The sequence below is a fragment of the Silurus meridionalis genome, chromosome 17, assembly GCF_014805685.1.
Source record: "Silurus meridionalis isolate SWU-2019-XX chromosome 17, ASM1480568v1, whole genome shotgun sequence".
Classification (NCBI taxonomy): domain Eukaryota; kingdom Metazoa; phylum Chordata; class Actinopteri; order Siluriformes; family Siluridae; genus Silurus; species Silurus meridionalis.
This window is the reverse complement of record NC_060900.1, coordinates 7,130,153-7,274,331: the sequence shown is the minus strand read 5'-3', so window position 1 is coordinate 7,274,331 and position 144,179 is coordinate 7,130,153. Positions and strand designations below refer to the sequence as shown.

The window sequence follows — 144,179 nt, the reverse complement described above, 5'->3', positions numbered from 1 at the left end:
ACGGCACACTTTGAATGACTTTTAATGACTTGTTGCTCCTGCAATAGTGATTAAAACAGAACAAAAACAAAAAACAAAAACAAAAAAAGAAAAACAGAAAGCAGATGAGCCAGTGTTACATGTTTAATTGAGAATTCCGATGAAGAATAATGAGACTTCAGCAAGAACAGCATTCCTACAGTGACATAAACATGGAGTTTACTTGCAAATCATGTCTGTTCAGAAGCAATCCTATGACGGTCTCTTTCCACCATAGACTAGTGAGGCAGTGAAAAAAACTGAAAGTCTATACAGAAATGGACCTGATGATACGGGCAATAAGTGTATATACAGGGTAGGTGATGCTATGGATAAAAAAAATGAAATAAAAAAGGTGTATAGACTGTACTTAACCAGAGCTCAACCAGATGGTTGTCATAATAATGTTCAGCAGATGGCAGTATAGTCTTAATTTCCCCTTAGCTTTAGCTTTTAAAAGATGAGGTCTACTGCCTAGTTAAATTATTTTTTATTTTCCCTAGAAGGAAATCACTATCTCGTTTAATACTAAAATAACACCAGTCAGTATTTATTATTTTGAAATATGATTTGTAATAGCCAGCTACATCACCCACACAAGACCTACAAGACTACAAAAAGCTAAATCATTGCCATTTTAAAGTAGTTAGCATTGCTTCATTTTTACAAATGGTTATACCTTCTTAAATTGTGCACATTCATTCCATGACCTTAAAATACATAGTTGATTGTATGACAGTATTTTACATACTGTAAAATAGGAGGAAGAAAAAATACATGCGATTATAATATGGTTATACGTGTGAACAGCTCTTAGCTAATTTTCCATTGTCGTGTCTTTTGCTTGTAATATGGCACTCATTCCTTTTGGGTAAGCGTCTATCAAATTATTCTATTTGTTTTTGAGCAGATCTCCACTTCACAGCCCTCAAGAGTTGCTTAGAATTCTGAGGTCTAATGTTCTTTACACCAGTGGTGACCAAAAAAAACACCTCAAAAATCACAATATGCCTTACCTAAAGGAAAAATATAAAATAGCAAAATTGTTTTGATTTGAATTGTACCCAGACTTTTCTAAAACAATAACCAATAATCTGAAGCCATTCCTTCATTGACTTGTGTTTTGGGTCATTATTATGCCAGAAGGTATACTGTTTACTTTATTTTCAGTTGTCTAACAGAGGTCTGCAGGTCTGGTGCCAAAATAGATTGCCATTTTGTGCTATGCATGATCCCCTCTATCTTGTTTAGATTTACGTCTGTAAGATTTGGCATTTGGATAAGATGCCCTAATCTAGAGCGATTTGCAGTTATCTCATTTATACAAATGAGTTGAGGGTTAACATCCTTGATCAGGGGCCTAGAAGAGGTAGCTTGGTGGGAGTTGAAGCCATGACCTTCCAATCAGAAGTCCAACATCTTATCCATTGTGTCACCACTTCCCTCTTTACCACTAATGATTAGAGTCTAAAAAAGTCATAGCTTCTCCCCCTCTTAGCCAGATGTCCAAAAGCACAAAAACCATGTTCTACCCCGGACCATTCAAGTCACACTAACCTATAGCTGCTGTTTGTGAGCTCAGATAGTTGTCAGGCAGATATTGTGTTCCTCTGAGTGTTTTTAGACTTTTGATGTCAACAGTACTTATAAAAAAAATCACAACATGCCTAACCCTAAGAAAAAAACACATTGGGTTCTATTCATGTCAGATCAGAACAGTGCGAGCAAATTGACAGCTGAAGATTTGAAAAGCATCTTCTGCTCTTTGTCCTGTATATTCACTATTGCATCCAATGGTGGACGAAGTACACAAAGCATGTACTTGAGTGAAAGTAGAGATACAGTAGGTAAAATATAATACTCCAGTAAAAGTAAAAGTGATCCCTTTAAAATTTTACTTGAGTAAAAGTACAAAAGTATTTTGCTATCAAATGTACTTAAATGGCTCTGTCACAAGACTCTTGATTAATCGACTCAGTTTATGTGAAAAGACTCTAATGTTACTCTTAGCACAACAATCTAGTAATAGAATTATATTAGTTTAGTCAAACATTGAGATCTTTTTTAAAAAAACGTTAAAAAAAAGTTTTTATACACTAATAATTAAAAAAGAACGACTGATTTCGCAAAATGTAGTTGAGTAAAAACCAAAATATTTGACTTTGAAATGTAGTGAAATTAAAGTAAAAGTTTCCCCAAATAGAAATATTTCAGTAAAGTATAGATACGTAAAAACAAAATCTGAGCGATTTGTTATGATGAATAAATCTGCATTCACAATTACCCTCCTGTTATTCAACTTTTCTGATTGTTATTTCCACCTTCCTCCCAACTCTGTATGTACTCAGCTTCTCATCTCTTCCTTTAGTCATAAGATTTTACTTTTTTTTTTTCTCCTCCCTCTCATTTCTTTTTTTGGTATACTGGTTGTTTTTACTTTGTTCTTGCTTTTTTGTTTGTGGAAACTGATAAAAGAGACTTTCCTATATTTTCCCATCTCGTCATAGCCTTCCATCTCTCCTTTTTTTTCAGTGGTAAATGTGCTCAAGTTTGTTTTGTGTGATCTCTCAGGTCGTGCTTGAGGATAAACAAGTGCGTCAGAGGTGCTGGGTCCGAAAAAAGCTGCAAAAGACACTCCAACACTAGAAAATGAATGAAATGGAGACATTAACAACTGCTTAGCAGCTTAAAAAAAGCAACACGCATTGCAAAGAAAAATCGAATGAGTTGATGACAAACAGCCTCCTCATCTCATTCATTCCCTGACACACACATCTACGCACTGGCACACTTGGAAGCCATATCCATACTCACACTCCGACGGGCTGTTTTTCTCTCACACATTGAAGGTAGATAATGGAAAACATTAGTGTGAGTGGATGGTTCTCAATCTCCTTCCATGCTCAGCTCAGACACACACACACCCCACACACACACACACTCCCAACGGCTCACGCCAATTACACTTGCTTGTCTGGCCACAGCACGCTAATGGAGAACAGGCACACACACAGAATGCCGTGACCAGGCTATCCACTAAGGAAAGCCTAAGGACTCTGAGAGTTTTCTCATCACACACACACACACTCACACACACACACACACACACACACACACACACACACACACACACACACACACACACACAAATTAAAAACATATTCAGTGACTCACATTAAAATCGCCCCTCTCAGGTATTACTTGAGAAAAGATGAAGTAGCACTGAGTACAAAGCCTTAATTAAAATTTAAAGAGCTCAGGATCCATATAACCACACAGAGAGCATCCCATACCAATAATAGAAGATCAAGCTCACGAATGCAGGTACACACATCAAAACAGAGACTCACAAAAGTGATACCTGTTTTCAAGTACATTCATAAAACCTTTGACCTTCTGTAATGCACAAGCATTTTTAGTTGGAGGCCTTAATGCATTTGCTCAACCTCTGAGGGAAAGAGAGAGAGAGAGAGAGAGAGAGAGAGAGAGAGAGAGAGAGAGAGAGCGAAGGAAAGATAGAAGGAGAGAGTAGATAGATAACCAGCAGGGTAAGAACGAAGGTAAAAGCACAGAAGGAAAAGTCTGCGTCTGCCCTCTCCCAGGGTGCCATCAATATTGAAGCAGCAATTAAAGCTAAGTAAACTCTTCTCTGAAGGGAACGCACACACACACACACACACACACACACACACACACACACACACACACACACACACAAATACACATAAATATACTTCTTTTTTTTTTGCATCCTAGTTTTTAATCTGGCATAGGGTTATTGTATTGTCTTGGTGGCTTATTAAAACAGAAGATTAATTAGGATGTTATCAGTAGCCTTAATAATATGCCTACTGACGACACACATGCATGCATATTATCTGACACACACACACACACACACACACACACACACACACACACACACACACACACACACACACACACACACAGTCTACTAAAACAGTATAGAAATAACTGGTTTCCTGACTCATGAAATGCATCTGTCATTAATAAAATTCTACATGACACCTGCTTCCAAAGCATGGGAAGAATAAGTGTGTATAATTGTGTAGACAGGTGTTAATCAGGGAGTTTTTGCTGCTAACTTGGGCTTGTTTAGGGATCTAGATCTACGCCAGAATTTCTATAAAGTGACAACGCCTGTTGGTAAAGGTGCTTTACAAGCTCCATGCTGAAAGAGAAAAGGGATGGTGCAAAATGATTTGCTGTTCCTCATCACATTATTATATCACAGATAAGTCAGCCATTGCATTAAATGTAACATATTTTCTTACACAGCTCCATACAGCTCCCTGATATTTCTTTAATTTTATTTGCTCTCATGTTCAGTATTCAGTATGTGCTAAGAGCAGTTAAAGGCTGAAAAGGTCAGGACCTCCTCAATGCTTGGCTGAAGTGGCACTTACATGGTGGGCAGCATGCTAATTAGGCTATTTGTTGTGCGAAGCAGCTAGGATGATGGAATCTCCCAGAATCAACGCTGACACCATAGACAGGCATGTTCTAATTAAAACTGCAAAGGGAACAGGCTGTCATTGCAGATCTGATAGCTTTCTGATGGAAATCCTATATACAGTAGATAGATAGATAGATAGATAGATAGATAGATAGATAGATAGATAGATAGATAGATAGATAGATAGATAGATAGATAGATAGATAGATAGATAGATAATGTATCATATGTATAGATGTACCAACATTTTCACTTGCTGCCTAATATATCCCACCCAATAACAGGTGCCATAATGAATAGATAATAGGTGTTATTCACTCACCAGTTATGAATGAAGAGTGGAAAGTTGGTTGGCCCAAATGACGTACTATTAGATGCTTGGAGATGTTTAGGAGAGATGGCAGTGGAGTTTTTAACCAGATTGTTTAACAAGAATCTGGAAGGTAAGAGGATGCCCGAGGAATGGAGAGTGATCTGGTACCGATCATTGTGCTTTTGAGGATTTACAGAAAGCGTACAACATTGTGCTGAGAGAGGAGTTGTGGTATTGTATGAGGAAGTCAGGTGTGTCAGAGAAGTATATGATAGTGGTGCAGGACATGTAAGTGGACAGTGTGACAGCAATGAAGTGAACAGTAGGTACGACGGACTGGTTCAAGGTGGAGGTGGGACTGCATCAAGGATCAGCTCTGAGCTCTTTCCTGTTTGCAGTGGTGATGGACAGGTTGACGAACAAGGTCAGAAAGGAGTCTCCGTGGACTATGATGTTTGCAGATGATATTGTGATTTGTGGTGAGAGTAGTGAGCAGGTGGAGAAGAGCCTGGAGAAGTGGAGGTACGTGCTGGAGAGAAAGGGGAATAAAAGACAGAGTACATGTATGTAAATAAGAGGGATGGCAGTGGAGTGGTGTGGTTGCAAGGAAAAAGAGGTGGTGAAAGTGGAGTTTAGGTACCTGGAATCAACTGTTCAAAGTAATAGAGAGTGTGTTACAGAAATGAAAAAAAGAGAGCAGGCAGGGTGGAGTGGGTGGAGAAGGGTATCTGCAAGAGTAAAAGGAATAGTTTATAGGACTGTGGTGAGACCTGTTTTGTTGTATGGTTTAGATACAGTGGCATTGACTAAAAGACAGAAGGCAGAGCTGGAGGTGGCAGAGTTGAAGATGTTGAGATTTTCATTGGGAGTGACCAGGATACCCAGGGCCACGCATGTTGGACATTTTGAAGACAAGGTGAGGGAGGCTAGATTGAGATGGTTTAGACATGTGCAAAAGTGGGACTTGGGGGATATTGGTAGGAGAATGCTGAAGATGGAGCCACCAAGAAAAAGGTAAAGAGGAAGGCTAAGGAGGAGGTTTATGGATGTGGTGAGGGAAGACATGCAGATAGTTGGTTTGAGAGAGGCAGATGTAGAGGTGGTATAGAGACAGATGATTCGTTGTGACGACCCCTAACAGGAGCACCCAAAAAGAAGAAGAAGATTCACTCACCGGTCATAATGTTATAATGTCATAATGCTATGCCTGATCTCTATCTCTATACATATTTATATTATATGTAAGTATGACAGTGTCATTAATCAATAATAGTAATACTGGCTAATATATAAATAAACAATATGGGTGAAAGGGATGGCATACTCTATCTCTCTTTGTCCATTTCTCTCTCTTTCCTGTCAGTCATTGGATGGTGTGAGCTCAAGAATACTCAAAATATCCTCACTTAATTTACTTAACTCAAATGCATCCATTATTCCATTATTTCAATGTATGTGGAAGAGGGCAAAAAGCACTTTCCTTGTATTCTGCCTGTGATGCAGCATGGGTAGCTGTTTGAAAAAAATTATTTGTAAGGGCTGCAGGGAGTAGGGGTGGAGTTAAACAAATCCAGAAACTATGAGGTGCCGAATCCAAACCAATAAACACTCCAGTTTTATGTATTTGCCATTTAATGTCATTTTTTGTGAAATTGTGAAATGCATATTGCCCTTTTGCTGGAATGTATCCCCAATAAGACAGGCATATTATAAGAATGTTTTGGAGTAATTAATTTAATATAATCTATTAACCTTTTTAGATTTCAGCAAATACATACAATTCACTGTATCTAACAGAATCATATATTTAAGGACTTGAATAAAAATGATTTTTTTATAACATGAAATGCTTTACATTAATTACATTTACATTTACAAAGTTAATTCAGTGTATTGTTGAAGATGGTGCAAGTTAAAGGTAATTCAAATAACACTGATAAGTGAATAACATTGAAAAGCTCCTGTAACACAAATTACTGAAAAGATTTATGCTGCCCATTGATAGATAGGTGTCACATCTGTGAATAATAATGACCACATAAAGGTCAGATTGCTCATACTGAGTCCAGTCCAAAAGCACCTACAGTATACACATGAACATCAGAACTGGACCATAGAGCAGTGGAAGAAGGTGGCCTGGTCTAATAAAGCATGCTTTCCTTTACATCATGTGGGCAGACAGGAATGTGTGTGCATCAGTTACCTGGGGAAGTGATGCCACCAGGGTGCACTATGGGAAGAAGACAAGCTGATGGAGGAAGTGCGATGCTCTGGGCAATGTTCTTGGATGTTATTATGACAAATACCACCTACTGTTACATTGCTGCAGACAAGATTACACCCCTTTATGAAAACAGCATTGCATACTAGCAATGACATCTTTCGAAGTAATGCACCTTTCCACATTGCAAAAATTGCTCAGGAATATTAATTTGCATCTGAATTCTTCAAATCTCAATCCAATAAGATGTGCTGGACAAGAAGTTTGACAAGGACTTCAGAGGTCTTGAAGAGTCCTTGCCTCGACAGGTCACAGATGTTTTGGTGGAACAAGTGGGACCTACCTAATATTAGGCAGGTGATTTTAATATTAATTAGCTGTTTGTTTGTTTGTTTGTGTGTGCGTGCGTGCGTGCATGAGTGTATTTAATACAACTATAATCTTTCTTTAAATGCCCTTTTAAGTGGAGAACTAAGTGTGGTAAAATATCAACCCTTTTTAAAAAAAGCTTCTTTGTTGAGGTATGGAAGAAATGGAAATCAATTTTACACTCCACTGCAGAAGTTGTTAAAGGCACAGTGATGCTTAGATATGGTGATTGAAAAGCACATCGAAGACATTTGTCTTTAGTCTGGGGTTTATGAAACCAGTCTTGAATTTGTTTGCCGGCAAGTATGGGTGCATTATCCTTCTAAACCCTTTTGAAACCTTCCTGTGAAATGGTTTCATATTCTTTGAGCAGTATACGAGCATGAAGCAGAATATTAAAAACCTAATGACTTCCACAAGATGGTCCACTACTTATCAGAGGATATTGTATTTTTATACCCGAAACTTAACTACTGTATATCCAAAACTATGAAAATTGGTTAAAGTAGAAGCAATAAAGTATTGGTAACCACCTTTTTTTTAATACTCCATAACAATGTTGCTAACAATATTCAATCCTTTGCCAAAATGGAATATTAACAAGAGGAATTCATGAGAACTGCAAAGGTTTTGCACTAGTCTGTGAGACAGCAATAGTTAAAATTCTTCTGTCACATCTGCATCTACTTTTTAAAGCATGGATTGCTTATGTAATTTCTTTTTATGTAATTTGGAATGAGCATTGAAATGATTTTTAAGAATGTTACAGTGCGCAACCTGCATTGTAGTTTCATTAGCAAAGTCTGACTTAATCATTTTTTGTGTCTATGCTTTTTTGCCTCAAGGAGAAGTAAGTTCATGAAAGAAAAAAGGAAACAAAACCCTACTTTTGTTACTGACTTTCATGGACAGAAAAAAAATCTAAAATCTAAAAGTCTATTTTTAAATCCAATGTGATTCCCTGTGATGCCTCAAATTTGATTCAATTAATTTTATTAAACATTCATTAAAAATTTAGATTTTTTTACCAAGCAGCTTTACAGAAATAAACAGATTAAGAACATTTTAAATTCATTAATCACAATAGACACACTAGAATTTTACTTGGCAGATTAATTAGTTTAACACAGAATACAGATAATCTACTTAGCAACACACATGTAGCTGGAAATACAGTAATTCCCTGTTTATTGCTGTGGTTACGTTCCAAAACCGCCCGCGATAAACCCCAAAAATACTTTTTTTTATTGTTTAAGCCAGAAATCATCCTCCCACACACTTTAAACACACACAGAAAACATTTGCATGAATACAGTAATTATATATATATTTTAAAAATTTATTATTTCAACATAAAACTCCATAAAAACTATTCCCTATACGTTTTTTGGTCTATCGTGCTATCCGTGAGAGACTGGGAAAATCAGCTAAAGACATTAGTTATGTGGCAAATTCAATTCCATAATAAACCGTGAAATTCGAACCATGAAAAAAGAAGGGGATTACTATACCGACAAAACTATAAGTTATAAAAGTTATAGTGGGTCCTATAACACCAGTAAAGTCAGTGGGGATTATACATCCACCATAATGCAGCCAGAGTTAATTTTTCTGTATGTAAATGTAATGCAAGCAGATGTCATGCACCGTAATGCTTTTTGTACAAAATTTGGCTTACCATCTAGGTTACTTTAAATAATATCTAATTTATCTCAATAGATTGTTTTCTCACTGTTCTGTTTTACATGCACTAATATCCATTGATTTTATCTGTTCCATACTTGTGTTAGTGTGAACCAGAGGCATGATTACTAAGAGAAAAAGAGAGAGAGAGGATTTGTGCAACAGATGACACACATCACACTTAATTATCCCAGCTGGTGCAAGAGAGCCTAAAGCATGCTACACTATTGATTTTGGCATAGTCCTTAAACATTCCGGCCAAAGCCTACGCTCTAGACAATACACCTTGTGTTTAATTTTCTAAAAGCAGCTTAATTACCTCCCCCAAAAGAGCCATGTGAATGTATTACAAGGATCTATGATCTCTGTAAACCATTAGTACAGTGAACGTGCATGAATGTAAATGTCATTTCGATTAGGAGTTTTAACCTCACCATAATTAAGATACTGTTTGACTGAATATAAAACAGAGCAAACCCCCTTGAGGGTTACCACTCTTAATCATATGGATTACACTGGATGCATACATGCACACGTATGTATCAGGGAAACATCCTTTGTAGAATAAATCTCAACAAATATTACTAATGTGCCACCACACACCACACATGATTATTTAAAGGTACAATAAATTCTTCTTGTAATTTATATATTTTTGATATATTTATTATACTTTTTATATTGTATATAAACATAATCCTCCACAAAGATGGCCGAGGCTATAGGAAAATTGGTAACACCCTGAAACTGAGTTATAGTACAGTGGCCAGGGTCATACGAAGGTTTTCCAAGACAGGCTCCACTCGGAACAGGCCTCACAAGGGTCAATTGCCGTGCGTCAGGTGCAGAAGCTGGCTTAAAAAAAACAGACTCATGAATGCTGCCAGCATTGCTTTAGAGGTTGCAGAAGCGGAAGGTCTGCTTGTCAGTGCTCAGACAATACGCTGCACACTGCAACGAGTTAACTCATGACAATCATGCGATTAATTTAGATTTTAGATTTTAATTGATTGACAGCCTTAATATACGTATATCAGTGACAGGCCATGCATATCACACCTATGCCTTCAGTGGTGTCCTACCTTAATTAATCCACCTCTTAATACCATCATTATGACACCACAGGAATTGAAACCATCAATATTATACAGAAATGCAGTAAAAGCTCTGATACAAGGAGAATAAATGCTATTACTGAAGCAAGAAACCCAATTAACACAATTTAACAAGTTTCCTTTTACTGTAGTCACAGCTGCACCATCTGCCCCCCAGATCCAGCAGCACTTATGCAGCCCCAGAACATGATGCTATCACCACCAAGCTTGACTGTAGGCAAGACACACTTTTCTTGGTACTCCTCACCTAAGGGTCATCACACATACTGGACACCATTTGAGCCAAACAAGTGTATCTTAGTTTCATCGAACCACAGGACATGGTTCCAGTAATTCATGCTTTTTTTCAACTTATTCAGCAATTTGTGCTACATGAGCCCAGATGGTTATCCTTCACTCCCCAAGTGTTCCAATGAGCCTGGTTCACTGGTTGCCCTTCTTTGGACACCTTATCTGATTAACAACCCATGAGATATGTCATTTTGGAGAGCCAGTTGTATGGCCACTACTGAGTCAGCTCAGATCATTATTTCTTTTTTCTTGCTTACTACAATTCAAATTACTGTTCACGTTCTGCCTAATATACCCCACCACTTGAAAGGTTTCACTGTAATGAGATTTTTATTTATTTATTTGTTAGTGGTTTTAATGTTGTGACTGATTAGTGTTTATCTATGATATGTGGTACTGCAGGGATGTTTTTGTTATGTCTAGTACATGTCTTGTACTCTGTACAACTTTCCTGTCCACATACACTAATACTCACACACACACACACGGTCAACCTATAAGCCCTGACCCCAGGTTTTTTTTTTATATGAACATATTCTGTTGCACAAATTCGATGTGATTTTGTGTGAAAACCGATTTTGCATGGATTGTGCATGACCTATCGTCTGTGCTCCCATCAAAACAGTTTGTTCACGTTGACTGAAATGTAGATACTCACTGATCTGAACAAGCCTGGCTTAATGTCAATGGGATTGACATTCACTGTCAGTCAAATGATTAAGCACATCTGCTCTTAAAGGGTTTTATACAAATATTTTTCTTCTTTTAACTTTTATCAAAATGTCTATATGAAACTGGAAAAATCAACCTTCAAAAAAAAAAATCTAAATTCAATCTACTGTGATAATAAAACTGAAACTATTTGAAACAATGAAGCAATTTTCCACTGACTGACTGGCTGTGTGTGTGTGTGTGTGTGTGTGTGTGTGTGTGTGTGTGTGTGTGTGTGTGTGTGTGTGTGTCAGTCATCTCTCTCTTATCGCACTAGTGTAGAATGTAATTTTGCTGCACGGGATTAGGCAGGAGATCACGAGAAGAAAAAAGACAAGGCAGTAAGAAATGTAATAGATATAAGAAAAGAATGAAAAAGCTAAAGAACTTCAGAGATGGTGAGGTATATGACGTCAAGCACAATATACTGAAAGTACAGTTATGTAGAAGTAGACAGGTGAATGCACCATATGCTCAAGATGGAGAGAAATAGCTAAACTTTGCAGTAACTAAATTACAAGGCTATGTATGGTTAACATTCCTCACAGAAACCTCATTGGTGTTCAGCGCAGTCATCTCTGGTATGCATCATTTGCAGCAGATTGAATCACTGTGTGATAGCTCGCATCTTTCAACCAGTTAGAGACTAGTCCAGGCTGTTCAGATGGTTTGATCTAAGGTCTGATTTATCCAACACTACTAAATGTCAGGCTTCCCTCTCAAACTCAAACTCAATTTCTAAAGAGCATGGCATCACACCCATGCAGGCACAGAAACATTAGTTGCTTATGAACTTTGTGAGTAACTGTTGATTCAGTTGAGAGTGCTGAATTATTAGATGCAATTGGCAATTTATTCATTCGCAACACACTATGTTTGCGACACAATAAATCCACAACTCACTAAGTTTAAAGCACACTAAATCCATAACACACTTAATCCATAGCACAATAACACCACAGCATGCTAAATCCATAACACATTACATTCACAACACACTAAGTTTCCAACACACTACATTTACAACACACTGAATTCACAACACACTGAGTGTACAAAACACTAAATTCACAACAGACTGAATTCACAACACACTAAGTGTACAGGATGTTAAGTTCACTATATACTAAGTCCACAACACATTACATTCACAACACACTATGTTTACAACACATTAAGGCTACCACATACTAAATTCACAACACACTAAATCCACAACACACCAAATTCACAACACACTGAGTTTAAAACACACTAAAATCACAACACACTAAATTTACAACACACTGAATTCACAGCATACTTAGTTTACAGCGCACTGAATTCACAACACACTATATTCACCACAGATTATGTTCACAGCACAAAAAGGCCACAACACACTTAGATCACAACACACTAAATTCACAACACAATAAGTTCATAACACACTAAATTTACAAAAAAATAAGTTCACAACACAATAAGGCCACACTTATTTCACAACACAGTAAATTCACAACACATTAACACCACACTAAATTCACAACACGCTCAGGCCACAAAACAATGTTCGCAACACACTATGTCTACAACACACTAACATCAAAACACACAAACTTCTTAACACACTTGATCCATCTATTTACTCACAAAACGGTAGACTAGGTCTATAACACACTAAGCCTTTAACACACTCTGCCCATCTATTCACTCACATAACACCTAACATTCACAATAGGTTCATTCAGCTGGTCCCAAGATTAGATATATACTAAAATGGATGCTGGAATGTGAGGGGTGTACTTACTTTTGTAAGATACTGTATGTTGAATGTTGAGAAGAATCTAATCAGAAGAATCTAATCCAAGAAACAGTAAAAAAAAAAAAAAAAAGATCAAACTTTCAAAAAAAAAATGTTTAAGTGGGAAACAAGACGTGGGTGAACTTTTTATTTTTTTTAATATTCAACTGTGCAACTGTTCATTCTGTTGTGGTGGTTCCTCAAAATGTGTAATTTTCTGCCTTTCTGCCCACTACTGTGGTAAAAACTGATTAGTTGAGCTACATTAGTTTCCCACAAAGAACAATTTGACTACTAGTATTAGTGTTAGAGTTGGGTAGTTAGGGATTTGGGTAGCATACAACTCATTAGTTACATTAATAACTGGGTAAATAGAGGGTCCTTGCAAGTATATGTGTATAAACCTGTGACTTTTTATATCTATGCAGTCCATTATCCTGAAAGCATTTTAGCATGTACTTTACTCAACTTTGCTAAAACACCCATCATACCAGCTCTAGCATTCTGCTGTATGGCTGCCATTCATACCCAAGCAGATGTGCAACCATCTGTCTATCTTTTGTGTTGTAGTCTCTATCTGTTCCCTACTGACATCGCTGCAAATCCCAAGTGAGGGGGCAGGTTCTCTGTGAGGTGCCTTGGAGAAAGGCCTCAGATCAATCTCGGCCTACGCTGCCACAAGTTGTCTTCAAGGCACAATCACACCAATTAAACTAAATCAGGTCCATTCATGGAAGGTTGTTAGAACAGGCTACTGCCTCCACCTCAGTGGGATTTTGTGCGTAAGTGTGTTTAACAAAGAGAGAGAAAGAGCGAAAGAGCGAGAAAGAGAGAGAGAGAGAGAGAGAGAGAGAGAGAGAGAGAGAGCGAGAGAGAGAAATGCTTCTGTTAAACATTGCAATTAAAAAAAAAACATTTTAAACACTATAATTTTTACATTTTTATTTATTTGTCAATGTTATTCTTTTTCATTTTTATTTACGCTCTCTTTATTAACTAGAACAGGTTTAATTTTTAGCCTAAAGGGTTATTTGGGGAAACTGTTTTTTTTGGTATAACCCAATGCTTGTTGGGACAAATAATTGTACTTTTCTTCTAAGAAGTATTCCATTCCGAGCATTTTATAAATGATCAAAACAAGAGCAGGATCTGAGAAACAGCCTTTTAAAGTTGAAAGATTTAACTTTAAATAAGGTCTACATGGTACTTCACACTTAGTCTGTGTTGCTGTTTATTCCTTTTTTAGATAAGCATATAGTCATTTTAGATTTTATTTCATTGTTACATATTAAATGTTTACCCATTAAATAAAAAATATCTCAAAAAATGATGAACAAAACTGCCTTCTAAATTCACATTCTGAGCTTCCCCTGAGTGCATGCACAGGTAAATTTATCGTCTGATTGCCTTTTAGTAATGCTCCTCTCTGAATGCTACCTATAATTCCCTCTTTCAGGACATGGTACCTGTCAGGAAGCAGTTTAGCCAGTCGGGGGTGGCTGAAGCAGGTGTGTTAAGCTGCTGCTTATTTGCAGGGTGTGGAACGAAGCACGATCAGCTGGTTATGCTAGTGGTCGATATGACGTACGACCAGAGCCAAGGCCTGCAGAGAGGAGAAGTGCAGGCAGATCACACTTACTCTGGCACACACATGCTAACAACACACGAGGCATACATACACACACACCTCCAAATGCTCAAGAGAAAGATGGCACACACATTTATTTAAAATGTATACAGGCACACATATAGAGTGGGCCTAGAAAAAAAAACTATCTGAATAAATCAATACACATTTACTGAAGAAAAAGAACCTGGCTTTGGCAATCTGTCTTCAGTTGCTCCTTGGGAAAAGCCCAGCTCAGATCTGAAGACAAACAACTCAGTAGGGTCATTTCCATCGTCTACAACTGCTCACAAAATATCCATTCAATCATTTCCTCGAAACATCTGTCATTTCTATAGCAATAATCGCTTTAAAACATTTATCAAGAAGCCTTCAACAGTGCCTGGTCATTTATTCCGAAGTACTTCGGAACTGCAAGGAAGATTGTCAAAAGTTAGACGTTTTAGATGCTTTTCTCTCACACAATGCATCATTGCTATGATATTTCTTTTTGGATACATTTAACAACGAAGGATTGAACACACTATCAAAGGTAAAACAATGACGATGATTGTGCCTTGTCTTAATTTTTGTCCAGATTATGCAGTCACTTGCTACAAAGGCAGCAGCTGCAAACTGATGGTTTGCTAAGACTGAAAGTTTGGTATTGAATTTAAAACATCCAGAAATTATGACATGCATTTTTTTTAAACTTTCTGCTTAGACCTGTGGTTTAGTGGCTAACGAGAGCAAAGCTGATGAATTCAGATACAACAATGAAGGCTGATGGCCAAAAGATTGCTCATTCATTTGTATAGAGTTTGATCAGAAAAGGATGATAGGACAATCTAACTTCAATATTCACTCTGGTCATGCATAGTTACATTTCCTTGTCATTTAATTCGTAAGAATCTTTTTTATAAATTAATTCACAAAAAATCCAATCCAAATGTGATTTGTGTGATTATTCACATGTGAAGTAAATTATATTTTTCTCAAAGGTTTTGAACAGAAAATAGGGCATGAACACTATAATGTTGGAATGTGTCTGTGTTAATTTAAAAACATTTATTGGTAGAATTCGTGAAACAGACAGAAATTATAATCCTTGTATCCATAAGCACCAATGTTTATTATTATTATTATTTTTATTATTATTATAAATGATCTGGTAATGCATTTTAATTGTTTGGCCAAATGTTTGTGGACACCTGACCATAAGATTCTTATGTACTTTTTGAACATCCCATTCCACATTAAGTCCCCATTTGTTATAATTACCTCCACTGGGAAGAGTATGGTTGTGGAAATTTGTGCTCATCCAGCCATAAGGGTGTTAGTAAGTAAGTAAGTCAGGTACTGATGAAGGTGAGGAGGCCTGGGGTGCCGTCAGTGTTCCAAGTCATCCCAAAGGTGTTGAAAAGGGATGAGGTCAGAGCTCTATAGGCCACTCAACCATATCTTCATGAAGGCTGGTTTGTACACAGGAGCATTGTCAGGCTGGGTTTGGGTCTCCAACTTCAAGTGAAGTTAAAATTAAATGGTACCGCATGCAAAGACATCCTATATACTGTAGTTGTGTGCCTCAAATTTCTGCTAACAGTTTGCAAAACAACCACATATGGCTGTAAAAATCAGACGTCTGAATACTTTTGTCCATATAGTGTGTTTCGTTGCTGACTTCAAATCCTGCAAGACCCCTGTGGTTTTGATGTCAGCACCTTGAAATGCTAACAATAAGTTTTCTCCCTATAATGATCTTTTGTCTTTTTAAAGGAAAAATTAGATGCTGGCAAGGAAACTAACTCAAGAATCTCAAGCATAGATATTTCACAACATTGAATCTAACTATAAATGATTAAAGACCATGGTGTCTCATTCCTTAAAATCATTTGAAAACTGTATTTTTTGGCAAACTGCTGTGGCATTAGAGAAATTGTGCATATCAAGGTGTGCTGTGTATTTAGTTCTCTAGGTATGTTCTGTCGAGTTTATATTTGGAGACAGAATGGAATATAAGTTTAATATTTGAGTGATTGTTATAATTGTACTATAAGAATACAGATACTTTACTAAAACCAAAAATCTGTTTTTCTGCTTTCTTTCTGGTGTATGTGCCTGCCAAAGCTATTTTCTGCGAAGAACAATGCATGGGTCTGTCATGCTGTGAAATCTTTCTATGCCATCATCACACGTTCCTTGTATTTATTTCATTCTGTAATATTATAATCAATGCTCAGCTTCATCTTCTGTAACCTCTTCATACAAACTGTCATGGCAGCCATATTGCTAAAGAGCAGAGTTGACAGCCTATTGTTTTAGTGTGAGCCGTGTGATTGTTTGATAGATGTCTGTAGAACGTTCAAAAGGTCAGACACAAAAAGGTTAATAGACAGTTGAGGCTTTTGTGTGTTTATTCGATAATGAAAACCTTTCAAACGAGGGACGGCTTCCCATCATTTCAGTGGTTATTTAAATGCCAATAACACATAAAGTAGCAGTATGTATGTATTTTGCAAAAATTGACAGGGAAATAAAAATATTTTTCCGTGACTAGCTTTTTACTCCTGTCCTTTTATTAAAGTTAATTTTTTTGTTTTTAGCAATTGCTTTATCCTAGTCCAACCTAAATTCATACCTAAGGACACGCCCAGAACAGGATGCCTGTCCATTGCACAACCCATACAATGTGGCATATCCATGTGGACAGTAGGAGAAGAAAAACACAAAACAAATAATATCCTGAGTTCAAAAACTAACCAAAGATGGAGGCGCTCTGATAAAGCTTCACTAGAGCCACAATTATTTTTACATGTATATTATTTTCACATGTATTGCATTTTTTTTATTTTGTTTGCTTGTTTTAAATTTTCCAGTGATTTATTTTCATGTTATTTCCCATAACCTATTTTACATATAGGGCATGTGGACACATATTGATCTGGTCACATATTATTATGTGCATATGTTAGTTTACAATCAAATAAGCAAACTAACATTGTCCATGGAAAGAACTTTTACATTTTTCACAAATAGTGCAGGTGCCTGTAGTATAAAATACTGTACATGTTGCTTGAAGCTGTTGCTTTAACCCATCAGGTTTCAAGTTTGCAAATCTGGGGCTATCTAGCAGGCATACAGTAACACCATTTTCATCTCCTTTGATTGGATGTGCACCAGAAAGTGCACCAGTCAGAGCTCGCATACTGCATCTGTAACAAATTGCACAAGCTCATATATATTTGTGTGGATTTAATAGCTTTTTTTAAAATTCCACAATGGCTGACAAAAGGGAATTAATTGACTCGCAGATTCGCTTACAAGGACATTTTCAAGACTTCAGAGGGACTTTCAGGGACTTTTTAAGAAAAGCTGGACATTGTTAGAAAAAGTCGGCCAAAACAGTTTAAAACAGCTTCTTCAAGAGCTATTTATACCTTTTTGCGTTTTCTTTCTCGTAGAATTTGCACAAAAACAGAAAATCTGCGCCCATTTTAAATCCTCCGCAAAACCATAATGTACTGAAAAAATGCACAAAAATGCATGAAAAATCCAGGTTCATTTTATGAGGTTAATATTGATGCTTCTCCTAGAGATGATGTATGTGGGCGGTGCAGCTGTGGTTGCAGTGAAAGGAGACTTGTTAAATTGTGTTAATTGGGTTTCTTGCTTTAGTAATGGCATTCATTCTCGCTGTATGAGATTCCTGTCTGTGATGCAGCGCTCTGTTATACTGCGTTTCTGCGTAATATTTATGGTTTCTATAGCTGTGGTGTCATAATGGTAGTATTAAGAGGTGGATTGGTTCAGGTAGGACACCACTGAAGGCCTAGGGATGAAATGCATAACCCACAACTGATATAATCCAATTAGCACTTAAATGCTCCACATTAGCGCCTGTTTGATTGGGGGTTTTATGATAAATACAAAAAAGAAAAATTTAGCAAATTATGTGCAGCAAACCTTTAGGTTGTCTATTCTATGATTTGATTACACATCACCCTAACGTCGGCACATACATTTTTAATGAAAATGATGTATAATCCTGCCAGTGTTGTTTTATTGCTTGTGAATGTATGCAAAACGTCTTATCCCGGGTTGAACGGCAAAAAGATACGTTCATATATCATCTGCTTTTCTCTTCTCTTTTTGGCACCTTCTTGCGAATGCCAGAGCACTGCAGTCAAATAAATAAATGCTAATCTTTGCATTATTTATTTGCAAAATGCCATCTGTGCTAAACTTTTTGCTGCACACACTTTATCTCCCAAGACATTATCTCTCAATAACTCACACAATCTGTTTTGTCTCTGTAGTTTAAATCTGTAATTACAGCACAACCTCACCACACGCTGCAGCTCATACATGTGGTGTGAACAGTATGATTGTCTCTACAGTTTCTGTCATATTCTTGCTAGCTCATAAACATGTACAGTACATTCTCCTAATACTATGCACAAATATACATCTCTGTTCATTTATTCGCTTTTATTTTTACTTCCTTCTGTTAATGTTTCTTTTTTGCTTTTTCTTTTTCCTCTGTTTCCAACAAAACCCCTCACTATCTCACTATTACTTGCCTGGTCTATGTGCAATAGTGCCAGATTGATTTAATCTTTCTGTATCAATGCTAGAGTTCAGTCTTCACCATAGCCACAATTTAACTTCATTCCCATGAGTGACCAGCCAGAGAGCCAGGTAATTTAGGGTTCCACAAACTGAAATAGCTTTAAAGAGACTTTAATGTCATATTTCACTGAGCAGAACTTAACATAAGCTTTTTTTTCAGTAAAACTGCAAGTCCTTTTAAATATCAATAAAAATCTGAGACCTGGCTGACATCTCACTTCGCAGGCTAATGTCTTGCCTAGGGCCACACTGGCTGTAGCATGTGTGTCACAAAGACATTGAACAACCAAGGAAGTACCAGGACTTAATGATGCTATGATCTAGTTGTCATGGAAATGTCAAATTTTTTGTTGTAAAGTTTTTCTAAAAGGTGTTATGTCAAACTGGGCTTATAGAAAATTCAAACATGAGAGAATTATTTTATGGAATTTACTTACCTGCTCAAAACGTTGGTACCAGTTGATTTGTGTAAATTCATTCACATTTCCAATTGTGAGACCATGTTTGGCTTTCACTCTGCATAACTACTGGTAAAATAAAAATATATGCAATACCAAACTGTGGTTTAAAACTAATAGCATTAATAAAACATCATGAATGAAACATCAGTGAAAATCAACAAAAAAAAGCCCAGGTGAGATTGGACCAGCATCAGTAATTTCATTGAGACATGCAACTATCTTTAAATCCACCTTGTAAAAATTGGCTGTTTTGTGAAAAAAAATGTGCTTTTAACACTACTTTGTGTAGCCCAACATTTTTCCAACACTGTGTGACCTAAAATTATTTCAACATTGACCCAACTTTACCCCAGCATTTACTCGCTATTGTCAGTTATTTTATATAAGATTTTGGACTTATGACAACATTGACCCAACCTTGGCAGTGTAACGCAGTATCAGCAGAGTTGTTTTGAAAAGTGTCTATTTGCCAACATTGGCCTAATGTTAAGTTGAATAGAGAGACATTTGTCCAACATACCCAATTATTGGGCATTTGTAAGTAATATATCTTAGCAACAGGCTCTAATGAGCTACTTACACTGGTAGAACAGGAAATATACAATTTTCTTGACTTCATTATGGAAATGTACTATTATTACTATAAACTTGCAGATGTTGAATGGAGAAAAGTAAATGATATAGATGTGCAGTGGTGTTATAGAGGTTGTGGTGTGAACAGAAGGGTCAGAAGAGAAGTTATATTCTCTTTGACTGACTTACCATACTCTTTGCTTCGAAGAGACAAAATCTAACTTAATTGGCTTCTGCCCTCTATAAATGAAAAGTCATTGGGGGTTGTAACACTGACTGTCCCATGGCTCAACAAAAATAATCAGATAAACTTAACAAAGATTCTGAAAGCAATAGATCTGATCAATAAACAAGGATAAAGCAGGGTCTTTTTTAAATCATGTTTGCATGCTTGGGTTCAGAGCAGTGCAGATGTGACTTCCCTTGGGAAATAGAGATGATGTCTTTCACATATATAGCATTTGCTTTTGCTCATGTCTGTAGAACTGACTAAGAATTTATGCCTGCGTACTTATATGGCAGCGCCAAATTGCAGGTGGGTTTAGTTAAAAATTCAGGTCACATTCCCTGATCTTTACAGTTAGATATACATTTGCCCATTTGAAAGGTACAGCCATGCCATATAAGTTGAAACTATAACACGAGAAATTAATGCATTTTTGGAAATTTCTGAAAAACTTCAAGAGGCATATTAAAAAAAGAAAACAATGAAACAGAAGGTCTGAAACAGAAGGCTGTTCTGTCTGAAACAGACGGCTGCATTGAGCTGTCAATGTCAATGTTTTATAAGTCAGCGCTTGAAAGTAAACTTGTCTTTTGACTGTTCCCAATGTGTCGTTGCAAATCACATCACAAAGATACTTATAATATATGATACCTCATGAAGCAGACGCATGCACTGCCTGACCAAGTTTAATTACTAGTCATGTTAGTGTAAAAGGGTTGTCAAACAGGCAGGACTCATATTCTCAGTACTCCGAGCACATATTATTGCTTAATTCCAGCTACTGGAGTGGCATGTTAGGTTTGAAGCAGCCTATATAAATATCATGGTAATAATGTCTACTCCTTGGTGGATGATGCTTTGCTTAAACAAGAGAGTACTTTATATCATTCTTATGACAGAGGTAAAAAACTCCAGCACAAGGAGAAAATGCCACCCCAGGCTCCTGGGCTATCCCACTCTTTCAAAAAGGTCATAATATGTTTATGAGCCTCCAGAAAAATGTTGTGATAGCTGCCCCAAATTGAGCAATAAAAATTATATATTTCAGAGTAGATTAAGGCTACTCTCTGGATGTGTCTGCAGAAAAGTTGGTATTTTTCGAATAATGTGTGTGTTTATGGAACAGCTTTGAATTATGAATATAAAGGCTGTGTACTATGCCATCTTGTATTCAGGAGTGTTTTCTAGACTGCTAGGTCACAGACCTCATTTTTGAATCGATTATGTAAGGCCAAATCCATAGGGACAGATGACCTGGCATAAGGTATGATGCCTTTCCATCAACTTTTGACAATAAATCCGCATGGAAGGTAGCAACCAGAGTATTTTAATCAATAGCATAAAGCAGCTTTCTTGCCAGCTATCTCAGTGACAGAAGAACGATTTGTGGCCTATTTGCTGAAGTCTATGCAAAGTGGGAGGAAAAATCAAGGTGGCAAGTTCTGTTCTTTACCATGGACAACCTTAAAAAGAAGCTTAAGGTTCTCTAATGAGGTCTATGTTATCTTGGCATTATTGATGTTGACCTGTATCTGGTTTTCAGTGGTGGACAATAACGAAAGTAAAAGTGATTTATTACTAAACCTAAGTAGATTTTTTTGCATATCTGTACTTTACTGAGGTATTTTCATTTTTGGAGTTTTTTACTTTAACTTCGCTACATTTCAAAGTGAAATATTGTACTTTTTACTTAACAGCATTTCGTGAATTCAGTCGTTTTTTATTTTTTGTTAGGCCACCAATCAGGGTAGCGGGCACGCTCTGTTTAGAATTTGTTTTGATTGCTAGTTCAACAGCAAGCTGAACATTTTGAGAGTAATAAATGATGGAAGAGACTTCTGACTCTAACTTGCCACAATACCTGTTGTCTTATTTGTATTATTTTTTCTTATTCTTATTATTTGGTTGAAATGAAGGTTTTTGATACTTGAGTATATTTGAAGGCAAATACTTTTTTGTAATTTTTTGTTTCTACTTTTACTCAGGTGAAGTATAAACGGAGCACTTTTACTTTTGCTGAAGTAATATTTTACCTACTATATCTCTATTTTAAATTAAGTACATGGTTTGTGTACTTCATCCACCACTGCTGGGTTATTTTTTTTGTGTAGTAGCTGACGAACCACTTCTGAAATGCTCATAGTTCCAGCAAGACCAAGAACAACAGATGCCTTCAACAATCCTAGACTCCTCAGCAGGAATTGGTAAAGACACAGGCTGAATCAGATTGCCAGGCATATGAATGTCTGCCACATACTAAAATGAAATGATGGCTAGTATTCTCAGTAAATCAATCTTAAGGACCTCTTTACTGAGTTCACCCTGAGATGGAACAAAGTGTGAGAGGAGGGCGGATGTGTGATAAATGGCTTGCTCCTTGGGGGGAGCATGTAAAAGCCAAGTTGTCCAAGTGCAGCAGTATTCTATTGCCTTTGGCCATCAGTGGAAAAAAGGCCACTTGCATTGCCTTGAAAACACCCATGGTGCTGAATTTTTTTTTTCACATGCAGGCTGATGCACACGATTTTAGATACAATATAGAGGACACTAAATGAAGAATGTACACCTTTTGTTAAGATACAAGTACCTCAGAACTCACCATTCTATGCATACATTGAGTTCAGACATGACTTGAGAACTTAATGTCTCTGAGTGCAACCTTATTAGGCAGCGTTTATTATAGAGACATCACAGATTGCAGAGGTAAATCATTTCAAGCTGCAATGTTATGAAAATGCTATAGAGCAGATGTTTGATGGCTCAGGTTCAAAATACATAGCTACCAATTATACACTACCCATCTGCCAGGGCAGAAGGTGACCCCAGACAGTGGCTCTTATAAAGAATAACAATTGAAAAGCAAAACCCAAAAAAATAAATCAGAAAATGTTATAGTTTTTTTGTTCAGCAAAATATTTAATCCGTGTACTGATTGCAATTACACTTTTAACACTCGAGAAATATAAAGTCCAAAAGTCAGTATAATTATTGATTATTTCAGTTTACATTTTGGCATTTTGTAATAGCTAAAGAATAAACTTAATTCTTACTTTACTAATGCAATTAATGGTAATCATGTTAAAATTGTATTGAAGAAAAAACTTCAAATTTCTCAAACTTCTCCACTGTATGCGTACACAGTGTTGCATAAAATCCAGCTGTAAAGGAAATAGCTCTTAGAGACTCTCAACTATGTACAAATTATTTGTGTTTACCAATAATAATAATAATAATTTAAATTTGGAGTTAAAAAACATTTAATACAGGAATAAAAGCATTTTGAAACTGGGAATTTGTTCTGAAACCAGAGCATATTTTGCTTATAAAGCTCAGGAAGGCTTGATACTAATTTCAGTCTAAAATCAAAATGCCCAGTGGCAGAAATAAACTAACTTTCTCAATACAAATACATAATTAATTTGGCTACAGATGTTTGCAACCAATAAACCCTTATCAATGCTAACTGTAATATTCTGTACTAGGTCAGTTTATACATAAGAATATCTATATCTGTAAATTAATATGCTAAGTTAGCCACAAGAAATTAATGTTAGGTCACTATTTTAGAGTGCTTAATTAACTGTTTGTATCTAGAAGTACAGTTGCGCTTAACTATTAATTTTTAGAATAAATCTGCGTGGTAATATGCTAGGAGAGGTTGCTAGGTTATTTTCTCTAAAATGGCTACTTAGCTGCTATATTAATTTCACAAAATGTCTGCAATTACCATAACCCGCTAGTATGTGTTAGCTTATCCACAATCAAATTAGCATGAAAGGTCATGCCTAAATAAACAAAACCTTCAACTGATTTCTTTCAGCATGTGCTGCTGTTTTATTATACATTTGTTCACAATTAAATAATTGTATAATTGTATCCAGAATGTAATTCTTTTTTTCTAGAAATTTATGTAAAGTATCTGGATTTTACTCAAAATCTCAGACTACATTTGCAAATTATTTTAAGTATTATTATAATTTCTGTGTACTATATTTATATACTCAAGAAATCAATTTTCCTGTGCAACCATAAAGGAACGCAACCTAACCCTTATTTAACACTAGCCCAGAGATTATTCTGCCTACACTGTTTAAGACCTTAGACTTATCTGGAAACCTTGTCCACCAACAATGTGCCATCTGAATGTCTTCTCTTCCCACAGTACCACTTCCATCAGAGTTGCTGGGCTAACCGCTGTCAGCCAACATTCGCAAGGGTGTGCATGTGTACTGAAGAGTAACTGGGTGACTGAGCATTCGTCTTGTTTCCAAGAGAGACGTAGCTCACCTCTTGACCTTGCCATGTTGTCCTTGCATTGCAGGTGTCTATCAAATATCGTCATGGTGACCTCTATCAGAGAAATGAAAGGAAGGAAAATGTAATGTGTGAGGAAATATGTTCAGTGCATTGACAATGCATTTATTTGTGTTTGTTTTTCTATTTTCTGTCAATGTAAGACATATTTTTAAGATCCCTGTTAATGTGTATTTGTGGTAAACCTGCCATTCAAGCCTGAAAGTTTTGTGTGGACTGGCTGGTTTGTTTTTAATAAAGTTTATGAATAGTGAGGCTGATAAACTTTCTATGAACTTAGGGAAAACTAAAAAATATGCACACCTTATTTTTTGGTGGGGCTCTGAAGCTTCTTCATGCAATCTGCAACTCTTGATAAGTGACCTATAATAGAGTATTTTCTTAATTATAAAAAGAAGTTTGTAAGAATGTTTTGACACAGTTCCATTCCACGCAGTAAAAGATGGACATTTTGACTCTTTTTTTTATCTTAATAATACATGGAATAATGTATTAAAACTCACAAATCTTTAACTTTTATTTTTTCAACTTGAAACCTGCTGTTGTTTTAAGTCAGGATGTCAGTGGTTCATGCATACATTATTAAAACTCACATAACCATGTCATAGATGTGAAATGTAAGGTCATAAGTTGCTAAGACAGTTTACATCCAGTGATATAGGGAAGATGTTGCGCTGCCATTGCTGGTAATTTTTATGAAAGTTTCAGTTCTAACTATTTTTATTGAAACATTCTTGGTTTAATGTGTTTTCTATGGATGTTATGGCACATTCTTGAGGTATACACCATCATTTCAATCAACAGCATGTCAAAAAACCATATAGGACAATGAATGTTCAAATTTATGACTAAATATGAATACATATAGGTTTTTTTGAGAACATTTATTTTGGCAATTTGCACAAATTCAATCAGTATTGTCATATAATCGATCATAAATGCTTGTATCATGCTATGCTATGCTATTGGCCTTGTAGCACAGAAATAAAAACACAAAATTATACACACATACAAGTACAATTCAGTGTTTTTTGTTGTGTAGTATCAGTCCTTAAAGGTTTGTATTCAGTGCATGGGGCATTGGCCATTTTAGATTCTGGAGCAGAAAGGAATAAATGACTTGCTTAAGACTCCAACAGTGACAGTTTGTAACTGAACCTCCAACCAGTAAGCAACCAATCCCTCAGTTTCTACACATAATTATCAGTCATTATGAACTTAAGTATTAACTAATTAATAATTCTACAAGAATAATGATAGAACCACTAGACATCATTTAAACTATAAGTAGGTGTATTTTTACTACTCAACCTTAAACAACTGTGAGTGTTGGAAAAAAAAAAAAGTCAAAAGGAGTTTCACAGGATACTGTCTGGCGTCCATTATCGAAGCAGTGTGAAATCCACTGAATGACATCCTGAATCTGTTTTTTAGAGACAGACACAGGAGAAGTACTAACAGGTTCATTGAGCACTGTCTCATCACCGAGCTGCAATGTTGGGGCCCATTGGAGTGGAACTACGTCACAAGACTCCCCATAGTGAACTCTGTCGCCATGAGCAAAGAGCTGCATGATTCAGGAGATGCTTGGCTTTGGATTTTTGCTAAATATTTTTCACCTTGTCACCAGATGTTCTAGGGATATTCCACTTATTGTGTGCTTTTTTCAGCCTCCTATTTGACCCCAACAAACATTTCAGAAATGTGGCTTGATAGTTTTCTCTTTAAACTGATACTAAAACATCCAGTAGAACTAGGGTTTAGTAGGGATTTCAGTTAACTGATACACCGTATATCCAGTTACACTAAATCTTACTGTGTTGACTGCAAAAAGCAAGTGCCTTCCGTATCTTACCTTACAGTCATTACCAGCTAATGTGTAAAAACACTTCATCCAAATGGCAATGTTTCATCTTGATAATTTCACATTTTACAAGCTTCATGAGTTCCACTTGAGATAAGTGGGGGTTTGTGTATGTGACTCACTTTTACAGTCAGCCTAATGAGAGTGTACAGTGTTCTTCATCGAATCCAAACCTGTTCTTTAATTGTTGTTCTTCTGCATCACGTTGAGACTCGTTGTGAAACAGAAGCAAAGGGTGGCTTTTATAATACATTACTGAGCGATAAAGACAAAGATGAGGGTTACACGTAATGGTAATTTATTGTATTTTGTTCAGCACTATGAAATGGATCAAGATTTTTTAAACAGCTAAATTAATCTCCTTATCCTACACAGAGTTGTGGTGAATCTGTAGTTGATAGCCAGAGTACAGAGCACAAGGTAGGAATACACCCTAAATGGGACACCGGTCCATCACAGGGGATCATCTACTAAAATGACTGGATGCTTTATAGCCTAGAGCATTGCTCATTCTGCATGCAACATCAGATCATGGTCAGAACAAACTTCACTTTGGCTGGCACTCCTGAACCATCTAAGGGCTCAAGACCTTCTAGATATAAGACAAGTTTTTTCTTGCTTGCATGGAGTCAAGATTATTAAAAAGGCACCAGAGTTCAAAATAGTTCGAGTCAACTTACTTTCTTTGTTCAGAGCAAGGATGTCAGTTTGTACTGGTTCATGCTGAAGAAAATGATATTATATCATGTCATCATCACTCCAGAGCACAAATGGTTTTTATGGTTTGCTTTCCAAAAGGAGGCACTCCAATTAATGGTGTTAAATCTCAAGTTAAAGTTAGAAATTGGACTGAATACTGAGGCAGGGGACAATTAATTGGTATGAGCTTAGAGTCACAGAGAATGCTAGATAACCTGTCAATCCAACATATAGGCAGACACTATGCATGCCAATCAAACTGTGTTTCTGGCTTTTGTTCAGGATGCTAGAACTAATGAGGAAGCACTGACCCACTACTGGTTTTCCCTTTCTGCAATACACTTTTTACCTCTGGGCTATACCTTTTTTTCTTTGTAGCCTAAAAAAATCCAAAGGTTTAACACCCTCTTCCAGGTCACCTGTGCCTGTGGGTGATTACCTGCACACTGTTGCCCAAGACTTTGAAAAGAAACGAATTATTGTACAGGTTATAAATTATTACTATTTCCTACATTATAAAGCTAAACAGGACTAAATGTGTTGAAATGATATTAAATATGACCACTGTAGTCTGTAGGAATACACCATCGGATTTTAGATTCAAATGTGCAATTATTTATGTGTCGAGAATTGGATAAGACTGGATAAACTGTTTTTTTTATGAAGTGCGAAACTTTAGGATATCCATGTGGGATTACCCAAAGGAGCAAAGAGGTCCAAAAAAATCGATCGTGGAATAAAGAATTTACAGTCCACAGTCTCCTGGGACACATTTTGGTAAGTTTATCTTGACAATGCAAGAGTGCAGACTCCCCTTTCCCAACTATCAAGCATCTGTCTTCTGTGATGAATGTAAAGTTACATAATGTGGCTGAGGTGAAAAGTTATTTAGAAGAGCAAAATCCCAAATCCATCCAGGACAACATGTGCAGACTCTCAGGATATAATAATTTAATATCAGGGACTGCAAAATGACTGAATTAGTATCCAACACATAAAAAGCCCAGGTTTGCTTTAACTCAAGCCAACAACTCAATAGTCAATGTTTAAATTAAAGTATAATCAAAATACTGAAAATAGTTACTATCACTGCATGAAGATTTACAAGACAACTGGTAATATATATTATAACCGGTCTTTTTCACTAGAGGTATTTTAATTTTGTAGCTTCAGTAAATATTGCTATTAATGTCTGTTAGTTGTATTTATTTCTCATAACTTGGAGTAAACTTGGGCACAAATTGTTTTTGTTAAGTGTGAAATTTTAGGATTTAAATGTGGGACTACCCAAAGTAGCAAATGGCAAGTTTCATAGAAAGAGCATGTTGAATCAAGTAGGTTCAAATCAGGTATCAGTGCCCCATCAGGAAATGTACAGATCAACAGAAAAAGAAAAATATTTATGGAAAAGGGCAAAAAAAATGGGAACAAAAGCCTAGGACAAAGAATTTATAGTCTGCTGGAGAAAGTATCTTGTCTTTATCTTGACACTGTAACAGTATAGTCTCCTTTACCACCTATCAAGCAGAATCCAATATTCATTCAGGACAACATTTGGAAACTCATAGAAAAAAAAATACCAGAGACTTCAGTTCATAGAATGAATATCCAACATGTAAAATTCTCAGAAATCTTTTCTTATCTCAAGTCAAGAACTCAATAAGTATAATTAAAATCCTGAAAATAGTTCACAGCATAAAAATGGCAAAACAACAAAGGTTATAACTGTACTGTTTGCCTAAAGTTATTTCTTTTTGTAAAGCTTGAATAAATATCACTAATAATGGCTGCTAGTTGGATTTATTTCTCATTACTTCCAGGTTTCAGTAGAAGATTCACTGAATTTGTATTCATTGCATGTTGGAGATTTTGCATAAACATTTCATAGCAGTTAAACGAGTTGATGTACATGTTGCCTGGGGATAAAGACGCCTCACTCCTAAGAATCATGGGAGCTGCGTATATTTAGTTAACTAATTAAGAACTCAGAAGTAGGCCTATATTTTAGACAAGTGAAAAGGATGGTATCAGAAACAAGTGGAAAAAAATTGCTGTCAAGGGCCTCTCCTGTAGGACATGATATTTTTAGCTTTGCATTGTTCCTGTCACAGAGAAAGACAGAACTGTGACTTTCTCTCTCACACACTCATAAGTCACTGAATTGATGAGGAGGAAGATATAGAAATTATCATATAAGCTGCTTGTTAGTGTCAGACTAAACAAATACGTAGGCAAAGAACTATTGCAGGCTGCATGTTATACTAGCTGGCAGCACAACCTAGCTGTTTCTTCTCTGAACTCTTGAGTACGTAATTAATCGGGATGCGTGCGCTCATGTACATGTGCATGTTCTTGTTCAAGCTGTAATTACGGTCTCTGGTGCGCTGGCTGAGTGCAAGGCCCCACGGGTCATATCTTTTCACCTACTAATTATACCATGGTAAAAGCAGGCATGTGAGACACTGAAAAAGCAAGTGCGTGTCTGTGAGACGCACTTCTGCGAGTGTGACTCACTTCTGCTGCTGCGCATCACTCCACATGCATACCCTAAATATTTGCACTTGTGTAGACTCACTCGTGTTTCAGTGAATAATCTCACCTGGATACTACAAACTTTAGGTAATCAAGAATTACTGATTAAGAATTAATCAAGAATGTCCTATGCTCATTCCAGATACACAACATTAAATATAATTGCAGCTGTAGTTCTTGGGTACAAAACTGCAGTATCTATGCAAGATTACTGTCTTGTTCAAAGGGCAATGGCAGATACAAATGCAGCAATTCTGTATTTTAAGACATGAAAACAGAAAATACTAAATACACAAACCAAACCTTAACCTGAGTATGGATGTACACAACCGACAACAACCATGGAAAAGAAATGTGACACAAAGAGTGTGAGACTTAGATATGTGAAGCAGGTTTGAGCAATCCATGACATGTGGCTACAGTAAGTCATGTGACATGCAGGGACTGGGTTCTTGGCAAAATCCTTTCAGTTATGCTCTAACAAAATGAGATATAATTTCATATATCTATCTATCTATCTATCTATCTATCTATCTGTCTGTCTGTCTGTCTGTCTGTCTGTCTGTCTGTCTGTCCGTCCGTCCGTCCGTCCGTCCATCTATCTATCTATCTATCTATCTATCTATCTATCTATCTATCTATCTATCTATCTATCTATCTATCTATCTATCTATCTATCTAATGTTGAGGAGCAGTTATTTATAATCACACTTTCTAGTTTTACCCAGAGGAGAATTGTTCTTTTTAAAGAGTTCCCTCAAAGGCTCTTCTTCATGTTTGTTGTACTTAACATGTAATAGACAAATGGTGCAATCTTTTCAGCACACTCTGCAATTCTGACTTATATACACACACACACACACCATATTGAGTAACCTAATTTTGGCATTTCTGTATCTCATAAATACTCTATTTGTCATATTCAGCTAATCCTATAGGACAAGGTACACACAATACATATATGTAATAATAATATATACATAATATATACTCTATGTTGGTGTGGTTATTGTTATTTCAGTGTATCATACAGGCACATACACACACCCCTCCAATAGTCTACCAATGCTAACTGCATTGCTGTTATGTATGCTACTCAGGATAATGTTGTTTCCGTCTCATTGTTTAACCAAATGGAAGTGATCTTTTAGCTGTCCTTCTTTCTTCCTTTATTTCGCTCTGTCTTTCAAACCGCAAACATGATAGATATTGACAGTTTGAAATATTGGATGTGACAGCACATTTAGAGGTAATGATTTACGTCGTTCTGTGGTAATTTCCCTCACCACCCTTCCCTGTTCAGCAGTGCAGGAGTTTTGCCATATATAAAAAGTGACTGAACACGTATAATTAACTCATTTGGACTAGATGAAGACGAGTGCAATGATATTTGCTTTTCCAGAATAAGTTTCTTGGCGCCTTGACGGTCTCACTATGATTGTGCAGTAATGGTCAGGGATGGGGCCTGTCTGACTGCAAGAGGATATCGGAATAATTCAAGGAAGCTTATGATAGATCACAATATGACATGTAAAATGTATATGTTACAGAACTGATTGTACAATTCCCCTGTACTGTCAGTTTTCCTTAAATTTCACATACAATCAAAGATGTATCTCAACTTTTTGTGCTTTGTCAAGCCAAAAGGCATTCCAGTTGTTATGGTGTAGAATCACATAATATTTAATATACACTAACTGACTAGTTTATTAGGACAGCTGTACACTTATCTATGCAATTATCCACCCAAAAGTGATGCAATTCATCAAATCATACCGATCACTTTAATAGCTTAATTGTTTACATTAAACATTAAAATAAATGAAAATGTGTGATATCACTGACCTTGATGTGATTGTGACATGATTGTTGGTTAGCTAAACTGGATGGTTTAAGGTTTAAAGGCACTGCTTATCTCCAGGGACTTAAAAGCACAACAGTCTATACAATAGTTTACACAGAATGATGTGACAAACAAAAAAAAACATCCAGTGAGTGGCAGTTCTGTGGGAGAGGTCAGAGGAAAGTGGCAACACATGGTGTCAGCTGACAAGAAGGTGTGCAGAGAATGCACAACCCATCAGTCCTTGAGGTGGATAGACTACAATAGAAGAAGTTCACATTAAGTTCCACACCTGTCAGCCCAGAATAGGAGTCTGAAGCTACAAAGCCATCAAAACTAGTCAGCTAATGACTGGATATACATCATATAATCTTGTCCATTTTTACCTGAATCTTTTAAAATGAATGAGCAGGTGTAAAGCTAGATTAATATTGCTAAATGACTATTTTTTTCCAAATGTTTATATTCATTTTTGATCCACTGGAAATGATCTACTGTGCTTATTTTTTTACAAAACAATGCTTTTTTTGCTGCGATTGTAATGTAGTTATTTGCACTAAGGATTAAAATAATACCCTGACATAATTTAACATGAACCAAGCATGTACATCATCATTAATGTTCTATAATTAACATTAAAAAACAACTAACACCTATACAATGCCTAATATGATCCGATAGTTCATATAGATAGCTCTTTTACATTCATGCCCCTTGTCCACTAAACCAAACAATGTGAACAATATCATTTACAATGTTTTTTTATTTTTTTATTTATCATTTACAATGTTTACATTAACATTTACAATGTGCAATTATCCTATTGTACCTGCGAACTGACATGCAATATGTCTAATTAAATTTTTCTGGTTCTATCTATATGTATTGTTTTTGATACTGTCTACAAACCCAATTCCAAAAAAGTTGGGACACTGTGTAAAATTTAAATACTAACAGAATACAATGATTTGCAAATCTCATGAATCCATATTTTATTCACAGTAAAACATATCAAATGTTTAAACTGAGGAAATTAACCATTTTAATGAAAAAATAAGGTAATTTTTTATTTGATGGGTGCAACAAATCTCAAAAAAGTTACACATTAAAATTACAAAGTTGGAGCAAAGTTTTGCAACTAATGAGTTTAATTGACAACATGTCAATAAGATGGTTGGGTATAAACAGTGTATCTTAGAAAGGCAGAGTCTCTCAGAAGTAAAGATGGGCAGAGTTTCACAAATCTGTGAAAGACTGTGTCTACAAATTATGGAACAATTTCAGAATGATACTCCTCAACATTAAATTGTAAAACCGTTGAATCTCATAATATACAGTACATTACATCATTATAAGCTTAAAAGAATCTGAAGACGTCTCTGTGCACAAGGGACAAGGGTGAAAATCAATGATTTGATTTGAGTTTCATATATGGCAGAAATGACAAAACAAGGCACTTGACTCATTTAAGTATATTTTAGTAAGGCTTTAAAAACACGTCAAAAAGAAAAAAAAGAAAAGAAAAAGTGGCATGGCATTTTATAAATGAATGAAACATGATAGAAACATCATAACAAATGTAACACAAGGAGACAAAGGAAGGCAAAACATAACTAATATGATGTGCAAAAAATGAAGGTACACATTCAAATAGACATGTAATAGTGGCCAGTATTTTAGGAATATAAACCAGAAGAGTTTACATTTTAGTCATTAGACATCTCAGAATTTTTTTCATCTGTGCAAACTTGCCTGAAAAATATTTGAAAAATATCCTAATTAACTGGCTGGCAACCTGTAAAACATCACTTAATTCAAGCGATCCTGGTGTGCTTAAATTGAGATTTGCAGTAGGAATTGGGAAGTCTTTGGGCGCTGACAGCACCAGACATGCAAAGCTTTGAGTGGGATGAAAAACACCACAAAAATACGCAGGTCTTGTCAGTTAAGGATTCCTCCAGTGTCTTGTTAATTTGATCCCACTCCTTCTCTGACTTCTACAGATTGCCTGTCAATTTTATTTCCTTCTTGTAAAATCAGAATGTGAAACTTTGCTAGATGCAGTGGCCTGTTTTGATGATTCACCTACTATTACTAATAATCCCAAGCTTTCTGTGTGATAAATGTTTAGGGATATCACAAGCCAGTCAATTGCCCTATTGCTCTGTCACACTTAGCAAACAAGTCACACATGGATTTCACCCAATGCACCCTACAGCCATCATCCTGCAATATAGACGTGTCAGTGTTGTGTTCTGCTTGGACATGCTGCACAAAACTCAGAGTCTGTCAACCAACTAATGGTTTGACTTTATACTAAAAATAAATTTTTGAGGTGTGCAGTCAATTGACATTGTGTGCTGTCAGAAGGCACGGTTCTTGATGTGTGTGATTATTTCTTTCTCTCGTTATGGAACTTACATCATTGAAAACATAAAATTGATAGTCAAATATTATTATAACGAAGTGTCAGACAAAAGCACCAGCAGCTCATCAGTGGATTGGATATAGACAAACAAAGTGTGTATACTTTCATTTATAAAACTGAGAACAATTGAAAAATTGAGACGTCTCTGTATGTGGAAGCAGCTGTCTATCTTACAATATCTGCCTTATGTTACCAGTTTATTTGCAGATTTACAGAGGTGAACGAATGAATAAATGAATGAATGAATGAATGAATGAATGAATGAATAAATGAATGAATGAAAATGTTTTTCTGTGTAGATTTTAAATATGTTCCTTACTTTATAAGAATGTCCCTATAATTATAGATTATTGTCATTTTGTCTATATAAAGTCAGATTTTGTATTTGTGTTCATCTGTGGTCATGTTTTGTTCCAATATTATATGTCCTGTATTTTCTAATCGTGTGTTGTGTATTAGTGAATATAGTGTTTTTGAGCATCATTAAAGTGAACAATAAACTTAGATTTTATTGAATCTAATAAAAATAACACTAGAAGAGCATACCTTAAGCATTGTTAAATTTCCTTAGATAGAGTGCTAATTTGTTTATCCATGTTTGTCTTTTACTTTGATGTTTTATTATTGTGCTTCATCTCTCATTTTAAACACAACAGACACTAATCAGAAATGGCCAACCTCTTCCTATCAAACTGCTGCTCACGTTGCATTATATGGCATTATAACACATTGTTATAAATAAGCTCACATACACCCATGATTAGCAAGTGTTGCTGTGTACCTTATCCAGTTTTTCTGTTCTGGGACTAATCTGCAACACCTAGGATTTGCCACCCATGGCCTTTCCCCTTGTTATTAAGTCTGTTCAGTGGTTAAGCACCAAACCTGTGTTCTTTTATAAAATTCCTCCATCATGCTTCTTCTTTGAAAACACCACAATATGCAGATCCCAGTTCAGGATTTAAGTATAGTTAGCTAGCGAATTATATTGCAATGGCATGACATATGTTTGTCAGTAAGCATTAACATCGTTTCATAACATTGGAAATACTCTGTGCAGCTGAATGACTCATCTTAACCTGTCAATTGCAAATAGGACTAAAATATTTGGTGCACTGGAAGCAGTCCAGGCTCTAACCCTTTGGGAGTCCTGTCCATCAGAATGACTCATTTACCCTCAGCTCCCTCCTCAAGTGAGGCTGAGATGGTGGCAGAATGAACGACTGTATCTGTCTGTCGTATCTCCAATGCATAAATTTATTCTAGTTTTGCCCAATCTTTTTCTGAGCCTGATTTATAAGATTTACTCCAAATTGTGCCAGACACAAATCCCTTCTGCATGTTAGAGTTTCTTATTTCTCCCTGATAATTAAAAATTATTTTATTTTACAGTAATATTAAAAATCGAATTGGTCGATCATGTGGCAGTAGTGCAATGCATAAAAACTTACAGACACAAACCTGTAGCTATCAGCTGATCGTTCTATAATTATTGGTGCCCATTTCTGCACAACAGTCTCTAAGGTTTACTCAAGATGGTGCAATAAAGAAAAAACATCATGGAAGTGTCAGTTCTCTGTTTGGAAATTCCTTGTTGATAAGAGAGGTCAACAAAGAATGACCAGGGTAGTTTGGAACCAAAGAAAAGCTACAGTAACTTACATAAAAACTCTGTACAATTGTGACGTAAAGAAAAGCATATCAGAATGCACAACACCTTGAACACCTTGATGACTAAAAACATTGAACAGAGGTACATTCATATTTACTCTGAGCCACCTTAATACATACAGTCATGAAAAAAAAGAAAATACACCCTCTTTCAGTTCAATGTTGTAGGTCATTACCTCAAAAGATTTTTGAAAATCAAAATATAAAATGTATTTTTAGGGAACTTTGGATGGAAACCAGCAGCTTATGAAGTTCTGAATCTGTGTAAATATACTTGGATACCTGGTACTGCTCTGGCTCCCTTCTCTCTCTCTCTCTCTCTCTCTCTCTCTCTCTCTCTCTCTCTCTGCATTTTGCCTTTATGATTCATCCTGATGATCTACTTCAGCTTGAAGCCTTCTGCACTTGTGAGTCACCCCCTGCAGCTGTAGATGATCTCACATGGATACCCTAAAGATTTGCCCTTTCCAGTTTAGCCACAGTTTAGCACCAAATTTGCCCATTGCTGGGATTGATGCTGTATTTATAATGCACTTACTATATTTTAAAGGGGATTTAGTAGTTAGCAAGTGTACCTTGCACTTCTGGGGTTGGATGTTCAAATTATACCTGCATGCTGTCCCTGTTCTTTGGGAGTTTCCTTCAGTTACTCTGGTTTCTTTCCCCTGTCTAAAGACATGCCTAAGTAGGCTGATTGGCAGCTCCAAATTGTCCATGGTATCGGAGTGTGTGTGTGTGTGTGTGTGTGTGTGTGTGTGTGTGTGTGTGTGTGTGTGTGTGTGTGTGTGAGAGAGAGAGAGAGAGAGAGAGAGAGAGAGATTGTGCCTTGTGATAGGTTGGAGGTGGATGTGCCAGGGTTCCAATGTTCCTGGAGTCCCCTGGAGTAGGCTACAGGTCCCCAGTCTGTAGGATAAGCAGTATAGGAAATCTTCAAAGTTTTCTTTCTCATATCTAGACAGGGAGTTTTTCCTTTGCAGCTGTCACCTGTGCCTTGAATATTATAGATTTTTATAGTAAGAGTTTAATAACCACACAAAAAATCCTATAAATGTGTTTTCTTTGTACTTTGTACATATTTTTTTATTTTATTCTGTGTCGAAACAGTAGATTGATAAAAGGTTAAAGTGTAGACTGAAAACTAAATATGGAATAATTATTTTATCCCTTAATAATACAACTGTGCTATTCCCTGATGAACTGCATTAGTAGTTTACATTAGATTATGTTCATATGGTGATATTTTTTTGCAATATTTTAGAAACAGTAAGAATTCAGTGGACACTTCACATTTCTTATCATTAACATTACATCATGTCATAATGCAAAACCTACATAGAACAAACTCTAAGAAATCACCTCCTAATAGACTTGATATCTTTAACATTCAGTCTGAACATTTAGGGCAAATCTTTTCGTGAAATGTCTCTGTATAAACTCATCAGTCTCTGATAAACTCTGATAAAGCATATCTCTCCTAGGCTTTCCGTTTTATGAATGAGTCCCTTCGCTTTAATCAGTTTTGGAACCTGGAAAGCACTGCGCCCTCCTCAGGTTAGAGTCCACACACACACACACACACACACGCACGCACGCACGCACACGCACCCACACGCATGCACACGTTTCCACATGATGAATTGGTGACATCAAAAAAGAGACGAAGCTTCCGCTGAACTCTGGACGGTGTGACGGGGGCGCGAGCGCTTATATAAAGCAAACTTTAAAGGGATGCACAGTGTTAATCCCGGCCTTGTTGGTCACGAGTGGAGCAGAGAAGTGTAAAGGTTTTTTATCACAAGGTCGCTACTGATCAAGAGGTTTTTTTGCGCGTAAGGCAACCGCTTCGGGCAGAACAGGTGAGGCAAAGAAGTTCATGCATGTAAGCGCGTGCGCTCAATTTTAAACTCACGTGCGCATTTTAACATTTTGTTGCTGTTGTTGTGAATGTTTTTTTTTTTTTTTTTATTGTTATATGATTTTTGGCACATTTTGTGCACATCTCCAACCATGCATCTGTAACCTAGTGAACCTCCTGAATTCATTACTTGTGGGTACTCCATGATGACATTAAATATTGAGAAGGGCTTCACTTGTTTACTGGTTAGTACTATATAATATTATAATGTCTATGATTTTTATATTATACATTCTTGGGGGGGGTTGTGCATTTTCAGTGAATTCGAAGGTGCAATGAGGGCGGTGTGTCTCCTCATCCTCGTCTCATTAGCGGTGTTCAGCATCCAGTGCCAAAATGTCCCGAGTGATTCTGGTGGAGAAAATCCCACTCTGGACGAGGTATTACAGCGCGCAGAGGGTCATCTGCTTCGGTCCTTCCTGCAAAAACTGGAGGAGGACGAGAGCGCAAACGGTGCGCGTTACATTTGCAGCCATTTGCCGTAGACTTTTACAAGCCGGAGCTGAAACGCACGAGCTTTACGCACAACACACACACACAAGAAACTTTTCATTTAGTGTGATTCTATTTCATTAGGAAATGTCAACCAGTACTTACAGCATATAGCATTTAATTAAAATAAAACTGAGACTGATTAGGCTAATTTTATAAGGCATAACAAAGTTTACGTATCCATCTAACATTTTGGAATATATCCGTGTTATTTCTCCTACATATGTTTTTTTTTTATTAAAATCGAATTGTTAAACTGAATTTTAAATCATTGAAGGGGTGTAATCTTTTTCCTATCATTGGGGGGAAAAAACCCTGAAAAACTATAAGAGCACCAAACTGTCTATGTAGTGGTGCCTTAAATGGTGCGTGTTTTCCGTCTTTAGTATAAAATTATATTTAAGTATTTTTATTTAAGCTTCAATGGGTGCCTGGGGTTCACAGAAATTAAAGGAATTAAAAAGGAAAATAACAGTTTGATACCTTTATTTTTAAGAGGCTTCTGGTTCTTGTACAATCTTCTAGCGCATGAGATGGGCATGGAAAATGTGCTCTCTCTTTCTTTGCCTATGGGGATGGAACTTGTTGATACTCAAACACTTACAACCCCCAAACTCATTGCATTTTCTTTATACCATTGTGTGTGTGTGTGTCCAGACCTGTTTCCGAATCAGCCAGACTGGTTGGTGAAAAGGCAACACCCGGGCAAGAGGCAGCACCCAGGAAAGCGCGACTCGGACGATTACGAAGAGGAATACGCGATTCAAAAGCGGCAGCATCCCGGAAAACGCGAAGACGACTCGGACTTTTTCGTCGAGCTCCAGCGACGGCAACATCCGGGCAAGCGCGCGGCGCCGGAAAATCCGACGTCGCTTCAAAGCGACCTGCTGAGCGTGCTGTCTAAGAGGCAACACCCGGGGAAGCGCTACGACGCGTACGACAAGCGCCAGCATCCAGGAAGGCGCGAGGCGGCGACGGAGGATGAGGAGGAGGAAGAAGAGGAGGAAGAGGGCGCAGCAAGCGCGGTGGACTTGTTGGACCTGGAAAAACGGCAGCATCCCGGGAAAAGGCTCTTAGACCCCTTGGAAGTGTCCGCTGGAAATCCGTGTGGTATGCCAAGCTGCAGTAAAGCCAGTCTTCTGCTCCAGATGCTCAATGAAGTGAAGCAGAGGCGCGCAATGGAGAAAAGACAGCACCCCGGCAAGCGCTTGAGTGCGCAGGAAGAGCTGGAGGGGATTCAGTAGGCTACACACGTGCACTGTGGCGAGAAATGAAAAGAAATAATCATTCATTCACATAGGGTACAGTTTCTTTTCCACCTTTGCCCTTAACGCACCACATGAGATATGTGCCAGCTGTTTCGCATACAACATATGTAGCACCTCGTGACGTTGTCTGACTTTTAATTAGTTAAATATTTGTCAATTTGGGGTCATTTACAGTTCTATATACGATTTAAATAAAGAGGAACGCGGAGTAACACTGTGCGTAAAAGTGTCCATATTACGCACAACTGCTAGACCTCGAACAGCCTGTCCGAGACACCTCTCTCTCTCGCTAGTTTAGCCAAAGAGCCGGAATTTATATTAATTTGAGGACATCTTAAGTAGAATTAACTCCAACATGAATATCTCTTATCCCATATAATAAACTAAACGCCGGTAATATCTCATGTGGAGACGCAACGCTCAAACTGCACCACTTTCCGCTTTTCCCTTACCAGTCCCATGTGTTAGTAATGTCTACCTTATGTACAATACACTCCCTTGCAAAACAGGGTCGTACTGAATTATTTTTCTACACTATACGCCTGCATGAGTTGGAGAGCTTGTCAATCTGTAAATGATTTTTCCCCTTTCAGTGGATCTACAGCACACATGTAAATTGCAGTTATTGCTGTACAATAAAATGCTTTTGATGCCAAACGACTGGAAGCACCCTTTCGACCAAAGACTAGCAATGTGTGTGTGTGTGTGTGTGTGTGTGTGTGTGTGTGTGTGTGTGTGTGTGTGTGTGAAGAGAGAGAAAGAGAGAAAGAGAGAAAGAGAGAAAAATAGAGAGCGAGAGAGAGTGGGTGGTTGAGTGAGTGATTCTATATCTTTGTGAGATCAAATGTCCCCACAAGGATATCTGGCAATTTTGATCTTTTGGAGATATCTGATTGTTGAAACATCTGAAAAACTATTTTATTTATTTTTTTATTAAATTTTTACAAAAACTGCAATTTTTATTAAAAAAATCAAACATTTCTCCTTAAGGTTATATTAAGATAAAGATTAAATTTAAGTATAATATAGTGTAATCTACCTGCACTTAATAATTATATCAGTGCAAGGCCTCACACTGAGACAAACATATGGGTATCAATGAATGTCCCAGGTCCAAAAAGCAAAGGTTTGATGATTCATCTGCCCCCTATTTGGTTACTGAGTATTAATGGTGATAAACACAGCAAAACCAGCCATGATCATATCTCAGGAATGATGTTGACCATTATTTGTCTAATTTCTGATACCTGTATTTGTTTGGCCATTGTTGACCCATTTGTACACTTTCGTAAACCATCTGTTGGTATGACAGGTTGAGGTACTGACCATCAAGTACCTCTGAGCTGAAACATATTTAACCAAGAAGAATGTGTTGCTGTTACAATAATGAATTCAAATCAATTCCAGTCATGTGACCAATTTTGCGTTGTATGTGTCCTGCATAATTATACTCAATCCCAGTAAACAACCTGTTCAGTCGATGAGTCCTGGAGTGCCATATAGTAGTGGTAGCTCCTATCAAGCACCAAAAATGTCTACTGCACTGATATTGTTACAGTAAATTAACTGCACTGTTAAAGAAATCATTAGTGTTTACACTCAAATCTGTACTGGCAGATTGTTCGATATGCTCAAACATTCATCACAACATCACACCATAACTCAGATGCTTTTTCCCCTTCATATATAGAAGCATCACATTTCCACCCACACCTTCTCTTTATCTTCTCTGTTTTTTCCCCCCACCTTTTTGTAATTTGGATTTTAAGCATTTGTTCAGCTTTAGCTATATCACTGTGATTAATGTGAGATTTCTGCTAGCACTGCTGACGTGTAGGCGGTAACTAGCAGGAGCTTTTTGACTTCTGTTCTCTGTAATATCTAAAAGCCATTTCATGTAGCCTAATGAGGGTCCGTTTCACATGAATCTAACCAGCATGGTTCACAGGTTTGCCTAATCAGTCTGCACAGCTGTCAGGATTATTACCAAGTCCAGCTCTTTATGTTGATGCTGTTTTAAAGGCACTGTGGATTTAAGATCAGCATCAATTTTCAAATAATGTGGACTAAGTTTGTTTTAGATGAACAAGGCTATATATTTAATTAATAAGCTCTATCTTTAAATCAGTAAAACACAAAATAACCCCAAAACTCATTCAATTCCAAACAACAACAAAAAAAAACACAACAATTATTTTTATTTTTTAAAGATTTTAATCCTTCTCCTTTACATCAGAGCATCTACAAGCAGTTGGATTATTTCACTGGTTTATATATAACCACAGTTTTATAATGAGGAGAAAGAAACAACATTGTTTCCAGTTGTAGAGCAGCATTAGAAATATTAACAATTAAAAATATATCTGGTATTAATCTGGCATGTCTGTTCAAATTGTAAACTAAAAAATAAAACAGCATTCAAAAAAGAGTAAAAGAAAAAAGAGAAAACAATCATAGGTTCTTTATTATATTCAAGGCTTCATAGCTTACTCAAAGGTTCTCTAACCACGAATAAGGTTCTAGCAAGCAACGTGATCATCTTGATTAAATCAAAAATCAAAAAAAATATCTAGAACTCCCTTTTTTAACTAGTCAGATAAGAGATACAGAACACTTAGGAGTGTTAATTCTTTTACCTTTTTTCTACTAAGAGAATGGTGGTAAAGGAGAAAAAGTGCGAGGTTGAAAGGAACGAGGCTGTGGTTGGGGTGTGAAGGGAGTGGACTGCTCATCAGTCTGGCGCCTTTTTGATCTGCCAGCGTTAAAAAAGACAAAGTCACACAAAAAAGTGTCTCATGGGAAGCAGAATGGACTGATTCTCTGAATTTCCATCAGCAGATGGAGGTGTTTTATTCCAAAATATAACAACTACACAAAAGGATAGAGTAGATTATTTCTTACTCGGACAAACTGTTCATAAAGCATGAAGGGCATCATTTGTATTCATCCAGCATTTCCAGATCTTCTTTTAATGTAATGTATTTTTTCTGCTATATCTTGCCTGTGGCCGTGTTTGTGTAGAAAGTGTTAGGTAAGGACCAACTGTCGAAAACAGCTGTTGGCCACTTGAAAAAGATTATCTATCAAAGGAAATGACGTATATACATAATGTGTAACCACAAAACGAACGTGTATGATATGTTTTCTGCTACAGACAAATAACCAACAACTGGTTGATCCTTTCCAGAATCATAATAGCTCATCCTAAAGACTTATATTCTGCTCATACTGTACCATTTGCAAATTTTCTGAATTAAACAACACACAGTATGTTTTATCCTTTAATATTCTATTTAATAATGTAAGATAAATTAGCCAGTTCAAGTTATCACATGAGTTTGCAAATATAAACAGGTTCCTCTACAGCCTCTATTTATTATAGAGACTGTAATAAAGAACTGACACTGGAGACTCCATAATGGAGGATTTATTATACTGTGCTTTTGGAAAACATTACAGGAGTTATACAAAGTAAAAACTTATATATTTAGAGTGAAGATATGTAGGTTTTTATGAATGCAGGAAGGATATGGTACTTGAAATATGGCAATAACAACAATCTAATGTTTTTAGTTATTTAAATTGCGATAGTGGGTTAGTATTACTTACAGAATGAAGTAAAGCAAATAAATTCATCTTTCAATTAATATTTTTTATTGTAACTTGACTAAACCAAGATTCACTCCTTGTTTAGAGTCATAAAGTGCTTACTGAAGGAAAGCTGGGATAACTTATTCTACATATTTTAACTCAATCTAAATGGAAACCAATGAATGGAGCAACATTTTAGGGTGGAAGGAACGCCATGTCTCCTCTTACCTGTCAATCATTAGAACAGTAGCCACTCCTAGACACGTTTGAGCTCATAGAAAAAAGCTATATAGAAGAGGATAAACATGGCATCTTAGTGCTGTATGGTGGGTGGAAGATTGCATGACAAACAGCAGAAATGAACAAAAAGATTCTGTCAGATTTTTTAAGGGGCAAAACCTTTAAAAAAAATACATTTAGAAGCAACATCATGCTGTGTGAATGCGTCTGTTCAGCAGGGACTGGGCATCTTGTTATGATAGAAGCAAGATATATACTGTAAAGTATATAAAAGTAAAATGTCCTCACAGTGTTCCAGTCCTGATCTCAGTTCCAGTGAGAAAATGTGGCACTATTTAAAAGATGTAGTCCACAAGTATCGCAAAGCCAACCTGAGAAGAAGTAAGAGAGAAGAAATGAAGAAATAGACTCTCAGATTTTTTTTCAAAGCAAAGGCAAGCTTTAAAAGAATTGTGTCTAAGGAAAGGTCCTGGAATAAAAATAAAATCAGATTTGGTATAAAATCAAGTCGTTTTAGGACAGAGTTCCGAGTTATCAGATTTAGTGGCTATAGCTTGAAATCTGAGCAGTAAATGAAACTTTTAACTAAACAAATGCAATCAGTACATTTTCTGCTTCAAGTCAATGAATGATGTTTGATTGCTATTTAATATACCTGAAATCATTAACACTGATATTATTGTTACCCTACACTATACTACCCCTAATATTAGTTTATAGTAAACATCTCTACTGGATGTTTATGTTTAAAAAAAACATTATCAACAGGTTAAAAAGCAGTATATAGATGCATGGATAATGGATTATCTAGAATATGTAGTGAAGCAAAGATTTGAAAGGTCTAGATCAAATAAAAATCCTTAAATAGGAATAATAGGAATAAATATTCATTAATAAGAAAACAAGTGTTTAGTCAAAACATAGCAGTCTTTTTCTATCCTTGTTGCATCATGTCCTGAAAACAAACCCAATCTTTTTGGAGAAAAGTTTCATCCGAAACAACCAGACATGTTAGGTGGTCATGCAGGTGTATGATAACATAACACTTTCTTTCACATGCCCAGACAAGTAAAAATAATCAGCAGTGTGTGCTTGGGTGTAGGATCAATATCAACACTTAGAGCGAATGCCCTTCAAGCAATCCACAATACTCTGAAGAAGTGACAGTGTTTCTGTTCTCCAGCAGCACGAAATGAGTCGTCTGCTAAGCAATATAAATGATAGTGTGAGTTATAGCTTCGACTGTCTGACACTGAGACTTCACACGAATATTGTTTATTGAGGATAACACTAGATTTCAAACTGAGATGAATCAGAACCAGAATATTTTATTTATCTCACAGGGAAACTGTTTAAATGTAAACTGTACTAAATCTTAATTTTGCTTCCATATTTCATTAAAACAAGTGACGTATATATACCTTTACTTTATATTTTTAGATTTATTTTCATGTCTCGAATAAATCAGGAAAAGTCATTAAAAACTAAACCGAAAAAATGTAAATCATGTATTTACAGACGTTAAACATTGAAAAGGGTCAACTTGACCCCTTGGGGTATAGGAGGGTGAAACATTTCTACAAACTGGCGACCCAAACCATTCATGGTGATTATTTAAGTATACAGCGCCATCTCGTGGTTATGCAGCTTTCACACAGTTTCTTACATATACACTGTATGGATGAAAGTTTGTTGACTATTAGATTTATATGTACTTATTGTACATGCAATTTCACACTTAGTAATTTGGTGTTATAATAACCTCCAATTTTACTTTTGCAAGAATTCAAGGGCAAATTGCGTTTGTTTATGCAGAAGAAACAAACATACATTTTACATACATTTTGTTTATGTAAAATGCTACACCTGTCACACATGCAGCTCACAATTGTTGGTTGGAGTTGGTTAAGAACAAAGTTGTCATACCTTGTTATTTATCCTTATTCACTTGGATAGTTTGATTGTTGATTGATGGAGTAATGTAGGTTTCATAAGCTGACAAATTAAAAGGGTTTATAACAGGGCAACAAGCAAACATTTCTTTTTACATGTATGCAAATATATATGTAATATTTTTAAGTTGAATAATACAAATCCAGAGTTATTTAACATTAAGGAGTAGTTGCATTTATTTTTCATTACATTTAGTTAAATTTAGCTACATTTATACTGCCTCAAAGTTACATCTGCTGATGTGGCCCTCAGTGAAAATGAGTTTGACACCCTGGTTTATACCATTAAACATTGTACAGCAGCGCACCAAGTAAACAGTTGGTTACGTCACAGGAGATAATAAGTGGGCGGGGCTTATACCGTTTATATAAGTAGTTGTGCTGCCTAATATAAGATTTCTTTTGGTAAGTATAATATAAATAAGACATTATAATATTATATATATTATTTATAATCTCGATATCTACAATTAAATCTTTTAAAATATTTTTAAATAAGGTCACTTGCACAATAAGCAATATTTTACATAAACAATGTTAATGGATAACACAATAATTCATTAGTGGTTTATACTGCATGAACTAATAAGATATAAGAGAACTATATATACACGACATATAGAGATAATAAGAGAACTATATATACACGACATATAGAGATAATAAGAGAACTATATATACACGACAATTACATGCTTGTATATAATAGAATAATAGATAAGTTTAATTAATAAGGTATGTACCCTATAAGCATGTATACTTAATCCACATTAAGCAGTTTCATTATTTGTTAGAAAAACGCACATATTCTGCCTTCTTCTATATTACCTTTTATCAATACATGGACCTGAATACCTACGAAAATCTGTTTGTCCCTTTCGTGATACCATAACTGACGTGGATCACGTGACCACCTTATGACCAGCATGGGCCTATACCCTTTTATCGGGACTAGATGATCTTCTTTAACTACCCGTTTCGGTGTAAATCCCACCTACTGTTCCAGGATTCGCCCATCCTGGAGTACATACCATTGCTAACCAATCCAAATAAAAAGTCTTGTCAGTATTAACCAATCATACAGAGGAGGCGGGGTTTTCCCCTAATACAGGTAGGGGAAAAATACCTCTCAGTCTGATCCAGTTGGAGTTCTCTTGTTACGAGCTGTCAGTTTATTTACAGCTAAAAAAAAAAAAAAAAGGCAATAGCTTTTTTTCGGTGTTATTTAGGACGCTCTTTTGTCAGAGGTGGGTTTATTTTTGCATCTTTTTTACCACAGCAGCTTGTTGATTACAGCGCTTGCTGTATTATTGCGGTTTGATTGTAACGGCATCAGTGACAATGCGGACTACAGCCCCAGCCTGAGCAGTGTTTTCACTTTATATGACTCTAAACATCATAATTTAGAGTTAACAAAAATAATATTAATATATATTTTTCTCATTACAGCCTAGCTATGTTTAAATCACTGTAAGCTAAGCGCCATTTAGCTAGCTAGCTAATTATGGGCAGGTCATCATAGGAACTCGTTTCCGAACAGGAAAGAACGTGAACATGCATGTGTGTTTGTTGAACCGGCATAAGAGCACCAAAAGACCCGGATGGATTAGGTGTTAAGGTTAAGATGCTTGATGGAGGAGTTGCACTAGGTCCATCTCTGCAACAATGGTGAATCCAAGGTTTATATGAAATACAGTAGCAGATGAAACTAGGTCTTTTGTTTATTCCCAAAATATATTTGAAGGAGAAACTACAGGTATAGAGTTTAAATGAACATTGTTTGAGGAACCAGTTACCAGGAAAAGGACAGATTACAGAACTAAAGATGTAAAATAGTGTTTATTATAACAATCCTAGAAGGTTTTTTTTTTATATGTGAACCAATTCTGCAGAATAGAGAATGACACCGTAAACATAGCATAGCATAAAAAAAACAAATAAGTAAAAACATCATGACTTTCTTTGATCTGTATTTCTGTCTTCCACATTTAGGTTTCTTGTCACCCTAATCGTGTTAATCTAACAATGGAGAGACTTCGGGTTGTTCAGGTGTGGCACGACCTACTAGTGCCATCTTCTCCACTATAACCCATCCAGCACGTCTGTTCTGACATCCGCCGACCATATGGCCTCCAGTTACACTGCTCAGTTGGACGACTCGACCATAGTGAAGGAAGGCTTCCTTTGCCCACTGTGTCTGAAAGATCTGCAGTCCTTCTACCAGCTACAGGATCACTACGATGAAGCACACTCCGGAGACAACCACCATGTCAGCAGCCAATTCAAGAGTGAGTGCTGAATAAATGACATCTACAGTCTCTGACAAAAGTCTTGTCGCTTGTATACAAATTGACCTGAAGTGCCGCTGAAATATATTTCTTATCAAGATTTTTTTTACAAGAAATGGCTCATTTTAATCCCAACAGCTTTTGTAATAATGTTTCAGTGCAAAACGAAACTGTCAAAAAAGTATTCTATTATTCACAGCTTGGTAAATCCCATTGAGTCAATTTTTGCGAAGACATAAGTGTTGTCGCCTTGTCATATGAGCTTCACCTGTGACTAATAATGGATCAATTAGGTCTCAGGTGTTTATAAACACTAGACCTTCACATCAACTGCAAAACCACATGGATGCAGTCCTTCAAGCTCATGGAAGTCATACAAGATATTAAATTTGGATCTCGCAGCACCACTACTTAATTTTCTGATTTTTGTATTTGCAGTAAATTGGTTCAATTTCTGTATAGGCGACGAAACTTTTGTCTTGACAAAATTTGACCTTTCTGTTTTGATTAAATGATAAAACCTTTTTCAGTGAAACTAATTTAGTTCAGTGCATTAAACATCATTTGGGAGGGTTTTAGCTTTTCATATGAGCTATTTCTAACACCAATTGATTAATTAAAAGTCAGATTAATAGCAGGTGTTTCTACAAAATAGATAAGAACCAAGACTTTTGTCAGGGACTGTATAATGAGCATCGGTACAGGGATACATTCCTCCGGTGCAGTTTTGGTCTCCTCACTTTCAAGACTGGCTAGAGGTTGTGGAGAGAATGGGGATAGGGTTACTCTTATAATAGACACCCCTACAATTATTGATATCACTTTTTTAATTAAATAACAACTGAAATCTAGGTCTGGTTAAGATTATGCATAATTGTTTCTAATAAATGCTGTATAATATTGAGGATACCTTTTCATCAGAGGAGAAATCGAGCGAGTGGTTTACACACTTAAAAAAATTTGTAGACTGATGGATTTCACTAGTGAACCAGTACCAGGATTATACTGAGACTTCTGTAGGTCACTCTGGATAAGGGCCTCTGCCAAACCCCAAAAATGTAAATGTGACATACGAGTATAGATTAATTACATTTTGTGTGAGTATTTGTGAAAACAGCTACACATAAGATTAATTATTCCATATTATTGGGTGCGGAAGTGAGATCATGTTGATCATGGCGAGAAACTCGCATGTGAGGAGAGCTCGGTGGGAGAGTGCATTGTCATCATGGAGCATCCAGTTTTTCCAGCCGTCCATGATGAAATCACAGATATGGTAAGGCACGAGGTCAGAATAGTACCAGTTGCATAGCTCGCAATGTACACAGGACGATGTCTTTTAGCACACTGACTTATAAAGGTCGATGCTTCCTGTGACTGTGCGTGCAGCCTTGTGCTGCCACCTGTTGGCATATTATAAAACTAGTCTCAAAACTTTTTGATACCCCCTCGTAAAACGTAACTGTACAGTGCACTGCAGAGTAGACGTCAACTAATATGGGTTTTTCTCTGGCCGATGCCAATATTTAGAATATAATATATATCTATATAATATTATAACGACTGATATATTTTTTCTGCCGATTTATGAAAAAAGGTAATTTGTGAATACAGAGAATGCTTAAATGTAAATAATTTATTGAACACCGCAAGCCTCTCCAATCAGTGCACGTGTTACCACGTTTTGGTACCTAAACCTACCTGTAGCCTAAACTACAGCAGGTTGAAGACTCGCTAACATTACAGTTCCAAACGTTACTTGCATTGTCTCTCCAAATGTTCTTCTCATTCTCTCAATAAAATTAAAAGGCTAGATTAAAAACGAAGGATAAGAACTTAAAGCCGGGGACACACCAAGCTGTCTCTAGTCGAACGGCGTCAGTTCGTTTCGGCCGATTCTGTATGTCGAATCCGAGGCGGAGTTCATCGGCAAGAAAGACAATTCAGATTAGCTATTTAGCTTAGCAAATGAGCACATGAGAGGAAAAAAATAAAAAAACATTACTCGCTTGACCTCAACTACAGAGGCTTTTATTAACTTCCAGTCGGATGATCTGTATAGGCAAACTCCTTCCTCGTGTTAAGCCAAAGAGTACCAAATACAATGATATTACCAAGTCCCATTTTATCGGCACCTTGTGAATGACACCTTGTTGATCACTTCTGTTTTACAAAATTATATTTGTAAAAACTTTCTAGCTAATTTTTGGGGGTTTTTGGCCATAATGTTTCTTCTAAAATGAACACTGTGTTATTTTGGAAGGCAATAGGGGGATTTCTGATTCAGGCCAAATAAGTCAATTTTTCTGCACAGCATGTGAAAGCACCATAAAAAATGACTTCCTGTTTTGATTAATTTGAGGTTTAATAATGCTTTTATGAATGTAAGTTCCTATTTCAGGGCCATTCATACATTGTTTTTGTTTTTATGAGTGTTGTATGCTGTTAACAGTGTAATGTCCTATATTATGCTTAATTGAATGTGCTAATAATTCGTATTCCGATATTGTCACTTAGGTCTGGTACAGAAAGCAAAGAAAGCCAAAGACAAACTCCTGAAACGGGATGGAGATGAGAGAACTGATAGCAGTTACGAGTCTTTTTACTATGGAGGCGTGGATCCGTATATGTGGGAGCCTCAGGAATTGGGTGAGTCAGTATTTTTAGTAGGACAAAGCATTTCTGTACAAAATTGTTTATATTTGGATTTGTTCCAAATAATGGGCTCGTGGGTTCACATCATTTAAATAGAATTTTTGAGCTGATTATTGTTTGATGATTTTGTTTGCTAATCACTTTTTGTTTCACCAGGAGCCACTCGGAGTCACCTGGAACATTTTAAGAAACACAGAGCTGCCAGAATTGACCATTACGTCATTGAAGTCAACAAACGCATCATCAGGCTGGAGAAGGTGAACATGGTCTTAAAGTTGTGAATGCATTTGCTGTTTGCCCATGGGAAAACCCACATTATATATTTTGACTAAATGCTCATTTCTTTTTTATCTAGCTTATTTCCTTTGATAGAACCAATATGGATGGAGGGAAGATAAGAGGTGGGTAAGAAACAAAAGCCTTGACAATGTGCCTGAAGGCATGAGCTGTATACATAAAATCATAACACGATTTGTTTATTTGTGCAGCACTAGAAAAGTCAGTTGTGCCATGGGTGAACGATCAGGACGTACCATTTTGCCCTGATTGCGGGGACAGGTTCAACATCAGAAACCGGCGTCATCACTGCCGTCTCTGTGGTTCCATCATGTGCAGGAAGTGCATGGAATTTGTGCCTCTTCCTATGGCATGTAAGTTACCACAAATCCACTGCAACTTTGTCATACTATAAAATAACTTAAGGTTTCAGTACAATTTATGAATTAATCGAGATTTGTTTATAATTACAATAGTTGTTCTTTAAAAGGAATAAAATGTTATTGTCAACATGAGTTCACCTTTGTGTGTTTGCTTTCAGATAAACTCACGAGTAGTACGCGAGAGGCCCTGTGCGTGCCTGGCAGTCCCAGGCAGGGTGCGTCCCCTGGTGGAGGAGGCTCTGCATCGCAGCAGACCTCACGACGCGGCTCCATCTCCAGCCTCTCCTCGGTGAGCTCTGTGCTGGAGGAGAAAGACGAGGACCGGATTCGTTGCTGTCGTCACTGCATGGACGCTTTGCTCCGTTACCAGCACAAGCTGGAAGAGAAAGACAATGTGCCAGACATTGTCAAACTTTACGAGGTAAATATACAGGTTTTATTTTTGTTATAATTTATTTGATATAGGTCAGAGGCAGGTTTTTTGTTATTGTACTCAGATAATAAATCCAAGTGTGTTCTGGATCTAAATACCTGCTTGAATTAAATGTGCATTAGGAAAGATTAAGTTTGTCGTTGAAATATTTGAGACCTTGAGAATACACATGATTACAAAGTCCCGCCCCCTCCTCTTATAGAGGAGACTGTAAGATGACTGACAGGGCACACATCCAAACACAATCAACCATTTCACTAATAAAATGGGTTTCTCAGCAACTTCCTACACTTGTGCTGAAGTCACAGCTTACACTTTCACACTATTTGTACAAGAAAAACATTTATTAAAGACAATAGCACTTTTAAACCACTAAATAGTGGGCGTTCAGAAGAATACTCCATAATGAGCTCTGTCTACTGAATACATACTGTATAAATGTGATGACAAAAGACTTTTAACATACTTTCACATACACTACATATTTTTTATTCCTTTAAATTACATACAGTTATGCAGCAGTGTGCATCTAATAGTTTCCCATGGGTTGGTTGAAGCCTAATGACTTTCCTGTAACGACAAATAAACTCCCAGTACAATACTGAACATGTGAATATTTCAGAACATAATATATCCATTATGCTTCTGTTTTAAAAAAGATTTTAGTGTTTACATTTGAGCAGAAAATGTTGAGGCTGTTAATATTCCTGTATGTCACTCCCTGCATTCTGTGTGTGTCTGTGTAGAGGTTGAGAATGTGCATGGAGAAAGTTGACGAGAAGGCACCCGAGTACATCCGCATGGCCGAGTCGCTCAAGTAAGACCTCAGATGCCACAGATCAATACTTTCTTTCTCCATAAAAAGGAAAGCACCCGATGCCTAGTGTAGAATGTGCAGATGGATCTATGGGGGTGCGATACATATACATGTGCTAATATAATTGTTGTTTTAACGATATGCAAAATCAAATTGAACAGATCATTCATTTTCAGTAACCAATTAAAACGCTGCATAAAGCGTTCACGAATTCACCGCATGATGTGTACTACTGCATGCTCATGCAGAGCGTGTGATATGTGCGAAGAAACATGTTGAGAAAAATATTTTGTTGGTCCCGTTTTTGCTGCCAAAACAGTCCTGACCCATCGTGCATTAACAACATTAACTTCTCCAGCCTGTTGGATCGGATAGCACAGGCCAGCCTTCGCTCCCCATGTGCATCGATGAGCCTTGGTTCACCACTGTTCCTTCTTTGGACAGCTTTTGATAGATACTGACCTATGCAGACCGGGAATACCCCATAAGCGATACAGTTTTGGAGACGCTCTGACCCAGTCGTCTAGACTTTACAATTTGCCCCTTGTCATAATTGCTCAAATCCTTGCGCTTTTATCCTGCTTCTTACACATTCACTTTGAGGACACAAGTGTGTGTCATTGGAGTGTGTGTGAACCCATATGCAGAGACAAACAAGGAGCTGGATAAAAGTCCATGATATTTATTAAAAGAACAAGGCACCAGGGTGAGAAAAAATAATTCCACAAACACCCAAAGAAACAATCGAAGCCTAAAAATAAACAGCGAAGCAAACTTACACAGGAAGTAAACAGGCATCAGGGAAACAAAGCAGACAAACCGGGAAAAGATCAATACAAAAGGAGAGCTATTTATAGACATAAAAATGAGTCTCATCTGAAGAAATCAGCATTGGCTAAGGCAGGAACTGAAAAACACCAGTATTCCCAGTAAAATCCCCCAAATTCGAGCTGTGATTTTTGTTATTACTTCAATGCTTTAGTATTAAATAATACATACACTGTCCTACTGTATATTGTTTCAATTAATCTGTATATTAATAACATTGTAAAATTGAGCTAGTACAATATGACATTTTTTTTTTAATTATGCATTAGGGTCTGATTATCAAAATCCCAGGCAACAATGGCGATCTTTTTTTTCTTTCTTCAATATCACACACCCATAAATGGATCACTGATTGATTTGAGTCTAATTCGCTTTTCATGGAATAGAAATTTGTCTTCATTTGTTTGCGATAGTTCATTATTGTTGCTCAGCATGATGTATCTCATTGACATTTATAACATAAATAGCAAATCTGTTCTTTACAGTGCTGGCGAGACTACCTATAACCTAGAAACTGCTGCTGGCCTTCGTTTGGAGGTGCAGAAATACTATGAACACATCGATGCTCTGAGGTAGGCTACAGATTTTGTGTACTGAGACTAATTTTGGTTTTATTTACGTCTCCATATAATTAGTGAAGTTCTAAGTCATTTCACTTTTGTTTCTCTACTTCTCTCTTGTAGTAAAAAGATTCTAACACTTGGACTAAAAAATGAGGTGCCCCCTCACCCAAGAGCTGTCCAGCTGCAGAAGATGGTGCGCTACTCAGCGACTCTGTTTGTGCAGGTAATGCTGAGACACACAGACTGCATAATTTATCCTTAATATAGCTTCATTTGGAAATATATACACTATGAAGCCAAAAGTGTGTGAAACCTCCCATTATAGATTACTGCATATATTTCACCATTCTGGCAAAAGGATTTCCTCTATTTTGTTGGGATTTGTGCTTAATCAATCACAAGACTATTACTGTCTGATCAATCTGTCAGATGGGGTTACAGTTCATCCCTAAGGTGTTCCTTGTGGTTGTGGACAGAGCTCTGTGCAGACCATTTGGGTTCTTCCACTTCCACTATTGACAAACTATGGCTTATGGTGTTTGCATTGTAGACATAGGCATTGTCATGCTGCAGCATTTTTTGTATCAGTAAATACAACACCTATATAATTCTATACAATGGTGTGCTTCTGTCAGTGTAATGGTCAGGTGCCCATATACTTTTGGCCATATAGTATATTAACATATATCCTTTGCCTTGTTTGTACAGGAGAAGTTGTTGGGCCTGATGTCCCTCCCTACAAAAGAAAAATACGAGGAGCTGAAAGAAAAACGAAAACTGGAACAAGAAAAGAAGCTTCAGCTACAGAGACATGTGAGGATAAATCCAATCTGTGCTTTTCCCAAAAAAATAAATAAATAAAAAAAAAAGAGGCAATTTTTTAAATAGACATGAATTGTTGTGTGCACTTTATCAGCACTGGCATGCTTAGATTTTTATAGTAATGCATGTCATAAACACTTCTATCTAATCAGACCTATTCAAGGTTTTTACACTATGAGGTCCACTTTCTGCTCATTTGCGACCCCTAAAGGCCCATGACAACTTGTCATCAGGCTACTAAAAATCAAGTCATCGCATTTGCTCGATGCATTTATTGCATGCCGTTATTTATTGGCTAATTAGATAAAGTCAAATGAAACTTCTGAAAGTTTGAATGTGGCTTGAGAGCTCACTGGTGAAGGAAAACAAAACAAATTTTCATTGTAATTAACAATTCACTGTATAGATGTTTAATACTTTTTTTTTTTTTTGGCCTGGGTCAAACTATCACTTTTGGCCATGTTTCACTGAACTCAATACCTTCTCCATTTACCTTGACACAAAGCTAGGGTGCTGCATCAGTAAATTTTTTAAAAAACATTTGCAAGCACAAGCCAAGGCATTTCTAGAGTAGAAGAGAGGGGCGGGGCTTGCTGACAGAGTTTAACATTAAAACAAACATCTATAAATGTTAATGGCTCATTTCATGTTTTTATTATGAAATAAAATGAGATTTTTGTGTTTTAGTTGGTGCATTCATATAAACTGCATTAAAGGTCTGATGCTTCTTTTCTGATGGTTTATATAAATTAAACTGATTTCCGTTGTTTTCACTATTTCAGGCGTCCCTGGAAGCACAAAAGCGTCGACTTGAAAATGAGAAAAATCGTGTGACCAACAGTGCCGACGGAGACACCCCTCGGCCCGCACCAGGCCCTCGGATTACTAAAGGTGGCGGCTGGTTGCCTTCTTCGACATCTCGCTCGGCCAATGAAGCGGACGACCCACTGCTGCAGCAGATTAACAACATCGAGTCGTTCCTTCAGCAGGCTCGAGCAGCAAACTGCACCGATGAGGCGGCCATGCTGGAGGAGAACCTGCGACAGCTGTATGAGGAGTTTAATACTCAGCAGTTAAGCCGAGCCATTGAGATCTCACAACGTCAAGCCCAGGAGGAGGACCTACAAAGAAGCCAGATCCTTCATCTTCAGCAGAGGGAGCTGGAGAGCCATATGAGCAGAATGGACTTCTCAAATTCAGGGGAGTCAAAGAACGTCGATGAACACTGGGTGGAAAAGAGTGAGAGCGGGTGGTATTCGGAAACAAGTCCACAATCTAATACTTTGTCAATGAACTCCTTTCCACCTTTGCCTGGCAATTCACCACCTTTACAGCGAGATGAATGCACTACAGCCCCCCCTGGTGGTGAGACTTCACTAAATCCATTTGAAGAAGACGATGCCACTCCAGTTGAGGAAGACACCACAAACCCTTTCAGTGAAGAGATCCATGGGGAGCAGCAGCAGAACGCTGTTGGAAAACCCAAAGAATACAACCCTTTTGAGGACAGTGAGGATGAGGAGCAGGAAGTACAGGCTGAGAAGAAACCTCAAAACCCATTTGCAGACGATGCTGAGGATGATGGAAAAGGTAACCCCTTCAAAGAGATCTCAGACAAGATGCCGTCCGCATCAACCAACCCATTCGAAGATGACGATGATGATGACGGGCCAGCACTGGACGACATTATTGAGGAAGAGCTGTTGCTTCAACAGATCGATAACATCCGTGCATACATGTTCGATGCCAAGCGCAGCGGACGCACAGATGAAGTGGAGCTGCTCTCCCAAAACCTTAAGGAGCTACAGTGCACTTTGCAGGAGCAGAAGAGAAAAGCGCCCTGACCGTTGTCGATTTGTGTCGCTTTTACAAGTTCTTTTTTCCATCGTTTGGGATCAGGAGGCTGGAAGTAAAAATACATTTTATGTTTTGTTGTGTATGTTTCACCTTTGGCATGCACCTCTTACAGCCTAAAACTGAAGAAAGCTGCATAAAACAAAGACCTACATTTATACATAGAGCTCCTACAGATATTCATACACAAACACACTAAACTCATTACCTTGGTTATATATTACATCAGAAAGAAAAACTATATGAGCAAAAGTTTGTGGACACCTGACCATAAGATTTTATGTACTTTAACATCCTATTCCATGCTTAGTGTTCATTTGCTGTTAAAATAACCTCCAAATCATCTCTGAAGATTCCACAAGATTTAGTAGTGGAATCCAACTTTGTGGTAACAGTTTGGAGAAGAAGCTCATATGGCTAGAAAAATCGGGTCCCAACACTTTTGTCCATATAGCACAAATTTTTGGTCTAAGATTTATTGGGCCTCATTTATCAATCTTGAAATTGAAGTGCGTGTGTGTAAATGTTTCACGAGCTGAAGCTGATCTAAAAAATACCTACCAGATTTACAACTCTTTGGTAATGCTAGTTTCTTTTATACTGATTTGCACCTGAAAGCACAGATGCGTACTTAGTGACACCCCAAAACTCAAGGCAAAGCTCATAGGCCTTTTAAAGAGCAGAGTGTGTGAAATCTACCAGTAATGCAGCTCAGCCACTGCAGTGCACACAGTAAGACAAGTCTTTGTTCCAAAGCTTACAACAACACAAGGAAGCTTTATGTAGTTTTTGCGTATTTGCGTAGCAATAAATCTGTTGTGTACAAACATTAACCATACGGATATAAAGAATGCATTTCTGTAAATAGGAGAGATTTGAAAATTTTATTTGGCTGCTGTACTACTCGGGCAGGGCTCCAGAACACGCATGAGATACACTGTGCACTTCTGATCATGCTTGAGTATTCGACTAGACGTTGTAAACATAAAATCCTCCTTCTCCTCTTTTTTTTTTGAGAATTGAATATATAGATTTAAATTTATGCACTTGTTTTGAATTCATTTGGAATCATTAAATAGGTCTATAATCCATTATCAAAGGAATAATTATAACATCAATTGATTTTTAATATCAATCATATTCAATCCCAGGAAGGAATTATATTTATGCACTGCTTTACCTTGCAATAATCAGACTCTTCATACGAAAGCATGCACACGCGTTTATAGGCTTTAAAATCTTTTAATCAGTTTCGTAATCGCAGTTCTTGATAAATCGATTGATAAATGAGGCCCGTTGTTTGGTAACGGATGCAACTGCTTGCGCACGTACGCCAAACCAGCACATCACTATTCAAACATTATAGAGAACGCACAAAGAAAAATAAAGGCAGCCAAGTTTTCTTCATAGTACATATTATTATAGGTCATATTTTACCTACTCTATGAATTGCCTGTTTTCTCATCATAACACTATTATCAGCATGGCAGAAATGTGGCTTTGGCAAAGAGGTGGTGCAACATTGCCAGAATACTTTCACGATTAATCCTCCCTATAAATTTGCTGATTTATCCAATTGAGAAATCACGATCGATCAAATGAAGGCTCGCTTGCGTGAGTTGATACACAAGAAGAAAAAAAATCCCATCGGCAGCTCATGATAAGAAGAGAGTGTGTTTCACTGTTACTGGAAAGGATCTCACTACAAGAAAACATGATCAATAACTACATTTGTTCTTTTGTGGTTATGAAATTTCTCTTTCTTCTAAGAAGCTAATGGTGATTATTTTTTCCCATCTTTGTTGCAAAGAGCATACCTGATGATGAACTGGAAATATGAGACGTTTCCCTGATTATTGACAAGGAAATGAATAATACTCGTTTTCTAAGATTTGTAATATTACAAATTTGCTGAATGTTTTTTTTTTTTTCCGAGATCTACGTCTGCTTTTATCCGTAAAAAATGTCAGCCTAATGCAAAGATCGCCTTCGTTTCTGGTGCGTCCTGGCAGTCGTGAAAATGCGCTCTACTGGTTTCAGACTTGTATTAAGACCTAAATCACTCTGCTGAAAATGAACAGATTTTGGTTTTATTCTGAAAAGCCATTTTCACATTTAAAAGTTGAAGCTCGTCAGCTGAAACGCCAACCTTCTGATCAACTTCCTGGCAAAGGAAACTTTAATGTTGTTGAGTCTTTTAATAGCTTTGTATCAGCATTTTTGATAATGGTATGCAGCACCTTCTCCAGTCTCCTCCCCCATGATGTTGATATTTGTTTAAAATGGAATATGTTGTCTAACACTACACCGGTTCTGCACTGACACCTCCTTCCTGTACACTTTACATGGGAATCACAATATAAAAAGTTTCCTTAACAATAGATCACCGATTTATTTATCAAGTTAATTAAAAACTCAAACATCTGCACAGAGCCAAATGCAGAACCTATTTTTTGAGTGATATTTCTCTAATAATTTGGTGTCAATAACGTGTAGACCAGTAGAAAGTCTGGTAGCATTTGAATAATGAAACCTGTTAATTTTCCTCCCCCAAGTGCAAATTCACTGCACTAATAAAACTGATTAAATAAGAATGCTAAGGTCAAAACGAATCTTTACTGTGGTGTCATTCATTCATCACCAAGTCTTCGTGAAGACCAAGTAGTAATCCAAGAATTTACAATTGAAATATACACTACAGCTCTTAACTGTTAATTCCACAGTACAGCAAAAGAATTGACACACATACTGATGCAGTCCGTTTAGGCAGAAGATCTGTGTGTGGATGGAAAGATGATAAAATCCTCAACTTTTCCTGTGGCTTGAGTTAGTCCTCAGAGCTTGCTGCCATTTTGGTTCTGTATTTGCCAGTCATCTCTTTTGGCAAGGGCACGAGTCCTGGGTGAGGAACCTGACCTTCCACTTCACTTATACACTCACGCAAGAAGTATTTTTTGGGCCCGAAGTTTGCAGGGTTTGAGGACTCCATCTTGGCTAATGCCTCTGCTTGCAAAACTTTACTGTGAGGAAAAAGATGGAGTTGTGTGTTAGTCTTAGGCATTTATAAAATGTTTTTACAGTAGAATGCTTTTAAGCTGTAACCTGATGCATTTCAGTATTGCACGTCTGTAACGCACTGATGAAAGTGAAAATCAATGCTACAGGGAGTAAAATCCACTTAAGATCTGACGCAAGGATTTATTCATTAAAAAGTACAAAATCCAATGCTTAAACGCAATGTATTTTCAATACGCATCATTACATAATAGTTTTGTTTTTTGCCGCTTTTAACGTGACATGAATTACAGAAATAAGTTTTATTTGAGCTTTTTCCCTTTTTTCAAGAGGAATCTTCTCTGCACATGTCCAAACCATCTCAATCTCTCCTCCCTCACCTCGTCTCCAAAACGTCCTACATGCGCTGTCCCTCTAATAAACTCATTTCTAATCCTGTCCATCGTCGTCACTCCCAACAAAAACCTCAACATCTTCAGCTCTGCTACCTCCAGCTCCACCTCCTGTCTTTTATTCAATGCCACTGTCTCTAAACCATACAACATCGCAGGTCTCACCACAGTCCTATAAACCTTTGCATAACCTAATAAATGTTCTAAATATCTTCAATACATTCGAAATAAAAATGGGCTAATAAAAAATAGATTATTTTAATTGTCTTGTTTCAGCAGAGAGAGATAAACACTTACTCTGATTTGCCCAGGATCTTCTTGGCATGCTGGGTTATTTCTTTATAGTCTTTTCCTTCTACATCCACCAATACCTGCTCTCCATCTTCTACCCAAACACAAACAAAACAAAAATCTTAAGACAGGAGACACAGGACTAGTCTTAAGCGATAATTAGCATGACCACTGGGCAAAATGTCCTTACCCAGGTAAAATCGGAGAAAAGGTGAAGGGGTCATATTTTTGAACATCATTATTTGCACCCAAGGATTTTTGTACTGGATTTGTGGCACGGAGAAGAACACAAATTTTCTGCAAACGACACACACACACACACACACACACACACATCATCGTTAACGAATTCTGTTTAAAATAAGCTTCATGAAAATAGACATAGTCTGTAATCTCACCTGAGTATCTTTTAGCATCAATTTAAACTAGCCACCTGAATATCTTTTTTATACAGATCAGAGATGCCCAAACAAGGGGCCAAAGCTGGCCAATGGTGACCTTACATTTGGCATGCTATACTAATATATATAGAGATATATAGATATATATATATATATATCTCGTTGCATTTATAATTTTCACTGACCTAAAAAATAAATCTGCATCAGTTAAACAGATTTCAGTCGTTTTTATTTATTGATCATTAATAACAAATCATACATGAAAGGAATCACTTTCATTTTTATATAATGTTTGGTATAATGCAACACCTGTTTCTGCCTTTCCTTTCCAGGAAAAAGTTTATAGAAATATTTCTATTGCAATCCAGAAGAAAATTAACTTATATTATTATATCACGCCAAATATTTATCACACTTTAACCAGTAATGGATTTGTATCCGTATCATTTTAACAGAGGTGTTTTTAAAAATGAATGTATCTCCCCCATCACTGAGAGAAACTCAGCTAGCAGGCTAGCAGGCTAAGTGACTGACCTTGCGCCTTCACTCAATTCTCCACACGTGTTGTAATTCACGGTCATGATTTTCACCGTGTTTTTGAACACCACCTCTCCTTTCTGTAGATATTCTAATGTCCTCCGTATGGGGAAACTTCCTTTCATCGGCATGGTTAAATATAGTTAAACTGACACACTGATGTAAAAAGATATTATTCTCAGCACCAGCTCATGTTCTTCTCGCCCTGCTCCGTATTTACTGTAGGAAGAAAAAACTCTTCACTGCCACCTAGAGGTTTGGAGAAGACTTCCTATACCAGGGATTAGAGATGTGCACAGCCAACGGTACGATACATTAAAGATACATTTGAATCAGCTACCGATGCGATACGATTCACCCCTATTACAGTGCAGTGTGATCGGATTTCGATTTCAACACAATGCGGAATCAATGCAATACAATGCAGTGGGAAAATATAATGCTATGCAATTCTATGTGGTACAGATAGTTCACTTTTATTTCTTTGGTTCAGACAGACAGCAAATCATAAATGTACTTAAGTGCCTTCTGACTTCTAACACACTGCCCTTTTACACACACACACACACACACACACACACACACACACACACACACACACACACACACACACACACACACACACACAAAAAAAGATTAAATAAAACCAGATGTCTTTTCCTGTTCTGGCTCCAGAAAGATGCAGCTCTACCTCTGCCATGTTAATCTATAATCTATGTGACTCCCAGGACATGCCTCAGTGTCGATATTGTTTTGATACGTCATATTTTGCTTAAAGAATGAGCTTGAGACAGTTTAGCGAGGAGAAATCAATCTACATATAAAAAAAAAAATCGGTCACAAATTTTTGGTCACTTTCTAAAGTTCGCATCTACTAATAATTATAAATAAATATATCTTTTTTTTAACGATGCAGATATGTTAAAGACGATGCATCGTGATACAAATGCCAACTTACGTATCCAACAAACACCTTTTTTTCCTTTCTTTTTTTTTTATAAATCAATGCATCACATCGTCATCGATTTATGCCGATGCACTGATGTGAATCGCTGAATCTTACCTATAAGTTTATCCCTAATGAGCAAGCCAGTAGTGACAGTAGAAAGAAACTCCCTGAAGAAACCTTGAGAAGAACCAGACTCAAACAGTCACCCATCCTTATGTAGGTCACGCCAAATGTCCCTTCATTATAATTCCATACTTGTTGAGCTTTACGGTTCAGTGATGGGTCCTTAAATTAAAAACCGTTCATGAAAATTGCAGACCTAAACCATTATAGCTGACTGTTTTTATCAATTGCAAGCCAAATTCATCCTTATAGTTTTTGAAATGCTCACTAACTTCATGGATGTCTTGTGGAACCATTTGGAACCATCATCAGCTGCACAGGGTGGTCTTCAGTTGAAGAGAACTCCAGAGGTTGGATGATGGGATGAATCAGGCGATGTGAAAAGAAGGAAAGGACAGGAACACTGGTCATGCAAGCTCGGAGCATGTTCAACTCAAAAACTTACTTCGAAAACCGTTTTGGTCGATATCAATATTGACAGTAGCAAGCAGTCATTTCACAGTGGTGTCCTGCCTGAAATCAACCCATCATTTAATACCATCATTCAGAAACCACCAATGTTATACAGAAACGCAGTATAACAGCGCTGTGTCACAGACAGGAATCTCATACAGTAATAATGAATGCCATTTCTAAAGTAAGAAACCCAATTAACACAATTCAACAAGTCTCCTTTCACACCACATTGATCATAGCAGAAACATAAAAATATGATCACAAAATTACATTTTTCTGTGGGTTTTCTTTTATTAGTGCATTGTGGTTTTCCTGGGGATTTAAAATTAAGGCAAATGTTGGTTTTTGTGCAAATTCTACAGAAAAGAAAATGCAAAATTAAAAATGGTTAAAGATGGTTAGTTCAATAACTGAGCTTGTCCATCTTTTCTTAAAAAGCCCACCTTGTAGAAGTCCTTGTGTTTCTGTGACCAAATCAATTTCTTCTCCTCCGTCAGCTATTGTAGTATTAAACTATTAAATCCACACAAATATATTTGAGTATGTGCAGTTTGCTACACATGCGATTTTGAGAGCACTGACTAGTGCACTTTCTAAACATCCAATCAAAGGATGTGTAAATTGCCAATGCTTTTGGATGCCTGCTAGATGGCCATAGTGACTCCAGCTCACAATCTGATTAGTTAAAGCAACAGCTTCAAGCAACATGAATTGTAAGATACAGGGCACCTGCAGTGTTGACGATGAAGGGCTTACGGCAGATACCTTCGGCCCCCATGTACACAAATATTTAAAAAAGCACTATTTAACAAAAAACTCGTGTACTGCTTTACCTAAGTGTCAATGATCATGTACTTCAGCACTTTACATTCATCACTTTATGAATTATTAATTAAATTAATTCATTTAAATATTTGTGTGATAGCTATAACACAAATACAAATGTGCTTTGAGTTCATGTCCTTTTTTTATGTATATTTTTTATTATAATGAATAAATATGTATTTATTGGCAAACTGCTATGGTTTAAGAGGAATAAAACAGTTTAGAATGCAAAAAAAACATTAACAAATTTTAGTTTCCTTGCGTTATTATTCAAATCATCTTAGAGACTCTTGACCAGAATTGCCTCGCACACCCAAGTGCTTTCCCAATGCTGTTAAAAGAAAGCAGGAGGGTGTGCATCATGGGAAGGAAATATCCGGGACTAGGGAGTATAAAACACACTGTAGCTTTAAACATACCAGATTGATCACTTATCACTTACTTAGAGCTGCCTCAAATCAAGTATTGCACAACAGCATTCTTTGGTTGATGGCATGAATACTGGGTCTGTCGAATTTTGGAAACACGTAAAAAAAACAACAACCATAAACACGCAATAAGAGGACAGTGAATGACTGGAAATAAGTTCTAAGGACTGAGTACAAACTTGAGATTTTTGGCTTTAATATAAGAACTAAAGAGAAGAGATGGAAAAGATAAGATGTTTCCAGACTGCCTCACACCCAGTGAAAAATGAAGGTGGAAGCTTAATGGTTTGGGGTTGTTTTGGAGCAGAGAAAGTTGAACACGTGTTCTGGCTACGATTATATACTTCAACAGCATGTAATACCATTTGGACTGCGGCGAATTTAAACCAACTTCACCATTTAATAGGACAATGAGCCAAATGTACGTCCAAATGCTGTAGAGGGCAAACAGTCTGCTGGAGTGTTATGCATCATGGAATGACCTGGCCAGTCACCAGTCACCTGGCGTAAATCATACTGAACCACTCTGAGATAAACTGGAACAAGAAGTGAAATAAATCTTCAATTTATTCAATCTTCAATCTGAGGCACAGCAAAATATTTCAGCTAAATGTTTGGAGAAACTAACTGTCCCGATGCCAAGAGCATGTAAAGCTGTTATTGAAGCTAAGGGAGGATTTTTTTTAATGAAAATAAAATGTAATATAGTGCATTTATATATTTATTAGTTTAAATTAAAATCTTTATACCATTAACTACCTATTTGTTGCATATGAACAAATAGAACATGCATGCGTCTCTTAAAAATGATAAAAGATTAGGTGTGTCCAAACACCTAGTTTTTTGACAGGAACTATATAAAATTACTGCGTTTTTGAAGAAAACATATAACATATAAAAACGCTGCAAATCTTCACAAATGATTTGACACCCATTAGTTATTCAACTTTAGTTATTTTCTAATTAAAAAGAACCAGTCCAAAGAGTTTAGACCTGTATATTTTTTGAAAAAGTTTTTTTTTTTTTTTTTTGTGACAGGACACTGAGGTCATTCGTTTCTTTGAAATGTATATAAATGTGTTTAAAAAAAACCAAACAAACAAACAAACAAAAAAGAATATTACTTGCTTGTTTTTAGTCTCTGGCAGATAAATATGTATTTCTAAAACCACAACATATATATATATACACGCCATCTTGGTACTATTCCATGCATTATATACAAAAACAAAAAGAATTCTCGTTGCCAGAGAAAATAAAAAAAAATAAACGTCTTCAAATAGACATGCGTTCATTTTTAATGAAATTACATGTAGTATAAATCTAGTTGAACATGATATCACAACGGCAATTTAAAAACAGTCTGGAGAGGGTTTTTCAACCCAAATATTTAGGTAGGCGTTTATACAGTACATATACATTTCTGGTATGTATTAAATTCATCTCGTTCTGTTTAAAGTTCACCCTGAAAAGGGGTCAATAGATGTATTTTTCACTTTCATATAATATTCATAAGTGCATGATTTTTTTTGTACTTTGAGTACTTTTCACAGAAGACAGTTGTCATGATTTTCATATGGCAGAAAAACTTGCTGGGCCACAAACGGCTTGTTCATAACCAATAAATTAAAAACATAATGGTATACTAAACTGTGTGAAACCTTCTTACCTGCTGGTACAATGGAGCTTGTTATGTTGTTAACAGCAGTCACCAGTCAGAATTCTAAAAAGTGAACTTAATATAAAAATTGCATGGACTATAATGAAAACGAATGAAACTGATATATATATAATATATAATGAGGAATCATTCATATAGAAACAACTGAACAGGCAGAAGGACAGGAGAAATATAGCAGTAACTGATGAAAACTGATGTCTAGGATGAATGCATCTTCATCCATTTATATGCTGATTGTCTGAACAGCAGAGGTGTTTTATTGTTTTGTTTTTCAAGGTCATAGCAATTATAGATTCAGAGCTCACACATACATATATATATATATATATATATATATATATATATATATATATATATATATATATATATATATATATATATATATATGTGTGTGAGCTCCAGGTATAAACCAGGTATATGAATGACCTAGCTTAAGCCCAAACTTCGACTTTAATGTAAAAAAAAAATTCATTAAGGGATTACCACTTACATTGCAATTTAATGCAGTGATAGGCTTAATACACATCTAGGAAACGAATCCTCGAAGTAAAAGTGCCAGTTTATAACGGCCTTCTTTATATAAATGTAGGAATATTGAAAGCAAATATAAAAAAAAAAAAAAAAATTCACCCAGGAACCCTGGCCCACAGACAGAGCAACTGTTTTGCATAAGAATTCACGATGAGGTCCTTTAAAACAGCTTGTTAAGAAGGAGTCAAACCCTTAATACACATCTTACATAAAACAAAAGGCGTGCATATGGTGCGTATTTTTTTCCCTTAGCCATTAAGTTTCTGACTGGAAAACAAGTGCTTAAATGAAGCTGATTAGCTCAACAGCTCAATATTAAGTTTGAAAAGTCCCATGGTGCATCACTCTTTGAGAACTAAAATGCAAACCACATTAAGTAACATTCAGTCAAACGGTATCACTCTTACGGCTCTTTGTTAGGAAAATGAAATGCTTGACGTGAGGAAAAAAATGAAAGAAACGGATGGTCCTAACTTTTTGCATTGCTCTGCAATGAAGGCAAGTGATGACGGGAGATAGAATTTCAGTCTGCACCTGTAGCTCAAAACAGGCTGCTCTGGAGTCACGCCGTAGGGCCGCTGATTTGGCTGTTGTAGTCAGCGGTTTCCATTTTGAGGATGTACGGGATAATGCTGTCGATGGGAACGTTTCCGATAAGCCCCGTGAAGAAGAGTTCTTCCGTTATGCTTGAGCTCATCAGACGCAGTGCTGGCAGACGCATCAGAGTTCGCGCCAGTCTGCCATTTCAATTAGAAGAAGCAATTAAAACAGGAAAGAGATGAGGAGCTGTGAGGTGAGCGAGATGAAGATCAATGTACAGACCTGTAAGTGTCATCTGGATAAGTCTTCTGGACATAATCCTGCAGCTCCATTTGCGCTTTCTCCTGGAACTTCTCGATCTGACTGCTGCTGTTCAAGCCTGGATGGTCTTATAAATTGAAGAAGGAGATTAAACTTTGTGTTTTTCTTGCTTACGTGACAAGCATTTGTATTAGTTTAATTAACTTCATGATAGAAAAAGGTAAAGCTTGTGAGTCCATTTCTTATATATATATATATATATATATATATATATATATATATATATATATATATATACACATACATATGTATTTAAAAACACATATACTTAAGAATTACAGCCGTTGCCATGACACTCAAATATCAGGGGAGAAGAGCCTTAATCCGGGAGGTAACCAAGAACCCGATGGTCACTCTGAAAGAGCTCCAGAGTTTCTCTGTGGAGGGAGGAGAATGTTCCAGAAGAACAACAATATCTGAAGCACTCCACCAATCATGCCTGTATGGTTTGCCTTCTGAAGTTTGCCAAAGGCACCTGAAGGATTCACAGACCATGAGAAACAAAGATTGAACTCTTTGGCCTGAATGCCAAGCATCAAGAAAACCAGGCATGGCTCATCACTTGGCCATTATGTTTTTTAGCGGCAGGAACTCTGGACATCAAACTGGGGTGATGGTTCATCTTTCAACAGGACAACACCCCTAAGCACACAGCCAGGATAACAAAGGAGTGGCTACTGGACAACTCTGGGAATGTCCTTGAGTGGCCCAGACAGAATACGATTGAACATCTCTGGAGAGATCTGAAACTAGCTGTGCATCGACACTCCCCATCAAACCTTATGGAGCTTGAGAGGTTCTACAAAAAAAAAAAAAAAAAAAATGGGAGAAACCCAAAGCCCCAAAATAGGTGTGCCAAGCTTGTAGCATCAAACAAAAAGACTTGAGACTATAATTAGTGCCAAAGGTACTGCAACAAAGTACTGAGCAAAGGCTGTGAATACTTATGTTCATGTGATTTAATACATTTTAAAAAATTACAAACAAACTTCTTTTATGTTGTCATTATTAGGTATTGTTTGTAGAATTTTAAGGAAAATAATGAATTTAATCAATTTTGGGATAAGGCTGTAACATAAACTGTGGAAAAGGTGAAACACTGAATACTTTCCAGATATATTGTGTACATACACACACACACACACACACACACACACACACACACACACACACACACACACACACACACACACACAAATACATAGATCATCATTCATTAACAGCATTAACTTCTCAGCAGTTTGAGCTACAGGAGCTTGTCTGTTGTATCGGACCACACGAGCAGCGTTCTCTTCCCATGTGCATCAATGAGCCTCGGCCGCCTACGACCCTGTTGCCGTTTTCACCACTGGTCCTTCCTTGGACCACTTTTGATAGATACTGACCACTGCAGACCCCAACAGCCCACAAGAGCTGCAGTTTTGGAGATGCTCTGACCCAGTCGTCTAGACATCACAATTGGCCCTTGTTAAACTTTCAAATCCTTACGCTTTCCTATTTTTCCTGCTTCCAACACATCAACTTTGAGGACAAAATGTTAACTTGCTGCCTAATAATATCCCACCCAACAGCAGGTGCAATGATAAAGAGATAATCAGTGTTAATCACCGGTCATATTGTTATAATGTCATAATGTTATGCCATTTTGCTGCTTACTGTCATAGTTGAATTCTTTCTGAACAATTAGCAAGATCAAAAATTTATAATTCCCTGGACTGCGTAGGATGAGTGTTGAGAAAGTGTGTTCACCTGGACTGAAAAGGACGATGGCTTTCAGGTAGGCGTACTCATAGCCGTCCGTCTCGAGCTTGGCCATGCTGTTACAAAACTCCTGCAGCTTCCAAATGTGCTCCATCACCAACTTCACTCGTTCACCAGAGAGCTTGTCTTTAAGTAATAAAGCTAAGATTAATTACTGGAACAATAAGGACTTTCAAATGTAAAAAAATGACTAAACTGTAACAAATGTTTTTACATTTTAAACCACACGCTGCTACTCCTCTTTGTGGCAGTATAAAGGTGACATACCCTCCTGTATGCTGCCCTGCAGATGGTTGACAATGGCAGCCAGGATAGTGGAGAGACTCATGACCTGAGCACACTGTGCCAGACCGAGTGTGAACAGCTCGTTCCAACACGCCCGCACCAGAGACGTGTTACACTCCTGCCTGCAACACACAAATGCAAATATGTAGATGATATAGGCACAATTATTGGCCAGTCATATGTGGTTCTTCCCCACGTTATTGCCGCCCAGTTGGAGGCACACGATTGTATAGGATGTTTTTGGAAGCGGTAGCATTAAATATTTCTCTCACTTAATTAGGAGAACTAAACAGTTCCAGCATGAAAATGTTTCTGTGCACAATGGTTTACATAGGATTTAGTCAAAGATCTTAAGTGGCCTATGATAGATCTCTGAACTCAACCGTATTGAACACCTCTGGGATGAATTGGAATGCTGACTGAATGCCAGGTCTCCTCACCCTACATTAGCACCTGACTTTACTAACACCCTTTTGGCTGAATGAGCACTAATGTCCACACCACACTCAAATACACTTCACAAAAACACTCAAACCACACTCCACAATGAAATATATATTAAAACGTGCCCTGTACTAACCACTGCAATCAAAACACTTCATATGGATTTTAATACCAAGTCTGAACAATGCAAAAACGCACAAGTGTCTCTCACCCAAGTGCTAGGAAGGCTGGGATGGAGCGCGCCCAGTGCATGGAGAGAAACAGCAGACGAGACGCAGACTCGCAAATATAATGGACATTCAGATACTCAGGCATCGGACTGGGCATTGTGAGCTATAGAGGAAAGGACACAAAGATAGAGATTCGTATACTCTTCCTTTCTGAAATAGTTAGGCAGGTTTACACTTGCATGCTTTTTTTTTTAAATTTATGCTTATTTTACATGGTTAGATTTTTCCCCCCATTAAACCACTAGGTTTTTTTTCTTCATTATGTTTTACTGTTATTTTATGGATAGTGTTGCTTGGACACCACTTGGTGCCTTTTTTTATTTCAAATTAGCTTTATATGGATGAAATATGCAAGACAATATGCAAGAAATCACAATGCTACAACACTCGAATAATGTCAGTTTGGTTCTTGTTGTTTCAGCCCAAGGTTGATGTGCAAGTTGAGGCTGGGGCAGTGCTGTTGCTGCAGGACCATAAGGATAAAGTAACTCATCCTGTGTGCTATTAATTTTTTGTTTTTCTTTCTTTATTCCTTCTTGGCTTTCTGTAATTGCAGGTGCCGTTTCCATTCATTGGTGTGTTATTGAGAATTGCTGCACCAATAAGAGGTTGCCATCAGAGAGATTAAGGCGCCGTCTCGTAAGCGGAAAATAGAAGAGAGATATAGAAAAGGTGGAGGACTTTAAGACAGGTGAAGTCTTGTGATCGATAATTCCTGTCTGTACAAGTCATCTAAATTCGGTGCCAATACCCTCCTAACTGTCGAACATTACTGCTAACCTGTGGACAGGTAATTTGGGTGTGCCTCTACATTCCCTTCTGTAGTATTCATCTGTTATGAACCTATTAACAATCCGGTGTAATAAACACATAACACACGGCAGTGACGTTTCACTTGTGTGTAGAGACGTACCTTAAAGTTGACGTGGGTGTCCGTGAGCAGAGGACCCTCCACTTCTATAAGAGGTGTGACCTGATCTCTGCTGATGACCTGTATGGTTGCTCCGCCCACACACTCCGCCTCCGAGAGGCTCTGCCCCTCTCCCTCATCATTAGGATTTAACGCTTTGGCCAGAGTGTCAAAGGCACTGTGTGCACACATACACACTTATTTCAGTGCAAACATTAACATAATGTATGCTTTAACAATAAACTCTCCTTCTCTCTCTCACACACACACACACACACACACACACACACACACACACACACACACACACACACACACACACACACACACACACACACACACACACATCCTTTAACCCACTGGTTCCCAACCCCCACTAGGGGTCGCTAAAGATTTTTGATGGGTCGCCTAGGGCACTCGTTTTTTTTTTTTTTTTTTACGACCATACAGTCGCAATTAAAAAAAAAGGTGCAGCAAAGAGAAAATATGGCAAAACGCCAGAGAGAAGATATAAATTAATGCGGTAAAAAGAAAAATACTTATTTGGACAGTTATCTTGAATTCGGTTTTAATGAATCAATAGACAAGATGAGGATTGAGTGTGTAATCTGTGGTGGGAGACTAATGAATAAAAGCATGAAGCCCTGCAAACTAAGAAGGTTGTAGAGCACCAAAACACCCATCGACACCTAAGGAAAAAAAATGTCATCCTATAATATAAGAGATGCTTTGACTAGAGCTGGAAATAAAAAAAAGGCAGATGTCGGTTGCATCCTTCGAGTGTGTTCTCCTAATTGCCCAATCCAAAAATACACACAACATTGAGGAAACCCTGGTCAAACCAGCATGTGTAAAAATATTGTGTGGGGCACAGATGGCTTAAAAACTAAAAATGGAACCTCTCTCCAATAATACAATAAAAGAAAGAATCGACAGAACGCAAATGATGTTAAAAACACGTTGGTTGAAAAATTAAAGATGTACCTATTTTCTATCCAACTTGACGAAACCTCTACTGTGGCAGATAAAGCAGTCCTCGTTGCATACGTGCAGTACACTGAAGACACCGAAATAAAGCAGGACTTACTTTTGTTAACGAATTTGCCTACAACAATACGAGGAGAGGATATTTTCCACGCAATTGACACATACTTCACCAAGCATCACATTCTCTATAATAATTTATAATTCATGCTGCACAGATGGAGCTGCTTCAATGACAGGGGAAAATAAAGGTTTAAATGCCCGTTTGACGGAAAAGGCTCTCTTTTGTTTCACTGTATAAAGAGAGCAGATGCAAATGTGCAATAATGCAAGTAAATTATTAATGCATTTGTGCAGAAAGTCGACTTCAGGAAAAAATTAACTGATAAAACGTAACCTACAATCATTTCCATCACTTCTCAAACAGACTGGGGGAAATTTACCTAAATCCTTGAGCAAAGAGTTCACACATCACATGGAACAGCTACAGGAGGAGATGAAATCATGATTTTCGGATGTCGCCAAATGCCTACGGGCAACCATCTCTGGGCAAAATGAAGGCACGCAACAAGCTGGAAGTGCACAATGACTTTCCTCTGGCTGTCATGAAAATCATGCCTAATATCCAATCTATAGCCCTAGATATGCAGGCCCAGAGTTCACATTAACAATTAAACAAGGGCTTAATTCAATCAGGAATATACAAATACGCTTGGAAAAAAACATGCATAACTTAAAGTACGCAAATAGTCATTATGCAATAGTTATCGTTGTGTTTTAACTATTGGGAAAAAAATGCAATAATACATTCAATCTCTGATTAAACAATATTCATGTTAATAGATTTGAATTTGCTCTTGTTTGTTCTTCGGTTATGTGTCTGCTAGTGTGAATTAGGGTGTGTGTGCGTGTGTGTGTGTGTGTGTGTGTGTGATTTTTAAAAGATTTTCAGTGGTAAAATGGGGTAAAAAAAATAAAAGCAGTTGGGAACCACTGCTTTAACCCACATTTTCTTAGTAGGATTTCTGTTTTTTTTTTTAAACACAGATGCCTTCTCTCTCTTCTTCTGTCTTTCTTTGTCTCTCTTTTTCTCTCTCCCTTTCTCTCTCTTTCTCTCTCCCACTCTCTCCCATTCTCTCCCTCACACACACACACACACAAAAGTCAGTACCGTGTGATTTCACTGGCAGACTCCTCCTGCTGGCTGACTGAAATGTCCCCGTCCCCATTACTGAGTGAATCGCCAAGACTGGCTAATGATGTAACCACGTTGGCCAATGTACCCAAATCCCCATGAGCGGTCTCTGCCTAAAGGTCAAATCAAATCAGGATTATTAATTCACACATTATGTAAATGAACCCAAGATCAGACTTTATCTTAATTAGACCTGGCTAAACAATACATTGGTTTCCATGATGACAGGTACATAAAAATGCTCATTTGTTAAAAAATGGTATCCAAAAAGATATTACCTTGGTGTCTGTTGCTAAGAGTAATGTGCCATCGGCTTGAATGACGGGCTGCTGGATGTTCACCAGCATCCCAGGATCCAATAATCCAGAGCTATAGAAAATATATACAATTTAAACAGTCAGGATACAGGGTTTCTGCAGGTTTCACCAAGTCAAATTCAAGAATTTTTAAAAGACCCTAAACTTGCACTTCCCCATAGTTGAAAAATAAAATAGTTTTTTACGTCAATGGTAAAATCCAAGAGAGTTGTGATACAGAGAATTATAGTTGGACTAGCAAAAAGAAAGAACACCACCACCGCGGAAGGAAACAAACAAAAAAACAAGTGCTGCGGGAGCATTTTAATGAGCATTATGGCTAGCGTTACATGAACATAAGAAAATTAAAACCTGTTTAAAATGATTAAAGACCTAGAACAGAAAAAAAAAAATTTTTACATTTTAGACTTTTTTAGGCTTTTTAAGACCCTGTGGAAAACTTAGGAGATAGGAGAAATAAAAAAAATAAAATATAAGATAAGTCTCAAAATTCTTGGCACTGTGGTACCAGTGGTAATACATAAAGGATCATAATATATGGTTTATATTTGGGATTTAGAGACAGTATTATGCAAAAAAAAGGGGGTATTTTAGGGTTTAGAAGTCAGTGTGTGGTACCGTGTGCCGTCTTTGTCTGTGATGAAAGTTGGGGTTGCTATTAGGGGACTCCGCAAATCTTTTCGGATGTAGATCTTCTCAGTTGAGGCAGCACAATTAGCAGGTTTTTCTCTGGGCAGGTCTAATGGCTTCCTCTCACTCTGCACAGCTACAATGCCACACAAACACAAAGCCAGGTTAACATGATCTCACACACATGAATACACACACACGCACAAATGCAAAAAATATGGGCCTTCAGGTAACGTTCATCAACCATTAGAAATGGGAAACAATATGTGATTGTTGCAGCGAAGGTGTGAATTTGGAATGGAAGGGGGAGACGAAGGAAATGAGTGGTTAGGATCACACACCTGTGTGTGGTTTTACTAGAGTGTTCTCTCCCACAGTGATTAGCAGAGAGGATAAAACATCCCAAGAAGTGTGTGTAAATGTGAAAATAAAAGCACTGAAAAGTGAAACTAGCCAATGGAGAAAAAAAAATTAAGCCGGGTTTTGGCACTAGCGTTAGGAGCTCATTAACTCGAGAGGAAGACATGGAATTTTTATCCATCAAAAAAATAATTGCTTTCATTTTGCCACTGGTTGGTTTCTGATCACACTGCAGTGTAATTAACTATTAAATAACAATATGAACACGGAATATCTAATGGTTTTCTCTTCCTGCCACCCCTCCCCCTCTCTATCAATTTTTCTGTGCATCCTTTTATGGTCACAATTTACCCATCTTCTAATGGTTACTTAAAGTATAATAATGCTCAAACTTCCCAGTCACCGAATCTGAATTCAACAGAACACCTTTTGGGATGTGGTTGAACCTCCCATTCACCGCATCTCAAAAGAATGTTTCCAACAACCTTTCCAAAAAAGAAGTGAAGAGTTATTTTTTTATATCCATATATGCCTAGCTTTATCGCAATAAAGTGAATGGTTTCAGTGAAGGTTATAGTGAATGGGGAAAGAAAAATCAAATGAAAGTATGAATGCGTAAAGAAAAAACATCCACCCACACTCCATCTTCATGCCCATCTCAAGGCACTTTCTGAGGCGGCAGAACTGACAGCGGTTGCGGTGGTGCTTGTTGACTACGCAGTCTTGGTTGCTGCGGCAACTGTAGGTCAGACTTTTCCTGACACTTCGCTTGAAGAAACCCTTGCAACCCTCACAGCTTACAGCTCCATAGTGCCTCCCTAAACACACACACACACACACACACACACACACACACACACACACACACACACACACACACAGACATTGTACATGGCGAGTTAGCAAACTTGCAAGAGCAAGCAAGTTGTTCATGTACATTTGTATGCGTTTTTACCTGAGGCTTTGTCTCCACACACAACGCAGTACTCTACAGGCTGCGGTCGGCCCACCTCCCCTCCTTTACCCAGAATCCTCTCCACCGAGACTGCATCTGTGACGAACTGCACCAGCACACAAAGGAAAAGTTACAGTATAGGCTCGTTTAAACTAGTTATTATAATCAGACAACCTTGGACCAGATATTTGTGTAATGGATTACTGTATGAGCACGGTCATGACAGAAAGATAGTGGTGCTCACAATACATATGTAACAGTATCACACACACTGCTACATTCCACTGCTGTCTCACATAGACAACTAACAAACATCTTTGTTTGTTTGATATAAATGCTTAAAAAACATGTATTTTATACACTCTCCGCTGTACATATTTACATGTATGTACCTGTATTCGACCAGGTACCAGGCTGTCAGTCGTAGTGAAGATGAGCTGTTTAGTGCTGGGGCTGTTGGGGGATGCCAGGATGACTTTGCCCGTTGGAGTTCCATCATGAGAAGCCAGGATAAACTGCTGTTTGGGCATGCTGGCCGGATCCACAGCTGTCACAATCTGGATCTTCTGCCCCGTCTGCTGATCCGTCACAATCTGAGTATGTGGATCAGAAGAATGAAATTAGTATAAAGAACTCCTCGGTGCTATTGCATTTAGTGCTATAATGTAAAACAGAGCTCCATCACGGGAAAACTAAACTGAGAAATCACAGCTATTTAATGATTTCATCTGCATTTACTTGTAACATGTAATAATATATAAAACATCTAGGCATCGATATAAAAAGCAATATTTGTAAAGAACAAATAAGCATTATAGATTATTAAAATGCTTTGCATTTAGATAATAAACGATCATTGCAGTCTTCACGATAATAAATAATAAACTATCATTGCTGTCTTCACACACTTACTCACTGTAACTCAACAGTTACTGAACAGACCAATAATGTTTTGATTGAGAGCTAAATTCCAGTGCGGCAATGTATTAATAAGCTCTTGTTTGCAAAGGAGGTTGTACCTCAGTTACATTCTCTAAACCAGAGATGCCCTATGTAGGGTCCATGAGCCAAAGTTGGCCCATGGTGACTTTTGATTTGGCCCACAATGTCATTTATGAGAAAAGAAATAAAAAAACGCATATATAAATACGTCTTCATTCATAAATTTTCTCTAAACATTCAGCGAAAACTAACTCTACAGTGAAAGGCCCTAGATTCAAGTTAAGTTTGTGAAGGCCTAGCTACATAAAATTGTAATAGTAGTGACAGCCTAGTGGTGAAGACACTGGACTTCTAACTGGAAAGGTCACAAGTTCAAATCCTAGCACCACTAATATAAAAAAAAAAAAGACCTTGAACACTACTTGGTAAAATAAACAAAATGAATGCAAGTCGCTCTGGCTAAATCCATCCGCCAAATGATGCTGTAAATGATAATGGTTACATTTTCATGCTTAAACCGATGTGATTAGTTTATGACTATTCATAAGACAATTGGAAGCCATTATAGTTTGTTTCCAAAAGATGCCTTGTGTCATCACTTTAGTATTTGCAATATTCTTGATTGTACCTTCTAGCAAATGACAGCTAGTTCTAATCCCAACTATAAAAACAAATGAATCATTAAAATATTTGTGATTTATTCAGGGTAAAGTATGTTTCCAAAGACGAATAGAATGAATGCAGTAAATGGTGTCGCTTTGACTGCGACACGTTCGCCTGTACATTCCCTTGTTAATGATCGTGACCTTTACTTTCGCCGCAGGCTTTATAGCTTCGCATTTGAAGCACGTTCCTGTGACTTTTTTCCGTCCCTAGTCACACCTCTACACCTCTTCTGAACAGAGGAGGCATGGGTGTATTTGCAATTCAGTTTGCATCATATGCTTTTTTTCTAAATCTTGCTGTTACTTCATTATTCAGAAAAGCAATGAAATAAAAGACCACTGGTCTCCCTTCAGGTAAACAATTTACATAAATGCATGCAATTGGCCACAATAAAGGAAAGTTGGATTCACTGAACAACAGATGTCCTCCAATCTTACACATAAAATAAATTACAGTAGCTAAGATGCAGAATATTCAAAAACGTGCCATTTCATTGACCTAAAAACACTTCTTTACCCTATTTCAGCACTTTACTACTATTTCTCTGACATTATCACCTTCGTTCCACCCATAACTGAAATACGATTAATTTATTTCATAATCTTACCTATAAATGTGACACATGTGCGGGTTATAAAAGTCATGTACCTGTATTCTCTGTGGCGTGGTGACAGAGGAGTCAGTGGAGATGATCTGAATGTGCTGTGGAGAAGCACTCATCACCGGGCTGTCTGTAGGAGATGCCTGCGTCTGAAAAGCGCACGGACACACTTAGACATTTAAAATCATAACGTGCATATCACACACATGGAGCAAATAACAGAATGGGGGCAAGATGTCCTCTCGTTAAACTCATCCTTTGCGGGTCAAGTGCCGTGTTGCCATGGAGACGGGTCGTGCAATACAAAGAGCCACAAAGAGACGAGTAAATACACACTAGTGACTGTCACATAAAGTAGAAGAATTTTTATTATATAGATATATATATATATTATATTATATATTATACATATATGTGTGTGTGTTTTTCAAATTTATGAAATCATATATTAAAAGCTAAATAGTCAGATGCCAGACATGGTATCATTAGCTTCTGGTGTGTGGCTTGTTTATGTTAGCTTCCTTTCTAACTTTTACCCGGAAACAAGCATCATTTCTCAGAGACAAATGTCTGAAAGAGAAAATAAGTGAGCAAAGCAGATCATGTGTCTAGTTAATCCAACAGGCCCATCTGCTCTTAAACACTAACATCTCTCCTACCATTATAAATATACATATCTATATATATATATATATATATATATATATATATATATATATATATATATATATATATAAATATCTATAGCAAATGGAAATGTTTACCTGAATCTTTGTGCATAGCATATAACAGAGTCTTACATTAGGACTGGGATCCTACTGAAAAGTTACAGGAACACTCTTATCCAAGTGGGAGCATGTGGTGAGAAAGTCCAGGTTCAGTAACAGGTTAGATGGATCACTTTTTGAGGGAATTTCTCAAATGTCATTCATTAAAAACACACTTTCTGCTGAAGGGGGTTGGGATTAGACAAACATTCTGCCTGAATAAACAGGACAGGTCAGACTTTCTGCTGAAGGAAAAGGGATGGTCAAACTTTCTGTGGGATGATGATGAGATCATTTTTGCAGGACTGAGAAGGATTCATGTAACTTCTTGCTTGAGCAAACACACTTGATCAAACCACACCTGGGATGGATTAAACTTTCTCCTAAAATGGGTGGGACTGATGAAACTTTCTAATGAAACTAATACAATTGTTGTATTGTATTTGTTATACATTCACCTGGAGTGGGAAAATTCTTCTAGAGCATGAGGAAAAGGTCAACTTGTTTCTTCTTTCGAAAATGTTTTCAACTCAATCATAACATATAATCATCAAAAATTGGATAAATCCATTTCAAGAAATAAGAAGGGACAAAATTCTACAGTGTGAACAGAGGCTTGTGTCTCACTCCATATTGCCCTCAGATTTACAGAAAGGTCACTCACCTTGGCTACCTGCTCAGTGGTCACTATCTGCTGAGCCAGCATAGCCAGGTTGGTTGTCATGCTGATATGAGGTCATTAGCAGTGTCTTACTTGAGCAATGCCACTGCTGCATCTGTTATAACCAGCTGGACCTGAGCAGCCCAGGAACAACACAACAGACCACAATGTAAAAAAACAGCACACTGAAATTATACAGCTATGCTCACAAACACTTAACGAAGCATCTGACATGAGTATGAGTCAGTATGCACACTTTATACAATAACTATTAACTATTATTAATACACTGTCAAAAGCACACAGTCTTTAATCATTTGTGAGGCACATGCATGTTCCTATTGTTTATATACAACAAACTAGGTAAAAGGCACAGGAATTAGTGAATACGTGTAAAAAAGTAGTCCAAATTTGACATTTCTGGCTCTAACAGAAGAACTTATGTAAGAAGAAGTACAGGAGAAAAGATGTTAGCAGACTGACTCACACCCACAGTCAAACATGGAGGTGGAAGCTTAATATTTGAAGTAGTTTTGGAGCAGGGAGGATTGGAGACTTATACTGGGTGAAATAAATACTGAAGCAACATGGCTACATTAATCTGGACTGTGGTTTACTGGAACCAACATCACCATATAACAAACAGTCGACTGGAGTGTTATCCATCACTGCCTGCCCAGTATTCAAATCTAAATCATATTGAACAGGGTCAGGGTTTCTTTTTGCACGGGGTCGAAAAGCAATATCCGATTAGTGAAGAGCACCTTTTTAAGGATTTCGAAGAGACATGGAAAAATGATTCCACCTGAATATTTGGAAAAACTAACTATCTAGATGGCAAGAATGTGTAAAGCTGTAATTCATGCTAAGAGATGATTTTTTTCAATTAAAAATAGTTTCATTTCTGTACAATTATATATTTGTTTGGTTAAAGTAAACCATTGTAGTTTATCTATTAATATAAAATTATTATTAATACTAAAAAGTGGCAATGTTGCAGACATGAAGCCAAAGGCTAGGCAAAAGAATAAACAGAACGCTTACATACCGATCATTATTAATTCATCCATGCAGTTAATGCTTGATTTCGATATACAGCTATGGGATACTACTGTAGCAGTCTGACACACCACATTCTGTTCTCCTGCTCTGCCCCGTGTCCCAGTTTAGTATCATTTTGCACATTTACAGGCAGTGTACTGCTGTCAAGGGCACCATGACCTCCAGGTCACACTGATTTATTTCACATCGATATCCTGTTACTGTAAGATACAGGACATTATTTAAGGTAGAGTGCATAGTTGTCAAAGGAGGAGTGGTAGCTCTATGGTTAAGGTTCTGATTACTGATCAGAAGGTCAGGGGTTCAAACCCCAACATTGCCAAACTGCTTCATGCCTGATCCTGCTCTGGCTCTGATTCCAGCCTTCAAAAATCTCTGGGATGTGTGTAGAAAAAGAATTTCACTGTGCTGTAAAGTATTTAAGTAAATGTACATTGTTAATGTAATTAATTAATTCAAATTTTACTGAATATCAAAGATATAAGCACCTTTTATTCTCTGCTCAACTACATTTATTATTCAACATATGTAGTTTTTAACTCCACGATATTTTAACTGACGATGAACATTTCCAATTACAGCTTGCAGTCGGCTCTGAATATTTGGTTTTTCTTAAAAAATACTGTCATTTTATTTGTTAATTGGTGATACCATTTTCAAAGATTGCTTTACTACTTTATCATTTTTCTACCTGTTTGTTTTATTCTGGCATGTTGATGTTGGTTAATACAGTGCAGTAAATAAAACCTCACAACTGTTTTTGGCTTTTCACTAACGTGTCTTGGTGTTGAGGACTAGTGCATCTTTGAGCCTATGTTCAATATGAGTCAAATATTCAAGTACTGTTTAATTCAGATACTCGAATATTTTTACTCAAGTCATGTTGAAATTGGTGACTTGTAACTTGTAATGGAGTTTATTTTGCAGTAAGGTATCGATGCTTTATTAAGGTATGATTTTCAGGTACTTTTTACACCTCTGCTGTAATGGATATGTGATTCTCACTGAAAGGCACGGTGTATTACAGTAAGGCTGCAGTACATTATGTTGAAGGCACAGGTCAGTGTTTTTTTTTCTTTTTAGAGGAGAAATCACATTGTCTCAGGAGAACACTTTATTCGTTAAAAATACAGCACACTCTGATGTCGTTGTAACACTTCTGCAGGGTGAACAAAATAATAAAAAGCGATGTATTTTATATATATATATATATATATATATATATATATATATATATATATATAAATAATGAACATTATTCATCTGTCCTGATGAGGTGATGCTCCTGCTCTTAAATGCTGCATCTTTTCTGAGTTACTGAACCTGAAATGATGTTGCAGAGCATCTCATATGGTTCAAGTAACACTTGTACTCGCATTAATTGTTTTCACTAGGTGTTGTTTGATTGTATTTTGACTCGGTCTACAAGATCACAGCAAAGAAGCTGCAGAAATCTTTAAACTACTTTCAGGGGGGCACAAAATGGAGAATCTGGCAGAATGCCAATATTAAGGACACTTAAGAAATACATGCATTTTCTTGAAATCAATTTGAACCGTATGTTTTTGATAGACAGCAGATGCTTTATGCAGTGTGCGTCGAATTACATACAGATGTGTGTATCCTTTATATGTGTATATTCATATCAGGCCAAAATGAAACACCCAGAATACCGAGATGGCAAAGGTAAAAGGGTCGCCTATATTCCCCCACCCATATTGCGACAAATCCCGCCCCCTGCGAAAGGATTGGTCACGCAAATCCTAACATCCACGCTCGGATTGGCTACCAGACCGTCCAATCGGTAGATAGCATGTCATAACCAATAGAATTGCAGAAATCTGAGTTTGCCGAAATACAGGTAGGAAGAAAAAAAAAAAGATAAAGAGTCACTTTCAGCAGCAGAGCAAGAGAAGCAATAGAGTTAGCTGACTAGCTAACAAGCTAATTTTCGGTCCTCTTTGTCGCGCGCATTTTTTTCTCCCCCCCGGTTAGGAATTTCCAGCTCTAGTCGCGCTCGAGCGCTGTAAAAGCGGTCGTTTATCGGTCGGAGGATAATAAATGCGCGTTTGTGACAGCACGGCACGGCCCGCCGTGAAGCCTCTGAGCCGGGGCTCCTTCCCCGATCGGAGAATCGAGAGAAACGCGGTTTTAATTTAGCCTATTTTAAACACAGTCCGCGGGCGTGGGAGTAAAAAAAACAAGAATCCGACTTACCTCTGCCGCTGGTAGAAGTCGTTTGTACGGTCTTTACTGTTAATACTTAGGATTTGTTATTGTTTTTCTCCTGTGAAAGGTCAGAGTTCGTGACCCCGTTCCGGCCTGCTGGGAGTTTTTTTTCCTCTTCCTCCGTGTCGCGCGCGCGCTCGCTCTGCCCCCCTTCTCTTTTTTTTTTTCCTCCTTCTCCCGCTCGCGCGCACCAGCCACGACGGTCGGGCGTTGCTGACGTCATCGCGACCGCCTCCTCGAGCGTGCGCTTATTGGTGGATTTCCGACCACGTGTCCGCCTTCATGTGCACTGCACTGCACGGAAAAGGCCGAGCTAGTGCTCTATCCCGTGGTGCTCTCATTAAATGTTACATGCAACAAAACCATTAAACGTGTGAAATTCACTTTTACATTTACCTGATCAGCTACGAAAAACAGACCAAGCAACTCAAACTGGTAGTCAGTCTGACCATCTCTACCAACTGGTCCAACAACATCTCTGCACTAATTAATAAATGTATGAGTTTGAATCTTTTTGCCTCCGTGTGTAAATCTTCATGCTTAGAAGATTCAAGATTCAAAAGATCATCGTCATATGTATAGGAAACAATCTGTTACACCATACATACATTGTCATTTTACCTCATTGAATTCCTATGCAGTCTATAACAATTACAGGAAAAAAGGACACAATTTAAATTACATGTACATTTGCTGCATTTAGCAGACGCCTGTATCCAGAACGACATACAAAAGTGCTTTGAGTCTCTAGCAATGAATAAATCTACACTGGTACACAAGATTACAAACTTAATATAAATATAACTCTTGAATTCTACACGGCAAACTTGGAAAGTGCTAATTTAAGTGTTTCAGGTCTTCAATCGTCGCTTGAAGATAGTCAGGGACTCTGCTGTATGGACATCCAGGGGAAGTTCATTCCACCACCTCGGTGCCAGAACAGAGATTTAGTAAAGTTGATTAAAAATTAAAGTTGTGATAGTGCAAATGCAGAAACGGAAGTGTGTGCATGGAGAAAGTGTGCTCTTAAACATAGTAGAAATGCATTGGCAATTAAGTGTTGAAAAGGTAGATTGTGTCCATGTTGGTTTTCCTATTTTAAAGTGTGTGTTTGTGTGTGTGTGTGAGGTGATTACAAAAGTAGTCTTTAGTCAAGTGTGGTATTTGCATTGTGTGTGTGCAGACATTATAGACATTATTTTGTAGATCCTCTGACCATGAGAGGTGTCTACTACCCCCATCTCACCACACAGACTCTTCATAATGGCAATACCTTCATAACATCTGCACCACTTAATATTCCTTTTATACCATGTGAGAGTGCACACTGCACACTTTATACATGCACACACTTCTGTTTCTTATATCATAACTTTGTACATTTTCTTGTGTCTTTTTTTTGCCCTTGTGTCCTTAATAAGTCATAGGCTGCTTGGAGGATTCACAGAGTAAGAATTTTATTGTATGTGTGGTGTAAGAGACTGTTTCCTGTACATATGACAATAATCTCTTGAAGCTTGGAACATGTCACACTGCAAGGCCAAAATATTCAAACAGATCTCAAACATTGGTTTAGTAAATTGGAGAGGTTATATGGAAGTTAAGAAATAAGTGTGCATCTGGTGAAATATGAAATGATAATCAAGAAGTATAGTACTTGAACGTGATATAAAAAATATTAATAATAATAATAATGTTTCAACTTTCAAAAATTCATCATAAGTCAAGTCAAGTCAAGAGGCTTTTATTGTCATTTCAACCATATATAGCTGACGCAGTACACAGTGAAATGAAACAACGTTCCTCCAGAACCCTGATGCTACATAAAACAACAATCACAGAAACAGAAAACACAGGGCTAAGGTCTAGTAAGTGTCCCCGCCACACAAAGTGCATGTGTGCAACCTGGTGCAAACAGTGCAGAGACAACACAAGACAGTGCAAGACAACACAAGACAGTGCAAGACAACACAAGACAGTGCAAGACAACACAAGACAACACAAGACAGTGCAAGACAACACAAGACAACACAAGACAGTGCAAGACAACACAAGACAACATAAGACAGTGCAAGGCAATACACAAAACACAAAATACCTCCGCCAGTAAACCTGTTGTAACGAGACGAAGTGAACAGTAGCAAAAATGTAAACAAAATGTTGTGCAAAAGAGCAAATAGCAGCAATCCCGAAAAGATGTGCAAAAACAGCATGTAAACAGTTTACGGTAATGAAGTGATGTAATGTGAGTGGTACTAAAGTCAGTGGTACATAAGAGTCAGTGGTACATATGGTTCAGCTGCTGAAAGACTAATCTAACGATAGTGACCCATTCTAACAGTGTACTTGGATTTTATTTTTGTCTTTCTAATGAATGTAATCAAATCATAAACTATATTTGGTATCTAAAACTAGTTGAGGGCTCTTGTAAAAATGACAATAATAGAATTATTAGCAAGAATTAAATACATTGCGTTTGACCGTATTCATGCTATGAATTAATTCCTAATGCTGTAATTTTATTAAAAAATGTCAAAGAAATCTCACTATTTCTTTCTTCATGCAAGTGTGTTGCTAGAGCCACTGTCTCTCTTCCCTCAATGGCTGAGGTAAAAAATATCCATGTTCTTAGAAATAATGTGTAATGGCGTATAATTTTTAACCTCAGCTTTTTATTTGGTACTATGTCCCAAATAAAAAAGAGTTTTGCTGTAAACGTAAAAATTTAAAACAGTAAACAGTTTCAGTTATTATAAACAATGTGTAATTGTGATGTTCTATTAAAACATCTACAATAAATTATTACATAGTGTGTTGTTTTCTCTCTTAATTGTATATCTGAAACAACTGGATAATTTGTATGAACAAGCACCCACCCCCTTTGTGCCAACCTTTTTTTTTAAGTTTGGACCATTGCCCCTTACAATATCTTTGCACGTCCCTGTTTTGGTGTTTCCTTCTTGAAACAATCTGTGAAGTCAGCAGTTCTCGAATTGTGGCCTATGGACCACTGAGGCTCTGCAGCCCATAGCCAGAGAGTTCTATGATTTCCGATCGGAATCCAGTCATATAAATAAAATTGGATTAAATGGGGACATGGACTGGTGTCTGTAAACATTAAATAGTGGTTTCAGCAGTTTCATCCACTACACTCACGAAAGCACTCGAGGTGCTTGTGATGCTTCCAGTGGCTGTCGTCTCACTATATGAGTATATGAGTACGTGAACTTCATTCCCACAAGCTGCTCTGAGAGTCATTTCAATTTCACCATTTTATTTTAATTAATATTATTATCAGAATCAGCTGGAAACCTCACTGGTCTTCACTACAAATAAAACCCATCAAAATAAACATCTGGTTTCATATGAAGAAATGATCAATAATAATAAACAATAATAATAATAATAATAATAATAATAATAATAATAATAATAATAATAATAATTTTGGCACTATAGAATATACTGGTAATATTCAAATTTCAAGTTTTCATGTTCATTTCTATCACGCTTTTCACAATAGACATTTCTCATAGCAGCTTTACAGCTTTTTTTCTTGACTTTGTAAAAACTTTGCTGCATTCTCAACTAACTGTAGCTTGTTCATTAATGATGCAGGACAACCACCTAGTAATGATTTACTGTAGTCCAGTCTGGAGGTCATGAATGCATGAGCTACTGAAGCTTATCTGCATCAGATTTAGATAACATGTTTCTTAGCTTAGCAACATTTCTGTGGTGAAAGAAAGAAGGTGAAAGAAGGCTGTTTTTGTGATATCCATTTTCTAAAGACAAGTTGCTAGCTAAAATAACAACTAGGTGTTTCACTGTTGAACTAGTAGTTACAGAACAGACTTCTAAATGCAAGCTTCTGTGTAGTGTTTTTTTAGACCAATAAACAATATCCTTGTCTTATAAGATTTAAATAATATAAAGTTATGCATCATTCAATCTTTTATTTCTATAACATAGCCAACTGAGATGTTTCATCTGATTTTGAAGAGATATATATAGCTGGATATCATCAGCATTACAATTGAAACTAAACCCATGCCTTTTACTGATATTTCCCAAGGGAAGCAAGTGTATTGTAAAAAGCAGAGGTCCTACAACTGATCCTTGTTGCACCCCATATTTTACTTGCAGTATTAATAAGTAAAAAATAAAATTGTAAAAACAAATTTCACAGTTATTTGAATACATTTATTAAATCATTATATTATTTAATTACAACTAAATATTTTTTTAATTGCACATTGTACATGCCTCTTACAGAACAATTTAAACATGAACGAAACAAATGACCTAGTCTATTAATTCTTACAGGTTCTACAAGAAGTCAAGGAGGCCGGGAATACTATGAATGGACTACTTTGGGAAATTTTTCTATCTGTACAGGACCCATAAGCTCAGTGTAGGAATATGAATGATTTAAGACATCTTACATTGTAAAAATTATGTTGAAACTGAAAGTTAATTACTGCAAAACTGTCATTTGAGGTGGAAACAATAACCTTTTTTTTTTTAAACTAGGTACATTGGTAAAACATCATGTAGTGATAATCGTTGTTCATAGCCGAACTCAAAAGCCTGGTAATTGTTGTTTAAGAATAATGCAAATTATTAAAATTCAATACAGTTTGTATTGCACTTTTAACAATGGGCATTGTCTCAAAGCAGCTTTACAGAGCATAAAGCTTAATATTTATATGTTATTGTCTATAAGTTTATTTCTAATGATCAAGCCAGTGCTCACAGCTGAAAGAAAAATCCTTGAGGTTTTTCAGGTGGAACCATCCCTAGCTTGACAGAGTGGTTTCCAATTAAAGAGAACTCCATCAGGAACCTAGTACCTCATGTGCATGTTTAACACACAGAGAGGGGGTTAGATAGAGTGAAAGAGATAGAGACATCGATTATTAAATATCCTTATTGTTACATAAAATTTAAGACACTGTACAGTGTGATCAGGGGCAAAAAGGGACTCCAGCTACAATAATTATGGCAGCATAACTAAAAGGAAGAGCCAGAAGGTAACACAGACACTTGATGGATCTCTGGAATAAAAGACAATCCGCCACACCACAAAACTGAGATAACGTGTGAGAGTGGGGGGACGACAGCATCCAAATATCTTAGTTCGCCCAAACACTCTCTCTATATATGATCCCTTTAGATCTGTTCATTTAAGATACACCTATTGACAAAAGACCTGGTTAAATAAATATATTTTCAACCTAGGCTTGAACTTGAACACTGAGAACACTGTGTCTGAATCACAAACACTAATTGGAAGGCTGTTCCATAACTGTATATAAGCCTGCATCTTCTGATTGAAGTAGGCATAGTGGATCCTAATGGAAGAAAAGTTTGCTCAAATACTGTAGCAGAACCAGTCAGTGTTTTATATGCTCATAGCAGTGTTTTAAAATCAATGGGAGTTTTAATTGGGAGTTAATGTATATTGTATAAGATAGGAGTGATGTGTTTATATGTTCTGGTAAAAACTCCTGCTGCTGCATTCTGGATTAATTGGAGCTTATTTATGCACTTACTAGAACATCCAGACAGTAAGGCATTACAGTAGTCCAATCGAGATGTAACAAAGGTATGAACTAGTTTTTCTGCATCATGTAACAACATCATATAAGATCTTTTTTTTAGCAATATTTCTGAGATGAAGAAAGCAAGCCTATCCTGGTAGTTATTCACCAGAGCCTCAAAGGAAAAACTATTCAATAAACATACCAAGGTCATTTACTGCTGCACATCATGAGACAGAAAGACCATCCAGAGATATTATGCAACCAAAAAGCTTACTTCTAACTGCATGTGGTCCCATTCAAAGTACTTCTGTCTTTTTAGAAGTTAGCAAAAGGAAGTTAACAAGCATTTACTTTTTATTGTCCTTTACATATATATAATCACTATCAAGCTGATGACTCTCATATGGCATTGCTGAAACATACAACGGTGTATCCTCAGCATAACAGCATAACAATGGAAGCTAATTCTATGTTAATGAATAATTTCACAAATGGAGTGGGTGAATGAACCAGGATTTTCTGACTCACGGATATTCGGCTCAGCTGATCGATGCATGAGGCTTTTTTTAGTTCAAAAAGAAAAATAGAAAGGAAGAGTTCATGTGAATAGTAAAAAAGACATAGCCTAAACCTAGTCATAAACAAGCGTTGTTTAATTGTTCATAACATACTTGTCTATGCAAATTTGTAAAAAATCACTGATGGATTGCGTAACATAACAACATAACACAGCATACAAGCGAAAGAATAATGTTTACGAATAATTTTACAAATTAATTGGGTGAATTAACCAATAATTTCTGACTTACTGATGTTTAGCTTAGCTTAGCTAAGGCTGATTGATGCATGAGGCTTGTTCAGTTTAACACCTTTTTCGCCACCAAAAAGAGAAAGAAAAAAGAAAAAAAAGACTGATGGCTTTTTACACAATGATGATGATGATTGTTGTTGCAGCACTGAAAAGTAAATAATGTGCATGTGTAAAGAAAAGAAATAAATAAAGGACATATAATGTGTCCACTCTTAACACAAGCCTGCATTGATGTAACTTCAGGAAAAGGTCACTGGACGAATCTTAACAAAAGATAATGGGATAATAACAGGAACCGAAATGACCACCCCATGTGTGTGTGTGTGTGTGTGTGTGTGTATAAAATATCCTAGACCTCTTTTTTCCAGAATCGATAACATCCTAATGTTATGTTGAGGTTTTAGAGTCTGGAACACAAAATCACACAGGATACGCATGAAAGAAAAAAACAAAACAATCTTGTTTATAATTGCACACTGGTCCACAAATTTAGATGTTGATGATAAAAGTGCACTCCTACGTCACAACTCGCAATAAAAGGCGTGTGTTTTATTTGCAGCACTTCAACTCTTCACAGCTAGATGGCGCAAAAACCTACACAAACAATTTGCAGACCACCCAGTTTTAACACAAAAAATTCTGTAACCGCTTGCACACCATCTTTTTGCTATTATTGGATGGGTTCGATACGTTTCTCGTGTCTTCGAGAAATCAGAATGCATTTGAGATGGATAATCAGTTTTTAGTCCTGGACACTGAGATTCCCCTACATCGTGAGTCTGGTTTTATTTTATAGGCGATTTTATGGAACTGCACGCTGGAGACGAGAAGATAAGTTTCAGTCCAAATAACGGGACGGATGTTGCGTGTGTTGGATGTATTACAAAGAAAAGGTGTGTCTCCTTAATCTGATCTTACTAAAAAAAAATAAAAACGTAGAAATGTTTGCATTTGTTGTTGTTGGCTTGCAATCGACCTTGAATGATGAGATAGATCAAATATAAAGATGCGCAAATGCGTGTTTGTTGTGTTTGGTGCGTGCTGGTTGAGCTAATACAGCTAAAATGCACACTTATTAAAAAAAATTAAACAAATAAGAACGTAAAAAAAAAAATTCGTTAATGTAAGAATGCAGTAGCTCATTAATTTAGCCAGAATTTCCGGTTGATTGCAGCTCACGCGCTTCAACTGCAGCGTTTCCTCAAAAGACCAGTTGCGACATTATATAAGTTGCTGTATTCACTATGATTAGTTAACTTTCATTTCAAATCAGACTTGAGTGAGTAGTTTACTTTCATTTCAAATGAGCCTCAATAGTCTTGAGTGTAATTTCTGTACGTCTCTATTGTTTATTTGACATTGAAATTGTATACACAGAATGAAGAAACAGCACTTGTCTGTCCAGATCATTGTTAGCTCTATTGTATATGGAAACAGGATGTAGGAAACAATGTTGTAGATGTATGTTTGTATATCTGGTTTTTAGTTCACCAAATTGTTTGGTTTCTTCCAGGCGGGCTTTCGTTGTTGAAGATACGCTGCTGCACTAATTTGCCTGTGCAAATGCTTTCAGAATATTTTTGGTTGTAACCTTCGACGCCAGGAACCTTTCTGACCAACTTTAGAAACCCGAGTGAGTACTGAGAAAATCAAAAGAGAAACATTTCAGATGATTTGTGGCTGAACGCGCGACTGCAGGAATGGTGATCCGCGGCCTGTGGGTTTGTAAAATCCGTTTGGTGAAACACTTCGGCCTGGCCCAACTCCTCAGCTTTCTGGTCTTTGCCTGCCTTTTTGCAGCTCTCTTCATTGACTACATTGAGTTATGGGTCACTTCTCTGAAAATGAACGGAGTCGGGGGTTCCCAAGGAGGAATTCTTCCACAGAGCGTGCCCCCTACACGTCCAGAAGAATACCTCCTCATGCCGAGTCCGCTTGTTTGCCAGCGCGCAAAGCCCTTCCTCATTACAATGGTGACCTCGGCTCCTGCTAACCAGAAAGCTCGTCAAGCGATCCGTGATACCTGGGGTGGTGAAGTGCAAGTTCGAGGGTATCGGATCATGACTTTGTTCATGGTGGGGCAGGTATCGGATCCTGTTCTGACCAAGCAGCTGACCGATGAGGCACGGGAACACGCAGATCTGGTGCAGGGTCGCTTTCTGGATTCCTATGCTAATCTGACCTTAAAGACCTTGTCTATGTTAGCTTGGGCCCGGCGCTTTTGCCCTGAAGCTCGCTTTTTAGCCAAGGTGGACGATGATGTGATGTTCAACCCTAGTGCATTGCTCCAATACATCAACGTGAACTGGGGGGCACCAGAGCAGGAGCTTGAAGAAATTTACCTCGGTCGGGTTCACTTGAGGGTTGCACCGGATCATAATCCAACCAGCAAGCACTTTTTTTCTAAAGATGCTTTCCCAGGTGCCGTCTTTCCTGATTACTGCAGCGGAACCGCGTACGTACTTTCCCGCCCTGCTGTCCTTAAGCTCTCTCTGGCAGCTGCTGCAACACCGTTGCCAAAGCCCCTGCCTCCTGAAGATGTGTTTGTAGGTTTGTGTGCCCACACCGCTGGCGTCGCTCCCACCCACAGCCCGCTCTTTTCTGGAGGACCACCTGTACCGTACGCACGCTGCTGTTACCAGGCCATGGTGTCTGTCCATCATACTAAACCTGAGGAAATGCTCCACTACTGGGCAGACATGCATTCCAAAGCTCCCTGCTCCTGGGTGGGAGTCCGGACTTCACTTGGGATTTGTAAATTCAGAGCGCTTGTAGGACACGTTTTATGGCCTGTATTTTAAAGATAAAGTCATGGAGAGCCAATAAAGATTCTGCAGTATTTCTTAGAGAAATGTGTGCAAAGCCTTGTAAAACATTACAATGGAACAATCATAACAAACTACCATGTATAATTGTTTTATGGCTGTATCTCAATAGTGTGCCAGTTGTCAAATATTTGAATGTTTGTGATATTTATTATGCTTTTTGTGCAAGCACTTGGTAGTGTTTAGTGCGTCCAAAACACTCCATAAGCATCATACACTCTGTTCGTTACTATGACGTAATCTGAATTCAAAGTTTAACAACGCAAAGTTAATCCGCACCTGAAGTGAGCTTGCTGGGCATGACCACTGTCTTTAAACTGTCCTAGATTTATACGTTTAAAAAACGTCAGTAACATATGTGTTCGTTGGGACTTATTTATTATTTTTATTTAAACTATCATGTTTGCAAGAGTGCACTGGACATTGTACAAACTTGAGCATCGAACTTTTATGACTTTGCTCTCAAACCTGGTCTTCCAAAGGAATATCTGGCCTTAGTATGCAACCGCATACTGAAAGATTGAACAAAGAACTTGGAATGATTTTGACAAGATTGTGAATATTTGTAAGTGGAACTTTTACATCGTTAAATTGCCGTTATTTATATACATGAATGCAGTGCGTATTTAAAAATGTTTTTCTCGTTGTATTGGCTGATACACAAAGTTTAATGTGACCCAACATGACTGGGAGACAGATGCTAATCGACAAGTCTGTAAAGCATAGCAGAGGGTAGTTGGTTGTAGTTTTGCACCATTATACTTGTACTCTTTCTGTGTAATATCAAATAAATCTAAAGCTTAGTAAGTATAAAACACATATATAATTCTCAATTTTTTTTTTATCGAGCAAACGTGTAGGTATGCAGGGCAAGAAAATGCAAACAATAGCTTGCCTAATTTACATGAAACAGAGAAGTTACACAAATAAATTCACTACAAAGTTCTGAATATTTGAAGAGCAATGCAAATTCATAAAGTGGGGAGAAGGTAGAAAGAGATTGCTTCCTTAAAACAACAAATAGAAATGTTAATGTTGAAAATTCTGATAGTGGCCTAAATTAACATTATACAATTGAGGTATATGCCAATTCTAAATCTAAAATACCTCAAAACTTCCAGTTAAACTATCCAAAGATCATGTATTTAGGCAACATTTATAATATATAATATTTATAATGAAGGGAAGAAGAGCTTTATTTCAGTCATCACACTACTGCTCAGTGCTCATGGGTGGATCCTGAGCTTGGGTTACTGTTTGTGTGGAGTTCTCACAAAGTCTGTGTGGGTTCCCTCTGGGTTCTTCCACTGTTCAATAACATGTCCAAAGGATACTCTAAATTTTCCCTTGATAGTTGTGTGTGCAGTTCAGATCCATAGTATGTCTCCTGCATTTAGATTAATCAATAACGCTGGTAATAATCTATGAGAAAGGAGATGGAACTTAATATTTATTCATTCTACTTTCCATTAATAGAATTCCTAGTTATTTATTAAATAAAAAACATTTTTTTATTCATTTTCAATTTAACACACACATATAGGAACAACTATAAATTCTTGCTAAGCTAAATTCTATTTGTTGCCAAAATAGTTTAACTATTAACTCTACTTCCAGAGACTGTCACTGTTTGTGTTCTGAGCACTGGTTCTTCATGAACTAAATGGAACAGAATCCACAGGGGACATCACAACGGACATGCTATTAAATATTTACTTATTATTTATATGTAGAATCCATAACTGGGCCACTAACATAGACAAATTAATTTATTCCTGCATGGGTCAGACTAGTAAGTAAAAAGCATATGCATGTGACCAGAATCCAAAAGAAAAGATGATCAGATGCATAGTGTCCAGAAATGTGTGATAAATGACCAATTTTTAGTTAAAGTTTTAGCTGAACACTTCAAATCCAACATGCTTTCACAATTTCACATTAGCTATGCTCATGAACAGAAATATCAGAAACTGGATGTGCAAAATATCTGCTGTAAATTGATGGTATGCCAAATGACGTCATGTAGTGTGTTCAATTGTCCTCTTGGTTTTGTACCGCTTGCTTTGCCTTATCTAAAGACCTCTAGTGACTTGTGTTATCAGCTCTATTCAGTGTGACACTTCAGGTTTCAAAATAAAACTAGACTACAGTTTGTGAGCTTGTGTATTGCTTGTGCAACTCGTTTGACCTTGAAATGCAAATGTGACAAATTCAATGTGTGACAGATCCGTATCTGTCTTTTATCTTATTAAAGCATTGCAGTAAAGGGAAAGATTAGGTGCCATTAAATAAACGTTAAATAGGTACAACTATAAACCTGACTGGAAGTACTGGAACGTAAGGCCAATGTTGTTTGCTTCTGTTTAGTTTGTTTTGTTCACTGGAACATTTAAAATCAAAATTTGAATAAGATGAGTAAGACTACCTAATTTTTAAGTAAACAAAAGTATTGGGACTGATTTTTTCACTTCATGTATGAATTACACATTCTATTTGGTTGCATACTCCTCGGTTGCAATAACTGCATCAGATTATTGCTTTTTTGTCTTTCGTGATGATTTCACAGGCTTGTACTGAAGTGCCATTCAGGTCTTCTTCTTTCAGTGTCCTCTTCAAAAAGTGAAATGAGGATGGGTTCCCCTTTTAAGTCTGGTTCCTCTCAAGGTTTCTTCCTCTTAACATCTAAGGGAGTTTCTCCTTGCCACAGTCGCCACGGCTTGCTCATCAGGGACAAATTCACACCATTCACCTTCACTGTTGATTTGTGTAAAGCTGCTTTGAGACAATGTCTGTTGTGAAATGCGCTATACAAATAAACCTGACTTGACTTGACTTGAAATGCATGGGAAATTTGGTTAAGATCTGGTGATTAACCTGGCAGTCTAAAACCTTTCTACATTTGTCCATTGTTTTATTGGAAGTGTGTTATTAGATTCGGATTCGATTCTACAATATTGTCATTGTGAAAATGTACATGTACAGAGCCAATGAAATGCAATTAGCATCTAGTGCACAAGTGACCTATCTATAATAAATAGCAATGTGTTAAATGAGGGGATGGGTCCATATGTACAGAAGGTGCAGGAGGTAATAAGATATGGTATATATAATATTATACAGTATAACTGTGCAAAAATTATGCAGACAATGAGACGTGAAAAAGATCACATGCAAAGATGATGCGTGGTGGTTGAAGCTGTGCGATTATAGAAAGAGGGTCATTGTTTTGCTGCAGAAGGAAGTTCCTCATAATTATATTTAATGCATTTCTCTGTAAATTCTGAATTCATTCTGCTGCAGAAACGTTTTGAGTTACATCAACAAAGATTAGTCAGCGCATTCTATAAGAAGCTATGCAAGACCAAGCTATAACACAACCTCCACCATGCTTGACTGAGATCCTTTCTTTATCCATCACTTTTTTTTTTTTGACTGTTCTTTTTAATTTGTCATCAGCTGCTGTTATTTTGTTGATTTTCTACAAATCAGTGACTAGTGGTTTCTTTAATTTTCCAAACAATCCAAAATTGGCTATGAGCAGTACCTGTGCAATGGCTCTGATTATTTTTTATATTGGGACACTTATACTTTTCCAGCCATATGTGGTGGTTCTCCATTATTTTACCACAGCGTTTAAGGCACACAATTGTATAGAATGACTGGATGTGGTCACAGAAAATCATTCGTTCACTTGAATTAGGAGACTCAAACCCGTTCCAGCCTGTTTTCTTCGCACAAAGCAATCTCAATGAAGATATGAGTTACATGGGTTGCAGGGAAAGCTCTAGAGTGGCCTCTATAGAGCTCTGACCTCAACCCTAATGAACACCTTTGCGATTAATGTAAATGCTGACTGCACCCCAGGCCTCCTCACCTCACCTACATTAGTACCTGACCTTTGTGTCTAAAACACAAATCTCCAGAAGCACACTCCAAAATCAAGTGGAACATCTTCTCAGAAGAGTAGACGTTATAACAGCAAATAGGGATTGAATGTGGATAGAGATATTCCAAATGCATATATGAATCTTATGGTCAGTTTTCTACAATCCTTTGTCCAAATATGGCAGCTTTACGAGAACCCCAACTACCATATTCATAACTGCCAATGCCCCAGATTGCATAATGATAATTGGAAACAAATAGTAGCTGCTGTTTAGAAATAGTCTGTGGACTTTCTGTGCATGAGTCATAATAGTATTCCCACAGCTTCTTCCCTCCACAGAAACACACAGGTAGGGGAATTGGCAATGCTAATCTGTGTGAGCATGTGTATGAAGCCCTATAATGACCACTCAAAAGAGATTATTGAAGATGAATGAATTGAATACCAACCCACTTGTATTTTATTAAAAATAAAAAAAAAGGACAGTTATATTACAGCATATCAGTTTAATTAAAAAATACTCAGTACAGAGATATTTTCTGCAAAAAAGGACTTCTCATTACAAGAAAATCTCACAAAAAAAGACTGAAAACTAGTCCAGTTTTCAGTGTTCTGAATAAGTCTGTTAGTTCTGTAAAGTCGTCGTCACAAAGCTCCTTTCTACTTCTTGAATCGGTCCAGTGCGGTCTTCTTCCACTGCATACCCTGCTGCTTGGCACTCTCCTTCCTCTCCTTTTCCCTCTGCAGTTTCTCCGCCACTGTCTTCCGAATCACGTCCTTCAGAAAGACATTGTGTTACAGGTGAGAAAAGGGGGTTGTGCAAAATGATGTGCTTAAAATAAAAACCTCAAGAAAAAGAAAATGGTGTGTTTGTGTGTAATTAAATACCCTTTGATCCTCGTGGGCCACTTTCTTCTTCCTCTTCTCCACAGCTCCAGATGCACTTTTACCTCTTTTTTTAAATCTTGGCTTAAACTTTTCATTTGCGAGTGGATCATAACCCTGAAAAAATGCATACAAAAAAAACCTTTTCACAATGCAGATTCTCTGGCTGAGACAAAGCTTGTTGAAGACAATCAGGCAACAGAGCAGGTGCAAGCTCAGTGCGAGGCTTCTCTCCTCTCTCTCTCTTTTTCACGCACGCACGCACACATGCACACTTTTTCTGCTTATGCAATGAATGTAATACTGGTCCAGCAGCGCATTACCAAGAAAAACAGTAAGCATCTGTCTATGTATCATCTGTCTATGCATGGTGCCTTTCACATGCCAACATAAGCAGATCTGTATGAAATAGTCTATTGTATTAACTCTAATTTGTCTTCATGAACATAAAATGCTGTGAAATTATAAGTGGAATATTGATCCTTCTCAAAATAAACACTTGTATATGGGATGGATAAACAGATGGATGAATGGCTGGAGAGATGGATGGGAGGACGGGGTGGATGGATGGGCTATATGGGTGGCTGGAAGGAAGAATGGATTGGATGGATGGGTAGATGGATGGCTGGAAGGAAGGATAATTAGGATGAAATGGGTGGCTAGAAGGAAGGATGGATTGGATGTACACTTGCTGAACAGCTGTGCTATGAATTCTATCAATGTGTGCATGTATATATACACATACATATAGAACTTACCAATGCCGCCACTCTCTCTTTATGTTTCTGCTCAAATGACACCTTGTCCACTTTACTCAACAGCCCTGGGTCCAAACCAATCAGCTCAGGCTGCACTTTCTCCAGGAGAGCCTTGACCTCCCATTCCTGCCTCTGCTTTAAGCTACGGTATGGGTTCACATCCAGAGCATCAAAGTTCGGCTCACCAGCACCTGCCAAAAAAATAAAAAAATAGGCCACCATATACTTTTGTTTTATGATCAGACACTGGACCAAAAGTCAATTTCAAGAATGTAGTTAAAATAAAGGCCGACATTTATATAGAAAAAAACAACAACAATGATTTCTTCATTATATTGCAAACTTTCTTTTTCTTATCCACAAACTATTAAAGCTTCAGGAACCAGGCTGGCATTGTGTGTCAATGTTCCAGGCAAATGAACACAAGATTCTAACATTGTGCAAAAAAAAACAGATAGATTCTAAAACTAGTCGACTGCATTACATGAATGAATGAATGTGTATCTACACATTATGTATTGACTTCACTATAGTGTATATGAATGAGCAATAAATTAAAGGTTATATCTTCACATAAATGTTGTTTAAACAGTCATAAACAGGAATGGACCGACATGTACTGCTGTACTGACCTGGCACAATCATACTAGTGAACCCTTCTCCATGTCCAATACCGAGTATGTCCTCGAAGGGGCAAAAGCCAACGCCCCATACTGAACCTCTTACGCGATGTGCCATGTAGGGCTTGGATATCTTTCCACCTCCCCACACATCTTTGTACACCTGAGGATGAAAGCGCACATACACGTTATTTTCAGCCTTTATACGTTGTCTTGCTATTATGCAAAATACCGACAACTTGAATCACTTACAAAATAAACCGTGTTAAAAAGTTTTTCCCGGCATAGAAAGTAATCATTTCAGTGGCTTAGACTAATCCCGCTCATATGCTTAAAGCATATTTAAGTGACATTTCTATTATTATTCAAAACTTTAACAATATTATAGTGACATTATTTAATTATAATAAAATATTATTGCTTGCAACTGATTAAACTCACAGCATAAGCAAAAAAAAAAACTCCAGAAATCTGTCAGAAAGGCGTGTGCGTTTTTACCTGTACTACATCTCCTGTAGCGGCACTGAGCAGTGTGTGTGTGTGTGTATACCTGTACTACATCTCCTGTAGCGGCAGTGTGTGTGTGTGTGTGTGTGTGTGTGTGTGTGTGTGTGTGTGTGTGTGTGTGTGTGTGTGTGTACCTGTACTACATCTCCTGTAGCAGCACTAAGCAGTCCTCTCTGACTGAGGGAGAGGCAGGAGGCTCCAGCAGGCAAGAAGTACTTGTGAAGTGGCTTAAATGCTCGAATGTCATGCACCGTCAGCCTCCTGTCCAGACCTGACGTCACCATGTATCTGTCACACACACACACACACACACACACACACACACACACACGGGACTTTTACATAAGTACAGTTCAGATGTAATAGAATTTCTTAACATTGCAAATTTCTGGGAAAAATAGTATTTTCCATAATGTAAAACAAATTTTCTGAATATACTGTAAGCCAACTATGGAAGACTGTATATTCACAGCATTGGCGGCACATAAAAAATACCTACGTGCCAGTTTTGTCCACAGTGAGCGAACGGACTGCACCCCGGTGGCACAGCATTTTAACTAATGGCTCTCTCTGATTGGGAGACCACAAGCTGACCGTGCCATTCGAGTGACCCAGGTGGATGACGGCATTGTGGGGATTTTGTGCCATCACGTCGAGCCTGCCTAACTTTGTGCAGATCGCTGCCACCTCCTTTCCCACCGACACATCCAGGTACTGCAGGAAACCTGTGGCACTCTGTGAGAGTTGGACACACATAAGAACATACACACAGACACTACCACATCGTATCAAACTTTAATCTAGAGGTCAAATTTGGGAATGGAAACAGGGTCTCTTGCACTGACGCACCGCTGTGGCGAGCAGGAAGTGGTAAGGGAGGAACTGCATGCGGAGGACGTCGTTGAATTTTTTGATGCAATGCAGTTCTATGCCATTGGAGTCATAGATGTAGAGCCACTTCTTCTGAGCCACAGCGAACATGGCCTCGGTGTGGAGCCACCTAGTGGAAAGCAGCGAAAGAAGAAATGAGGACAGCAAAATTACATGGCACAGGCGGAATGATTGTTTTTTTTTTTTTTGCGCTTTTAGAGTGTATATTTGTGCATTTAAATATCATTACTGTAAGGGATTTAACTGTATATAAACTGAAATAATTTGTAACTATTATACATTTTTTTTTTTTTTTTTATCTTACATTGTATTTCATGGACAGTTGGACAGTCGTAAAAAGCATTTGAATTTGTTCATTCAGAATAAACAGATAGCATACTAAAATTATACAAATATAGATACAAGTATATGGTGTATATCCATATAACAGTATTTTACTCATTTATGTGTAAAAGCAATCTGCTTCAAGAGCTGGGTGCTTAATAATACACTGGGTTGGCGTGCTTTAATAAAATTACCTCTTTCATGCACACATTTTTTTCGGGGAAAAGAAAAAAAAGAATTTATGGTTCAGAGGGAATTCAGTGTGAAAAGAAATCTGTAACAACATCTCTCTCTCTCTCTTCCAAACAATCCCAGAGAGGATTCTGCATTCGGACTTTAGTAGTGATTGTGGCATCATTTATTTAAAGCAACTGCTGCTATTAAAACATTTTTTGAGTCCAGTCATGTATAAAAATGTAGGGGTGACCACAAATAGTGGAAGTCAAATCTTCGCAGAGGCGCTATGAAACAAGAATCATGCCATTTTGGTTATAGGGGGGTGTTCAATGTCTAATTTCACATAGAAAAACCAGTTTTCCCCCAATAAATTAATATACAGCTCATTATGATAATGTAAATAAAATATCAAAAGAAAGAAGATTTCAATAAATATTGTTAAGTGCTTGAATAATGGATGGATACTCACTTGATATCTTGAACCGTCTCCATGACGTTCATCTCGCACATAAGTTTTTTGGTCTGCCATTCTATGCAACTCACATGACCTCTCCTTCCACCTAGTAAGAGATGCCTGAAAGCAGAAGTTTCCACTCAGTGAGACATTATTACATTCAAAATATCGGCATCGGAAAGGCTTTGAAATTGCTAAGGCACTGACCGGCCAGTTCTGCTGTAGTCTAGTCTGTATGGTCCAAACTGGTTTAGATGAAGGTTAAAGTACTGCAGAGAAAGAGAGCAAAATAAATTAGATAGAGAGATAAGCACCAAAAAAAAAGCAAAAAGCCTGGACATTCCACACTGTGCTACATAATCTATACTGGACATTTACAAAACATTACTGTTTTAGTGCATGTGTTCTTCCAAACACTTTTTACAGTAATTTCTGCTTAAATAAATATATTTTAAAGTGTCACCTTTGCCCCAGATGTAATATCAACAGCCTCTGCAATGTCCTCCTGTAATACAGTGCATGTGTCCTCACCCTCGTCTCCCTCCAGGAACCTAAAGGAATATTAAGTGGGTATGTGTCTTAGTGGGTGCCTACATAAACAAAACAATTTACAGTGTCAAAACAACTGAAATATGTCATGTTCAGAATCAAACACAATTACCCAGCATCCTCTGGAAGCATGAGATCGTATCGTGCAGCCTGTTTCTGTGCCAGATTAGAAGCCATCTCAGACTTTTCGATGAACTCTTTGGCCCTCTTTTTGACATTTTTCAACTAATGAGAAAACGGGGACATGTCAGCAAACACGAGATACTGTTCTTATATGGGAAATAAATGCATAGAGAATAGATGTTTAAGAGAGATGGCATTGAAGTTTTTAACCAGATTGTTTAATAAGATTCTGGTGAGATGATGCCTAAGGAATCGAGACGGAGTGTTCTGGTACCGGTTTTTAGTAATAAGGGAGGTGTGCAGACCTGCAGTAACTACAGGGTAATAGAGTTGATCAGTCACACCATGAAGTTATGGAAAAGAGTAGTGGAAGCCAGGCTGAGAGAAGAGGTGACCATGTATGTACCAGTATAGTTTCATGCCGAGGAGGATCACCACAGATGCATTATTTGCTTTGAGAATGTTGATGGAGAAGTATAGAGAAGGTCAGAAGGAGTTGCATTGTGTGTTTGTGGATTTAGAGAAAGTGTACGACAGGGTGCAGAGAGAGGAGCTGTGGTACTGTCTGAGGAAGTCAGGTGTGTCAGAGAAGTATGTGAGGGTGGTGCAGGACATGTATGAGGACAGTGTGACAGCAGTGAAGTGTGCAGTAGGAACAACAGACTGGTTCAAGGTGGAGGCTGAACTGCATCAAGGATCGGCCCTGAGCCCTTTCCTGTTTGCAGTGGTGATGGACAGTCTCCATGGACTATGATGTTTGCGGATGATATTGTGATTTGTGGTGAGAGTAGGAAGCAGGTTAAGAAGAGCCTGGAGAGGTGGAGGTATGCACTGGAGAGAAGGGGAATGAAAGTCAGTAGGAGTAAGACAGAGTACATGTGTGTAAATAAGAGGGAGGGCAGTGGATTGGTGTGGTTGCAGGGAGAAGAGGTGGAGAAGGTGGATCAGTTTAGGTACCTGGGCTCAACTGTGCAAAGTAATGGTGAGTGTGTTAGAGAAGTGAAGAAAAGGTGGAGGAGTGGCGACCCCAAACGGGAGCAGCCGAAAGAACAAGAAGAATCTAAATATATTGCTATAGGACCAATGAATCTTACCTTTTGAATTTTTTTGCCTCTCTGGAATTTCTTCAGCTGCACTTCTGGGATTGGGGCCTCACCAGGGAAAGGGTCTTTTTTCTGGGGAAATGGCATCAAGTCAGTGATCTGGCTTTCTGGGCCTTGTGTAATACACTATTTACAAATTATCTAATCTAAACAAAATATCAAAACCTGAAATTTCATTGTTTCTAGCATAAAAAAGGTGCTAATACAAGCTGCTTGTGGTGAACATTTTATAACACAACCCTGCAGATTTACCTCATGACTGTGAATGTTCAATCAGAGAATTCACAGTTGTGCCCCAATATTCACTGGTTGCACAAAGTGATTACTTGCTCATTACACCTGGTAATTCTAACAGTGATTTACAGACATGTGATTCAGTATTGTAGTAATAATAATATTTTTACAATACGGACAACCCAGCATTCACTATCTAGTATCATATTCGATCGATCGATGGATCGATAGATAGAACTTTATTGTCATTGCATTGTACAGGTACACAGCAACGAAATGCAGTTTGGCATCTACCAGAAGTGCAGATAAATATGTAGCATATTTACAGCATGTGATATATATGTAAGCATATGTACAGTGAATAATATGATTGGACAAAATGTTTCAATGTTCACCAGGATAAAATGTAAATGCAGTAAAAAAAAAAACCTTTCCAACCAAATCCAATATTATACTTGATACACACTCTCTTCTGATTGGCTGTTCAAAAGAAGTGAGTTTAAAAGCATTATATTATAGAGTACTGTTTTAATGCCCCGATATTGTTTAAACTGGAGACACATTCTTTACCTATAAAAAAATTATTTTCCCATTACAATTAATTAATCACCACCATATATAAACGAATATGTACATTTCTATTAAAATGCATATGAAATATTAAACTTTTTTACAGACTTTTTACATGGATTTACAGGAGGCCACCATGCAGAAATCAGAAAGTATTTAAAATACACACCCCTGATATGAACTTTTTGTTAGGTCTTCTGTTCCTCTTCAGTCCCTCATGCTGGTTTTTGTCTGGCATTTCTTCGGTGATTCACCTTCAGTGCTTTTCTCTTTATCAGTTTTCGTGTTCTCTTCATTTTTCGTTTCTTCCCAGTAACGTTTTGGGGCTGAGGAAAACAAATACTGTTGTGAGAAAGACAGATACCCTACTGGCTTTACCATGAATGATTTTACAGTTACATATATGTGTGTGTGCGCATATATATGTATATGTATGTATGTATATGTATGTATGTATGTATGTATGTATGTGTTATATATATATATATATATATATATATATATATATATATATATATATATAAAAACACACATACATATATATATGTATGTATGTTATATATATATATATATATACATAAACATACATACATATATATATGTATGTATGTATATATATATATATATATATATATATATATATATATATATATATATATATATATACATACATACATATATACACACACACACACACACACACACACATATATATACATGTGTATGATTTTACAGGGACAGGGAGGGACAGACAGACACACACACACACACACACACACACACACACACACACACACACACACACACATACATACACACACACATACACACACACATACACACATACATACACATACATACATACATACACACACACATACATACATACATACATACATACACACACATACATACATACATACACATACATACATACATACATACATACATACATACATACATACATACATACAGCGACTGACCACTCAGATATATATATTTTATATATGCAGCTTAGCAGTTAGCCGGTGTTAAGCCTGGAGTGATCTTTATTATATATTTGTTTTACTCGGTTTTCAACCAATCATCTTGTACAGTCGGTAAGCAGCTACTTCCTCTCTCTCTAAGTAACAATCACAATCTTTCCTTTATATATAAATTAGAACTCAGTCACCTTTTTCTTTTTCTCCACGTGTGTGTTGGCCACCACTTCTTGCACGGGCGCCGCCATTTTTGTTGTAGTTTTTTTTTGTACTTCCGTCGCGAAAACCGCTTGTTTTCCGGCTCAATCCAAAATGACTCTTGTATCCTTATCTAGGGCACCTACAGAGGGAGGACAGAGCGTCCGGACTTACACCCGGTAACGTCACTCAGCATGCAGAGGGTGGTATGTTGTACTATGTTGTACAAATAATAATCATTTGCACTACCATTATATTTGCATTTTACTTCATTTTCTACCTCGCCTAATTGTACAATAATTTATACCTTTATGCCTGATAATCACTGGACATTTCTTCCTCATTTCTCTGCACAATGAACCTCTATATTTGCACACTCGTTTCATTATTTGCACTGATAGTCTGGATGAAGTACCTTGTAGAGATACAGTAGGTAAAATATTACTCTATTAAAAGTAAAAGTGCTCCCCTGATTTTTTACCCACTCATAAATAAAAAGGAACGCTTGATTTTGCAAAATGTAGCTATATTTGACTTTGACATGTAGTGAAGTTCCCCGATAGAAACACTTCAGTAAAGTACAGATACATGAAAAAGCAACTTAAGTACAGTAATGAATTACATTTACTTTGTTACTGTCTACCACTGACACCCACAACCTCATCCCTGCAATTCTTTTTTACAACATAATATTCTATGTCATTAAGAACCTTCTACGACACAGAGAAGAACAAGGAGTCTTGAAAGTAATCGTTTTGTCCCCCATAGTGCCTCAACATCATCAATCTGTCTGGGATTACATAAGGAGACAGAAGGAGTTGAAGAAGCTTTGCTATGACAAGAGCTACTGAGTTACTCAGTTCATTGTGAATTGATGAAATTACTTGCCATGCGCAAGCACGATTAAAATGAATCAAAGTGGCTCTCTTGATCCTGTCAGTTCCAGCTTCTGTTATTCTTTCCTATCAGCTCTATCCATCAGTATTTTCACCTTTATTTGATTCATTTAATACCAGTTACTGTCTCCAAAGTTGGCCAAGTTTAAGTAATTCTTTGGCCCTTATCTAGTCCAAGTTGTCCAACTTGTCTTGGTGTAGATCTGTCTTAGGTTTTGGTTCGAACGATGTTCTTGTCCTTGCATTTTGTTCATTTTTCTCTTTCACCTTTAACATGACAACACCCATTTCTGGACTTTGTACTTATACACCCTAGTTCCACTTTTCTCTGTTAATTGTTTGACCCTTGGGTTGCTAATCATTAGTATTCGGTTGCTTACATTAAGTATTACTGCAAATGAATAATGACTTTGATTAAAGCATTAATTTTACTATGGAACACAAACATGTTTGCATTACACAATTAAATTGTTCCAAAGTTAAAGCTTTGCTTTGTTTATACCTAACATATATAAAAACAAGGGCTGTCAATCGATTAAATATTTAATCGCATGATTGTCATGACTTAACTCTTAATTAATCGCACATTTTTATCTGTTCTAAATGTACCTTAAATTAATACTTTTAAAATGTTTTATACTCTAATCAACATGGGCATGGACAAATTAGGAAGCTTTATGCAAATGTATGTTTATTACTACTGAAACCTTACTCAAAATAGAGCATAAAGAACACGTTTCAAAAATGGTATACACGTGTTTTAAAGAACTTGTTTATGTCCATTAAACACATTGGAAAAAGAACATAGAAAAAGGTTCCCATTACTTCTCTTTCTTTGCACTGAACCATTTGCTCAAAACAGAGAAGCCTGTTTACAATTTCAGATGACGGGGCAGTTGTAAAAACTCTGTTTTAAAGTAATTTTTACATTATGTAAATCATCAAGACACCAAACAGAACTTTTGCTATGTTTCCACACGGACACTTTTAATTGCCGGATGTGTGCATCATGGCAGATTTTGGAGCTTGATTTGAGAATTGGTGCATCAGTAGAAAAAATGTTTAGTGATTGAAAATTATTTTTCATTGTTTAAAAAAAAAAAATATATATATATATATATATATATATATATATATATATATATATATATATATATATATATATATATATATATATACTATGAAAATTGTAGATTCACACTGAAGGCATCAAAACTATGAATTAACACATGTGGAATTATATATGGAATTATATACATAACAAAAAGTGTGAAACAACTGAAAATGTCATATTCTAGGTTCTTCAAAGTAGCTACCTTTTGCTTTGATTACTGCTTTGCACACTCTTTGCATTCTCTTGATGAGCTTCAAGAAGTAGTCACCTGAAATGGTCTTCCAACAGTCTTGAAGGAGTTCCCGAGAGATGCTTGGCACTTGTTGGCCCTTTGCCTTCACTCTGCGGTCCAGCTCACCCCTAAACCATCTCGATTGGGTTCAGGTCCGGTGACTGTGGAGGCCAGGTCATCTGGCGCAGCACCCCATCACTCTCCTTCTTGGTCAAATAGCCCTTGATGCCTTCAGTGTGACTCTACAATTTTCATAGTCATGAAAATAAAGAAAACTCTTTAAATGAGAAGGTGTGTCCAAACTTTTGGTCTGTACTGTGTATATATATATATATATATATATATATATATATATATATATATATATATATATATATATATATATACACAGTATATATACATACACACGCCAGGAACGAATGTGTTGCATAGATTTTGTCTTTTTCAGACAGTTATTGATTTATATTTTGAAGTAAAATAATATAAAATGAATATATTGAATAAAAAATTGTCAAACAGAAATGTGCAATTAATCGCACATTAATAAAGTTAGGGCCGTTCAAATTAATTTGCACATTTTAATTTTAATTTGACTCTATTAATGCGTTAATTTTCGACAGGCATAATAAATACGAATTTTTTGTTAAAAATAAAAAGATGATGATTGAGTCAAAAGAGACCATTACCCTATATTTTGTGCTGTGTCAGAGGTGTTGGAAATGTGCACACATCATGCACATCATACACCAGTTCAGTTGCATTGCATAAAAGAAGTCTGAATACATAATGACTACAAGGAGTTTGCAGCCAATGAAAAGAAGGTTACTGACACACTAAACAAACAGAAATGATGGAGAAATAGTGTCTGATATAAAAGAAAAAAGGTAGATTCAGAGAAGTAACAAACAATTGAGATAAAAAACACACTTCAGTCCATTGATGTAGACTGAATTGAAAACACTTTTTAACTGTCTTTAAAAGTCTTTTTGTAGCATTTATTTTAAAGATTTACCTGAATAGAGAAATGGAAGAAGTAAAACGAAGAGGAGTGAATTTTATAATTAAGTGCTATAAAGTGATCTGGTTTCAGTCGTACTTATCAATAGGGTAGGGAGGCATACACTCTTCCTGCATTCCTGCTGAGAGCAATATGGGTGGTTAAAATGGCCAGAGAATCAGAGGAAGGGTTGTGGCAATGAGTTCAAACATGAAACATAACTCCCAGCCTCCATATTTATTTTCCCTAAAAAAGGAAATTCAGAGCAGCAAATTCTGACACTGGAAGAATCACTTCACTGTGGTAGTTTAGTCACGATTGTTTTGTCTACATATGCTCTGCATGCAAAAGGAATTCTAGCAGCATTAATGTGTTTTTTCCCTAGTATATTTAAAAATTATTAATTACATCTAATTAAATCAAGTTTGTTTTTAGAGTTCAGTTATGTACATGTGTGTCCATTATGTACAGTTATGTACAGCAATGTAAACAATCCCAAAATAAAACTGAACTGCTGTTATTATTTTTTACTAATAACTGTGGTGGACGAAGTATGCAAACCATGTACTTTGTAGTTATGTAGAAATATAGTCGGTAAATTACTTCCTTTAAACTTTTACTTGAGGAAAAAAAAGAATTAGTAGTAAAAAAGTATTTGTCTTTAAATGTATTTAAGTTCAATTTTAATTCAATTAAATTTATTTTTATTTATATAGCACTTTAACCAATCGACATTGTCTCAAAGCAGCTTTACACAGATAATATGGTGATAAAAATGAATATGTTCTTTATAAGTGTACTTTTGTCCATGAATGTGTAAGGAAAAACTCCCAAAGATGGCATAAGGAAGAAACCTTGAGAGGAACCAGATTCAAGAGGGAACCCATCCTCATCTGGGTTGCACCGAATGTCCATTTATTACAGATAAACGATGTTGGGGGTGCAGTGATGGTGATCTGGAGAAGGTGATTTAAGTATCCAAAGTACTTCATTGTGGCTATAATATCCTATTATAATTTTTGTCACAAGATTCTTGCCTAATAAACTCAGTTTATGTGAAAAGACTCTTAGCACAATAATCTATTAATAGAATTATATTAATTAGTTGAACACAGATTGGTATCGATTCAAATGATCATGAGAAATTAATTACATTTTCTTCATTACAGTCCACAACTGATCACTAACAAAAATTCAGTTCAGTTATGTAGATATATCATCAATGTATACAATTCGAAACTGTAAATAAAATGCCCTTATTTTAAAAAAAAGTATATACACTGTATATTTTCATTTTGTTCACTAGAGAAAAAGTGTAATGTCCTGAGCATGCTCAAGTGGGAACCAAACTGCTTACTTGATTATGCCATGTTTGAAAATAATTGGAAAAATAAGATGCATTACATTAATCTGGATTAATCCTTTCTGTATGTGGATTTGTGCTTGAGATCCTAAGATCCACTTACAGTGACACACTTTATTTAGCATTTTGTTAGATCAGCTGCTGGTGCCCAGATGTCTCTCTGACTCTCCGATCATTTGGTGATAAAGTCATTGATAGGTGTAAACATAAGCACAGTTTAGGCATATGCTCTCATGAGACCTTCATGCTCTAAATAAAGATTTGTCTCCTTTTTAGGGATTTCCTGTAAATACGTGACCAGAAGGGAGAGAAATAAAGCAGAGATTAAGGGGATGTTTGTGAGATGGCTTCCTTTTGAGTTGAAAACAATGTTGTAAACAAGAAAAGCTATCATTTGGTAGACTGATATTAAATCTGTTGTTGGTGGCTTGTAGGCAAACTGACTGAACAACAGCAGTTACAATGAAGTGCTACTAGTTTTTGGATCTTTTTGGTAGCATTTAAACTGGTTATGTGTTAGTATTGTTCAGAGTGATTTTCAGACTAGATTTCCTTGCATGATTCTCTCTCTTTTAGTTTGGGTAAAAGTCAGAGGGGAAAATGGCATTACAAATACTCCTGCATCACCAAACCAGTGACTAAGACTATTAGGTAAGTAAATTAGCATAGGATAACTATATAATAATATTATCCAGTATTTAAACTAAAAAAGATGGCAAGAAGGATTTAGGATTTGATTGCTAGATTGGAGATGGTGTAAAATATATTTTTTAAATCTAGTTATTTATAAACCAAACAATTAATGTATAGATACATATTATATAATATATAATGCATATTTCACTGCTCTTAATGCCACTTATCATTCTTTTTATTAGAAAGGATCTTGCTGTGGCTGTCCGCTTTGCTTATGTATTAAATATTTAAACTTTAGATTGTGATTTATATGGGAGAGATGAAATCTGTTGCAGCATGGGATCTGTTGCAACACTCTCAACTGCTTCAATCTGTAACAAGCTACAACAGTGACACTCTGCATGTGCTCGTAGTGCAGCAACTTAATCTAAAGAATGACGTCAGATGTTTGAAAGTTTTTTCCTCAGAAACACTTTTTTAGAGCTTCAATTCCAGAGTTTGTGAAAGTATTGGTGTGACGGGAAAATGTTTTAGAGGTGTGCTGTCTGCACCCACCAAAATGTAAAACGGAAAGTAATGTAAATCGGGTGATTCTGAAATGGTTCGCTTTGGGTGCTGGCTAGTCGACTTTTACTTGCAAGCTCATGTCAGATTCCATGAGTGATGCCATTCGGGAATCAGTTGCAGTGATGATCCTACAAAACAATTTTAAACTAGTTCAACTAATTAAACTTTTCAACTTAACTTAATTTAACATAATTAAATTTTACTCACATTTTGCAGTTGACTTACTAAATAAGGAACAAGCAAGAAGCTTAAAAAATGTATGTATCTACTTAATAGATAGACTTTAAAAAAGTCATATACAAAAGAGTATTAACTTTTTAATATACACAGCTGTCCAGTAGTGTAAAGTATTTGAGGCAATGTTTTACTGAGTACCAAAGATCAAAGCAAATGTACTCTCTGCTCAACTACATTTATGATTCAATATATGTATTTTTTACTCGACAATACTTAAATTGACAATTACTTTTACCAATTACCTTTTGCACAGCAGTTTATGTTTAAAATTTTATCTGTCCATTGAATACTAATGGTACTTCTACTTCATTTCATAATACTGTAATTTTATACCTTTTTAAATACTTGCTTTACTATTTTGTCTTTTTTCCTTTGACCGATTTTTTTGGCGTTTGATTTATTTTAGCATGTTAATAAAGCCGTTTTGTTGATGTTGGTTAAGGCAGTGTTAAGGTGGAAAATTTGAGTTGTATTTTTGGAAATAAAACCTCACCAATCAACTGTTTTTGGCTTTTTGTAATAGCACGTGTCTTGGTGTTGAAGATGAGTGTATCCTTGAGCTTACATTTAATATAAGTCAGTACTGTTCAAATCAGTCTAAGACTTTTACTCATCAATAACTATTTGAATGGGTGACTTAACGTTTGCAATAAGGTATCAATACTATGATTTTCAGGTACTCTTTACACTCTGCACTTGCCACCACTGTGCATATCTAGAGAGAAAAGAGAAAGAGAGAGCTAGTGAGAGAGAGAGAGAGAGAGAGAGAGAGAGTGGGAGGGAAGTCATTAGTTAAATAAACATTGTTAAGTCATAATTTACTTTAACGTCTTTTGCTTATTCATTTTTGCTTGCGTGAGACTAGAGGAAAGAATTTGTTCTTATCGGCAAGGCATTGTCACGCACATTCCCCTGCAGCACCTCCATTCACTCTCACGCACACAGCTCACATGAACACCTTTCCTTTTATGTGTAAGCTAATCAACCTCTATACTCTGTATATTGTGCCAGAAAAACGTTTGCTCTTCTTAAGACATAAAAAAAAAGAAATACCTCAGTATGCTGTAATCTATCTGAACTGCTGTAATGGATATTCTTTTTGAGGGCTAGAAGAAATGTGACTTTGGTGCAGTTTCGTGACAGTTTCGTGACAAAACTCAGCATGAATTGGCTCACGTGACAAAAAGCAGGAAACCCAAACAGAGACAATATGCCAGGAATTTCACAACTACAAGGGCGGACTCTAAAACAAGCTGCTGTGGACAAGTCATGTGACAAGTTCAAAAAGTTCACATTCGCAGTGGAATCTCCTATTACACACTGTACAGCTGTAATGGCCACAGCTGCAAAAAACATGTGTAAAGAATGAAGTATGAAAATTGACAGAAGCATGAAGGTTTTGTATATTTCCAGCCAAAAATGTGTACAGTATATAGATAGAAAAAAAATAAACATTTTAAAAATATTAAAAATATCCACTGGTAAGTACATTCTGTATATATAATTGTTTATGTTAAAATGACGTATGTTAAAGAATATTGAATGTGTTTAGGAGCAGAGGAAAGGTTTAAACAGTGTCAGGATGGTTTATAAAGTCTTAAAATACACAGATATTCTGTATACTGTACTCTATATATATTACGTTGCCACTTAGTGGATTTTCGCCAATCGCAGGGATTAGGTTCCAGCCAGTAACAGGGATTAATGTATATCTGTGTGGTTTGAAAAGATGCCATATCAGTTTGGCAGGCATGGACATGTGTAATTTAGTGCCCCGTTGTAAATTTAAAGCCTTGGACTATTAAACTTAAGGTTGTAAGCAAAGAACTAACCCTCAGCTGCAAGCCACCCTGGATTAATTGATCAGGAAATCTGAATTTGCATTCGAGGAAATTTACAGAATGCAGAGTTTAGATAGTTGTCTGAAAGTGTGTCATTTGGACAGCCTGTGGGAACTTCATGGAGGGTGGAACTTGACTGTGTCAGGAGGAGCCAAAGTCGTAGGAGGAAGGGAAAGAAAAAAAAGGAGTGAACACTCTGCTGTGATACATATAAGAGGAGAATAAGTCTGTAAATCTGCAATAGGAAGAAGTTTTTTTTTTTTCAACTTGGTTCATCATGGAAGGAATTGATTTTTCTTCTGTAAGTCACCGGCATATACTGTATTTTTCTGATATTCCTAAACATTTGAGTAGTGTACTGTATACTGGATTTTGGTGATAAGTGTATAATATACTTATCATAACAACATAAAAACAATTGCTGCTGTTGTTACATCTGTACCTGCCAATATTTATATTCTCTCTTGCCTGTTTTTTGCAGTCTTTTTATATATGCAAACAGAAATTAGATATATCTTCAGTAACTGTTCATTCTTTTCAGAGCAGTTTGTATTTGCTTTTATGACACAATGCAGTTTGTACTCTTTATCTGGGTAATTCTACATCCTGTCACATTTTAACAACCCTTGTGTTTAACATGTTTTAAGTCAAGTAACATGTTGATAGTGCTTGGAGGGGGAGTTGATTTTATTTTGATAAACTGAAGTAATGTGTGAATTATCACCTGTGTTTAATATTGCAGCTCAACTCAATCAAACGGCCAGAATTGATTGAATTTGAAGGAATTTCTATGGTTCATTTTTTCACTGACAACTGGGAGAATGTTCAGAATTTCCAGGCAAGACCAGATGACATCCTTATTGCTACTTACCCAAAAGCAGGTAATCTGAGAGGAATTGCATGTCTAAGAATGCTAACTGGGCTTGTGTTTGCAGACCATTATATAATAATTTCCTCAATTTCCTGTGCCATGACCATCCAGGAATTATAAGGCTTCCTCCTGAGTTGAGATTTCCAACCACCTAGCAAAAAGTTTAACTGTTGTAATTATTAGCTGTGTTCTGTAGTTATATGGAGATGTTCCACCATTTATCCTGGGGCCAAGGAAAAAGGGCCATTTGCATAAAAATATATTCATCATCTTTGAACATAGAGAGTGATTGACAGCACCATCCAATATACATTACAATGCAATTCACACCACCATTCATTATAGTTGAAGAAGAGAGCTTAAGTGAGAGATTCAACACAACCAACATAACCCTATCTAGTGAAGATTTTGGTATTTCTTTTCCCAAAAACAGTGCAAAAAAAAAAGATTTCCTTATGCCTAATCAAATAATTTAACATTAACCAGTTGACATAAACAATGCTCCCTAAAGTCTATCAATGCCATTTTGATAAGGTAGATTCTCTCAGACAGTACAAGTCCACCCTGACTTTCATTGCAATATTTATAATCAAGATTACAGTGTGACTTGCAGCGGTGGTTTACTCTGTCAGTAAAGACCAAGTTCTCACAAATACTCATCTCTACACTCTGTTGAAACTGAACAGGCTCCAAAGTTCAAAATCCACATGCCATTAACGCCATCATGCTCATATTCTTGTAGACTGCTAGCTAGTCAAGCCAAGCCTCTGCAGAGACACTTTGATCAAATGTGTCTCAGCAATTTCTCTTGGGCAGATGATTAAAAATATATCTGGGTTTAGATGAATAAAGCGTTAAAATTCACATTTCTATTTAATGTTTTCTTATTTTTATATTGCTAGATAAATTGAATGTAATCAGACACACAGAGAACATGATGATGCTTTTTTTTTTTTACTATGCTACTATGACCCTTTGTCTCTTATACATCTTTTTCTTTCCCTACAGGGACTACCTGGGCGTCATATATCTTGGACCTTCTCTATTTTGGCAACACAGCACCTGAGCGTCAGACCTCAGTGCCCATCTACATGAGAGTGCCTTTCATTGAGTCGCACTTCCCTGGAATACCATCAGGTTGATATGCACAGTTATAATGAACACATACAGTGTATAATATATAATATGGAGTACTTGTTTAAACAATCATAAGCAGCAATGATACTTCCACACAGGGGTTGCTCTGGCAGAAAAATTACCAACTAAACCAAGACTCATTAAAACTCATCTACCTGTTCAGTTGGTGCCCAAGTCCTTCTGGGAACAGAACTGCAAGGTACAGTTTATGCCATGTTTAAATCCTTTAATGTTTAACCAAATCTTTGTTTAGATTCACCAGACAATCAAACACAATGACTGAAAACGCCTGCTTAACGTTCCAAGATTTTCCAAGTAGTACAAATATTAAAGAAACAGTAGCAGTAGGAGTGATCTGAGGATATCTACAGAGAGATCAGGCCAAGATAAATAAACATGCATGACAATACTAAAGGCAACAAGCCAGCGCTAAGACTGATTGAAGAAGAGATACGGCTTGATCTAGTAGTTAGAATATTTCCATCTTACCACAAACACAGATTGAATAGTAATTCCATGACATGCAAGTAAACATTAGATGATTCTTTTAATTTTGTATTAATCTGTATATTTATGCATGAAATAATAAATAAATATAATCAGTTTACATTAAATATAATAGTAAAACATATTTAATTTATTTCTTTATTAAGGACACACACACAATACAGTGAGTTAAATAAACAGACCAACAATCATAAATAAAACAAAACAAAAAAAGACAATTTACAATATTATATTTACAGAATAATTAAACACCAGTGGTTCCACATACTAGAGAAAAATCTTACAAAACTGAAGATTAATTTGGTTTAAGTTTTTTTTAACTGTAGTCACAAAGGAACCGTCAGAATCTTTATAAACTATTTAAAATAATATATCTTTTCTTTTTAGTGTCGATTTCCTCCATAAACAAGGCCTTTGAATAAAGTTGTTATTAAAAGCCGAACTTTTAACTGACATTTAACATGTAAATTCTCTAATTCTTTTTAATGATTGTTCTTTTTATTACTGTTTTCCTTCAGGTTGTTTATGTTGCTCGCAATGCTAAAGACAATGCTGTGTCGTATTACCACTTTGAGCGCATGAACATGGGTCAGCCTGAACCAGTGGACTGGAATAACTTTCTTCAAATGTTTATGGATGGAAAGAGTGGGTGCATTTTTTATTCATTCAAAAATATATTTAATAGATACATAAATGGAACATCATCTCCCATTTGACCATGTAGAGGTGTTTGGACCTTGGTATGATCATGTGTGTGGCTACTGGGAGAAGAAGCAGACATACTCCAATCTTCACTACATGTTCTTTGAGGATATGGTGGAGGTAAGAAAAGTATCATATCATATCATATCATATCATATCATATCATATCATATCATATCATAGTATAATATCATATAAAAAGGAAAGAAAAAATGCTACCATATTCATTAAGTAAACTGTACAAGTATCTTAGACATGTTTCTATAGAAAAAGAAGAATTGAATGTTAAAGTATTTATAGTATAAAGGATTGATAGTTAAAGGATTCATAGTATTTAAACTAATTAATGTTTCCACTAAAACTCTGTGTCTGTATTCATTTGGAGAACATGCTTCCTCTTCCATACCTTCTAATTCTTTATTCAACATGACAACAAAAAAACATCTTAGCATTTTCCCCCAAAGTTCTGTCTAACTGCCTCTTTCTTTCTTTCTTTCTTTCTTTCTTTCTTTCTTTCTTTCTTTCTTTCTTTCTTTCTTTCTTTCTTTCTTTCTTTCTTTCTTTCTTTCTTCAGGATACAGGGCTTGAGGTAGAGCGCTTGTGCTCCTTTCTTGGTTTATCTACACCAATAGAAGAGAGGGAGAAGATAACAAAATCGACTCACTTCGATGTCATGAAGGGAAACAAAATGACCAACTACTCTACAGTCCCAGTCATGGATTTTAAGATCTCACCATTCATGCGCAAAGGTTAATATAACATTGATCTTAGTACAAACTCTGTCCATATTAACGCCAAGTAATAACTGGCATAGACTTAAATAACATAAGGTTTTTTTGCTCTTGAGCTGGGCTAAGAATCTTATTATATTGGTTGCAAGTTTTAATTTTTTAAACAATATGATAAGTATTCAGACTCAATTCAGTTCTTGGTAGAAACAAAACTGGTAACAAATACAGCAAGTTGCAGCTCAGTGATTAAGGCTTGGAAGGTGTCAGGGGTTCAAGCTCCTGTATTACCAAGCTGACACTCTTGGGTCTACACTCCCTCTGTTCTTCAGGAGAGTTGTATAATGACTAGCCCTGTGTTCTGACCCCAGATTCCTACCATTGCTGGGATATGTGAAGAAAGAATTTCATTGTTCTCTAATGTACAGGTTACAAGAAAAAAGCAGCTTTATCCCCTTACAATTAAATCTTCTTAGGTAAGTAATTGTGAGCTTTGCTTTTGGGCAGTATCTCCCTTTGTTTTTAACAGATCCTGTCACATTCAGTTAGATTTGATTAGTTAATTAGTTAATTAGTGGCTTAGTTAGACAGGAGTGTCTGTGAACAACCATTTTCAGGTCTCGCCAGGGTGTTTCCTGTGTTGTTCAAATCTAGGTTTTGACTGGTTTACTTGTCCTGAAACCTCTTTAGCTTGGTCTTGGCTGTATGCTTTGAGTCACTGTTTTGAACCTTTGCCCCAGTCTGAAGTCTGGAGCAGTTTTGTTCAAGGAACTCTCTGCCTTTTGGTGTAAAATGTACACCCATCAATTCTGTCCAGTCTGTCTTGGTCCTGAGAAGCACCCCATATCACGATGCTGCCACCACCGTGCTTCACTGTATGGTCATTTTAGCCAGACAACTTAAAGTTTAGTCCAAAATGTTTCTCTCAATATAATCAAAGCAAAAATGATGCACTAAACTGAAGATCTGAATACTTATCTAATCTTTATTTTCAAACTATTTGTGAAAAAAAATTCACGTTAATTATAAAATATTGTTTATTTTATATTATTTATTCTGTACTTTTTTTAGGTCTTTTTTTTGTCCATATTGATTTTATCCAATTTCTTGTTTCTACTTTTTCCCTCTATACTTGATTCTTCAGGTAAAGTTGGTGACTGGAAGACTCATTTCACTGTGGCCCAAAATGAGCAGTTTGATGAACACTACAAGCAGAAAATGAAGAACACAACTTTACAGTTCCGCACAGTGATTTAGTACATTAAGAGTCCTATGTGTATGTTAATAGAAAGTTATTCAAGAGTAACCATGTTCACATCTAATGTTTAATGCAGCACATACTTTATGCAATATTATGAAAATAATTTTTTGTTTATTTCACAGTACTGTCAAATAAATCTATTGGTTAAATATATTTGAGTGTAGCAAGTTCCTGTGAAATGTCCTTTAGTTTTCTAAATCTAAAAGGAAATGTTAGTTCAACAAAAATTTACACAAATGTTACAATATTATAAACTAATAAAAGCCTATATATACATTTATATATAAAAACATACATATAAAAACTTGCAATTCCATGCATTCACAGTAAAAGTACACAGAACAGGCGCAATGTCCATGACAATGATATAGAAAAGACCAACAGAAAACTAGCACATGGAAATTCACAAAAAAAATCACATTAATAAAAACAAAAAAGAAAAAAAAAAGCATGCACTCAGATAAATCATCCAAAGAATGCAACATCTAATAAATGAGTGAGGTTTAAGAAGTAAGGTTAGTTTTTGTTTTATTTTTTCTTCGCAAAGTACAATCCTCTACATTCACTTGCAGTGAAGTGCAGGAATTAAAAATGTCACACTAAAATCATGCTTAATGATCTCTGTATGATAACTATTTCTGTTAAAGCTGTATATTCCTATGTAAAAGTTCATTTTGTTACACCAAGCAAACAAAGTAGAATTAAAATGTGTATCCATTAACATTTAAAGAAGGTTGTACAAATGTTAGACAGCAGCAGAGTAGAAGTTACCTAAGGGCACATACACAGAGATCACGCTAAGGTAAATAATCATGACTGGCAATATTGAAGGCATGAGGCCAATGGGTAGATTTATTCAGAGTGATAAAACTTTATTCAAAAGAAGCACATGATCTCTTCTTTTACAACCACAGGTCATATATATATATATATATATATATATATATATATATATATATATATATATATATATATATATATATATATATATATATATGTATATAGAACAGAGCATATACAGTATTTTATATATACACAGTGAGGAAAATAAGTATTTGAACACCCTGCTATTTTGCAAGTTCTCCCACTTAGAAATCATGGAGGGGTCTGAAATTGTCATCGTAGGTGCATGTAATCTAAAAAAAAAATCCAGAAATCACAATATATTATTTTTAAACTATTTATTTGTATGATACAGCTGCAAATAAGTATTTGAACACCTGTCTATCAGCTAGAATTCTGACCCTCAAAGACCTGTTAGTCTGCCTTTAAAATGTCCACCTCCACTACATTTATTATCCTAAATTAGATGCACCTGTTTGAGGTCATTAGCTGCATAAAGACACCTGTCCACCCCATACAATCAGTAAGAATCCAACTACTAACATGGCCAAGACCAAAGAGCTGTCCAAAGACACTAGAGACAAAATTGTACACCTCCACAAGGCTGGAAAGGGCTACGGGGAAATTGCCAAGCAGCTTGGTGAAAAAAGGTCCACTGTTGGAGCAATCATTAGAAAATGGAAGAAGCTAAACATGACTGTCAATCTCCCTCGGACTGGGGCTCCATGCAAGATCTCACCTCGTGGGGTCTCAATGATCCTAAGGAAGGTGAGGAATCATCCCAGAACTACACGGGAGGAGCTGGTCAATGACCTGAAAAGAGCTGGGACCACCGTTTCAAGGTTACTGTTGGTAATACACTAAGAAGTCATGGTTTGAAATCATGCATGGCACGAAAGGTTCCCCTGCTTAAACCAGCACATGTCCAGGCACGTGTAAAGTTTGCCAATGACCATTTGGATGATCCAGAGGAGTCATGGGAGAAAGTCATGTGGTCAGATGAGACCAAAATAGAACTTTTGGGTCAGAATTCCACTAAACGTGTTTGGAGGAAGAAGAATGATGAGTACCATCCAAGAACACCATCCCTACTGTGAAGCATGGGGTGGTAGCATCATCTTTGGGGTGTTTTTCTGCACATGGGACAGGGTGACTGCACTGTATTAAGGAGAGGATGACCGGGGCCATGTATTGCGAGATTTTGGGAAACAACCTCCTTCCCTCAGTTAGAGCAATGAAGATGGGTCGAGGCTGGGTCTTCCAACATGACAATGACCCGAAGCACACAGCCAGGATAACCAAGGAGTGGCTCTGTAAGAAGCATATCAAGGTTCTGGCGTGGCCTAGCCAGTCTCAGACCTAAACCCAATAGAGAATCTTTGGAGGAGCTCAAACTCCGTGTTTCTCAGCGACAGGCCAGAAACCTGACTGATCTAGAGAAGATCTGTGTGGAGGTGGGCCAAAATCCCTCCTGCAGTGTGTGCAAACCTGGTGAAAACTACAGGAAACGTTTGACCTCTGTAATTGCAAACAAAGGCTACTGTACCAAATATTAACATTGACTTTCTCAGGTGTTCAAATACTTATTTGCAGCTGTATCATACAAATAAATAGTTAAAAAAAATCATACATTGTGATTTCTGGATTTTTTTTTTTAGATTATGTCTCTCACAGTGGACATGCACCTACGATGACAATTTCAGACCCCTCCATGATTTCTAAGTGGGAGAACTTGCAAAATAGCAGGGTGTTCAAATACTTATTTTCCTCACTGTATATATATATATATATGCTCTGTTGTATGAATAAGATAAATGTAAGTACCTGGGGTCAACAGTGCAATGTAATAGAGTGTGTGTTAGAGAAGTGAAGAAAAGAGTGCAGGCAGGATGGAGTGGGTGGAGAAGAGTGGCAGGAGTGATTTGTGATAGAAGAGTATTTGCAAGAGTGAAAGGGAAAGTTTATAGGACTGTGGTGAGTTCATTTTTGCGTTTTCACTCTTACTCAGCCATAACCTTTGGTCAGATTTGCTTTACTTGTCAAAAACAAATCAGCTTTACTTGTCTCAGGACCAGTAAACCAGCCAATCAGTGCTATACACCAATCCTCTACACGAAGAGCTGTTTTTGCACTTCTGACCGTGACCTTGTGTCACTCTCACTCCATGCCTTTCAGTTTTAATATTTACATATATGCTTGTTCTTTGTATAGACTAAAGTCTGCAACTAGCAGAATCATGAAAAACAATACTTTACTGAGGTTTAAGGCATTTAAAATGTGAATGTTGATCCAGATCATTTGTATATTTATGAGGTGCAAACTTTATGCAATATGACTATAAAATGTGAAAACATTCCCATGTGTTTGAGAGTCAAGCCAGATGTCTTCCTGTCACCTGTTCACTGTCTAGGAAAAGTACCCGCTCAGCCATCATATAAAGTACAGGAGTCACATTATATAACTCTGTGGCCAAAGTCTTGATTGTAAAACAAATATTCCTAGATACCTAACGCTGCTTTAAAATACGGGTGCCAGGGAATGACACAGCATTAGTGTGTGTGTGTGTGTGTGTGTGTGTGTGTGTGTGTGTGTGTGTGTGTGTGTGTGTGTTTGTGTGTGTGTTTTAATGATCACAAACCATAAGCGTTCCTATTGTTCCACTAGGCCTAATCAAATTAACATAATAACAGTATATCAACACCCAAGTTACAGCATTCACACTTTTACTCAGACCTTGAATAAATCATAAGCATGACCTCTCATTAAAGAATACGCTACAGGGCATCTAAGAAGCTGATATCCTTTTTGAATATAAATATCTGCAGATTCAAAATATTCAACAGTGTTTGCACCAGCACTGAAGAATGAGAATACACTAGGAGGCAGAGATTATATGCTGGTGCCTGTGTGTGTGCTCTGGATTGGGGTACTTTGTTTAAATCGCATATTGCAACACGTGAGAGCCTGGGGCGGTAAAAAAAAAAAAAAGCAGGAAAAGGGCTGGGTTTTGGGAGGTTACACAATTCGGTCCGAAAAAAGAGAGAGAGAGAGGGAGAGAGAGAGTTTCTGGTTTCCAGTTTTGAAGGAAAGTAACCGACAAAGACAAAACTGCAATTTATTATTTCATCATGGAAGGATTTGATTTTTCTTCGGTGAGTAAGCTCAAAATATTTTTGAAAGCTATGGGGAAATTTTGTTATAATAATAATGTTATTTGGAAGACTTCCCATTTCAAGCTGTTGCATGCATCAATCAAAAACAGAAAGCCACTTAATGTTTTCAAAACCATTCTGAAAAAGTCAGATTTGGTTGAGCTAGCCAACTAAGCATCAATGATTTTTCTGTAAATATAATTATTTGCTGTTTAAACAGAACTGCAATAATGCTTTGGAAAGAAAAATCACATATATGTGATTAAATTAAGTTTAGGATATTTGTCCAAGTAACACTTATACTTAATGGTACAGATGACCAGACCAGAATTGTTTGAATTTGAAGGCATTTCTATGGTGCATTACTTCACTGATGACTGGGAAAATGTTCAAAACTTTCAGGCAAGACCAGACGACATCCTCGTTGCTACTTACCCCAAAGCAGGTATTCTGTGTATCTGTCTAAGGAATTTGACCAAGAATGTTTGACTCTAAATATAATATGCATATTTTGAATCAACTGGATAATGTGTGCTGGATCAACTATGAGAAAATGATTTCTCTGTGTAATATGCATTGAGTAGTGCTATATATAACTCCTATATATGATTATTGGGCCATTCCATGGGTCAAAGAACAGAAAGACGTGAACATCTGTTTATAATTACAATGATATGAAACAAATGAAAGTTTCTGAGTGTAACTAGAAACCGAAAACATTGTTCAAACTTAACGGGGCAAATAGCAAAATGAATATTATACCCTATTATTTTTGTGTTTTGTTGTAACTAAAACTTTTTAAGGGCTACACAAAGAACACGTGTGCACATTTCGGGAACAAACAACCCCTGAGGGACAGCAGATGGAAAATTAATAAGAAGTGCTCAGTAAAAGAGGTCTTCGGGACATTCTGCTTTTAGTATAGTACTTTAGCATGTGTGTAAGCTATTATATATACATTCTACATAGGTGTAAACCAGGTTTTCACTTTCTCTCCAATTCTCCTCCACCAGGCACTACGTGGGTTTCGTACATCTTAGACTTGCTTTATTTTGGCAATACAGCACCAGAGCGTCAGACCTCAATACCCATCTACTTGCGAGTGCCTTTCCTAGAGGCTGTTATTCCTTCCCTGCGTACAGGTTAATACCAATGTTTACTCTTGTACAACACATATCTGATTCAGGTTGAAATCATCTTCATCTTTATAAACAATGAAATCACCTGTGCATAAACATTTCATTCATTGAAGTTTGTTTTGCTTCTTTGTACAGGGGTTGAACTAGCAAACAATTTACCCACCACACCACGACTCATTAAAACTCATCTACCTGTTCAGCTGGTGCCCAAGTCCTTCTGGGAACAGAATTGCAGGGTATAGTATCTGGGACCTCTTTCAGTTAAGGTTTTTAATTGGTGCTTTTAATCATCAATCATAGGGACAGAAATTCGGGAGAGGGTCTCAGCTTGTGCTGCATGTTCTGCAGGTCTCGCTAATGACCATAGTGTACGAAGGTTAAAGATGCCATTGATGTTTTTAGTGCAAAACTTGATTAAAAGTATACAAATAACAGTTCTTTTATTTTCTTTATTTTGTATGCAGGTAGGCAGTTCTAAAATTCAGCCCATTCTGCAGACATAAAGTAGTGTGATATTTGTGTGTACTGAATTACAATTATTTATAAGGCAGCACATTTATTGTCAGCCATGAGCACACTGACCAGAACTGTATTCAATAAATCTTTCCAGCCAATCAGAATTGAGTACTTCATCAGACTATGGTACAATCCACAATAACAACCTGGTAAATCCAACTGTAGTCTAAAGACAAATGTGAAACACAGGAAAAGCAAAGAGGAAACAATCACATAAAAAGTAGTCGATATTGGCAAAATACTGCAAATTAACTTTGTATGTTTAAGTTGTTAAAATATTCTGGCTACAACTAGAATAATTTCAGTAGTTCAGTAACATAAAGACAAACATGATCTGGTGTCCAGTGTTTTCTGATTGAGGACTGACAAGTGACATTGACAATGAACAAGGCTGAGCGCTGCATCAGCTGTGAAAGAAAAATTCAGCACTTCTTATGCTGTGTTTGATGTGCAGTTCAACCTGCAACTGGGAAAACAGCAGAAAATGCCCACATTATTTTAAATTTTAACATGACAATATGTTTTATCTGATGCACCAGGTCATGGCCTATTTACAGAGTGAAATCCAGATGCCCCAAACAATCGAAAGGGGACACATCAGAGAAAATGAATTTACCCAATCCACAGCAGTCGCTGTACCTTTTGCAGAAATATCAGTCTGTTTCCTTGGAGAGAAGTGGCTTCTTTGCTGCCCTTCTTACCACCAGGCCATCCTCCAAAGGTTTTTACCTAACTGTGCATGCAGAAGAATCATCTGCCTGCTGCCATTCCTGAGCAAGCTCTGCACTGGTGTTCCTCCGATCCTGCAGATGAATTAACTTTAGGAGATGGTCCTCCTTGCTGGACTTTCTTGGGCACCCTGAAGCCATCTTCACAACAACTGAAGCTTTCTTTTTAAAGTTATTGATGACTTTGCCTTTAAATCCTTTTTTGTGCAAAGCAATGATTAATTTGTGTCTCAAAACTTTTGGCCATGGCCATAGATGGCATGCTTCATAATGCCATCTACGTTAATGGAAGTGCTAAAGTGGTTTCTTCAATAATAAACTGTATTACATTTCATTTAATTCTTTGATTGGTAAAAACAGATTCTAAATAATGCTTTGGTCTCAGTTAGTAGTAGTTAGTTAGTAGTTAGGTTCCACAACAATATAAATCAATTAAATAAACATCAATAAATTATAAATATAAATAAACTGTTATATTTTATTTATATTATATTGTGTTTAGCTTTCTAATGTCAGTGTGTGTCTCTTCAGGTTATCTATGTAGCTCGAAATGCCAAAGACAATGCCGTATCTTATTTCCACTTTGACCGCATGAATCATGCAGAACCTGACCCAGGAGATTGGAGCAATTTTCTACAAATGTTCATGGATGGAAAGAGTAAGTGAAAGAGTTACTATATCAAATAGAGAAGGGGCTTAGTGACACAAATATTAATTATTATAAAAACAGTGCTTCACATTGATACCTGACATGACAGTATGTATGCTTTATAACCTTGCTCAACTAAAACAATTGCTCATGTAAAACTATTAAGTTTTTATTTATTCTGTTATATTGCAATATTTTTTAGAATATTTGATTTGCTGCCTAATCAGTTGTGTAAGATAGTGGAAGCGATGCTTGAATAACCCGACATTATTAAAGAAAACAGACAGTTAATGTAAGAAAATGAGCAAAACTTAACATGCTTTTTTTTTAAGCTAGATGGAATCATTGGAATATTTTAATGAGGTAAAACAAGGAGTGTTCATCCTAATACTGGACTGAAGGAGTTTATCTACACTACATGGCCAAATGTTTGTGGGCTACTAACATTAACACGTATAAAAGCCTTTCCCAAAAGGTTGCTACACAATTGTGATTGTCATTTATGACACAACATTAAGATTTTCCTTCACTGGAACACTTGGAGTTGATTCTGAACAAAATGATCTTCATAAAGAGATGGTTTATGAAGATTGGTACAGAAGAACTCATAATGTCTGTACTCTTGTAACTGAAGGGGCACATTCCCATAGCCACTTTGCAAAATTCAGTAGAAAGCCCAGCCTTGGTTTTGGAATTGGCTATTCACACACTTTTAACTTTATAGCATATTTTATAGAGACGCAACAATAGCAATTGCATGTGGAAACAACTTGTGACAAATTGACATTTTTAATAAATTGAAATGCTTGAATGCTAAACAGAGCCTATTCAATTTGTGTACAGCATAAAGGCAATGGCTTCATGACAGAAGTATAGACCTTAGTGATTTCTTATAAAGAGAAATCACTTGTTTGAAGATCTAAATTAAATTTGTAAAGGAGTTAAACATACCATTTATTTGGAGAATGTAATTAAGAAACAGTAAATTAATAGTATTCCATATTAGAGTTAAAATTTTAACCCAGAAATAAATACACTTAAATAATAATAGTAAAGAAATGCAAATAAAGTAATTTTTTTTTTTTAATACCTAGTCATCATTATCTCTGTTATATTTTTTATTTGACCTTGCAGATGTGTTTGGACCTTGGTATGATCATGTGCGTGGTTACTGGAAGAAGAAGCAGACCTACTCCAATCTTCACTACATGTTTTTTGAGGATATGGTGGAGGTAGTGAATACTTTTCTTCTTGCGGTTGATGTACCCTTTATACCTGGGGAACAATTTTTAATGTTTGAATGTTAAATTACTGTATTCTTCAAGAGGAGTTTTGATGTGGGTCCAGGAGCTTTCATTATCCTATATGGTTTCTTTCTTATCTAGAACACAGACCGTGAGGTGGAGAATCTGTGCTCTTTCCTTGGTTTAACTACATCATCAGAAGAGAGAGAGAGAATTACAAAAAATGTCCACTTTGATGCCATGAAGCAAAACAGGATGACCAACTACTCCACAATTCCAGTCATGAATTTTTCCGTTTCACCATTTATGCTAAAGGTTAATATACTGTATTATATATATATATATATATATATATATATATATATATATATATATATATATATATATATATATATATATATAGTATGTGAGAACACCCCCCACATTTCAGCAACCAATTTAATGTATCTCCTCAAGAACCAATACTATAGAAATGAAACTTGGATAAATAAATACAAACTTACAATTGACAATGTCCATTGTTAAAAGCGCTATACAAATAAAAAATTCATTAAATTAAATACATTTTATTATTTTCCGCTTGTCAGTAATCAGACCATACAGAGCACAAAGAAAATTGTGTCTTGCCTACAGTCAAGAATGGTGGTGGTAGCATTATGGTGTGGGGATGCATTAGTGCTGCTTGTACTGGGAAGCTGCCATCCATTGAGGGAAACATGGATTCCAACATGTGCTGTGACATTCTTAAGCGGAACATGATGCACTCTCTTCAGAAACGGCCAAACAGCAGTTTTCCAACATAATGACAAATGCCTTGCTAAGGAAGCTGAAAGCAAAGGTGATGGAGAGGCCATGTGTGTCTCCAGACCTGAAACCTATTGAGCACCAGTGGGGCATCCTCAAGGGGAAGGTGGAAAAGCGCCATATGTCTGACATCCAGCAACTCTGTGATGTTATTATAGACGAGTGAAAGGTGATCCACGCCCAGGAGGATTAAGGCAGTGCTAGATAACAATGGTGCTCACACAACATATTGACACTTTGACATAGTTTACACTTAGGGTGTATTCACTTTTGTTGCCAGCTATTTTGACAATAATGGCTGTATGTTGAGTTTTAGAGGATAGTAAATCTATACTGCTATACAAGCTGCAAACTGACTAGTAGTCATTTCTATAGTATTGTCCCTTGAGAAGAGATACTAAAATGGTTGCTGAAATGTGAGCGGTGTACTTACTTTTGTAAGATACTGTGTGTATATATATACACACACACACACACACACACACACACACACACACACACACACACACACAATATTTTACAAAAGGCCACAACTTACGACATAGATAGGGACCGAAAAAATGGTCGTAAGTCCATCAGGTCGTAAGTCGAGAAGAGTGACTACTCTATGATGGGTTCCGACACAGATATAAAAGGCACTGTAAACACATTAAAACATTTTTACATAGTACAAATAAAGTCAATAAAAAATAAGATATGTATTTTGAATGTAGGCTTTTATTTTAATTTTTTATATTTTGTATTTTTATTAAATTTTTTGTCTGAGGTGACTGTCGTATCTCTAAAATGTCGTAAGTCGAGTGGTCGTATGTCAGGGTTTGAATGTAGGCTATAATGTTTATGTAATATATTAGCTCAAGTGAAAATCTCTTATGTTGCAAATTGTATGACAAATGCTATTTAATAGATTGTATTCTCTTTCTGAAACTTCCTCCAGGTAAAGTTGGCGACTGGAAGAAACACTTCACTGTGGCAGAGAATGAGAAGTTTGATAAACACTACTAAGAGAAGATGAAAACACAACTTTAAAATTCCGGACACAGATTTAGGATGTGACTCTAGAATTCTAAATAACGTACAATTTTTTATTCCTAATTTTGTTGTAAACAACATAAACTGTTATCATTTATATAATAACAATCTACACAATAGTATGTATAACAGGAGCTCCAAGGGATAACAATTGTGGTGAAATGGTGCTTTTGTTTTTTGTCAGAGTCATTTACATTTACATTTGTGACATTTAGCAGACGGCCTTGTCCAGAGCGATGTACAAAAGTGCTTTGAGTCTCTAGCAATGAATAAATCTACACTGGTACTCTAGATTACAAACCTAATATAAATATAACTCTTGAAGTTGAAGTGATATTAGCTCTTTAAGAGTTATGACAGTACTACCTCTTTTGGCAAGTGATTAGAAATAAAGCAGTTTGGGATATGTTTCTTTTAGAACATAATTTTGGTTTTATATTTGGCTCCATCACAGCACACAATCATCGATAATCTTTCTATAAAATGCCCCCTTAGGCTGTATTTTTATATGTAGAAAATAAGAAAAAAATGCTCTTTTCAGATTAATGTAGACTTCATTTGTCTACTTGTATGTATGCATTTTTACAGATACTCAAATGTATCTGTAAAAATGCTCTATTATGACATTCTGAGAAGCTGGTTTATAATGATAATACACTACCAATACTGCAAGCTCCAATATTAATGAATTTGTAATTTTAACAAACTAACTTGCACATGCATTCATTAATTAATGTTTGTTTAAACCCCCCTAGATGTTTATTTAACCCATGCAGTCCATATACTTTCTTTACATTAGCAAATGTTACGCCTAAATTACGTCACAAAATATCAATTTATTTAATTATTCTCCTCTTCTGAATATCTAAATTGATAAGTAGTTAAAATGCAATCAATGCTTAAAAAATATGAGTGTTAAGCCTAAATATTTGAAAGTAAATCTGAACACAATGCATATGGGTTTTTTTTTAAGCTAGATGGAATCATTGGAATATTTTAATGAGGTAAAACAAGGAGTGTTCATCCTAATACTGGACTGAAGGAGTTTATCTACACTACATGGCCAAATGTTTGTGGGCTACTAACATTAACACGTATAAAAGCCTTTCCCAAAAGGTTGCTACACAATTGTGATTGTCATTTATGACACAACATTAAGATTTTCCTTCACTGGAACACTTGGAGTTGATTCTGAACAAAATGATCTTCATAAAGAGATGGTTTATGAAGATTGGTACAGAAGAACTCATAATGTCTGTACTCTTGTAACTGAAGGGGCACATTCCCATAGCCACTTTGCAAAATTCAGTAGAAAGCCCAGCCTTGGTTTTGGAATTGGCTATTCACACACTTTTAACTTTATAGCATATTTTATAGAGACGCAACAATAGCAATTGCATGTGGAAACAACTTGTGACAAATTGACATTTTTAATAAATTGAAATGCTTGAATGCAAAACAGAGCCTATTCAATTTGTGTACAGCATAAAGGCAATGGCTTCATGACAGAAGTATAGACCTTAGTGATTTCTTATAAAGAGAAATCACTTGTTTGAAGATCTAAATTAAATTTGTAAAGGAGTTAAACATACCATTTATTTGGAGAATGTAATTAAGAAACAGTAAATTAATAGTATTCCATATTAGAGTTAAAATTTTAACCCAGAAATAAATACACTTAAATAATAATAGTAAAGAAATGCAAATAAAGTAATTTTTTTTTTTTAATACCTAGTCATCATTATCTCTGTTATATTTTTTATTTGACCTTGCAGATGTGTTTGGACCTTGGTATGATCATGTGCGTGGTTACTGGAAGAAGAAGCAGACCTACTCCAATCTTCACTACATGTTTTTTGAGGATATGGTGGAGGTAGTGAATACTTTTCTTCTTGCGGTTGATGTACCCTTTATACCTGGGGAACAATTTTTAATGTTTGAATGTTAAATTACTGTATTCTTCAAGAGGAGTTTTGATGTGGGTCCAGGAGCTTTCATTATCCTATATGGTTTCTTTCTTATCTAGAACACAGACCGTGAGGTGGAGAATCTGTGCTCTTTCCTTGGTTTAACTACATCATCAGAAGAGAGAGAGAGAATTACAAAAAATGTCCACTTTGATGCCATGAAGCAAAACAGGATGACCAACTACTCCACAATTCCAGTCATGAATTTTTCCGTTTCACCATTTATGCGCAAAGGTTAATATACTGTATTATATATATATATATATATATATATATATATATATATATATATAGTATGTGAGAACACCCCCCACATTTCAGCAACCAATTTAATGTATCTCCTCAAGAACCAATACTATAGAAATGAAACTTGGATAAATAAATACAAACTTACAATTGACAATGTCCATTGTTAAAAGCGCTATACAAATAAAAAATTCATTAAATTAAATACATTTTATTATTTTCCGCTTGTCAGTAATCAGACCATACAGAGCACAAAGAAAATTGTGTCTTGCCTACAGTCAAGAATGGTGGTGGTAGCATTATGGTGTGGGGATGCATTAGTGCTGCTTGTACTGGGAAGCTGCCATCCATTGAGGGAAACATGGATTCCAACATGTGCTGTGACATTCTTAAGCGGAACATGATGCACTCTCTTCAGAAACGGCCAAACAGCAGTTTTCCAACATAATGACAAATGCCTTGCTAAGGAAGCTGAAAGCAAAGGTGATGGAGAGGCCATGTGTGTCTCCAGACCTGAAACCTATTGAGCACCAGTGGGGCATCCTCAAGGGGAAGGTGGAAAAGCGCCATATGTCTGACATCCAGCAACTCTGTGATGTTATTATAGACGAGTGAAAGGTGATCCACGCCCAGGAGGATTAAGGCAGTGCTAGATAACAATGGTGCTCACACAACATATTGACACTTTGACATAGTTTACACTTAGGGTGTATTCACTTTTGTTGCCAGCTATTTTGACAATAATGGCTGTATGTTGAGTTTTTAGAGGATAGTAAATCTATACTGCTATACAAGCTGCAAACTGACTAGTAGTCATTTCTATAGTATTGTCCCTTGAGAAGAGATACTAAAATGGTTGCTGAAATGTGAGCGGTGTACTTACTTTTGTAAGATACTGTGTGTATATATATACACACACACACACACACACACACACACACACACACACACACACAATATTTTACAAAAGGCCACAACTTACGACATAGATAGGGACCGAAAAAATGGTCGTAAGTCCATCAGGTCGTAAGTCGAGAAGAGTGACTACTCTATGATGGGTTCCGACACAGATATAAAAAGGCACTGTAAACACATTAAAACATTTTTACATAGTACAAATAAAGTCAATAAAAAATAAGATATGTATTTTGAATGTAGGCTTTTATTTTAATTTTTTATATTTTGTATTTTTATTAAATTTTTTGTCTGAGGTGACTGTCGTATCTCTAAAATGTCGTAAGTCGAGTGGTCGTATGTCAGGGTTTGAATGTAGGCTATAATGTTTATGTAATATATTAGCTCAAGTGAAAATCTCTTATGTTGCAAATTGTATGACAAATGCTATTTAATAGATTGTATTCTCTTTCTGAAACTTCCTCCAGGTAAAGTTGGCGACTGGAAGAAACACTTCACTGTGGCAGAGAATGAGAAGTTTGATAAACACTACGAAGAGAAGATGAAAAACACAACTTTAAAATTCCGGACACAGATTTAGGATGTGACTCTAGAATTCTAAATAACGTACAATTTTTTATTCCTAATTTTGTTGTAAACAACATAAACTGTTATCATTTATATAATAACAATCTACACAATAGTATGTATAACAGGAGCTCAAGGGATAACAATTGTGGTGAAATGGTGCTTTTGTTTTTTGTCAGAGTCATTTACATTTACATTTGTGACATTTAGCAGACGGCCTTGTCCAGAGCGATGTACAAAAGTGCTTTGAGTCTCTAGCAATGAATAAATCTACACTGGTACTCTAGATTACAAACCTAATATAAATATAACTCTTGAAGTTGAAGTGATATTAGCTCTTTAAGAGTTATGACAGTACTACCTCTTTTGGCAAGTGATTAGAAATAAAGCAGTTTGGGATATGTTTCTTTTAGAACATAATTTTGGTTTTATATTTGGCTCCATCACAGCACACAATCATCGATAATCTTTCTATAAAATGCCCCCTTAGGCTGTATTTTTATATGTAGAAAATAAGAAAAAAATGCTCTTTTCAGATTAATGTAGACTTCATTTGTCTACTTGTATGTATGCATTTTTACAGATACTCAAATGTATCTGTAAAAATGCTCTATTATGACATTCTGAGAAGCTGGTTTATAATGATAATACACTACCAATACTGCAAGCTCCAATATTAATGAATTTGTAATTTTAACAAACTAACTTGCACATGCATTCATTAATTAATGTTTGTTTAAACCCCCCTAGATGTTTATTTAACCCATGCAGTCCATATACTTTCTTTACATTAGCAAATGTTACGCCTAAATTACGTCACAAAATATCAATTTATTTAATTATTCTCCTCTTCTGAATATCTAAATTGATAAGTAGTTAAAATGCAATCAATGCTTAAAAAATATGAGTGTTAAGCCTAAATATTTGAAAGTAAATCTGAACACAATGCATATGGGTTTTTGGGGTTTTGCATAAGTGTACATTGTATCAAAGACAATGTAAATGTACATTTTTGTATTATTATTTTTTTTGTAAATTGCACATGAAATGAGGTATTCATGGAAAAAAAACCCTTTCAATATACAGCAATCAAAATTTGCAGTAAATAATGGCTGATGATTTTATGTTTACTCAGTTCAGGACTGCCACTTGTACTGTATAAAAATTAACTATTACATTATTCACACTAAAGATACATATATATATATATATATATATATATATATATATATATATATATATATATATATATGTGTGTGTGTGTGTGTGTGTGTGTGTGTGTGTGTGTGTGTGTGTGTGTGTGTGTCATAAATCAAATCAAATGTAGATGAGTTCATTGAAGAGGTGGAAAGGGTGTTGGGATAGGCAGCGGGATAATGTAATACACCCAGTACTGTAAAGGAGCTACAATGGTTCCTATGTTTTTGTTATTATAGAAAGTCTATTGAGGCCTTTTTCAAAAGGATGCTCTTCATGACTTGGTGAGCTTGTGCCTGAGACAGCAGGGTATTGTTTGAAACCCTAAGTTTCATTAAACGTGGTCAGCAGAATATCAGACAGCTTTTGAGCTTCTATGCAGTGCAGAGAAAAATGGCCGGTGTTACATTCTCTGCATCTGACTACATGTTGCCTAAATAGCCTTGATAAATAAATGACATTCAAGGTGGTTACAAAAACGAATCATGACAGTAGAATATGCAAAAGGATTTAAATGGCTTTGTTTTGTTAAGTACTCTAAATTACTCTTTTCTGAACAGTTCAACTGGTGCATTCATCGGTTTCTCCGCAGCACGACAGCAGACTGTTCTCCAAGCGCGTTCAAGGGGTAACGTGCACGGCGCCAAGCGCGTTCTCAACAATTTAATGATCAGTGGCTGCTGATGTTGGAACTTTGCTTGTGAACTTCTGTGGAGGATCAATTTTAAGCTGCATTTTAGCAGCAGCGCCCTCTAGGGCCACAAAATACGATGCAACACTTGTATGAAGCAAAAGCATTGCGAGAGAGAGAGAGAGAGAGAGAGAGAGAGATTTGATTTTAAAAATACTTAATTAAAAAAGCCTTTCTCACTTACATTCAACGAGAACAACAACAACAAAAAAGAAAAACACCAAGAAAAAAACAGCACATTGTTTGATGTGGGTGTATAATCACTGCAGCACTGGTGTACTAGTGAGTTCAGCATTAGTTACTGAACACAATCATTACAGCACCATTCAACACTAAAAGTGTCCACTGTATTCATTAGTGTATGGTAGTTAAAAATCAACAATTATTCTGACTTTTATCATGTTCTTAAAAATGGGTACAATTTCCTGTCCAGCTTTCTGTTCCATTCTGTTTTTTCTGCTGATGTACACAATGAGTTTAGCTTGGCCTACAATCATTTTTGTGTATACTGTAGCGATCTGATCCCCAAGTGTGATAAAACAGTCTCTGCATCTTTAAGGCCTGAGCCTGCCTTAGTTAAAAGGAACGTTTAGATAGAAGAAGCTCTTTGAGTCCAGGGAGGTCATTTTCTGATACGTCCAGACGAGCACCAAAGATGATTGGTTCCTTTAGCAAAATAATAGAGGGAGGACCCCCTGCTCACCCACTGGAGAGAGAGAGAGAGAGAGAGAGAGAGAGAGAGAGAGAGAGCTGTGATAAGTGCAAGATTAGTGTAAGGGAAGCGTGTAAACATTTAAAGATTTGGAGGCAAAAGTCAAGCCTGAAAGACAAAATTACATAACAAAGAATTTCATCATGGAAGGACTGGATTTTACTTCGGTGAGTCAGCTAAAAATAAAATATGAAAATTGTTTGAAGTTTTCTTTGTAGTATGTTACTGTTTAGTAAAATATAGAATCGTATAGTGCAATGGTATGATAATATGCCAATTATGTAGAAAAGCAAATTTCAGCTATTTTCCCCCTTTTAACACTAATTTGACATCTACCTTTCAAATTAATTTTGTAAATTCTTAAACACAACAAACATCGAATCTTTCTTTTGTAAAAAAAAACAAAAACAAAAAAAGAAAGAAAGAAAGACAGAAAGAAAGAAAGAAAGAAAGAAAGAAAGAAAGAAAGAAAGAAAGAAAGAAAGAAAGAAAAAAAAAATATTTGATAAGTGATTTATTTAGAAATTTATAATTATTTCCAATATTTTTTTCTAATTAAAATTTGAGCTAGCAAATTTTGATGTGCAAATTGAATATACTGTATAGCTGTTTAAACAAAAAAGTAATAATGCTGCCCAATAATTAAGCCACAATAACGTTTAATGCTACAGATGACGCTGAACCGTCGGCCAGAATTGTTTGAATTTGAAGGCATCACTATGAGCCATTACTTCACTGATAACTGGGAAAATATTCAGAAGTTCCAGGCAAAACCAGACGACATCCTCGTTGCCACTTACCCCAAAGCAGGTATTCTGTTTAATTTGAAGCCATTTGATCAAAAGTGTTCATGTTAGTAATTCTGAATAAACGCTATTTTAGAGGGACAATAAATGTATTTTATTGAATTAATTTATCTATTTGCTTTTGAACCAGATCATGTGCGCTGGATCAACTATGCGAAATGTACTAATGGATCTTTTTAAATGAAACTTATGTTCCCTTAAATAAAGTAAAGTACTTTATCATGAGCTGACATTTTAGTTGGTAGACTTTTGATTAAAATATATTGCTTGTAACCCTTTTCTTCAATTCCCTCTCACCAGGTACTACATGGGTTTCCTACATTTTGGATCTACTTTATTTTGGCAATACAGCACCAGAGCGTCAGACCTTAATACCTATTTACCTGCGAGTGCCTTTCCTAGAGATGTTTGTTCCTGATATGGCTGTAGGTCAGTAGCCATTCCACTAAAATACACATACCATTCTCCTTTATTGTTACGCATATGCAATGAAACTGCTTGTGCACAGACCATTATTCTAACACTTAATTTTACTTCTTCATTGCACAGGGGTCGATCTAGCAAATAATTTACCCACCACACCACGACTCATCAAAACTCATCTACCTGTTCAACTGGTGCCCAAGTCCTTCTGGGAACAGAACTGCAGGGTATAGTATGTATAAGTGTTTCAGTTTCTAGTCTTTAAGAGTATTTGTAATGCCTGTGTATGTACAGTTTGTGTATTTAAATTAAAACATATTGTAAAAATTGTGTACTTTCTACACATGTTACTCATTTATAAAAAAGACATATATTACCTGTAACATGTCAACGGTCAAAGAGTCAAAAGTCCATGGATGAATGAGCAGTCCAACTGGTGTTTAAACTGGTTACAAAGTAGAAAAACAGTTAAGGACCATGATCAAACACGTCAAGCATTCTTTCACATCAGTCTAGGCCTCCAGGGATTCAGGTATTATTCGGGCATAAATACTTTCAAAGCATCTTAAGATCATTTGTGATTTAATCCAGAGAAGTTATGCCCTATGCAGTATGATTACAAGTCCATAATAATGCAATGCTTTCATTCATTGTTAAGGGCTTTTCAAACATCAATTTATAGCAAAGCTCAGAACACATGTAGGTGACGATAAACAAGAGAAATTCATGATCATTAAGGAATTTTTTTAAGTATCTTATTGACCATTGATAAAAAAGGGAGAATAAATGGTTGACTAATGGATCACATCAGCAGCAGAATTGATACATTTTCTGTAATTGCCTGCAGTGGCGAAGCAAAAGCTTTGTGTGGAGTTTGAGAAGGAACCACTTTGTTTACCAGTCCATCTCTCTTCATAATCAATCAACGAATCAAATGTTTGCCGTTCAGCAAATACTGTATATTTAACTCTGTATAGTGTGTTCTAATTCATCACATCTATCTTTAGGTCGTCTATGTAGCTCGCAACGCCAAAGACAACGCTGTGTCTTATTTCCACTTTGATCGTATGAATGAATTACAGCCTTATCCAGGAGAATGGAACGACTATCTACAGACGTTCATGAATGGAAAAAGTAAGATCGTTACTAACTCGTGAATCTTGTGGAGGAGCGCTAAATGTGTGCACCGGAGGTGTGGTTTAATGACACCAATATTATTATTTTTTAACTAAACATAGAATTACGTCCTGTTCTGCACATTTCTATAAGCACATGATGGGGAAAATATTTATCTGAACACGGTTTATTGTTTTCTTTGAAAAACCAGAATAATGACTTCCTGATTATTTGGGAAAAGCAATAACTATGGCTAAGGTGTCCTTCAATGCAGGAATTTATTATAGCTTTCACCTATCTAGTGGGGGGATTATATAATATGTCCACCTTGTGATTTATATACCCATTTTGTGTGAGCAGAAAATTAAATACTTTAAGCACAATGATAGCCATTGAAAAATTGGTTTGTATTTTCACCTCTCTGAATTTTCTTTCCGTCTCCTTACATTTTTCCCAAGGTAAAGTCGGTGACTGGAAGAATCATTTCACTGTGGCTCAGAATGAACAGTTCGAAAAACACTACAAAGAGAAGATGAAGAACTCAACTTTACAGTTCCGCACAGAGCTTTAGGCCATCGGGGGTTCTTGGAATGTCCATGTTACCTGCATTTTAAATTGTTAAATTGCACATATTGTATAATAATAATAATTCTTTGAAACAGTTAATTTTGTTAGGATATAGAATATTTTTATATGTAAGAATGACCTTTAATTGTAATACAATAACGAGGAAAGTGGAGGCAAATGCAAATAATATTGAAGAATCAGAAGTGCCTAATAATCTCAGTAAAACAAAAAGCATAAACCAGAACTGTAAAACAAGAATCAGGACAGCCATGGAAAAACAAAGCCAAAGAATCAAAACCTGGTACAATTAGAGATCAGAACAGCAATAAAGCAAATGGTAAGTCAGTAGTGAAAATGCTGGTTTATTATATACTGTAAGGTATTAATGCTTACATTTGTGTCTGTGATTAGCAGAGATGGAAAGTGTAAGTGTAAGTAGATTTGTCTGGTATCAGTATTTTAAATTAACTTTTTTTTCCGAACAACTTTTTACTTTTACTCATTACATTCTTTTACACAAGCATCTGTATTTTCTACTTCTTCCATTTTCAAACCAGACTCGTTACTTGAGTTTTAATCTATTAGGTGACGTCCATATTTCTTCTTTTCATTGCTCACCGTTTTCAGCCCATCAACTTATTTCTTGTCATTGCATGGTCTTATTCAATTTACCACTGGTGTATTTTTTCCTGGCTCTCACACACCACAGATGTAGACTAGTTTACAAAGCTAACAATGAGCAAGTCAGAAGGCAACATGAAGTATGGGGTTAACGTGGATGAGACAGAGGGAATCAGCGATGTAATCATGACTGAGAACAGAGACATTCCTGATCATCATCATCTTTGAATAATAATAATAGTTAATGCCCCGTATCTATTAACTGAAGCAAGACTTGCCAAAACTAAATTCATTAGCAGGAGGGGCAGGTCAGTGAGGAAATGTCCAGTAGCTAATTAAACTAATATAAAGTCATCAAGCTAAACCATATGATAGCTGCTACATTTCCATGGTTGCTCAATGAGGCGCTTTCGAGCAAAGAATGCAGTAACGTCAGATCCTGTGTTATGTGCTTAAATGCTCCCCTGCCACAGACTGCCCCCACTTATCTCATAATTATGAGATACTAAGTCATAATTATTAGCTAATAAGTCAGAATTATGAGATCAGGACAGATAAGAAAGAATAGAATAGAATAGAATAGAATAGAATAGAATAGAATAGAATAGAATAGAATAGAATAGAATAGAATTGAATTGAATAGAATTGAATTCTTCATAGTCATTGCACAGGGTACAACGATATTAAGTTTCAGCCCTTAATGTGCATAAAAAAAAAAATAAAAATACAACATATTAAATAATTATATATGTAAACCTGAGTGATCCGTTAAAATATGAAAATATTGCACATTTAAATATTTGGGTATTGCACATTGAAAGTTTATACAGATTGTGGTTGGAAATAAAATAAATACGAGGTAGAAGTCTGTGAAGTGTATGTAGTGCAAAGAGTTCCAAGCATATACTGACGGTGTTTGTTGGTGTTCAGCTACCTAATGGCTCTGGGGTTAAAACTGCTCTTAAAACTGTTTGTGCGTGATGTGATGGACCTGAAGCATCTACCCGAGGGTAGAGGGTTAAATAGATGGTGTCCAGGGTGGGTTGGGGCTTTCAGGATGTTGTTTGCTCTGCTGTAGCAGTAAGAACTGAAAAGTTCTTCCAGGGAGGCTAATAAACAGCCAATGTTTTTTGGGATGTGTTGATAATCCACTGAAGGGCTTTCCTGTCTTCAAATGAGCAAATGGTTTATGTACTGTACAGTATGTCAGAACACTTAATAGAGCAGCAATAGTAAGACAACAGCAGATCATTTTGTTGTCAAGTTGTTTTTTTTGAGAATCCTCAGGAAGTAGATTGGTTATTGTGCCTTTTTTTTTTTTTTTTACCAATGCTGTAGTGTTTGTAGTCCAGGTGAGATCATCACTAATATGTGTACCCAAGAACCTGAAAGTGGAGACCTTTTCCACACAGACATGGATCTATATATATATATATATATATATATATATATATATATATATATATATATATATATATATATATATATATATATATCCTAAGGAAAAGAATTCAGGATATAAAGGCTTGTTTTGTCTTTATTTGAACTTATGTTAAGAGAAAACCAGACAAAAAACAGACAAAATGTTTTATTCCTCACTGACTTTAATAATTGACAAATGAAATGCTTTTTCTTTTATGCAGCATCCAGCATCCCCACTGATAAAATTACTTTCAACATCAATATTACAATAAAAAAATTTGTATTAAACACCATACAAAACAAAATACTATATATTTAACTGACTTTGTATTGCACATACCGTATATTACACCAAGCCACACAGGAGACTGAAGGGATTCAATAAAACACACAAACCCAGTGATATGAGCATAAACAGTGCAAAGAGAGAGAGGGAGGAGACAAAGTAAAGCAAGTTCTGAGGAAGTTTAATCTGTAACACAGATTTGTGAGCCAAGAAGGCTTGCGCAAAAGGCATAAACACTTCCGTGTTGAGAGTAAGTCAAGCTGTTATATTCATACATGTAGTTCTGTGTTTTTAAGATGGTTGCCTTTTAAATTCAGATGTTGTGATATAATTGAAGTTTAATTTAACATTTGAAGGGCATTTTATTAGATCACTGCATATGTTTAAAGAGGGAGACATGTTAGTTAAATATCTGATACATATACACAAACCTGCTTGTTGTATATTTGCTAGTCAGAGCCAGATTGATCACTTCTCTAGTGACATATTGCTTCTCTTTAACTGTAAATAAGAATGGAATGTTGAGTTTGGAGTTAATTTCTGATTTACTGTTATTCTGGATTCTAAGTAAAGCAGTCAATAAATGTGCAAAACCAGATCATTTTACTTGAAACATAAAGGGCTGACAAATATGTTAAGGCTTCAACAAACACGAGCTACCACTAGCAATCCCTGTATCTTCCAGATGAATCCACAGCGTCCAAAGCTTTTTGACTTTCATGGTGTGTCTATGACACATTTTTTTACTGACAACTGGGACAAAGTCCAGAACTTCAAAGCTAAACCAGATGACATTGTTGTTGCCACTTATCCCAAAGCAGGTAACTTGTGTTTAGAGTTCAGTTGCTCAGTGCTTTAATATAGCAAAAAAAAAAATATTTTTAATTTTTTTCCTATTTTTAAATAAGCCTGTTTGTTTATCAGGCACCACTTGGGTCTCCTACATTCTTGATCTACTGTACTTTCAACAAATGTGTGAGCGTGAAAAATCAATCTCTATCGTGGACAGGGTGCCATTTTTAGAGTTGGTCTACCCACCTATGCATACAGGTCAGAATGTCTCCACCAACACATCAATTTCACTGCCACTACATGAGTGTCACTGAGATTAAAATTTTTGTGGCAGTACAGAATAAGAACCGGAAGTTGGTTATTTTTTCTTAACAGTATGCCCTAAAGTATTTGTCCTTCTTGTACTACAGCAACTTGTCAAATTTTTGTGTATAGTATATACATAAACATAACTTGGATGAACAACAAATCGTTGTCTTCTGAGTGGCACAAGAGAAAAATACTTCCTCTGTCATCCAGGGTTTTCAAGTTTGTTTTTTTATACTAGCTAGTGATAGTGATAATGATAGTGCTAAAGCCCAACAATGAAATCAATAGAGAAATCAATGAATTCATAGAATTTAATTAAGAGAAATTCAAAGATTCTGTTGGAAACCTATTGAACACCCCTAAAACCTATTAAAACCTGTAGAATGACAAGAAGAGGTCTGTGCACAGGGGATCTTAAACTTAAATACACATTTCTGTATATAAATTGTATCACACTTGATCACACTATCAAAGAAAATACATTTACAATTCACTTTATCCTATGTTTAAGATTAGATCATATGGACCATCCACCATAGAAAGTTCTGTAAATGAGCTGTCAATGTAGACATAATAATACACTGCTCAAAAACAAGGGAACATTTAATCATCACACTATAACACCAAGTCAGTTTAGTTTTAATGATCTCAATCTGCCCAGTTAGAAAACATAAGTAATTGTAAATCAGCCTTACCTACTTTGGTGCAAATAAAAGTGAAGAGACTGGAGAGACAACAGCAAAAAAACAAAAAACAAAGGGGAATGTTTTTTTCAGGTGGTGGCCATAGACATTTGCAATTTCCTTATTTTTCCTGAATGATTTGTCTCCAGTTTGTTTTTTGCCAGGGTCCTTGTCATTACTTTATGCCTTTGATTGACCCTCACATTTCTCATACCCTAATACCTATGCCTTTGGGAAAACCTTTGGGATGTTATGCATCCGAGTATCCAACCGGTCAAGTAGCTTAGTAATAGCTTGATCCAGGTCTAGGAGGAGATCTCCATGACACCTCCACCATCTCATCAGCAGAATGCTTAGATGGATCCATGCAAGTTGGATCAGCATGCAATTTTAGATTTTAGATCAGCATAATAATGTAGATCTGAATGGGTTGATGATTTTGATTTTGGAAATTTTCATATTACTTCCTTCTGAACAAATTACACAATGTATAATATTTAATTCATTGACATTCAATATGTGATTTAAGTATTCCCTTCATTTTGTTCAACAGTGTACATTAAGCTTTTTAATATACACAAATTACAGCTGATCTGTTTGTCAGAGCTGCTGTTATGCACAACTTTCTGACCAATAACATCTAAAAACTCAGCATTATATTCAATAATTTCTTACAAAGAAAAACAAATAGTCAGCATAGACAATAAGTTTACTGGGGTTTTCGTTATAAGAAAAAAAAAATAATATATTTTTGTTTTAACTCCCACAGGAACAGACAATGCAGATACACTGCCTACCTCTCCTCGCATCATCAAAACTCATCTACCTGTTCAATTTCTACCAAAGTCCTTCTTGGAGCAGAACTGCAAAGTACTCTTTAACAGATATCTGAGGTTTTCTTTGTAATACACGTGTGGACAAAGTGACATAAATAAGCAACAATACTATAAAGAATATAATAGGAATTAGGGCCACAAATCTTTTTCCCAAACAATTTTAACCCTTTCTGGAATGCTGTCATGAATGGTTTTGGGGAAAGGGATATTGAACCCTGCTTTAAGAAGAAAAAACTTTGCATTCAGATAGATAGATAGATAGATAGATAGATAGATAGATAGATAGATAGATAGATAGATAGATAGATAGATAGATTGATTGATAGATTGATAGATTGAAAGATTGATTGTTTGATTGGCCCCAGATTCATTCTGCAGCTGGACAATGACCCCAAACCTACAGTCAATGCCATTAAGAATTCTCTTCAGCATAGATAGGAACAAGGTGTACTGGAAGCATACTGGAAGATCTTTGGTTAGTCTTCAAGATGTTTAGAACGATCTCCCTGCTGAGTATGTTTGTGTGTGTGTGTGTGTGTGTGTGTGTGTGTGTGTACATCCATTAAGAATCCAGCTCCATATTTAGAACATGGTTTTAAGACTTCCTTTGAAGTGGCAGTTGTAGTTTTTGTTAAGGTCGTAAAGGTGATCTTTTTTTGCATTGTTACCTTAATGGCTGTAATTTTGTACTCTTAATAACAACACACTGTTGCAAACTGTTTATCTATTAATGAGTACTTCGACCTGTGGCTATTGCTCCTTTATACACTTTTGTCAAAGGGTGCCAAATTAGACTTTATCACCCTATGACTAGTTGTATATGTCATAAATATGAGATTAAATTAAATCATAAGTTTGATACACTAAGTAAACTGTGTAGGAATTACAGCCCTTTTTTTATTTAGTTCTCCCTAGGAGACCACAGAATAGTTGCACAATCTAAAAATCTTTCTATTTTTAATCCTGAAATGCAAATCTATTGGATTTTAATTTTTTTTTAAATGATCAAGGATTCCACAATTTACAAACCCTTTCCCTTGCTTAGTGGCATCTAACTCTTTTGAAATCATCCTTTCTGGCTGTTAACTTTACACTTAAGTACAAAAAGAGAAAAACCTGAACACCATTCAACAAGCATGGAGGACAAAACCTATACAATGACTTGGGTGCAAGGTGTGACTTCAAATAGAAGTGCTAAATAACAAGAAATGTGATAATTTTCTGGGCAGTGACTGATGGGAAATGTAATTTAGTGCTGAATTCAGTCAAACCCTGACAATCTGGTTATCTGGACAATCTGGTTAAAAGTTTGGCCTTTTTGTATGAGATTGATAACTGGGAAATGAACTTATATAAGTTCAGTAAATGAACCTGTAGGTGTAATATGTTCATGCTTGGAAATTTTTGTTGTTTGACAGTTCTTAAAAAATTATGTAATAATTCGAAGTATTAGAGAATCTTACATGCAAAAGTGCTATTTTCCAGCCCTACTCAACCTCACCTGTAAAACAGGGTTTCTAATCAGTTAAAATTCATACAAAACATAGCGTCTGAAGTGTAGTTTTTTTTTTCTAACAATATCCATTTTCAAACAATTTACAGACTTTATCATTACATTTATTTCATAAAAAACACATACTTTTTAATCATTTAGATTTAGATTTAATATGTAAATGGAAGGTTACATTTAAATCATCAAGCAGACTGCTTCAATATGGTGATGTGTTTTCTGTGTTTATTATTAACACTTTGACTTATGGCTTACATTATTTAATGCATCCGCCATTCAAGTAAAAAAAATTCAACCTAAAAAATGACAACTGCGGAGCATATCATTTATATTTATATACAGATCTGCATGTACATGTTTTAATGCATCCTCCATAAAAGTTTCTGGAAAATGAGTCATATATATATATATATATATATATATATATATATATATATATATATATATATATATATATATACTCTTTTATAACTCTTTTACATATGTTTCCAGATTGTCTATGTCGCTCGCAATGCTAAGGACAATGTGGTTTCCTATTTCCACTTTGACTGCATGGAGAGGATTCAACCTGAACCAGGAGACTGGAACAGTTTCCTACAAAGATTCAAAGATGGACAAAGTAAGTGAATAAGTGAAGGTGATGTGTTTTTGTGTTCATTAATTTTTGCTAGTTCCAAGTTTTTGTGTTGCATTGAATGAAAATGTATTGTCTCCTGTGTTTAGTCATTAAAGCCATTAATATTCTCTATGTTGTATGGACAGTGGTGTTTGGCTCCTGGTATGATCATGTGTGTGGATGGTGGGAAAAAAAACAGACATACTCCAAGATCCACTACATGTTCTATGAAGATCTGGTGGAGGTGATACATCACATGAGTGCTAAATATAACAACGTGCCTGTAATGTGGAGGTCTTGGAATCTATTCCACAGGGATCCAAACAGAAATATAGCAGAAACAATACCCATCTGCTATGCTAGGAACTAGAAAATAGAAGAAAAAAAAACATGTAATAAGCATGATCAGGAGTCATTTCAAAGGAAGAAAGTATGCAAAAACAGCATATGGAAAGAAGGCAAAAAGAAAGACTGGGAACATTTACAAAGAGCATTACTTCCTAGACACTTTAGTGCCTCTTTGATCCTAACAAATTTCCCTTCATTAAAACCAAAGAATGAAATGACAAAAGCAGGTTAAAATGAAAATCAAAAATGCAAAAATGTCATCATTATAACAATGATTATTCATCCTTCAGGACACTGAACGTGAACTCAAAAACCTTTGCTCCTTTCTTGGTTTATCAACACCGGAAGAACAAAGAAAGAAGATCGTAAGATGTGTTCAGTTTGATGTCATGAAGGCGAATCCTATGACTAACCTAACTGATGATCCATCACTAGACCTCAGTGTCTCTCAATTCCTACGCAAAGGTAAGTCTGTGTAAGATATACCCTAATATAAAGCGATTACTGTGTGTGCCTTCGCCTATATAATCTCTACACAATCTCAGGGAAAGTTGGAGACTGGAAGAATCACTTCACTGTGGCCCAGAATGAGCAGTTCGATGAAGTGTACAAGCTGAAGATGAAGAACACCAGTTTACATTTCCGTACAGAGATTTAAAACCTCAGAGGAAAATGATAGTAATAAACAATGATTAGTAAAAGGCATTTTATTAACAAAAATCTACAGTATATATTGACTTTTTTTCCCCCATGTATTTAACATGTCCATGTCTGTTAATATAAACAGTCATTTGTCTAAAACATTAAATCATCACATTGGGTAAAACGAATAAATAAATATTGTGGGGTTTTACCTACAATTATTAATTGCATTTATTGAATATGGAAGATGTCGTTACCCTGAGCTACTTACAAAAGTGCACTGAGGTCTGTATCAATAATCCTGCTTCAGATTAATATGGTCAGTTTATAACTTTGTCGAGAGAGAAAATAAATAGAAAAGTTTTTTTATATCAATTATAATTATAATTGTAATAAGTGAAATGTTTTATTTTATTATTATTATTATTATTGATGTTGCTTGTCATAGTAATAAGAAAGAAAGAAAGATACACAAACTATTTAATCCTGTTCCATCTTGAAAGTAGAAAAACCAAGAACATATTATTTTTGTGTTGTCCATGTTGTTTATTGTGGGATTTGTTTTACTTGTTGG

The 144,179-nt window shown here is 36.4% G+C and overlaps 10 protein-coding genes and 1 long non-coding RNA gene across 19 annotated transcripts; 7 read left to right on the top strand and 4 right to left on the bottom strand.

The window, feature by feature from the left end:
- Window positions 1-37,454: 37,454 nt before the first annotated feature.
- On the top strand, window positions 37,455-40,159 carry trh (thyrotropin-releasing hormone). Its single transcript, XM_046870477.1, has 3 exons — window positions 37,455-37,683; window positions 38,002-38,195; window positions 38,892-40,159. The coding sequence occupies exons 2-3, from the start codon at window positions 38,018-38,020 to the stop codon at window positions 39,476-39,478; spliced, it is 765 nt and encodes a 254-aa protein (XP_046726433.1). The 5' UTR covers window positions 37,455-37,683; window positions 38,002-38,017; the 3' UTR covers window positions 39,479-40,159.
- Window positions 40,160-41,807: 1,648 nt separating this feature from the next.
- LOC124399805 lies at window positions 41,808-46,188 on the bottom strand. 3 transcript variants are annotated; one of them, XR_006928281.1, is made up of 4 exons: window positions 46,114-46,188; window positions 43,622-43,704; window positions 43,322-43,378; window positions 41,808-42,254 (listed from the first exon to the last, which is right to left on the bottom strand). It is a non-coding gene; the product is annotated as an uncharacterized LOC124399805 (long non-coding RNA). The 3 variants fall into 3 exon arrangements; XR_006928280.1 differs by having other exon boundaries at window positions 43,322-43,704; XR_006928282.1 differs by lacking the exon at window positions 41,808-42,254 and adding an exon at window positions 45,260-45,328 and having other exon boundaries at window positions 42,280-43,704; window positions 46,114-46,185.
- A 100-nt stretch (window positions 46,189-46,288) lies between these two features.
- LOC124399802 (rabenosyn-5) lies at window positions 46,289-56,280 on the top strand. 3 transcript variants are annotated; one of them, XM_046870997.1, is made up of 12 exons: window positions 46,289-46,396; window positions 47,278-47,573; window positions 50,091-50,222; window positions 50,385-50,485; window positions 50,584-50,629; window positions 50,717-50,878; window positions 51,046-51,308; window positions 52,067-52,137; window positions 53,451-53,537; window positions 53,649-53,751; window positions 54,237-54,341; window positions 55,133-56,280. In XM_046870997.1, the coding sequence occupies exons 2-12, from the start codon at window positions 47,411-47,413 to the stop codon at window positions 56,192-56,194; spliced, it is 2,295 nt and encodes a 764-aa protein (XP_046726953.1). In that variant the 5' UTR covers window positions 46,289-46,396; window positions 47,278-47,410; the 3' UTR covers window positions 56,195-56,280. The 3 variants fall into 3 exon arrangements, with proteins under 3 accessions (XP_046726953.1, XP_046726951.1, XP_046726952.1); XM_046870995.1 differs by lacking the exon at window positions 46,289-46,396 and adding an exon at window positions 46,407-46,532; XM_046870996.1 differs by lacking the exon at window positions 46,289-46,396 and adding an exon at window positions 46,800-46,953.
- Window positions 56,281-58,801: 2,521 nt separating this feature from the next.
- Window positions 58,802-61,079, bottom strand: mrps25 (mitochondrial ribosomal protein S25). The gene is made up of 4 exons (XM_046870998.1): window positions 60,838-61,079; window positions 60,093-60,199; window positions 59,909-59,996; window positions 58,802-59,224 (listed from the first exon to the last, which is right to left on the bottom strand). Exons 1-4 carry the CDS (start codon window positions 60,969-60,971, stop codon window positions 59,032-59,034), a joined length of 522 nt encoding a protein of 173 aa, XP_046726954.1. The 5' UTR covers window positions 60,972-61,079; the 3' UTR covers window positions 58,802-59,031.
- A 3,662-nt stretch (window positions 61,080-64,741) lies between these two features.
- Window positions 64,742-82,168, bottom strand: nr2c2 (nuclear receptor subfamily 2, group C, member 2). Its single transcript, XM_046871896.1, has 15 exons — window positions 81,682-82,168; window positions 78,406-78,536; window positions 77,022-77,123; window positions 75,158-75,358; window positions 74,766-74,871; window positions 74,449-74,628; window positions 73,439-73,586; window positions 72,782-72,872; window positions 72,480-72,616; window positions 70,328-70,502; window positions 69,396-69,517; window positions 68,723-68,862; window positions 68,444-68,581; window positions 66,656-66,761; window positions 64,742-66,570 (listed from the first exon to the last, which is right to left on the bottom strand). Exons 2-15 carry the CDS (start codon window positions 78,463-78,465, stop codon window positions 66,396-66,398), a joined length of 1,881 nt encoding a protein of 626 aa, XP_046727852.1. The 5' UTR covers window positions 78,466-78,536; window positions 81,682-82,168; the 3' UTR covers window positions 64,742-66,395.
- A 6,462-nt stretch (window positions 82,169-88,630) lies between these two features.
- On the top strand, window positions 88,631-91,694 carry b3galt4 (UDP-Gal:betaGlcNAc beta 1,3-galactosyltransferase, polypeptide 4). 2 transcript variants are annotated; one of them, XM_046872264.1, is made up of 2 exons: window positions 88,631-88,943; window positions 89,564-91,694. In XM_046872264.1, the coding sequence occupies exon 2, from the start codon at window positions 89,751-89,753 to the stop codon at window positions 90,849-90,851; it is 1,101 nt and encodes a 366-aa protein (XP_046728220.1). In that variant the 5' UTR covers window positions 88,631-88,943; window positions 89,564-89,750; the 3' UTR covers window positions 90,852-91,694. The 2 variants fall into 2 exon arrangements, with proteins under 2 accessions (XP_046728220.1, XP_046728221.1); XM_046872265.1 differs by lacking the exon at window positions 88,631-88,943 and adding an exon at window positions 89,223-89,329.
- Window positions 91,695-95,252: 3,558 nt separating this feature from the next.
- Window positions 95,253-103,269, bottom strand: wdr46 (WD repeat domain 46). The gene is made up of 14 exons (XM_046871014.1): window positions 103,131-103,269; window positions 102,126-102,282; window positions 101,144-101,224; window positions 100,039-100,151; window positions 99,841-99,928; window positions 99,585-99,646; window positions 99,393-99,497; window positions 98,381-98,531; window positions 98,031-98,266; window positions 97,666-97,819; window positions 97,037-97,187; window positions 96,405-96,595; window positions 95,650-95,763; window positions 95,253-95,538 (listed from the first exon to the last, which is right to left on the bottom strand). Exons 2-14 carry the CDS (start codon window positions 102,192-102,194, stop codon window positions 95,422-95,424), a joined length of 1,632 nt encoding a protein of 543 aa, XP_046726970.1. The 5' UTR covers window positions 102,195-102,282; window positions 103,131-103,269; the 3' UTR covers window positions 95,253-95,421.
- Window positions 103,270-108,105: 4,836 nt separating this feature from the next.
- LOC124399813 (cytosolic sulfotransferase 3-like) lies at window positions 108,106-116,379 on the top strand. Of its 2 annotated transcripts, none has more exons than XM_046871019.1 (8): window positions 108,106-108,390; window positions 111,763-111,901; window positions 112,900-113,028; window positions 113,127-113,227; window positions 114,054-114,180; window positions 114,260-114,357; window positions 114,812-114,986; window positions 116,110-116,379. In XM_046871019.1, the coding sequence occupies exons 2-8, from the start codon at window positions 111,811-111,813 to the stop codon at window positions 116,220-116,222; spliced, it is 834 nt and encodes a 277-aa protein (XP_046726975.1). In that variant the 5' UTR covers window positions 108,106-108,390; window positions 111,763-111,810; the 3' UTR covers window positions 116,223-116,379. The 2 variants fall into 2 exon arrangements, with proteins under 2 accessions (XP_046726975.1, XP_046726974.1); XM_046871018.1 differs by lacking the exon at window positions 108,106-108,390 and adding an exon at window positions 111,127-111,321.
- A 3,700-nt stretch (window positions 116,380-120,079) lies between these two features.
- On the top strand, window positions 120,080-130,159 carry LOC124399812 (cytosolic sulfotransferase 3-like). 3 transcript variants are annotated; one of them, XM_046871015.1, is made up of 9 exons: window positions 120,080-120,221; window positions 120,537-120,666; window positions 121,235-121,363; window positions 121,496-121,596; window positions 123,136-123,262; window positions 124,388-124,485; window positions 124,639-124,812; window positions 128,109-128,206; window positions 128,360-128,533. In XM_046871015.1, the coding sequence occupies exons 1-9, from the start codon at window positions 120,198-120,200 to the stop codon at window positions 128,403-128,405; spliced, it is 927 nt and encodes a 308-aa protein (XP_046726971.1). In that variant the 5' UTR covers window positions 120,080-120,197; the 3' UTR covers window positions 128,406-128,533. The 3 variants fall into 3 exon arrangements, with proteins under 3 accessions (XP_046726971.1, XP_046726972.1, XP_046726973.1); XM_046871016.1 differs by having other exon boundaries at window positions 120,089-120,221; window positions 120,624-120,666; XM_046871017.1 differs by lacking the exons at window positions 120,080-120,221; window positions 124,639-124,812; window positions 128,109-128,206 and adding an exon at window positions 129,929-130,159 and having other exon boundaries at window positions 120,528-120,666; window positions 128,360-128,534.
- A 2,149-nt stretch (window positions 130,160-132,308) lies between these two features.
- On the top strand, window positions 132,309-136,060 carry LOC124399815 (cytosolic sulfotransferase 3-like). Its single transcript, XM_046871022.1, has 6 exons — window positions 132,309-132,795; window positions 133,300-133,438; window positions 133,735-133,863; window positions 133,984-134,084; window positions 134,865-134,991; window positions 135,432-136,060. The coding sequence occupies exons 1-6, from the start codon at window positions 132,772-132,774 to the stop codon at window positions 135,542-135,544; spliced, it is 633 nt and encodes a 210-aa protein (XP_046726978.1). The 5' UTR covers window positions 132,309-132,771; the 3' UTR covers window positions 135,545-136,060.
- Window positions 136,061-138,030: 1,970 nt separating this feature from the next.
- On the top strand, window positions 138,031-143,823 carry LOC124399814 (cytosolic sulfotransferase 2-like). Its single transcript, XM_046871021.1, has 8 exons — window positions 138,031-138,119; window positions 138,555-138,690; window positions 138,794-138,919; window positions 140,423-140,523; window positions 142,492-142,618; window positions 142,762-142,859; window positions 143,254-143,428; window positions 143,509-143,823. Exons 2-8 carry the CDS (start codon window positions 138,555-138,557, stop codon window positions 143,619-143,621), a joined length of 876 nt encoding a protein of 291 aa, XP_046726977.1. The 5' UTR covers window positions 138,031-138,119; the 3' UTR covers window positions 143,622-143,823.
- The last annotated feature ends 356 nt before the right edge of the window (window positions 143,824-144,179 follow it).

What these genes read in the sequence shown, in the direction of transcription:
- LOC124399813 (XM_046871018.1), top strand. Translation starts at nt 111,298, where the DNA reads ATGGAAGGAATTGATTTTTCTTCT. An exon ending in AAGGAATTGATTTTTCTTCT is followed by an intron (nt 111,322 to 111,762) that starts GTAAGTCACCGG and finishes TTAATATTGCAG; the next exon opens with CTCAACTCAATCAAACGGCC. An exon ending in TCTGGGAACAGAACTGCAAG is followed by an intron (nt 113,228 to 114,053) that starts GTACAGTTTATG and finishes GTTTTCCTTCAG; the next exon opens with GTTGTTTATGTTGCTCGCAA.
- trh (XM_046870477.1), top strand. Translation starts at nt 38,018, where the DNA reads ATGAGGGCGGTGTGTCTCCTCATCCTCGTCTCATTAGCGGTGTTCAGC. An exon ending in GGAGGACGAGAGCGCAAACG is followed by an intron (nt 38,196 to 38,891) that starts GTGCGCGTTACA and finishes GTGTGTGTCCAG; the next exon opens with ACCTGTTTCCGAATCAGCCA.
- LOC124399812 (XM_046871015.1), top strand. Translation starts at nt 120,198, where the DNA reads ATGGAAGGATTTGATTTTTCTTCG. An exon ending in TTTTTGAGGATATGGTGGAG is followed by an intron (nt 124,486 to 124,638) that starts GTAGTGAATACT and finishes TTTCTTATCTAG; the next exon opens with AACACAGACCGTGAGGTGGA. An exon ending in TTTTTGAGGATATGGTGGAG is followed by an intron (nt 128,207 to 128,359) that starts GTAGTGAATACT and finishes TTTCTTATCTAG; the next exon opens with AACACAGACCGTGAGGTGGA.
- LOC124399815 (XM_046871022.1), top strand. Translation starts at nt 132,772, where the DNA reads ATGGAAGGACTGGATTTTACTTCG. An exon ending in AAGGACTGGATTTTACTTCG is followed by an intron (nt 132,796 to 133,299) that starts GTGAGTCAGCTA and finishes TTAATGCTACAG; the next exon opens with ATGACGCTGAACCGTCGGCC. An exon ending in GACGTTCATGAATGGAAAAA is followed by an intron (nt 134,992 to 135,431) that starts GTAAGATCGTTA and finishes ATTTTTCCCAAG; the next exon opens with GTAAAGTCGGTGACTGGAAG.
- LOC124399802 (XM_046870997.1), top strand. Translation starts at nt 47,411, where the DNA reads ATGGCCTCCAGTTACACTGCTCAGTTGGACGACTCGACCATAGTGAAG. An exon ending in GCATCATCAGGCTGGAGAAG is followed by an intron (nt 50,486 to 50,583) that starts GTGAACATGGTC and finishes TTTTTTATCTAG; the next exon opens with CTTATTTCCTTTGATAGAAC. An exon ending in CAGCGACTCTGTTTGTGCAG is followed by an intron (nt 53,752 to 54,236) that starts GTAATGCTGAGA and finishes TTGTTTGTACAG; the next exon opens with GAGAAGTTGTTGGGCCTGAT.
- LOC124399814 (XM_046871021.1), top strand. Translation starts at nt 138,555, where the DNA reads ATGAATCCACAGCGTCCAAAGCTTTTTGACTTTCATGGTGTGTCTATG. An exon ending in CTACCCACCTATGCATACAG is followed by an intron (nt 138,920 to 140,422) that starts GTCAGAATGTCT and finishes TAACTCCCACAG; the next exon opens with GAACAGACAATGCAGATACA. An exon ending in AAGATTCAAAGATGGACAAA is followed by an intron (nt 142,619 to 142,761) that starts GTAAGTGAATAA and finishes TTGTATGGACAG; the next exon opens with TGGTGTTTGGCTCCTGGTAT.
- mrps25 (XM_046870998.1), bottom strand. Translation starts at nt 60,971, where the DNA reads ATGCCGATGAAAGGAAGTTTCCCCATACGGAGGACATTAGAATATCTA. An exon ending in GAATTGAGTGAAGGCGCAAG is followed by an intron (nt 60,200 to 60,837) that starts GTCAGTCACTTA and finishes TGTCGTTTGCAG; the next exon opens with AAAATTTGTGTTCTTCTCCG. An exon ending in AAGATCCTGGGCAAATCAGA is followed by an intron (nt 59,225 to 59,908) that starts GTAAGTGTTTAT and finishes TTTTCCTCACAG; the next exon opens with TAAAGTTTTGCAAGCAGAGG.
- b3galt4 (XM_046872264.1), top strand. Translation starts at nt 89,751, where the DNA reads ATGGTGATCCGCGGCCTGTGGGTTTGTAAAATCCGTTTGGTGAAACAC.
- nr2c2 (XM_046871896.1), bottom strand. Translation starts at nt 78,465, where the DNA reads ATGACAACCAACCTGGCTATGCTGGCTCAGCAGATAGTGACCACTGAG. An exon ending in ACAGACAAAGACGGCACACG is followed by an intron (nt 72,873 to 73,438) that starts GTACCACACACT and finishes TATTTTCTATAG; the next exon opens with CTCTGGATTATTGGATCCTG. An exon ending in TCTGCCAGTGAAATCACACG is followed by an intron (nt 70,503 to 72,479) that starts GTACTGACTTTT and finishes GTGTGCACACAG; the next exon opens with TGCCTTTGACACTCTGGCCA.
- wdr46 (XM_046871014.1), bottom strand. Translation starts at nt 102,194, where the DNA reads ATGCCAGACAAAAACCAGCATGAGGGACTGAAGAGGAACAGAAGACCT. An exon ending in ACTGTGGACAAAACTGGCAC is followed by an intron (nt 97,820 to 98,030) that starts GTAGGTATTTTT and finishes TGTGTGTGACAG; the next exon opens with ATACATGGTGACGTCAGGTC. An exon ending in TGGCCCACGAGGATCAAAGG is followed by an intron (nt 95,539 to 95,649) that starts GTATTTAATTAC and finishes GTCTTTCTGAAG; the next exon opens with GACGTGATTCGGAAGACAGT.